The sequence below is a fragment of the Heptranchias perlo genome, chromosome 5, assembly GCF_035084215.1.
Source record: "Heptranchias perlo isolate sHepPer1 chromosome 5, sHepPer1.hap1, whole genome shotgun sequence".
NCBI lineage: Eukaryota > Metazoa > Chordata > Chondrichthyes > Hexanchiformes > Hexanchidae > Heptranchias > Heptranchias perlo.
Window position 1 is genome coordinate 90,938,133 of NC_090329.1, and position 144,179 is coordinate 91,082,311.

Sequence of the window (144,179 nt, forward strand, 5' to 3'; positions counted from 1 at the left end):
AGGAGGTGGGGTAGCGTTGTTAGTAAAGGAGGAAATCAATGCAATAGTGAGGAAGGATATTGGCTCGGAAAATCACGATGTGGAATCTGTATCGGTGGAGCTAAGAAACACCAAGGGGTAGAAAACATTGGTGGGGGTTGTCGATAGGCCCCCAACAGTAGTGGAGATGTATGGGAGGGCATTAAACAGGAAATTAGAGACGCATGCAAGAAGGGTACACCTAGAATCATGGGTGACTTTAATTTACATATAGATTGGTCAAACCAAATTAACAATAATACTGTGGGGGAGGAATTCCTGGAGTGTGTACATGATGGATTTCTAGACCAATATGTTGAGGAACCAACTGGAGAACAGGCGATCCTAGACTGGGTATTGTGCAATGAGAAAGGATTAATTAACAATCTTAGGGAACAGCAACCATAACATGATAGAATTCCTCATTAAGATGGAGAGTGAAGTAGTTGAATCTGAAACTAGGCTACTGAATCTAAATAAAGGAAATTACGAAAGTATGAAGTGTGAGTTGGCTAGGATAGATTGGGGAACTTTACTAAAAGTTTCTTCCAGCGATGGTTTGGCATCGCCTCTGTAGCTTTAGACACTTGAAAAGTGGCTAACCTTAAAGGATGAGCATCCTCCCTTTAAATGCTGCTGCCTGGCCCAATTTTTCAATTGGCAACCAATCAGCTAGCTGGCTTGAATTGCAGCACATATTTTCCATGTGCAGGTAGCTTGGACAATAAAGGGGCAGGCCTAATATTGCAAAATTTAGCACGACCTGCCGCCCGCACTATGAACGCAAGTGCACTGATGCCTCGGGTAAACGCATTTTCAAATCTTTCAATGTCACAAAATCGGGACTCTTGCAGACTGAAGGCCCATGAAGTTTGATAAACATTAAGGAAAACACATGCCTGGCTAGCACCAAACATTGTGCAAGGTTGGTAATTAATTTCATATGGAGCCATGCTCAAGCTCAGCCTTGGAACAAAGTATCACTTTTACACAGTTAATTAATGGCACAAGTTCCTTTGGGTAATTGCAAGCATCTTTGAAATCAGAGTAGGCATACTTTATTATTCATGGAGCCACATTTTTGCTGAAGAATTCTACTTGTTCCTCACCATAATCAGAAGATATATCTGCTGGCCAGTGATCTGGATATAGCGCAGTAATCTGGGCAATGAGAGAATTATACCGTTTGATGTTCGCTGTTCCCTGTGGTTTCCTTGTGATGTGCTGTAACAGTGGCAAATAATCGAGCTCTCGTGTGGCTTATCAAACCTGAAAGAAACGGCTAGTGGTAGAAGCTAGCGTGTTTTCTATTAGAAACTAAAGAGAAACTTTTCAGTTGACTTTCTTGGGCTGCAACTTTCACCTCTGGTGTCCTTGAGCCTAATTTTACCTTCATTTTCTCTGCTATACATACTGTTCTTCTCAGTGGCTTGTCTGCAGTATCTCAGTTCAGCAATAACTTTGAAAGCAGAGACAATTTACAAAGGAAAGCAGAGTGTAGTCTTGTCAACAGTCCATTACCTCCCCAGTGTTTCCTTTGGTCTTCCGAAGCAGCAAGAAAATGAACACTAAAGTAGCTCAAAGTTATTCCATATACACATCTGATGCTATACAAACTTGCAACCCACCTGCAGCACTAATATATGCTCAATTTTATTTAGTTATGAATCCAGGTCTTTTGTACATTCTTGCAATTCCTATTGATTGCATGGAGATGGCTGCACAGGCTGTATGGTTTATCCATAAATGCCTGAAAATGGTTGAAACCATTCACTTCATCAATAATATCACCAACTGCTAATTCGATCCTGAAGTTGAGACACTATCGGATTATTATAGCTGGATATTTACCTTCAAAATGCCAACCGATTCCTGCACTAACATAGTCACTGGCAAATGCAACTAAATTGTTGGTTAAATATGTGTTGATAAATCTATGAGAAGTTCTCTGTGATTGTTTCTGATTTCTGATGTGGGATTTTCAATAAATCCAAGAATATGTAATTAGTATCATTTGTTCAACCACAAGAACAGTTTTGTTGCTCAAGGATGTAGATTCATCAATTAAATTGATATTTTGCCTTAAAGCTATTATCTGGTTGCAGATTTTCATTTGCATCTTCTTGGAGATGCAGTCATTGATTTCTATTGCAGGTCAGTTCAGAGATTTAGCCTATTTCCTGCAGTACAACTACTCCTGGATGGTCCGAATATAGGCGATCATTCCTGAGCAGCTGAAAAGCAGAGTGGAGGAACTTTGTGATAGAATCAAGCTCAGAAACATACATTCTGTTCACAAGATTTTCCATAATTTCTTTTCACTTGCGTCCAGATTCTTCAGTGCTACTTTGTGTCCAATGAGCACTGGCAATCCCAATATCTTCTCTCTCAAAGATCATAATTTAACATCTCTGACTTTACCATGATGTTTTATACAAATTGTCACCAGTCTCTTGACATTGATACTCTTTGGGGTAGAAATTGGTCTTGGACAGCAGTGTTAAACGGGCGCCCGTTATACATCCCACTAGATATTCAGTTCGATTGAAGTCAATGGCACTGAATATGGGCGGGGAGTATAATGGGCGGGGAGTATAATGGATGGGGAGTATAACGGGCAGGGGATATAATGGGGGGAGAGTATACCGGCGGGAGATATAACGGGCCGGGAGTATACAAGCGGGAGATATAACGGGCTGGGAGTATACCGGCGGGAGATATAACGGGCGAGGAGTATAACAGGTGGGGAGTATAACGGGCAGTCGATGCGATACCACCCATTTAGCACAATTACCCGAGACCAATTTCTGCTCCATTGAGTTTTGCACGACACAGTTGACAAAGTAATGCAATCCTCACCTCCCATTTTCTTGCAATGGCAAGTTAATCTGATGGTAGGCATTTCTCTCCAATATCTATATATCAGTAGCCTAAAGGTTTGGCTAGTTGTCAGTGCACTCTACAGCTTCATCACCATCATCGGATACTTTCTCTTATCTGTGAAATTGCACACGGTTTACTGCTTTCTTTTCTTTGCCACCATTTTATGTATCCTGCTTAAATAACATGTGCCATGAGGGTGCACTGCAATGTACATCACTGTTGCCATGGAAGTCCAGCCAAAGAACAGTGAATGTAGTTTATGGCCCCGCACAGCACACGCAGGCATATTGAAGCTGACATTTAATTTTTTTAAATATGCTTAATTAAAGTTAATGGCCTTAATAAGCCAAGGAAAGTACATGGGAAACTTTAAAGGGCAGTTTATGGTGATGAAAAAGTACCTGAATAGAGTTCCCCAGTGTTCCAACTCCCTTCCCTGAACGTCTGAACCTGCATCATACAAGTACAGTCGATGGATGGAAACATTTGTCAGCGGAAAAGTATTTAACATGCAAGGGGAGGATAGAACTTTTAGACAGATGTTTGCTGCTGCAAAATGTACCCTGCTGCATAACAGTCATTCATGGGAAACATTCAAAATACTGTAAGACTATGTTAGAGAGAGGCATGCTTAATCCACAGTATTAATATACGGTCATGGTGTGATCTCCTATCTTGGCAGACTTTTTCATTGAACTACAGCAAGATCCATTAAATGGTTCAATGGGTATTCGCATTTACTGCCACCTCCTGCCAGGCATCCAGAGTTGCTCATCTTCAGACCCACCATTCATCAATCGAAAAGAAGAACTCCTCCCACTGGCACATTTGTTCTAACAGCATCTCTATAACCCCATCAGAAAACTGGGGCACCGCGTGGCTGGAACAACTTGACAAAAGACATCTCTGAAATTTATAATCACTTAATGATATTTTCATACCATCAGAAAGAGCCAGGATACTTTAAACTGAAGGTGGTCTTTAAGACCTATAGCAGCAGTTAATTTCCCACCTATTCATGGGTAAATTCCCAATGAGAGGTGACAATGTTAGTGGGTGCTCTTCACAGAATATAAATTAGGCTTAACCCAGAAATAGAAATGGGGTCAGCAAGTTAATGCACCACCCAACTTCTGCCCAAACAGAGGTCTAGATGAAAACTGGAATTATTCAGTCAGCATAAACCAATAGACCCAATTACAAATGGATGGGATTGTGAAAAATTAGCCCTAAAACACCAGTACACCCTGAAGTCCACTATAAGATCAGAACATGACTTATTAGGGATGGGCAATAAATGCCAGCCTCGCCAGCGACGCCCACATCCCATGAACGAATAAAAGAAAAATTCAGTCACATTAAACAATGGTCCTGTCTATAACCTTCAATTCTCTGATTAACTCAATACCTATCAAGCTCTGTTTTGAGGATGTTAATTGATTTATCATTAAATAATTTTATTGAGATTCTGCGCCACATACCTACTATTTTATAAGGAAAGATAATTATTCTATAGTCTCAATTGAGGCTCATCAGTTTTGAACCTGTGTCCCCCATATCTACACACATAGCCCATGTCAAATAGTCTGCTTATATTTACATCATCTATGCCTCTCAGCATTTTAAAGATCTGGGTCAAGCCCCCATCAATCTTCTTTAATAAAAACAAGTTTAATGGTACAAGTTTCTGATAATTCTTTAGAGCTCTAATCCCAGAATCATCCTTATTGGTCAACTCTATCCTAATTGTCCCATCTCTTGTGGGGGTATTCAGCCTGTGCTAGTGCTTCTCTCTGATGTTGTGGCTGAGATCAGGAACTCGCTGAGTGTGGAGCTGTTGGGTGACAGCACAGAAATAATGATATTCAGTTGTAACTATAATTTACAGTAATGGATGGGACCCATTAAGAGGTATTAGCCTAGATTTCCTGATATTTTAAAAGTACTTTTAACGCTGCCATTAACCCGATTTAAATAAATGGACTAATGCCTGCATTAAAATAACGCTGATCATGAAATCACAGCTGTAATTTGGTATTTAATTTCAGAATGCAGCTAAATTAAGAAATTCCTGATTTAATTATATAAAAAGTCAAATCAGCTACATATTTACAGGATTCAATTTGACTTTATGCTTCTACTTCCAGTTTTATGATTGCATTTCCATTTAATGTACAGTGAATTTAGTCATTGAAATATATGTAAGATGGATATGTTTGTAATTGAGGTACTTCCAATTTAAATATTTTATGAATTTATACTCCCAGAGCTTTACCTGCTGGGAGCATACATCCGGAATTAGAGTACTCACTCCCCACCATTTTACATTCACTAATTTTAATGTAGGGGAAATTGTAGGCCGTGCTCGTCTAAATTCTCAATATGGACTCCCAGTGGGTAAAGTGCTATACAGAGAGCACAAGTTCATAAAATTACCCCTACAGTGTAATAGTGTTGTTGTGTAGGTAAAAGCTTATTGCTCCAACAGCTTTGTACACTGATGTGATAAATCATTTCTATATTTTGATTATGTTATGATTCTCTCTGAAAGCTTAGCAAACATGAATACTGAGTAACTATGATATGGAGAACCACTTTAAAGACCATCATAAGGTTACTACAAGTTGCATTCTGCTAATAAGAATTAGTGAAGATGTGTAGCTAACTCCCTCTCCAGGGTGCAGAGAGACACGTCAGAGTGGGCTGGAGCCCTCAATTTCTGCAACTGTTTCCCTTTTTTCCCCCACAAATCCACTTCACAGCATGGTCCTGGATCTTGCACATGGACTGCAGAAAGCCCTTCTGTCGCATGCCTTGAAGCACCAAACCATAAAGGAGAATTCTTTGGCACACATCTTATATGCCACAAGCTTAACCTGTTTTGAAACTTTGGTGTCATTGAAGAGAGATGAAAAAGATCAGACTACCCTACTCAGCCTAGTCCTGGGGAACTGTGTCCAAGCTTAAATTGAAATTCACCAGAGCCTCCGGTACTGATATGACTCAACAAATGAGACAGGCTCTCCTGGTATCTTCCAATAACTACCTTTGAGATTCCCTCCTGATCCATACAGAGCTGTAATATTGTGCTTGGGGCACCCACCACCATATCCAACTGGTTTTAGCCCAATGTTCAAAGTGGCAAGTGGAGTGCCATGGATCCGAAGGCAAGATTAGTATCATCTAAGAGAAAAATTGTTGAAATTCTTTCAGAAATGCCTGAAACAAAAATGCTGAGATGATGCCAACCAAACCTCATTGATGAAAACTTTAAATAAGTTAAGTGTCAGTAGAAAACCCTGCCTCCCTCTTTTTCAAGGTTCAGTGCGCCTTCCTTCTATACTTACATGAATCTTGGAGCTGAAGTACGCATGTGGATAAAATGTAAGATTTGGCCACATACTTCTGGCACATTTCTTTGCCTTTCATGAAGACTTGAATTAAGCACTGGCAATGCTTACTAAACCCAGTACACTGTGATGGCTTTGTCTCTCTAGAGCATGAAGGTGGCTGGCATGTCATAAGCAATCCTATGTATTCCTTTCACAACACGAAAGACAGATGTTGGAAGAAGAAAAATGCTGTGGTTGGGAAATCCATAAACTACATAAAAATACATTAATTAACTGATGGAATTAATAACTAAAGGTTTCAAAGCCAGCGTCAGTGTATCACAGAAACTCAGCATCAGCTGGGTTCTTCTTGATACAAATTAATATTAAGCTCAATGTCCAAGGTTGACATAAAATCGGCAAGGTTAGTTTATGATTAGACTCGTTTTATAGCTGACTAGTTAACAGCTTTGAATAACAAGTCTACTGGATGTATTAAAAGTCTGGTTAGTTCAGCTTATTGCTGACACGTTCACACCTTTAACAATGATTCTTGGATGTTACACAACCTCATCCCTCTGAGTCGATGTGATAGAGTGGGTTGCTTCGCCTCCCTCTTGGACGCTCATGTTGACCTCCTGGACATCAGAGCAATTAACCTTCTTCTGTAGACATAGACTACAGCTAGTTCAAATTTTGCTTCCTTTAATTGCAGGAAAACTTCTCTTACACACAGTGACACAATTAAACATTTGCCTATATCAGACTGGACTTCTGAACTTTCCTATCCAAGCCTTGTCTGACCAGTAACCTCTCTTTCTCAAAAACTTTCTGTTCAAGTGCGTGAAACTGTCTGATGGACTTTCTTTTCTATTTGCATTTTTCTTTCCTTTTTTCGTATTATGAATACCATCTTTGATACCTTTAATTTTTACAAAGTAAACTCCTTCACTTACGTTCCATATCTTAGCCAATCTGAGTGCTACATCTCATTGCAATGATTCCCTTTTTAGGTGTCAACCATCTTATACAGACACCTGTTCAGAATGTTTAATGAACCAATTTTAATTACAACAAAAAACAGACATGCCAGCTGCTCGTGTCTCCTGATAATTTCTTGGCATTCAATAACAAGAAAAATGAACACTGCCATATAAAAGTGGCATTTTTCTGAGTCACACCCAGCATGTGTTATCTCAATATATGTAGCCTAGACAACCTAGATCTATTAGCCTGGGTTGTGAAAGGTTCTTTGTCTTACAGTGCTGTCTTGAAGTACCCATGATTCTTAGTATGAAATCTTCCTACTTTCCCAGAGTTCAGCAGAATTGTTCAAAACTCCATTTTTAGGACCACGTCCTTAAAATAACTGCAATTGATCTGATGGGAAATTAAAGTTTCAGATGACAGCTGCTAGAAAATATTACCTGAACACACACTCAAATGTCCAGGGGTCAGTTGATGCCTTATTTGGCACTTCCAACTGCTAAACAACTACAACTTTCATTAATAAAGTGCCTTTAATGTAGCAATACATCCCAAGATGCTTCACAGGAGTGTAATCTGAAAAAAATTGACACCAAGCTAAAGAAGGAGACATTAGGACAGGAGAGCAAAAGGTTGATCAAAGAGGTAGGTTTTAAGGAGCATCTTAAAGGAAGAGAAAGAGGTGGAGAGGCAGAGAGGTTTAGGGAGGAAATTGCAGAGCTTAGGGCCTAGATGGCTGAAGCCACAGCGGCCAATGGAGGAGTGAAGGAAATGGGGGGATGCACAAAAGGCCAGAGTTGGAGGAACACAGAGTTCTCAGAGGGTTGCAGGGCTGGAGGAGGGAACAGAGATAGAAAGGGGTAAGGCTATGGAGGGATTCGAAAATGAGGATAAGAAATTTAAAATCGAGGCTTGGTTTCCTTATGCCTCTGAGAAGAACCCTGGGACATTTTTCTACATTAAAGGTGCAAGTTGTTGTTGACTGTCTTGGCACTTTTTAAACTTTAGTTTTAGAATTTCAAAGTTTGATTTCCACTGGTTGCACTTCAATTAGGACAAGTGTAAAACTAATGGCTTGAGAAAACATCATTTTGCATTGGCTGTGAGGTGGTCTCACAGGCAGTGCAAACGCCAAACTGACGCTGGTTTGGTTACAATTATGTTTTGTTTTTGTATCACTGCCAAGCTGAAACCATTTTGAAGCAATATAAAATTTACAACTGTACTAAAAAGAAAGATGATTTGCTTGGATTATTTTGTTAATTATATTAAAACGATATGAATTGAATAATGTCATAGGTAGATTCAGGTCAATTCATTTTAAAATGCAGAAGAAACATAGATGAACGTTTTATCTTGTGTTTCTACATAAACTCCACACGATGGCGCTATTGTGAATAAATATGTGAATTAACCCTTAGTGCTTGTTAAAGTTGGTTAAGTTTGTTTGATGCCGCGTGAAAGGAAAATGTAGTTAACTGCTCGGATCCGAGACAATTTAATTAAAGAAAAGTACAGGTGAAAAATACAAATCTGCATTCCGACTAAACGTGCAAATTATGAACACAATAGGGTTTGGAAAATCCAGACATAATAGATAAGCTGAGTTGGTGTTTGTCCCACATTGTAACTGGGAATAGTAATTGAAGCTCCTTGTACACTTTAGTCCTAATACACAGAGTGGCTATTTTTGAATATATTAATTGACTTAAAACGTGTATGCCTTGAGGGAAAAGACAGTTTAACAAGTAGTTTAAATAATACGAGTCATCAAAATAATACGATTGTGAATATTGTGTTTGCGTTTGCGGTTTCCCTTTCCTAAATTGATATTTTTTGTGGACACCTGTAAAAAAATGATTTAATGCAGCTTATAAAATTGAATTTAATAGCAGACAATAAGGATCTTCTAGTTATATTACAACCAGTCCTTCAGCCCAGCTTTCCTTAGAGGAGTAAATAATACATCAGGTGCGCATGAGCCGTCTTGGTTTACAAAAACTCCCTCATTTAGTCACCTATTTCTGAAAGATTGAATAAAACAATTCCAGACATATCAAATTCTAATAATGACATTTATGTTTATTGTGCCATCTGTGGTGATTGTCCAGTGGAAATAAGAATAGTATGCTGATACATGTCACAGAAATTCAGCAGTTACTCAAATGCACGGTAGATCCCTATCGGTAACTCTGAGTGTTTATATAAATAATATTAATGACTGATCTCCTTCTATGTTCGGAGGCCAATTATGTTAACCTCTTGTTAATATTACCAGCTGAAGCATTTTAATAATCTCTGTTTAAACAACACAAATTAGAAACACATTGAAACACGTCAATATTTCCACAGGGTACGTGGAATACATTAAAGGCGAGAGGGCCATATCGTCCCACTGTTAACAATTAAAATGTCGATTGAAAAAGGAAAAGATCAAAATATGTTCGAATTGGTATTTGTAGCTTAGTTTTATTTATTTTCCCACGGGGGGAGGACAGTGAAATTGTCTTTAATATTTATGTAATGACTACAGAAATGCTTTGCTACCTGTCTGTGGAGTTTACACTCCATATCCGACAGAGGGCAGAACAACTACATATAATCGTATGGTCCGTTGTGTCAGCTCATTGCAAAGTCGGAATCGCCCCTTAAAGCTTTTTCAATCGTGCTTCATCGTTCGACTATGCAAAAGTTGCGTTAACAGAGTTTCCGTTTTATTCCGCCACAAAATCAAAAGCAGTTCACAATTTCTAAAGGTTCCATTCCGGGAGGCAGAAAGAGAAGGACAAGTAGTGCAAAGCAGAAATTTGGGGAAGATTTTTCATGAAACTCCTTGGATTAAATACAAATTAGGGACATTGAAAATGAAAGTGTATTACATACCAGTTTAATTTAACAGTAGGACCGAATTCTACAAACACACATCAAGAATTAAAATAAATCTGTTAATATTCATACATTGCCATATTATATATATATTGCATTATTCACTTTAATACAATTTATAGTATTAATCGTAAACATAAAAACCAGCATAAGAGTTCCATCCGTTTGTATAAAGAACTGTAAGACCATCTCTGGTGCTCAGGTCCTGGTTGAATTATTTTGTGGCGTAACCTGGAGTTGGAATTACCGTATTTCGGTATATTAGATATTCTCTGTTACAAAGAAACATACCTGTTATTGACATTATTGATGTAGGCAATAGCTTGGTTACTTTCATAATAACGTGCAATTCAATTTGAACGCTCTTTTGTGCGAAAAGATCAGCTGATAGAAGCAGCTGTTGGGTTTATTGATGGAGCGGTGGAACTGGGCATAACCCCAGGCCTCGCACACCCTTCCCGGCTCCTGTAAAATCATTTCATCATTAAATGATCGCAACCCAGCCATAGCCAATCAATCAAATTGAGTTTCGGTACAATTTGTTTTAACTTATGAATTAGCTTTGGCAACTATAAATGTTTCCAAATCTTGCAGCTCGTGAAACTTCGTTTCTCATGTTGCTGATTTTGGAAACATTGTGCCGTATGTACGTCCTCCAAAAGATTTGCACTAATAGCGTTTTATTTCGTAATAGTTGTCCTACCGATCTGACTCATTATATCTATTTATCTATCTATCACCCACCCATCTATATTTCCTCTGGCTCAATCTATCTATATGTTATCAGCCTATCTCCGTCTATCTATAATAATCTAAGGGAAAGAGAGTCACAACTTCACACGGTTGGCAATTAAAGTATGCTTATCGTGTATCCGCATATCTTGTAGCTACTTACGGCCATCTGTTTCTTCTATATTTGTCTAGATATATATCTATGTGCGACGTATATTTAGTATGAAGAAGTATTTAGTATGACTACATAGGAAGAACGTATGCAATTAAATATTAAACTATATTGGCCGTGTTTACGTTGTATCTGTTCTGTGTAGAAATAGAGATAGTAAAATAATGCTAGTTAAAAAATATATATATTTACCTCATTTGAACTTTTATTTTATGCTTGTGTAACCACCAATAAATATAAAAAGGCATCAGTGTTTTTCGAACTCAGTGGGGAAATGTAAGCACGCAACTCGCTGTAATATTAACCAGAGGCGAATCTGAGAGTTATTGCCAACCCGTATAAAAACGATGCATTTGTGTTGACAGTATAGATTCCCGTTGTATTGTCATTTCGTCCTTGAAAAGTTACAAACACAAATCGCAAACTTACAACATTGTGCGTGTACGTGTTTATCGGTTGTTTCAGAAACGGTAGTGTATTATTATACCGTTGAGAAACTATAAGGATTATTCATTCTCGATCTCGATGTAACTCGTTAACATGAAATTGATATTTGATAAATCAACCCCAGAAAAACTGCTCTCATTCCAGATCGTTACAACTATGGCCATTTGATATGAAAGCTATAACTGTGGACAAAGTGTGTTAAAAGGGGAACTTCAAATAAGTTATCTACTTTAAAAATCTATTTATTTCTTCATTAAGTAACAAAATGACTGGTAGGTGGAGAATTGTTCTGGAATCAAGAATATAAAAACACAAAATTGATTCAATTCATTTAGAAAAAGGAATGCTTGATTTTACTAAATGTCTTTGCTTAAGGGTCATATTTAATTTTACGTCGCTATATCCTTCTAAAGTAGGGAAGAGTTGGGTCGAACACAACGAACTAAAGCATTCAATACACTACAGTTGTAAGTTTTACTGAGATGTTGTGCATCCAATGGGAGAGATAGATTGATGGAGAGGCAGGCGGAGGTGTGCCCTCTTATTGCACTCTACATGCATATATTCTATCTCTAAATGTTTCAGATAGATAGACATATAAATAGATAGAAAACTAGACAGACAGACAGACTGATTTTACGTTTTACACCCCATACAGACAGTAACAGGATTTTAAATCCACCGCATTGATGGGCTTTTCATTACAAGTAAATCCCTTATCTTTAGTTTGTTGTTTAGGATTAGGGCTAAACTTTGGATGTTACTATTGAGTTAGTAAATGCGCCTGTTTGGGGGCAGAGGCGGTAGTGTCACCGTATAGTGTGCTGTAGGAATTCGACTCGGATTGGGCTCCCCTTTTTTCCAATTAAGTCGATCATTAGAGAGCGAGGAAGGAGAGGGAGAGAGAGAGCGAGAGAGAGAGAAAGCAGACAGCTGCTCTTCACATGAATGCACTCATCTTCTAAAGACCAGACTGCAAACATGCTCTGGAAACTTGTGGAAAATGTCAAATACGAGGACATCTACGAGGTGAGCAACCACGGGGATTGTTTTGTTTTTCGTACTTAGGACAAATTGAATGGCGTTTGAGAGTCCCGTGTTGATTGTTCTAACAAAAGTACTACAATTTGCTGCATTTACCGTATGAGGCATTTAATATCATTAATGGGTTTAGATAGATTTTTGCCTCTCTCGGAAATGTCAGATTCACTTCTGATGCATAGACAATGTCTGTATGTTCGGAACATACAAAATAAGGGAGGAGGAGGAAAACGTGTTATATTTGTTGTGTCCTGTTTGTGAACCGGCGATAGGAGATATTTGAGCGGTTTTCGTTAAGGTGACGATTTTATAGGCAGTCTGTTTAGTTGTACGCGCCTAGATTGCTATTGGAAAGCCAACTTGGAAATGATGGTTATGTTCCGGTCTCGAGCCGTTTGCTTATGATAATGTAATTGCTTCCAAATTATAAAGTGTATTTTTAGAGACAGTTTCGGAGGTCGTGTGTGTTCAATCCTGTTGCCCGCAGCCGATGGAGTGAGACGGTGTCAGGCTAGAAATTGCGAGAGGTCAGGTTCTGTAAGCGAGTAATTCTGGAAGCCGGTTAATATTTAAAAAAAACAGTTGTAGCTCACACTTTACACGTTAGCACACTTTAATTTATGGGAAGAATGAGAGAAAGTGAGTGTCATATCTATATGTGTGTGTACATGAATGCAGCCATAAATGTGAAATGAAGGGAGATTGGAGATAAATTATGTCAGCGGTGTATTTTGCTTGGAACTAGCAGTCAAAAAAATTGTCATTGGTGAGGGAGAAACGGAAAAGGGTAACTGGTTTTATAAAGAGCTTACACTACATAAAAGTTAAGGCAAATAGCACGCGTTTGAAAAGGTTTCATGATGTGTTCCCGGAGTGGTTTGTTGAATTAAGTGACTAGCATAACAATACACAAAGAGCTCAGAAAATGGCTTATGGAAGAGAGTAAACAGGCTGATGAATTGGTGCCAACGTGCTGCTTACGGACCCTTTAGAGCAGCCCCGCGGGTAGCCGCCCTCTATAGAGCCACAAATGTCTCCGCTCTCAAGGCTCTCGTCAGGCTAATTATCAACCGCAAGCTGGCAAAATCCGAAGCATTTGCGACAGAATTTCAATACAAGCCAGTATAAGTCAATTTAACTTTACCGCTGTTTGTTTTTCATTCGTTTATTAGAAAACGCTGTCAATTTCTGATCAAATCTGTGCAGCATCATTGAAGTGCAATTAACCGTAATTTTTAAACAGCGGTGTACATAGAACTGCTTTACGCTACTGTTTTTTTAACCAAATAGACTTGTGTATTTTTCTTAAGACAAAACTTTTTAATTATCAAGGGTATGTATTAGACCATATTTCATGATTTGTTTAATGCCACACTGTTAAAATGTCAAAACTGTTTAATGATTCATATATACTTTGATAGACAAATACATTTAAATAGCTTACCCTTGAGTTTAAATTAACGCATACGCGTGAGCCTGTGTTCCGTATATTTATAAGCACAATATACTTTTATCTTCAGCCAATAACTTAATTTATCCAAATTGTAACTTATCTTTAGATATCATTTGCGCTGGTCATGTTGTTATTAAATTACTGCGCTTGATTCAGTTGTAATGTAGAATCCACCTTGGGCTCTCATTACCCAAAACTTGAATGAAAAACCCCGAGTTTAAAACACGAATAAAAATATTCATTTATCCGAACTGTCTCACACCCGCGGTTAGTGAGTGAATACAATGGATTTGGGTACACACGGTGGGGGGAGCCTGTTCATTGAGAACATTTTCCAACCATTTTGTATTCCTGTCAATGGAACATTTTGAACTTTTTAAGGTGGTCATGAAAATATGGTGGGATTCCAGGAACAAATCGAGGAGGTTGATGTGAGGAGAAGGAATTGAATTTTTAAACAGAAGGGCCGGACAAGCCAGTCGAACGGGTTGGACAATAACCCGGAACAAGTATCACGCATCCTCCAAAACACCCAAAACTAGCCCCCTCTGGCTTGCACCAGCTCTGTAAACTTCAAGGGTCTTTACAGAAACCCTTGTAAATGTTTTACAGCTGGCGGCAGGAAAGGGGGACTTTATAAAAAAAAGAAGTGAGATAACGTTGGGGACCGAGAGGACTGGATTTGCAACGCCTTCGAGCACGGGCTGTGATAACAAAGAAAGCTTTTGGTGGTTGATTCTTCCAAATGCAATTTGTAAAATGTCTGACGACTCCCACTCATACATTTGTGATGATTCTGTCGGGTTCCATGTACTTTACTTTATACTGAAACGCGCGCGAATTTCTAATATTTTGCTCTTATTAAAAGGAGGATGGCGGCAGACACTACTATTTATAATCTATCAAAATACGAAATTGTTTTTGTTTAATCCAATTGCTTTTCTCTTTTTTTTCTGGCAATACCACGTGACAGATACTGTGTAAAATTAAAGATGCAAGAAGTAGTTCATTTTCAACGGATCTCTGATAAGATCAACTTCATGTTGCCAGAGGGACAAGGTGGATTCGATCTTATCAGGGATACAATTCTATGACACTGTGCATTAGTTTTAACACAGTTAGGAGGTTAACTGAGTTGACTTTAAATTGTGACTACTCTTTCATGAGAATAACAATATTAACCAGGCTGTGCGCTTGCGTGTTCCTTGAAATTCACTTTATAATATTTGGAGCTAAAAGTTTTTAGAAGTGAAGAAACACCGTACTATTGCTCCGAAAGCGTTGCCCTATCAAATAAGTGCAGCTTTGTGCGCCTTTTGAAGCTGCTAACGAAATTCGGTTCCAAAAAAAGTTAAGTAAACAAGGGTATTGTAAAATTCCGCTGTTGGTTGTTAGCTCTATATGGAAGCGTAGAAAACATAAGCAAAAACAAAGGCAAGACTAAACTTTGTAGCGTGTATGGCTATAGAAAGCGTCTACGTGTAACCGTTCTGGAAGGTTGGGCTATGTTAAAGAGGACGCTGGGCACCTAGACTTTTAAACGGAACAAAGGCAAGCCAAGGTTGCTGTTCCTTTAAGACAGCCCATTTGCTGATCTGACTGGACTGTTTGACTACGATCTTTTGGTTGTCTGGCTATTTTTCTACAAAACTTTTTTTGTCCAAAAGTCTGGCCACAGTGCTGCCAACCCCCTTGTCTGATTACATCTAGTAATTCTCGTCTGAATGAACGTCATTTACAATAGTAAGGGAGCGCTCGCTGGCTGCTTCACGCTCGATTTGCCACCATTCTTCCTTTAAGTATTCGTGTAATATTAATAGTCATGAATATCAATTATTATGAGGCGGTGTAGAGTGGCAGAGAGGGATGTGAACAGTCAGCACCTTGCCTTGGAGAGGGGAGCACTGGTTGTGAAGCTGGAGATAAAAAATATACAGCATTTGTCCTCTTTTTGACCAATTTTGATGGATATAGTGTTGGAGATACTTCAGGCTATCGAGCGTCTCTCCCTGCAGTCTCTCTCCCCTTCTGGTTGATGGTCTGTGATCAGATTTACTACAGATGTTAGTCCACACTTACACAGCCATGGTGAGTTGGATCAGTGCTCGACACAATCCCATTTCGCCCCAAACGCCGGTGGCTTTGTAATTTAGTCCATAATTGCAGGCTCTTTCTCGCTTGTTTGTATTGTTATCTAATCGGGTTTAGATGGACGCGTCACTGGGCTAAAACTTTCAACTGCGCTCCATAGCTTTTGGCGATTTGAGTTTCAATTTTAGTTAAAGATGTTATTTAGTTTACTTGACATTCCGCTCCCAACTCTGACTGTTTTTGTTATAAACGAGGCGACTTTCCGGATACAGTTGTATTGTCCAACTTCATCAGTTTTTCTTTATTTAGCATTTTCGTTGCCACCTTGTCTTATATTTCTTTTCTTTTTAACAATCGGCGTGTGCAAACGTCTGCTCGTTTCTTTATTTTGCTTCCTGTCTGAACTTATATATGTGTGTGTGTATGGGGGGGAGGGGGGCTCATATTTCACATTATTTCATATTATTTGAAATATAAAAAGTAAAGGTGTATGTTAAAGCTTCTTCTCCTCCTCCTTCCCATTAAACCGTGTATGGGTTAGCCACACATTTGTTTATGCGACGCCTGACATTTTCATATTTATTTTGAAACATTTGTTTGGAATTAATATTTACTATGATTCGAGTTCATAACTTACCAGATCAGACTCACTGTTCTTATGTTAAATGTACAGCCCCTGTTAAACATATTTTAAAGGGTACCTAAGACTGGAGACCTAAAATGAAGCGACATTTTAAGATTCTGCTGACGCTTGTTCCAAGCTTATTTTGTCCCTCAATATTACAGTTTACGTTTATTATTCTGTTACTATTTTTTAACATTTTAATGCGTTTTACTTGCGCCTTACTTATACTACCTTTACTCTCCAACGTTTTCCTGTTTTGATCACATTACTTTGTATCATTCTGCTGCCTTTGTTAAATAATTAGACAATAATTTAACAGCGTTTTTTTGAAACACCGTTTATTGTTCCCTTTCATCTTCGTTTTACACGTTATATGCTCTTTATATTCGTGAATATAGAATGCATCATAAATACATCTAATTAAATAATATTTCAACTAAGTCCTGTTATTTCTTCATTACAGGACCGGCACGATGGAGTTAACAGCCACAGTTCGAGGCTGTCCCAACTCGGGTCGGTCTCCCAGGGACACTACTCAACGGCTCCTCCGCTCTCTCACACCCCGACATCGGACTTCCAGCCACCTTATTTCCCTCCTCCTTACCAACCTCTCCCTTACCACCAGAGCCAGGATCCTTATACACATGTCAACGACCCCTACTCCCTGAATGCCCTGCACCAACCCCAGCAGCATCCCTGGCAGCAAAGGCAGCGGCAAGACGTGGGTGCCGAGCCCAGCCTTCTACACCAGCCCCGGGTTCTGCCCCAGATCACAGGGCTCGACCCTCGCCGGGATTACCCCGGCGTGCGGCGGCCAGACGTGCTCGTTCACTCGGCTCATGGACTCGATTCGGGGATGGGAGACAGCCTGTCTCTGCATAGTATCAGCCATCATGGAATGGAAGATATCCAGGTGAGTCTACAATATTGAAATTGCATTCTAGTTTTTAATGTCGATTCTATTGCAAAGTTGCCCAATGCATTATGAGAGTTGCACGTCAGTTGTGTGGATAGAAAGGTGCGATTTATAGACTAATATTACCATAGCACTTCAAACATTTTACCGTCTTTTACGTGCAACTTCTTTTCCATTGCATATACTGACATAATGAGTCAGAATGCCAAATTATTGACTTATATCTTGAAGAGGTACAACACACTGTTCACTATAACAGTGACTGAAACTATAAACTCTTCTTGATTGAACCTCTACAAGAAAAGATTGATTGGTACTACTTTAGGTCGTCAAATTATTGTAAGGGCCAATATCATTGATATATTCCAGAGTAAGTCTCACTCGATTAGGAGAGCTGCCCCTAGAACCCAGTGTGAGGTGCAAATTATTAACGCTCTCTTTACAGTCTACACTGCAGTTCATACATATAGTTCCCTCTACCATTAGTACAGAACAGGTTTCTGTTAAATAAATACTGTCGGCCACAAAATTGTCTTCGCTTATCAGAACTAGCCCCCAGAGAGGAAATCATATTGGAATATGAATGATGGTGTTCCATAACACCATTTTCTGATGTGCATTTAACTGCAATAAAACGATTTAGTGCATCTAATCCATTTGTATTGTTATCTCGATTTATTTTGTTGAATCAATTTCGTAGTAAATAAATGTAATAATAAAATAGTAATTGTACAGTTAGATGAGATCAGATCAAATGCAGAATTAGAGCCTGTGTGAAATTAGAAGATTGCAAAGTTCCTACAAACGTATAATGGGAAGTGGGTGTGGAAAAGAGGGGGCGTTCACTGATCACACAAGGTATGAACTACTGGACTTCCTCTAGTTTAGTAGCAATTCGGGATAGCATTCAGGAAACAGTACTGTCTAGTTGATCGTTGTAACAATAAATTATCTTATACCACTTTTGACTAAACAGATATTAATTCATTTGCAATACTCTATGTGTGTGCATATGTGGAATTTGGGAATTATGGAGAGTATATAAGATAACAGTCTGAAAATTGTTACTTTAATGACCTTGAAATTATTATCTAACCCGTGAAAAGCTATGTATTGAGTACTGAGTCCTGTTAATGTGTCGTACTTGCTCAATGGTTGTCTTCTTGTATGAAAAGTTACTAAGATTTTGGAGATTGGTACAAGCATTATTGACCTACCTGAGTTGGGAAATAACATTCTAAACAATTGAAACTTGAATTATTCCCCATTCATTAAAAAAACCTCTTAAAATGAATCATAGTTTGTTTGAAAAACATGTAGTTGCCCATAAACAAAGATGGCCGCTGTGGTCTGCAATTCCGCTTTCTTTATAACGAATATATTTGGAGCGCCTTGGAACATTTAGACAAGATTAAAACTAAAAGGATACTGTGCACTTTTAATTCTCAATTCACAATTGGTTATTATGTATGTATATCTTTTTAAAAAAAATCAACCATTGCGTGTTCATATTTGTTGACTAAAACCATAGTTTACTGCAGAACAATACAATATAATGTAATCGCGGCAACACTTTACAAATCTTTGAATTAGCTTGAATGTTTGATTTTGGATCAGTCTGGTGTTCAGGCACAACGTGCGTGCGTTTCGTTTGTAACTTTAGTGCCCCGACCTTTTTATTAAATCCTCCAGACATTAATTTTGGGGGCATTCAGTTTTGTGACAATTTACCGGAAAAACACATTCTTCCCCTTCACGGAAGATAAATTTATTTCACTTAACTAAAACGTAAATAACGACACTATGACAACATTACTTTACAAAGTGCTTAAAGCTGCAAATTGTGACTGTCTTGGCCGCTACCCTATTCTCGGTGACCAGTACAAGTTAGAAATATATCGCGTTTGTTTCTATTGTTACTGAGTCATTTTTAGTAAGATGAAGTGGCAAGAAGAATGGAGTATGCTAAATGCCAGGTTGATTTATGCAAAAAGAATATGATCACTTCCAAATGTTCACAGGGGACAAATTTCAGGTCGTTTTGGACATCTGTCCTTCTATAGCTCATTCACTTGGTAGCTGCTACTGTCTGAACGAATGAGGCGGTGATGTAGATTTATTGATAGCTTCGAACCACGGTCTATGAAGATCACTTATTGTATTGCTGTCTTCTCCGTAACATTATTGTTTACGCGTGTTCGAGTAAGCGTTTCAGCAGGGGACTACATAAGTACGAGGAGGCTTGTAGCTGTATGTTTTAACTACAGAACGATTACCATTTAACCATGCATTTATTCATTAACTGCATTATTATGATAGGCGCACGTAATTTGTCATAACTATATTTTTTGCAAATCTAAAATTATGCATGCAGGATGGGACTATATTAACGTCTCAGTACGCTTTCTATAGTTATAATATTGTTTTGCGATTTCACTTCAGGACTAATAGCGTCAGCCATAAATTTAATCAGGGACAATGCCACAATGATACATGTACACATATCTGTCATCAACATTTTAATGTGATTCTTTTTGAATCTAAGGTGATATTCTGTTGTATAAGCACTGAACTTCACAGCATCAGTAATATAATTTACCGTGGTGCCAAAGTCGATCCATCTCCTAAGCATTCATTTGCAGTAAAATTGCATTCATTATTACAGAAATGGCCCGTGCGGGTGCAGCCGGCGTGAATAGAATGGCAGTTCACCTTCGATATGTTCAGTTGAATTAAACACTTGTTCTATAGGACAGAATGGATCCGAAGTGGATATGTAACAGGCAATTACCATAACAGTTCATCCGCTATAAGGAACTGTAACTCTAATAACTTCCGTGCCACCTTGAAACGTTAACTCCAAGTAGGGGAGTATAAATTGGGCAACCAGTTCTCAAAATCTAACAGATTAAGATTCAGCAACATGTTTAATATAAATGAGAATTGCTAGACACCTTTTTATCTGCGAAACTTTAGACGTTCTGCCTAATTCAGTGCCACTGCCTTTTAAAATAGTCACTAAGAGGGCCGGCCGCTTTCATTGAATTAGAAAAGTCTCAATTATACTGACGGTGAGGTTTCTGAACCAGGGTTCATTTATCGGATACAATATTGCAAAATTAAATAGCACGGATAGACTCTATAGAAAACATGGCGTGTTTGGTGTTGCGTTCGATATTTGCGATCACTAAGATCGCTTCAAATGAAAGGGAGAGTATTTTTGGTAATTATGGAAGCCAATTGTTCGAGTATGTTAGGAATTGCGGAGTTGAAAAATATCAACACACAGTCCCCGCCAATATCAAAATACTGTAGTGCAGCTGATACCGCCAGGAATGCCCGTTGTATTGTTCAAGCGCAGGCTTCGCGGTCTTCTTTGTGCATGCATCTGCTTATAAAAATGAGAAATCTGAAGTCTAGAATGTTAATGAATATTTACGCAATTCACGCCACCTTCATCACACTTTTCCTTTGAACTCTCTGCTACTTTTCTTGCTCTTTTGACAAATTAAAGTCAAGGCATCTGGTGCAAAATGAGATTTCTTGAATTATGTTTATTTTGGCACAAATGCTTAATTGCACCTCTAATCTATCCATTCACTTTTCGATTCAGATCCCAGTTTAATATTATTTGACGACACATCGTAAAACAGAGCTGATGTTATTTAAAAATATTATCAATACACAAGCCATATTGAACGTTTAGGAGCATGGCGAGAGAGTAATTATTAACACATTTCAACCAACATAATCGATGGCATTTAAATGATAATGGTATGGATTTTTCGCCTGACATATTGGAAATGGGGATGCGTAATATTTAAACGGAACAAGAAGTTTTAAATAATTAGTTTGCGTTTCGTTAATCTAAACTCAGTTTTACATTTAAAAAGTATAGTCGGAAATTGCAACTGGGAAATCCCATATGACTGACTATTATAACCAATCTTATCCTTTTGAAAATGAAAACATGCTTTAATGATCGCTTCGGGCCTTTTCCACATGCAGTTAAATCCTTAATACTTTTGTTTTATTTTATGCATTCTAAATCCAGATGAAAACTGTTCACCACTAAACAATTCACCTATACAGGGTAATACATTTTATTCCACGAAAATGCAATGTACTCGACCCTCATCCGTAAATAACGTGAACAACTGGAGTATAAATGACGTTTCTGGTCGTTTTGCTGTGTTGATTACATTGGTTGTTCGCCTGTTTGTTATTGTGGCCTCTTTTAGCAGGCAAAGAGCTCAGAAACGCCAAGAATTTAGGGGAGAGGAAAAAAAAACGTGTACCTCAAACATCTCCAAAGGCCCACAGTAACCATAGGCGGAATGGGCCGAAACGTGTGAGTGGCAGGGTTTATGTGGGTTACTGGAACACTGTCAAAGTTTTCGTTTCTATTATCAAGGCATCATGGAAAAAAGTAAAATGAAATCAAGAAACAAACGCTCAACGACCCTCTGATTTTTGCTTTCTTTAACAAAGTTTTACACGTTCCTTATTTGGTTTCTTACCGGAACCAATGATCCGTTTTCGTGTTTTTATTTGCGGAGGCTCGACGGCATGGAAGACAATAACCTAACGGAATACCACGCTCATCTCTTCCAAACAACACAAATATGTATATTGCTGTAAACACCGATTTTTAAAAGTCCATAGGACAAGGGCGGCGGCATTAGTTCGTAAAGTTAAGATGTGTAGATTAGAGCGATTTACACCAACTACTTTTCACTACCTTTAACTTCAGAGTATTTGGTTAATTGAAAATGAAAACAACACTAAAGTATGTCAGAATTAATCGTAATTCGGTGAATGGATTGTTACCCAGGAGGGAGAAAACCAGGAGTAAAGTGATTGATGTTTACTTGGTCCATTTACGATGATCTCTAAAGACATATTTCGCCTTTAAGATTAAGTCCGTTCTAATTTAACAAACTGTCTTTTCTGATAATCATCCTTTTCCTCTCAATATCAAATTTCTATTGGAACAGATTAGATGCTTTTATCAATGATCAAGAGAATCAAACAGTTTTTTTTAAAACACAGGAAGAGTATAAGTATTATTTCGATTTTAAAATGACAAGAAGGATAACATCCACTTAAGATAAGCACCATGATAGCTCTTAAAGGGTCAACGTCAGTTTTTAATAAGAGCAGAGGGAAATGAACTTTAACAAAATAAGAAGTTTTTGCTGGAGGCTGACAAATGTTGTCGGTATTTTGAATTTGCTTTCGTTAAACTTTGTAAACCAACGACATACAATTATCCCTTTATGATCTCAGGCAGTTCAGTGAATAACCTCCTTACCAGACTCTATTTATTTACCAGGGATATTGACACAACAAAAAGTGAGGATTAAATAATAGTGAGTTTCTGAGCGATTTATCGATATTGTGTTTAATGTATATTTCAAATACCTGCCGGTCCAAAGTAATCAGTAAATATAACATTAATTTTATTCGCGGGCAAAGTGAAACCCAGGCGACACTTATGCAATGTGTGATTGTACCTGCCTGCGTGTAACCTAGGCTGTAAACATTGCCAACTGTTTCATCTGGACAGCTGTTTGTTTCAGTTAAGATGAGTGGATACAATGTGCCACATAATTTTGTTTTAATAAAATGGACACCTACTCTATCGAGTAACCTGCGGATTTGATAAAATACACAAAACGCTTTGCAACACGGCAGACACGTATAAACGACGCCCTAAAATTCCCGAAGTTTTCTGGGGGGGAGGGTGCAGTTTCTAAATCGCTATTGAAATGTGTCAAAATGACAGTATCTGTCGCCCGAAAGCACTGTAGTAAATTCATGAAGATATTTCCTCCCACCCCCCACCATGTGGTTACTGACGACCCTGCATCTAAATCGGACATAAGTGTACCCACATCAGAGTCTGGTTAATTGTAGACATCAGACATTAACACACCGACTGTTAGGAATCGGACGCTTTGGCTTCGAGAATTCAAATCCCGTTCTTTTAATTTGAGAGCGAGTAATTAGAGGCCGCGCCACTGCAGGCACTGCGTGTAAGGGAAAGCAAACAATAAAAATTAAAAATTAGGCGAAATGCAAGGGAGATATGTTCAGTAAACTGTTTGTAAACGTGCACGCGTTTCCTTTCGCAATTTGTTAAAATCCCGCTGTTCGCATCCCTTTAAAGCAAAGAGTCTGGTAATTAAAAGTGTGAGTTGTTTTTCCCTCATTTCCGCATGCATTTCTAATTAAATCTTTATGATTCTCTCTGTGACTATTAACTGCCAACATGCTGCGTGAATATCCTCTACAAAAACCCAGCAGGCGGTGATAATTAGATAGAAAATCAAAGTAGACCTTTCTCATTAGCTACACAAACTTCTTAACATTCTGTTGAAGCGATTTGCTCTGTAGCTCATCTCAAACTATGTTTCCTAAATTATTGGCCAAATAGAAAGAAACACGCACATCTTAAATTATATAAGATTATTTATTGGACACATGTACGGCGTTGCACGTTTCAACAGGCTAAATGTTAATATAAAAAACGGAACTATCTACATCATAAAAAGCTTTACACCGAACACTGGGCCTTCATGCACCAGAGAATGCGAAATTCTGTTGCAAGGACCGAATTCCGGTGAATTGTAGTGACTCAAACTACTTTGTATTCACTATCATGACACCTTTTTCACCTTGTACGCTATCGCCCCATTGCCTAATATCTACGAAAGACAACAGCAGGTGTCTAGGAGGCACGTGGACATTGCCACACTCTCCGAAAAGTTGTTTCCCTCAAGTATTTTTGCAACAATTAATCGCGTGCGCGGCTATTTATGCATATACAGGAGAATAATTAGTTTCTATATGCGCCAATGTAAACATTGGTTATTAATGCAGATTGGTTATTATTGCAGATTGGATACTAGAAATCCTAGACCAACCATAACTAGTAGGCAAACATTAAATTCATAGGGTAAAAAATGATGTTAGTGTAGGGCTTAGGAATAAAGACAAACTTCTGTAAAAATGAAACGCCAGCCAGGAAAGTTGAAGGACTAGTAAAAGGGCAATGTGGCATTTTCTTAAAATATTTCAGATTGTTAAGGAGGAACCAATTCTCTTTTTGGAGTTCTTACATTCTAATGTTGCGTAATTTTCCTTTTGCATTATCCTTTCAGCTTTCGAAGGATTATTACAGACGTTTGAGTTAAAATTATGAATACATTATATATTTCTTGTTTTACGTTTATATAGACAATAGCTGTACACGAAGACGTATTCCCCAACAACAAACCTGTTGTACTTGCCAATATTTCAATAAGCGTATAGTCGTGGATACACCAATTACATGAGACATCTGTGATTATTTGAAGAATATACAAGAGTTAAATACTCGGAGGGTTACAAATCACTACTTTAGTATTACTTATTTTGTTTAACTAATGTAGATGTAAATAACCAAATCAGAAAAAAGCTAATAATTTAAAAAATAATCGTGCCTTTCGCATGGTATGAACCGTTTGACGCTAACGGTCAGATTATCACACGCATCTGAACACAAGAACACATAATAAGCTTTAGCAGTTGCACGATCACTGTTTAATTAATGATGTGACAAGATGCTGCTCTGCTTTGTTCCAAATGGGTCATTATAGTGTAAAGAAATCTCTAAACTCTAGTTTCTAGATGCGTGCATTTCTCCAGAACTAATTCAAGAAAAGGGTGCGCGCTCCTTTCCCGATATACTTAGGGATCATTGTCTGACAAGTGCTGCAATAATCCATTTTTTTACACAACTAGAATGAAAGATCAGTCTTTGTTGACAAAAGTCTGAAATATCACATGAAGTTCTTTACAATACTAAAATAACAGTTTAATTGTTTGGCACTTTATGCATACATTAATTTGTGTCATTCCCATTCAAAAGCTGTTTATTTATGCATACTATACCACGCACAATTCTATCTAAGTGGTCATGGCATACATATTTATCATGCACTATTACAGTGGGAATGCATTATGTACACATACGTACATATGCACTTATGTGTACATGATGCATACCTACTGAATAGTGCATGATACATAGGTATGTCATTGCATACATGTTACATAGTTACATATGAACGGATATAGTGTATTACTAGGGCAAAATATATTTAATTCGCTTACACAGTTGTACATTATAATCAAATATATATTTCTGTTTACGAGTTTGTTATTTGTGTTCAACGTGATAATAAAAAACGTCGCTTGGGTCCCAGATGTTGGGCGGCTTATTTTCTGATAATATGTAATTCTGGCGAATTTGATTTCCTCTGGTAATTTTTCTTAGAATAATAAACCCTCAACCAGGTAATATAAATGGAAATAACAGATAGTCGAGTTCAGTTGAACTTGATTTATATACATGACTGTTTAATATCAAGTCAATTTAAATAGTGATATGATCCTAACTGTTTTCTTTTATATTAACAGGCTTTGGATGACACGGGTACCACTGGCATGAGCTTATTGGACCAATCTGTCATTAAAAAGGGTATGGAATGTGAAAATGAATTGAAATGGTTAAATTGCTCGGTCACATTATGTATTCCACTAACCATGTAGTACGAACCTACTTAAATAGAAACATAGTATGTGTAAATTTTATATCAGAAATGTTTACTAAATCGATTGGTCTCAAAAATCCACACCGCAGTATCAATTCCTGAGGTTGTTTAGGCGCGCACTCAAATCTCTATGTGTTAATTTATATATGATCTCACGCCATGGCCTGTAATCAAAATACTGAAGTTATCTCTTCAATATATATGATTCCTGTACAATGGCACTTTGCTGAATTTGAGAAACGGACGGTAGGGTGACACATACAGGAACGGTAGACTATTGATTTAGGGTAATGCAGCACAAGACATGGATATGTGTGTATGTGTATACTGTGTACAGTATGGAATAGAACACAGCAGACTATGAGGTTATGTTTAAAGGGTTTCAGAATTCACCAGATCTATGCATGCAAATCTCCCGTAAATCATTCATATTATCTAATATTAAAAGTTCTTTCATCCACTATGTTATTTAATATATGTATACAAAAACATTTAGGAGCGTATAGACGTAATAATACAATCCGGTGGTAAGGGTGTATGCAGTTAGCTCATTTAAAAGTGCAATGACTTCAACCTTTGTTGTGAGTATTTCCAAAAAAAACATTTGAAATCACGAAGCAACCTCAGTTTACAAAGGTATATTTATATATGGATGGGGAGATTGATGGATGGATGGACGGGTGGATGGAAGGATGGGATAGTAGATGAGATGAATAGGCAGATAGACAGACAGATGGGCATTTATCAGATGAATAAAATTATAATGTTAGTTTCCGTCAGCATTTATCAATTACAGATTTTTGTCTAAACCAAATAAAATCATGCTGATAATGCAGACGGCTATAGCTTTAACCTTTTCAGACCAATTCAAAAATACATGCAGCTTTCGAATTAAAATCTAACGCAACATAAACCTTACCTAAAGATTGGGCTGTTTAACCAAGTATGCCAATTTTACTTATAAGAGAAATATTAGCTATGCATTTAATTAAACTCGATGTTGCTTCTGTAGGGAATATGATCACCTTCGTCCTGTTGAGAGAACTTCAGTTGGTCGTGTTTTTTTCCTTAACATGACATTCCTTGAGATGACTTTGCTGATATAACTTCACGCGGTGTTGTAACCAATTGAATGGCCTTTGGCTCGAAAGCATCGGCCTGCGTTGGTTCCTTGATGTAACGTTTGGTTGCATTTGTTGATTGTGCTATATTATGATGGCTTTATTTTTGGGGTATTTGGATGATAGCTATCTGCTTTGTTATATTCCGCTGTCAGAGTTCTGTTCAGGAGTTGTTTGTTGTGCCTGGTTGATGGTGTTATGATCTCAGTATTATGTTTTATTGTGCTGTTGCCTGTGTGTGAGGTTACCGGTGCGTGATTTTCTTGGTTGTATTCATGCCGGAGCTTGCGTTGTGTTCCAATTTGTACCTAATGCTTGTGTTTCAGTCCCTTGTGTTATGGCTCGCTGGTCTTCTGCACAAAGTTACCGGCAGAGTGTTGTTTGCATTCGGTCGCGCGGCCTGTTCTGTCGGTGTCTGTGTGTGGTAACCTGTGCTGATGTGTTGTGATTGTTTTGGCATTCCCTGCACCTTGCTACCTCAATGCAAGCTCCGTGAACCGTGCATAGCCCAGATTTCCATTTTCTCCACGTCTGACCGATCAGCCTGCTCTAATCTCCGTCAGCAGGTTTTTTAAAATATAAAAAAAATAGACACGAGGGACAGAAACTGCATGTTCTCAGCTGTCACGTCACTAGGTGAATATAATGAGACAGCATATCCGTTCCGGCTCTATGGACTCTTTTCAAAGCGATGTGATGGTTACAGTGGCCTGCCTGGCTTGAATTTGAAGCGATTGTATGCATTTTCGAAGGCAATGTTCACAGACACGTACTCACTGCAACTGTTCAAAAAAGATGCCGAATTAAAAAATGTCGAATGCCCACATATTCTGCAACCTTTATTAGCTCTTCCTCTCACTTTTTTGGGGGGACGAACCTAGCTTATGAATGTAAACGTTTTACAGCCAATTTAATAACAGTGAATAGTTCTCTTAAAAAAGCTGATAATTCAAGGAAATCACTTCGGTCTCTGACTTTAAAACTGTCATGTAAACAGAAAAAGAATGAAAATAAAGCTGCGACAACGAAATACCCGTCCCAATCTTTTCTGAACACTCTCGATTACTATACGTAAGCTCCAAATTGGGTTTTGGAAACATGAATAGATTTATCTAATGTGTCTCTTCCAGACTAAAGTATGACTCTAATTTCTCATCAAAGAAATGACGATTTGTAACTCAATCAAACTGACACAGAAAAGTAACAACACAACAACAGCTACGAATTATTACTGCTATTAAGTTCTTCCAGAGTTATCTTTCCTTTTACTATCAACTTTCTTTAGAAGTGCAGGTCATTACCAGTAAAATAGCATCCTCCCTGACACGTACCGTAACCGTTTGTTAAAATTTTTGTCCTTAGCAAAATTGAGCTATCTTTCACAAAATTAGAAGATCGACAGGCAATGATAGTTTGGAAATAACAAAGTAATTGCAAAACGCAGTAAAGTTCACCGCAGTTAAAAAAAATCTGTGCAAGCGTTACACTTTGAGGGGCACTTTCTGTTTGAATAGTGTTTCATGCAAAAGATTAGTTAAAAAATGGAACGACGGAACCCTATTTTTGTTACCATTTCGAAAAGCGACTATAAATCAGTTTCCTAGCTGGAGGGCACAATAGGTTTCTGTAGTACACTGTTGGAGTGCTATTTCATATGCAACAATTTTAGGTAATTTCAACTCGAGGCGTGGGAAGAAGTTAGTTGGCATTTCTTACACGAGTAAATATATAGATGGAACATTTTTTTTTTGCCGAGAGGTCTTCAAATCATTCCCCATTCGGATTCAATAGCATTTATTCGATTAACACTGGCGACACAAGACCCTTTAAATCAAAAGATGAGTTCACCGGTTCCCGGAAGTAGAGAGCAAGTCTGAACAATTTGCTACAAAGACATGATATTGATTGCATTAGATACTTTCAGTTTTTACATAGGATCAAACCATTAAAGGGTTTTATACACACAGACGGGGCTGGACTCTCCCCCACAAAACAAGCAGGTTATATGTGTAACCATTAAATAACCAAAATAGCATTAAGACATCGTAGAGAAGTAAATATTATTTCCTTATGGTACCTCCATTTAGTCAGTCACACATTCTGCTTGCCAAGTTTTTAAAATGTCATAACAACGACTCTTACATGTAAGTCTTGTTCTCAATCTCTGAAGAATGGTTTATTTCTGATTTGAAAGATCGAGGCAAATCCTGTGCTTAGGTAGGGCTGGTAGGGCTATGTTTGGCTCGTTATTCGTGTATCAACCAGGTCCGATTTTACGTTAGCAAATAAGCTAAAAAAAAATTAATCACTGTGAACATGCTTTCGGAGGAAACTTTCTCGTGGTAGGGGACTCTGGGTGACTGGAGTCCTAGTGTTAAAAAATATAATCCTATAAAGGCGAAAAGTGGGTGCATCAACGTTTAGAGTTGCGCTGATAAACAGAGAGATAAAAACTAAACTGCAACCTTTTAAAACAAAGGTGACTTCACCGGTACCCAGAAGTAGAGAGCAAGTTTGCACGATTTTTCACAAAGACAACGATATTGATTGTATTTGTTACTTTAAGTTTTACATAGGATCAAATCACTAAAGGGGTTTTATACACACAGACAGGGCTGGACTCTCCCCCACAAACTGCAACATAGACTGCTAAAGTTAGGGCTAAAAGTACTAAAGATAATCATGAAGAATATAGAAAATGTAGTGGGGGAGGTGAAATAGGAGATTAGTAGGACTACAAGGGAATATGAGAAAACACAAGCAAAAGGAAATAGTAAGGGGTTTATAGGCATTTTATAAGCATTTGAAAAGTAAAATAACAGTTAAAGGGTGGAAAGGACTGCCCTGGGCAGAGTCTAATTGTGGAGGATGAAGGCACAGCAATGATATTAAAGAAATATTTTGCTTTGATTTTTACAAATGGTGGTGGAAGTGAAAATATTGGTGAACTAGGGAAGGATATGGAGAAAATGATAGATATAAGAGAAGAAAAGGAAATAGTTCTGAAAAAAAATAGCAGAACTCAAGGTTAATAAATCCCTGGGCCCTGATTGTATGTACCCTAGACTGTTAAAATAAATCAGTGAGGAGATAGCAGATGCTTTGGCCACAATTTTTCAATCCTTCTTAAATATGAAAATTGCACCATGGGACTGGACAGTCGACAACCTACTGCCCTTATTCAGAATGGGAGAGAAGGATAAACGGAGTGACTGTATGACAGTTAAGTCTAGCATCAGCTGTGGGCTAACCCAGGGCAGAACTTTTAACTTCGGCTGGGGCTTAAAACGGGCAGTTATACACCCTACACAATTTTCCTTTCCAATATGCCAGGGTGTATAACGGGCAGCCAAAGCTCTACTGTTCATTTTATGCACCCTCACCTGCTGAAGTTGAAAGTTCTGCCCTTAGAATCCATCATTTGAGATAAAATGATTAAGCTTATCATAGAATCATAGAATCACAGAATGGTTGTAGCACAGAGGGAGGCCATTCAGCCCATCAATCAGTGCTGGCTCTTTGTAAGAGCAATCCAGTTAGGCTTGGGTCAATGAATGTCAACTAGCACCAATTTGTTAAAGATAAGTTGTGTTTGAAAAGGAGCGATTGGATAGATAAAGCAAATGCAGCCAATGTACTCTATATGGATTGTTGGAAGGCAATTCATGTCACAGAGGAGGATTGTTGAAAAATTCAGACCTATGGTATAAGAGATATGTAGCAGGATGGGTAAAAAGTGGATGATGGACAGGAAACAAAGAATTAAGATAAGACTGGAGAAGGGCTCAAAGTGGTGTACCACAGAGATCATGGCTTGTCCACTTTTGTTCTCAGTATACAAAGATGATTTAGACTTAGATATAGGGAATATAGGGGGGTAAATTGGTTCATGCCTGTTTTCAGGCACCTGCTGCACATGCTAGAAGAGGTCGGCCAAGGAGACCACCCAAATTTGGTCCTCGGGCCTCATCTTAATATTTCAGGTTAGCTGCCGGAGTCTGTTGCACCTCCAGAGGCAGCTTGTCCATGTTGAAAGTTCAATTTCAAGCTAACTGCCTCGCTGCCAGTGGCCCTCAAGTATGTGCTGGGGGAGGGGAATGTGAAGGAGCCAATCATGGGCTGGCAGCATCCCTTAGGAGCACTCCTGCTCCTTCTTGCTCCACATCAAACTTTTAAAGAAAATTTATTTATCTTTTTGGTGTCTACCACATGCTAGGCCGCATCCATGCCAGCTAAACTTCGCAGAGCAGGCCCAGCACCTGCCCTGCTCAGGCCAGCCCAACTTCCCAGAATGGTCCTAAAATAGGTGTGAGGCTCCTCATTATCATATGCAAGGGACCTGATACCTGCTTTAGGCGGCTACCCTGAACGTCTGAAAAATGGCCTTACCCCATAACTTGGACATTTTTCAGTTGACCCTGTAATTGGCCCTCAATACACCCACTTTATACCCATAAAATGGATGCAATGAGGTCCAATTTCAACCCCACAATCTCAAAACTTGCTGATGATACAAAAGTAGGAGGTTTAGCAAAGGAGAGTAAGGAAAGATAAAGAAAAACTTGCATTTATATAGCACCTTTCACAACCTCAGGACATCGCAAAGCGCCTTACAGCCAATGAAGTACTTTTGAAGTGTAGTCACCATTGTAATGTAGGAAACGTGGCAGCTAATTTGCACACAACAAGGTTCCACAAACAGCAATGAGATAATGACCAGATAATCTGTTTTTAATGATGTTGATTGAAGGGTAAATATTGGCCAGGACATCAGGGAGAACTCCCCTGCTTTTCTTCAAAATAGCACGGTGGCATCTTTTATGTCCTCCTGAGAGGGCAGACAGGACCTCGGTTTAATGTCTCATCCAAAAGACGGCACCTCCAACAGTGCAGTGCTCCCTCTACTATACTGAAATATCACCCTGGATTATGTGCTCAAGTCAAGTCAACCCACAATCTTTTGCCTCAAAGGTGAGAGTGTCACCCACTGAGCTACAGCTGACACCTGTAAAGAGCCCAGGAAGACATAGATAGTTGAGCAGAATGGCAGACAGATGTCAGATGCAATTTAAAGTGAATAAATGTGAGGTAATGCAATCTGGGAGGAAAAACAAGGAATGGGAGTATGTACTCAATGGAAAGAGACAGATGAAGAGACCTAGGCATTCTAATACATAATTCCCTGAAAGTTCCAGTGCAGATAGATAAGCCATAAAATCACCAATATAATGTTGAGTTTTTTATAAATAGAGGCTTAGAATTCAGGGTGAAGAAGTAAGGATGAGTTCATGCAAAACATTGGTTAGGTCATTGTGAGAGTACTCTGTGCAGTTTTGGTTGCTCCATTGTAGAATGGTCATTAATGCTGTAGAAAGTGTACAGCCTAGATTCACCAGGATGATGCCTGGGATGGGAAACTATAGTTATCAGGAGAGACTTGAGATATTTGGGGGGGGGGAAATGAATATTTCTGCGGGGGTTCTCCTGATCGCCTGCCATAACTTTGGCAGAGCAGCGGAAACCCTGTAGGAAGAGTGCAAATGGCTGTTTACACCATTTCTCCATTGTTTAGGCAATATTCCACCAAAATTGCAGTAGACAATCAGGATAACCCCCATGGAAATGACTCACATAGACTATTTTCAATGGATCAGAGAAAGCTAAGAGAAAATTTACTAGGTTTTTTTTACAATTATGAAAAGTTTTGATTGAGGGAATAGCGAAAGAATATTTCCTCTGGTTGTTGAGTCAATGATAATGGGTCACTTAAAATTGTCAGTAAGAGAGTGAGGAGAGATGTTAGGATAAATTCCTTTATACAGATGATTATTGGAGCAGGGATTGTTTTGCCATGGGAAGTGGTCGTGGCAGAGACCATTGCATCTTTTAAGGGAAAATTGGATAAGTATTCAAAGCAGAGGAAGACACAGGGCTATGGGAGAGAGGGTCCAGTGGGATTAGTTTTGGATTACTCTAGCAAAAACCTGCTCAGATTTGATGGGCTAAACGGCTTCCTTCTGTGCTGTAAACTTCTATGGTTCTATATAATAGTGTGAAAACCAGCTAAATGTTTCATTAAAAGTGTCAAACTATAATAATTTGCAGGATTGTTATAGTGAGCTAGTAAAGTCAGATATTTGTCCATGTTTAGCTAGCCACACGTAAAACCTTATTTGAGATCTTAATGTGTACCTATAAAGAAAATGGACAGATGTAAACCTTATCTATAATGTTTTCATTACACGTGTAGACATTTTCCAATCCACTACTAACAAGACAATGAACAGTCGTATGTTTAGTAAACGTACTGATTAAACCGCTTGTAAAAGCTAAGATATCAAGCAAATACAATAAGTGTACACGTGTAAAATACGACTCTCCGCAATCTCAATAGGAAAGCATGAAAAATCCTAGCTGCGAAATAGAACTGTTGTTGGAAACACTTTAAAACTGCAACAATTTTGTAAAACTCAAGTTTGCTTAGCAACGCGAGGATATCAGATCTTTTTGTGTTGGCACCACCCATACCTCCCGTAGGCTAGCGTTCCGTATACACTGCGCATGCGTAGGAAATTCTTTTCACTGCAAGATTTGGCAGGACCTCTTTAACATAGTTGTTTAGAATTTGTTGAACTTTTGCATATTTTCATTCGTTATTTATACATTTTAAATGTTTGTTACACTAAAGCATGTCGTTCAAAATCCCGGTTCTACATGTTTCACTTTTAAGTTGATAAAGGTCAAAATTCCATTATAAAATACTGAGAATACAGACGCGTTGTTTTTCTTTTGTATGTACCATAAGTTATTCGAAAGCACGACTTGTAGATTTGCTAATGTTTATGTACATTATTTTGTGGGGAAAAAAAGATAACTCTTATATATTGGGTATGGTCACCTGAATCCCATTCTGTAGGTGGGACCACATTAACAATTATCTTCTTTCGTGATGATGTGGAGATGCCGGTGATGGACTGGGGTTGACAAATGTAAGGAATCTTACAACACCAGGTTATAGTCCAACTGTTTTATTTGAAAATCACAAGCTTTCGGACCCTGACGAAGGAGAAAGCCACCGAAAGCTTGTGATTTTCAAATAGAACAGTTGGACTATAACCTGGTGTTGTAAGATTCCTTACTTCTTTAGTGATACATAGGATATGTAGGGACTCCGTGAGAGCTTCTGCTCAGACACAACACGCGTCTGACACGGCTTAAAGTGCATAGTCATTCCTAAAACTATGGTTATAATATTTAAAAAGGTCCCACTGTGTTTGAGTTAATAAGTTGAATGCAAACTACAAACTAGAAACTGTTGCAAATAGGTATTTAAATGCTGAAGTATTTCATATTAATAGTTTTGAGTTAACTCGATTTCCGAAATCTGCTCTGCACCCTCAAATATAATAATATGAATAATAGTTCACAATCGTTGCGGATAGCATAGATGGCTAACGATTATCTAAGCAAAATAATACCTTTTGAGATAAAATAAAACAGACAAAAACTGCACCTGCAACAAATTGAAAAGAGAGTTTTTTTTTATATTATACAATATTAGATTATATAGCTATAAAATATAGTCGTTAGAGGAATTTAACATCATGGATAGAATGAGTAAAGATCCCCTCGCTAATTCTCAAACATATCGCACCGAGATACTGCAATTTCAAATAAATCGACATTAGAAATGACCCGCACATATTATTTAATTTGCTTAATACATAGATATTTGTTATGCAAATATTATTGTTATCACTGTATATCCCTGCAACAATATTTATATTCTTCAAACAAATTCAAAACATTTCCTTGCTGGGATATGTGTGATTTCATTTTTTTAAAGGATTAAATACAGCACAAGCCAACTGAGAAAAGGGGCAGCTAATAGTTAATTGTAAAATATAGAATGGCTGCGTTTCCAAAGTGGGGTTAACGAGATGGTCAAGAGTCATTGTGCCGTATTTTGTGTGGGAATAGCTGCCTGGCACTTTTTTAAGGTAATTTACTTAACAGGAAATGAGTTGGTCCCAGAAGAGAGAGCAAACGAGGAAAGTTAAAGTAGCCAGCGTGATAAATGACGCTTTCATTTAGGGATCTCTAGAGCTCGTTTAAGTCTAATTTTCCGTATTAGCCCCTGTTGAGCTATTAATACAGTACTCAGGGACCGTGGCTCCTGTCTGGGCAGAGACATTACAGCTAACATTAAAGCACACTTTTGATTTCAATGTGGAGATAATGGAAGGTGTTTTAAATGTTCCTGCTAATATAGATTGACAGAGGGAGGCAAATATGATTTGCAGGGCCTGGTCAATGAACAATCAATAAAGTGATAATAAGAACGTTGTGCTACATTAGCCGGTTAAAATCCAGAAAAGCTTTGTGAGATAGCGCTCACAAAAAGAATCGTTAAATATTTTTATATTAGTTTATCTTGGTGGGCATTTCATGCAACATCTGCGACGGCTGAAATACTTGCTTATTTTTACACTTGGTCTAATGGGCATATAGATAAGTCGGCAGCTGAATAGATATAGGTACTGCATTTTATAGTCATAGTATCTCTACACAAAATAGCAAAGACAAAGCTTAAAACTTTTGTTAATCCATATTTTTAAAAAGTTTTATTTTAGTTTAAATTTTAGCTGTATCAATAGCCGCATACACTTCCCCATTGCCGAATATCCATATATTCTATTGTTATCGCATTCAACAAATTAGACTTATATAGTTATGTGTAAATATGTACACATGTTTTATCTCAAGCTATGTACCCATAGGATCGAAGATTGTATATTAACACTAACTTATACAGACAGATAATGCGCATTTCTGATTAATAGCTATGGAAATATTGGGTATAGTATTTGTCTAGAATGTACAAGGGAGGATCTAGCAATTCGCGTGTTTAGATAATTCCCGATAATTACTGAAGAGATATATCTGATTCAGGATTGCTATTAAATAAAAACGAATCCCTTAACATTTTGTGTTGTTTGTAGTTAGAATTAAGCACGGGTTAGGTTAGCGTCTTTGCTACATTAAATGTGCAACCATTCGTGATTATTATTACATTAACTTCCATAACGATTGCATATACACTCGCAACATATTTACACATTGCATTACGAAATCACACTGAAGAAGTGCGAGCTGAACATTCTGAACACGTAAAGAATTGAAGGCTTCAAGCTGCGCTTTTGTCATGGTCCATTGGTTTGCGATTTCCTCTCGTCGTTTGAACGCTATCGAGTTCGTTGCAGAATTACGTTTCAAAGCACAATCTGTTCATAATTATTAACAAATGAAGCAAGTATTATTTTCCATATTGATGATCTGTAAGAGAAATTAACGTGCAAATATGCCTTAGAGATATCCTAGAACTAAATTAACAAAGTGATATTACAAGACTTTAATAAATATGAGTGAAAACACTTAACTGAGTCAGTGCTACAGTGGTTTATGATTCATCTCAGTTTGTTAAATATTAGGCGACGGTTTATAGTATGGCAATATCTATACCTATGTGTTTATTGGTCTACTATCTGTCATTCCTTCCGTGGAAAAATAAAAATGACAAGATATGGACAGTCAGATGGACGGACAGATTACTGGGATTGTAAATCCATATGCATATCTGATGTGAACATATTTACTGTCCAATTAATGAATATTTATTTTCGCAAACAGTTGTATGACGCAGTCAGAGGTGACTGCCTCAGTAAGCATTCAGCCTTGTGTTTGTCAGAATCTGCATCAAACTGAATGTTCCGACTGTGGGCAATACTTTGCACTTCTAATACTGGAATAACTTATTAGCAGCACTAACACAAACCGCAGTACTAATACTAACATGCGAATATACAAATGCCAATGTTAAAATGTTAACTGAAATAAGATATACTTTTTAAGAGGCTAAGAGCTGTTAAAATGACTGCAGTGAGTTTAATTACAGTAGCTATGCTCTGCAATTAAATTTTAGCATGCTTGGAAATCATCTGATAGATCCGGGACTGTCTGCAGACCTTTAGAGGTCGTCGCCACTAGAATATTCAGATACACACGTATTTATATTTTTGTGTGGTGTAGCGAATTTTAACATCTATTTAACGTTAGGTGTAAGCATTCTTGAAGAATCCTATAGAAAATTGTGACAATTATATTTTGGGATATACAGAATGCTGCACGTCTTCCACTAGCGGCCAAATGTTATGTAGTTTGCATTTAATGTTAAAACTTTCATGGACCCATCTCTTGTTAATAGTTTTCATACTTTTTTTCTCAAAGAAAAAATAAAAGACAGGCAAATTATATTTAACTAGGCCGATTTCCTGTGCGGAGGTTCACTGACAATATGCATATGCCGCCCTTCATGTAGTGAGGGGAGGAGCACGAATGAAAGTAAACTCATAATGGGCGACCTAACACGTTGACAAATGGGTGGATGTGTAACCATACATCATTGCAATACGTCGAATTGAAATGAGTGAGCTTTAGCAATAAAGATCTGCAAAATGGACAAGTTGTTGATCGTATTTTTAATTTGGACCAACAAAAACGCGAACTCACGCCGAAATGGCAGGCGCAGATATTTCATCATTTTGTCAAAAAATTCAAACTTGTGAGTTACGTTGTCCCTAAAACAAAATAGCAGTTGTCGCAGTAGCCAAATAGGAATTAATGTGTTTTTTCCAATTCTAATATTAAAGTTAGCGGGATTCGATAATGCACATTCAAAAACAGATATCTGATTGAATTCAAACAGATGAAACAAAAGTCGATGGTTTTATTCTGAAGTGGTGGACAATTAACTGCGTTACAAATGTGTTAGTGACACCATTTCTAGTTCACAAGCCAGATTTCAACATTATTTGGAAACAGACACGGTTTTCGAGCCCATCTGGGTTTCATCAAAACGCTTACAGCCCTGTCTGGAAGAGATGGAATAGCACTCGCCAGCTTGTAACAAAAAAACTTTACCTGAATTAGAGATTGATGCGTGGCCCGAGCGTGGGAACTGTGGATTCGTTGGAGAATTATAAACACAGTTTGCCTTATATGAATTAAGAAATAAAATATAATTGTGGCCAAATATAGAAACACTGCACATTTACTGTTATATTATCACTTCTCAACCTGAAGCATAGTGCAGGGTAAATTTAAATAGGGGCGTTTAAAAAGAAAGAATTCAGCTATTGAAATCACCATTTTAAAATCTCCTTTTATTCTTTACGATCTAATTCTGTTGAATTTTCTCGACACATGTTTTCTGTTAAACATTAAACGTTGATGGCAACATTGGGGAAATGCTCCACAAGGAATTATTGAACTCTACAATGTGACAGAGCTGAATTACTAACACTACTGCTGACACCATGATGTTTCGCTTTCAGTTGGGTGTTTGAATTCAGCTCCCCTATGCTGTTGGGCTACAATAACTCTTGCAACCCAGTTTTACCAGCCATGTCATTAAAACTATATAATCAAGGGAGAGAGAGTAAAGAAATAACTGACACCGGAATCAATTAGAATTAGTTATCTCCTTTAGAAGATAGCTGATGGTGAGGATTTCTCTAAGCCAATCAACAAGTGAGCAATTTGACACAAGTTGAAAGTCCATGTCCATAGTTGGCACTGTCTTCTAATTTTTTCTCCGTCTGTTCGTTAAATAATTTAAGCCGCAAATTCCTAAAGTAAACATATTTTGGACCAAATGGCACACTTCCCTAAATTGGAAAATCGAGGTTTTATGCATCACTTAGGCCTGCTGGGCGGTAGACGCAAAGGGAATTTTATACGTCCGCAAAATGAAATAGGGGGCAATGAAAGTAATTCTGAAACACCAATTCTTTGTATTGCGAATAAAGTCATACCGAAATATACCATACTTCTATTAATGTTCAGTTGTGAATTCCTGGCCCGTAGATATTTTTCATCGATAACAAAATATCCTAAGATGGGATTAGTTATATAAGGCAGGAGACATTAAAGAACTTTTTAAAAGTGTTTATCCCTTAGCTTCTGCTACTGGGCCGGTGTAGCATTTTATTGTACATTGGTAACGATCACATGTCTATAATCTAGTTGATACAATTAATGTTAATAAAATAACTATTATTTTCTCCTTTTTTCTTTAAATTGGATGATTCTTACGTTATTGAAATAATACGTATGGGTGGGGGGGAGTTCACCGTCTGTCATAGTCTGAGTCAAGTCAGCTATAATTAATAATGCATTTCAAATGAATCTTGGGTAAATAATATTTTTGTGTAACCAGTCCCATTCCAATCATTGCAGTCGCTGAAGACTCTGACTAACTAACTCTTTTGAAAACATTTGAACATTACAGATATTCGGGGAGAAAAACAGTGCAGACCTTCAGTACACATCTCAAGAACACACTTATTGTTTAACAGATTTTTTTCACCAATTTGGAGAAGTGTAATTCCCTACGAGAGATTTTCTTTTACTATATACACTATTTTTCAAAAAGTATTTTTCTCGTCGAAACTTAAAAGAGAGCACAGTTTGTATAGAATTTAATGTTGATAAACCACGGTCAAGGCACCAAATCTAGAAACTAGTGGACATTACCCTAAAACACGTGCTCTTGATTTTTAAGAGGGGGGGGGGGGGCAAGGGATCCTTCCATAAAACGCTGATGTACTTTTCAAAATTCCAGTTTATTAATGAAGCACAGTTCGCCTCCCCCATCAAACTGACCAGCTCTACTTTGCTGTACAGTGCATCTTATGGCACAAACGGTACAAAATATTTGTCCGCTGAAAAATGTTCCAACGGAGCCGACACAGACACGATGGACCGAATAGCCTTTTGTCGTGTAAAGTTCAATGGTTCTATATTCAGTATCAGATAATATCTGTACTTATACTGATACAGTACTGACTTCAGGTGTCGTGTCCTTTCTTTTCAGTCCCACTTCCTCAGAAGAATATCACGTCTCTGATGATGAATAAAGACAATCTGCTCGGTGGAATTGCTAACCATAATGAGGTATTCTGTTCGGTGCCAGGACGCCTGTCCCTGCTTAGCTCCACATCCAAGTACAAGGTGACGGTGGGAGAAGTCCAGAGGCGCCTGTCCCCACCAGAGTGTCTGAACGCATCACTGTTGGGGGGAGTGCTGAGAAGGTAGGTCACAGACACAGGAAATTAATCTTTCAAAATAAATCAATATGGAGACGTACAGAACAATAAAGTGTGACTATAGCTAGAATGGAACGTGCGGTGTACTTGTGTGTCTCTCACGGTATACCCCCTCCATCTATTTACATTACACAGACATATGTGAATTGCACATATTTTTCTAAATAGCCCAATATCTGAATCAATATTTTTCTATCTGCCCAGATATTCTGTCTCTCAGATATTCAGAACATAGCAATAACCATCAAAACGCAAAATTAGAAGCTAATGGTTATGTAAAAGTGAAGTTATACACAACTACCGGTCTGAAACTAGTATGTGTAGAGTGTATGCTCTGTCGTGGGTATGAGTAATTCTGCCAAATGCATCTTGCACTGGGGCTAGTCACATTAAAGTCTCTACGTGAATGGATGTTTGAGCACAGGCGTTCTCCCCATGCTTCGGCTTTTAATGTGAGGGTGCTGGCCAGAATATCAGCTTCGTCATCATATTAACAAAATTGAAAATAAGGTCCCCCAAGATTTTTAATTTTAGGAGATTGCAGATATGAGTATCAGTAACATTAAAAAGGTTCCATTTGAAGATTTAAAAGTTCCCAGGAGCTTCAATGAACAGTCTGGGTATTTTTAAAACTATAGTTTCACATTGACTGGAGTGATAGTGACCCAGTAGAAACTCAAAAGTGATGTGAGACCATCGACTTGAAGTGGTCAAGTGGTCTTACAACACCTGGCTTTAGTGCACTCGAGCACCTAACTCCAGGACACCGCCGCTTTCACATCAATGGACACTCGAAAGCAAAAGTAGCAGTATTACTGTATCCATAACTATACCCTTAGGCTGCAGTTATTTTGCAGCTACCAATCTTAGAGTGGTATCCATGGAGTAGGCAGTTGATGCACTGGGGTTATACTCCCAACTGCACCTCTCTACCTAATGGACTAGGGTCAACCACAAAAGAGCTTTGCTTTCTGGGTGGCTAATATTAGGAGAACAAGGGAAACCCCTCTTCTAAAATTAAAAACATTGGATCGTAACGTTATAAATTGTCAGATTGTTTAATGTACATCTTCAGTATTTTTAAATGCGGCACACCATTGACCTGACGTTATGCTGCGCCTCGTGTGAAATCAAACTGGTGTGAGACAGTCTCCTGAAGGAGGATATCACGCTTCCTGGCTTTAGGGTACTGGGTTTACCTTGGGATTTGACTCCACAATTACACTGCCTTTTTCGGGTTCATGCGCATCCAAAACAGCTCCCCGTTAATATGAAAGTAGCAGAGCAACTGTATCTTTAAGAAATAATTACTTGGTCCATGGGCATTATTATAAACTTCCGCTGGAACCTCAAGTCGCCTTTTAAAAGATTTTTTTTCAGACTAAGGAACATATGAAATATTATGGTCGTATAATATTAAAGAACAGAATTCTTGATTGAACAGTCCTACCATGTATATATGTATATATAAAAACAACACTACTCGATGTGTGGCGGAGTTTCAAAATGTAACGTGTATTGTTTTCAGAGCCAAATCGAAAAACGGTGGAAGGTCGTTGAGAGAAAAACTAGAGAAGATCGGATTAAATTTACCTGCAGGCAGACGTAAAGCTGCGAACGTCACTTTACTAACCTCCCTAGTAGAAGGTAAAGACTTAGAAAGACTTTTCATAAGGAACCCTTCCAACTGTATTGATGGCATAATTGTCCCAGAATTAACGCTACCGACCCTCTTTAACTACCGTATGAACAAGGAAAAGACGATAGGACTATTGTTAATTATTGTATAATATTGTTCAGTATACATCATGTTGACAGGGACATAATTTCATTGCATGCTTTTCTATATATTGCTTTATGTGTAACAATATTCATTGTACTAAAGACAGCTAAGAGAATTGGTGACCAAAATATCAAAATTGTACTACTTCCACGATTTTTGGCATTTTCAAGCAGATCATTTATTTGAACTTGCAAGAGAAATTATAATATTAATTATGCAATTAAAGTAACATCATACTTTGCGCATAAATAATAATACTAAATAATATAAGTGCGTTTATCCCATGGCCGTAAGGGGTTTTAGCTAACCTTCATGAATAATTTATAATCATATTCAAATTTTCATATGTAACAGCGTTTTCAATAAGTTAGTTACCACATAAGCGCGCATACACCCCCCCCCCACACACACACACACACACACGCGCACACACACGCGCACACACGCATGCATATATATGTACACAGTTTATGTACACAGCTATGAAGGTTTTTTTAAGTACCTGTTACTTCTCACTCGTGATCTCCCCCTCTCTCTGCATGTACATCAGGGACAGACAGGTATATGTCCGATGTGCATATTATATCAGGTGACTTGCATGTTATGTACATTAATGTCAAGATAAGCACATTTAGTAGAATAACTAATATTCATACATGTACAATTATGTAGGGAGATCATATCCTTTCTCAACAAGTTTTGCATGCCGTCGGATTTTACTTAAAGCTGAGCAGGCTATATCAATTGAATTGGATTTAATATTGTTTCTTAAACAATCACAGAGCCGTTGATCTTGTGCATTCTTAAGTAATAGTATTGAAAATTTTTATAATATTGTTGAATTGTATAATAACAAAATTGACATGATAGATATGTAGGATGTCTATTAATTGGCCTTTTTCTGTTTACCACTGTTTCTGGTGCACACACCTATTTGCTATTTGCCTATACACCTATAAACAATTATTGTTCCTACATGGGCCAACTCAATGAATATTTAACTTTAATGAGCTAAATAAACCCAGTTCCTGATTTTTTTTCAAGAAAACGTAACAGAAATGGAAAAGCTTCACTTTATGAATATATATTTTAGGGCAACACCCTCATTAAGAAGAAATCGTTAAAAAATCAGACAATAATTAGTTTGATCATTAGCAGTACAGTATCTGGTTGAATTCTTTAGTGCTAATGTTAATTTCATGTGCACAGCCTAAGCTATCGCCTGCAAAGTACTTTGTTTGAAAAGATCTGTGCTGGAGGGGTGAGGCATTATCTACTTGAATCCCCCCAGAGCTTGGCTTTGTAGTGTTACCCAGCCTTCGCTGTTCTCTCAAACATCAGCATCAGGCAGGGAAGGTTGATGACATGGAACTCCCTGCAGGGTGTTCTCAATAAACACACACATGCACACTCACACACACGCACAATAGCTATGTAGGGAATAGGTATTTTCTAGCTGGCGTATGCTGTTTAAACTGTGTTTTTTAATATCTACTCTCACTTTCTCTCAGAGCGGGAGAGAAAGGGAAAGAGAGAGAGAGGGAAGTACTTACCAGTTTTCAGCAATTTAAATTGTTTTTAGGATTTAGCCTTTTAGCTGTCCCTGTTTGATCCACAATGTTTGCACAAGGCAGAATTCTTAAAGTACCTTGTTCTATAGTAAAGTACCTTGCTTATTGTGTTGCAGTTTATTGTCTCCAGTGGAAAAGAATTACACTGAATAACATTTAGTTAAGACTGGCAAAGCTATCGTATACACTGTAATGTTACTTTAAGTTAGTAAATGTTTGTGAAAGACAGTACGTAATTCCTCAGCATTTTATGTGGAGAATATAGTACCGAATGTTAGATAACAGCTCCTTGTATGACACATTCACACAAACAGATGGACGATCATACCATATAGTGTATATATATATAGAGTTCCATGATAGATAGACAGATAGATAGATGGATTCTAATTATTCTTCTTGCTTCTGCATGAGTACCATCAAACATTATTGATCTCATTCTGAAAGCTCACACTTCACTGTTGCAGTTTGTTATTTTGGCAAGTAACACTCAGTTGCTGTTTGTTAGAAACTCTTGGGGGGTCGCTCGTTTAATTATAATATTTACCTTTTCAAAGATAAATGCTCCGTAGTCAACCCTTTCATATTAGTCAACTGCTTTGCAATAAATGTATTCCAACGGGTATTTTATTTAGATTGCCGACAGCAAAGATGTAAAACTCTACCCGAGGTAAATAACGAACACCTTAATCGTTATGATATGAATAAACCAATCCATCATATCACGCTGTGACGTAGGTAACACTTATATTCTATCTAATAACTGAACACATAATACGCAGGTGAAAAGGTAACAACACAACCACCATTTTGCGAAATAGCTAATTAATCCAAACGTTTCGTTTCGATTCGCACAAGGTTTATTTTGATAACATACACTCACAGCAGTTATACGCCACTTCGTATCAATAAGCAGCTGTGTGTTCAAGTTATGAGCTTTATATTTATATACTACGTGTAAGCTAAAGTTCTATTTAAATCTGGGAGTAGGCGGCTTCACATTTGTCCCATCGCGTATGTGTGCCGATGCAAGCTCCACATCGGAACTATCTACTCGCATTATTCCATTTTCCTGGTCTTTTCCTGCACTCTGTAGAATCATAGAAGCTTCAGTTTCTACATATGCGTCCCTCTTTCAAAGTAAATTATGTAACACTGCAACATTATAAATTGGAAGAATATCCACAGTGTAAACTGTTATGCCTAAATAACAAATGTTGTCCTCCCATAGCCTTCGACAGCAGACAGGGATTACTTAGATAGCATATTAGTATTTGTTATTTATAAAATCATCACAATGTTACATTTACTGGATAGACCGCATGGAGGATGTGTTAAAATTCGGAGTCCAGTTTAGTTCTCAGGTTGGAGTCTCTCCTGGATTCTCAAAGGAGGTCCTGCAAAGAGTGTTGGGAGCTGGTGCAGGGACAATACACTGAGAGGCATAGCCTACCCTAGAGGGACGCTTAATGCTATTAAACGAGCAACGCGCAGAACAAACACATTCGTAATGAAAATGATAAAAGAGCGAGTAAATGCAGCATAAATATTGTTTTGGTTCCGCTCGATTTCTTCATTTGCTTCATTCACTTTCCCTCCCATTCAGAAACATACATGCAGATATTGTTATGCACAGCTGAAAAGTTGACCAACCAAGCACACATGCTTTTATCCGAAAGCATCACATTCGAGTGATTTTGGCTTTGTCTTGCAGGTGAAGCCGTGCATTTAGCCCGGGATTTTGGGTATATCTGTGAGACAGAGTTCCCTGCCAAAGCCGCAGCCGACTACCTGAACAGACAGCACACAGACCCCAGCGAGCTGCACTCCAGAAAGAACATGATGCTGGCCACAAAGTGAGTCATTCACTAACTCCTACCTGCTTTTGAAGCCTGCAGGAACAATCACTAGCAGTAAATCTTGTAAATGTTCTGCAATGATACGATGAATAGAATGCAGTATTTTAAATTAGGTGACACGTCTTGCCTCGCATCAGCATAAAGCAGCCTTTGCCTGATTGAAGGCTTCAAACTCTGTGATTTTAGGTCCTTTCAAACAATGCATCAACATGTAGTTACAGTAGATAGAGACAAATTGGTATATTACATGAACTGGTTGATTATTTTATATCGTTTAAATAATGTCACTAAATATAAGTCCACAAAACCTTTATAAAAATTGTTTCCTTCATTCAAAAAAGCGAATGAAAACAGATAGTTATATTTAAATAATCAAGCCACGTTTTAATTTAAGCGTGATTCTGGAGATAAGAATTTAGTTTTCAGAAACAGGAATGCCTCCAAACTTATAATGAGCTCAAGCAGTTTCAATCAGAACTGTCAAGGACAAAATAACATCTTAAAATATACGACTGTGTCTGCTGTTAAAATTATTGAGAGGAAAATCCCCCCAATTCCCACCAAAGATTAAAAAAAAGGTTGAAAAATCATTTGCTCAGAATTGTCCAGATGTTCGCTAGACGTGATTTGAATTTAATTGTTTCTTTCCGCCGGGTCAGAAGATATTACAATCTCAGAAGTTTAATTGCTTGCAGGCGATTCTTTTTCTTTGAAGACTAGAAGCGCTTGGCTTCCCTGCCATTAATCCTTCACGGTGGACGTTTCCTATTTTACATAGTAAAAAAAATTACAAGGGCGATGAATGCAGCCGTTTAGAATGTTCCCATAGCAATTTCCTATGCGTCTGTCTTATATGTATGTTACCACACACGCGGAAATGGAGATAGGGAGGGGGAAAAAAACAATGTCAATAGAAATGGTGAACGTAAAATAAAAGCAAAGGTTGCATTTTTAAAATATTCTTCATTGAATATTTGTTGACATCATATTTCCTGAATGCAAAAGTGGCCATGATTGTCCCGAATCTGATTGTCTCTGTAATTCTGTTCACGTGTGCTTCGGCCAGCCTAAGCTGCTATCCGTTTTCAAGAGCTGATCAAGAGTATACGAGAACAACTTTGTTCTTGTTGTTGGGGATGGCAGTAAGTTCAAAGTAAGGAGATGCACAAAGCTACACTTTAGAACCTTCATTATTTGAGGTTCAGATGTAAAGGACGCCATGATTCGTTTGGCTCCATTTACAAACGATTAGGGCCAGCTACACAACAATTGTAATTATTAATGATATTGGTAATAACGATGACAGATATCTTTGGCTCCCAGTTCTTTCATCTTTTTCCCTTCCGCCCATTAAAATGATCAGATTTTCTATCAAATGCATCCTTTAGATATACATTGTTTCATGGTCACTGAATAGTATCCACAAATATTTTAATGATTTTTTTAAAGTTCGAATAAGTCATTACTATGTATATATACTGATTAATTTATTTTCTAGAAATCACCTGTTGATTATCTCTCAATAAATCAGTTATAATCCTTCAGCATGGATATATCTAAGAGTGCTTTGAAAATCCATGGTATCTGGTGTAGGGAAATTAAGTGGATCCGAAATATCCATACGAACCTCACAGTGTACATATTGTTATATAAACTTTATACTATAAATATTTTCTTTAAAAAGTGTTTTGGTGAGATCGTGTGTTCGTCAAGGTAATGGAGGCTAATGCTGGGAAATGGGATACTTTTCCATTTCAACACTCAATATGAATATTAATTGTTTCCAGGTCAGGTGCAGCACCATTTTATACTGCAATTATACAGTAGCTACCAGTGTGATACGGGTAGCTGTGGCATAGGTTCCAGCTATGCAGCAACTAGTTTGCACTCTTTTGACTGCAATTGTCTTACCCAGGAGAGAGAGCACCGCGCATGCGTGGTATTTAAATATTTAGAGAGTATGAGCAAGGCGTTTATATCCACTCCAGGTAGGTTGGGAAAATGTCAAAGAGGTCCATGGGACCCTTGAGCACTTGTAAAATCAGGTTTAACACGGGCTGGAGTTGCACTGCGTGCAGTGTTTAGGTTTGTGATACTACCTCTTCCAGGGAGTCTCTTACCGTTTTTCTCCCAGTTAGGTCAGACTTATACTTTAACTTTAGCATCACCGTGAAGCAGAAATCACTTCAGAGCCAAGCTAAAGTTAAAGTGCAAATGCCTCCTTAGAGGCAGAGTAAATCTTCCTTCGCCCCAATACTATGGGGGTGAATTTCCGCGGGTGGGGAGGAGATGGTGAGGGGTTGGGGGTCACTTCTCGTCCGCCTTAACTTTGGGGAAAGGTCCTGCCAACTCCAGAAAACGGCGTAAATACAGTTTCCCGGGGTTTCCCGGCTCTTCCGTCAAAATTACTGCAGATGAGCGGGAGAACCACTGCAGAAATTCATCCCCTGTGTCTCATCCTAACCCCAGCCTCAATCTGAGAAAATTCTGACAGTTAACAGAGGAAACTTGCATCCCTCGGTCTGGCTGGATTCAAACCGAGGCACTGGAATTAAAATACCAGTGTGCTGATCCAATGTGACATTCAGCTCCCCATTACGTATGTCTTCTTTTAAAAAAGAAATCCTTTTGAAAAAAACTATCAGAAACCAAACAAGAACAAAGGTTATAACATACAGGGCTTGTCTCTCCTTGCAGGGCCTGGTCTGGAAATGAAAATCTCCAAGACTGTTCGGCTTTTAGATGTGGTCCACAAATGCAATGGCAGGGCTCTGCGATTTAACCCTTTATATATTAACTCCCCTGGGGATTTCATCCCCTCTGTGGTTCGCTTGCAAAATGTTCTGTTTGAATTTCTTTTCCATGTCTTCGTAGTGGTATCAATTTTTAATGATTTCTGATTTAGCACATCTTTAAGGTGGAAGATTTTTTTTCACGGACCAAAATATGCTGGTAACACCAACATGTGTTATTGGTTGAAAAATGACCCCAGTAAACGTGTAACCTAACCTTAACTCTTCCACCAGTCTGAACGTGTCCTGCTTTTAACTGAATGCTTTCACAATTAGATTAATCTATATTTAGGTTTGCACAGCTACGTTCATTCTTTATGCAGTAAATAAAAAAAAGACTCACATCCGTGGGTCATTAAGGGAATTGAGACCATATGAGATTCCATTAAAAACATCCTGAATTATTTGACTATTGTAGTTCTATTATAAGCAAAAGGAAATGTTAAATATAAATTCGTATAGATTGGAACCCAATGACATGCAGGCAGCTTTTCGGTAATCACGATGTGCGGGTTGAGGGGGTTAAACCAATTTCCATAGCAACCGGATAATGTGCCATTGCATACATCTGATTTGTGTTATCTGACGGCAGCATTCTTTGTCTTATTTTCTTAACCCCCAGGCAACTTTGCAAAGAATTCACAGATCTGCTGGCACAGGATAGGACTCCTTTGGGGAACACCAGGCCCAACCCCATCCTAGACCCAGGCATCCAGAGCTGTTTGACTCACTTTAGCTTCATTACGCATGGTTTTGGCTCTCCTGCCATTTGTGCTGCTCTCACAGCTGTCCAGAACTACCTGACGGAAGCATTAAAGGGACTGGACAAGATGTTCTTAAACAACAACCCAAATAGACACACATCTGGAGGGGAGGCAGGCACCAAAACTGGAGACAAGGAGGAAAAGAACAGGAAATGAGAAACATTCCTCCAAACTTTTTATTTTCTGTAGCTTTATATAAAAAAAATCTTCTATTGACTTGGAAAGGACAACAACGCACACATAACGGAACAACACTGGGTCAACTGTTTGCAACCAATATGGACCTGGATGCAAGGCATCAAGAGCTTTTTTCTTGGTATTTTTCCAATTTTGCAAACATTTTGACTTCCATTTTATGTCAGAATGGCAGGTGATTCCAAGATCCACTTGTGTGGCTGCAAATTGGTTGTTTTTTTATATTATCAAAACCCTTTGGTCCCACGTTCATTCCAGATCTGATTTCTGTGCACATTTCTGCATGTTATGAGGATGGAAACATTCCAGCAAAAAGAAAATGACTATCAGGTAACATAAAAACTTAATAGTTTTTTCCCCATTTGGATACATTAGCTTTAATATGGAGCCTATAAAGAGATACTACCCAAGGTCTAATGGTTTGTACAACGATTTTAACATATGGTGACAATAATGACATGTTCCTCATTCTAACTCCAAACATAACCCTACAGTCAGCGGTATGACTGACCATAACCTTCCACTCGATATGAATCTAAACCGAGCTCTAACTAGACAATTATTCACCCTCGGTTGCAGTTGTCAGATCAAGTTCAAGGTGAATACCAGCACTGCAAAAATAACTGAGAAATGCAGAATGAGTACAGACAGAGAGCGAGTTCACTTCAAAGAGACAGACTGAAATCCAACAGAGATTAATGAGCAGAGAGCATCGCATAATAGACATGGGCAGTCCCCGCCCCCTCCACCACCATGTATGGCGTACTCTCTTTAATTCTTGGTACATTTCGCACATCTTCCTCTCAATAATTGTTTTGCATTTCGCAACATCTACTTAAATGCTTAGTAAGACAGGTTGCTCCCCTTAAGAAGTTATTAGCATTTTGTTCGAAATAAAAGCAGAAAATTGCTGGAAATACTCAGCAAGTCAGGCAGCATCTATGGAGAAAGAAACAGAGTTAACGTTTCAGGTCGATGACCTTTCATCAGAACTGGAAGAAGTTAAAGATAAGCATTTTGTTCGATCTTGTTTTTAGTGATGCAACCTCCCACATCTCCGCCCAAAACCTTTTAGAACTCAGCTGACGGGAAGTTTGCTTACACAGACGAAGTTCGCCAGTAAACACATTGAGACTGTACTTACGCAAGGCGTCCACCTAGTGACCCGATTGAGAACTGATGGCGTTTAACTGTAGATGTGCAGCACCCAAGGCCACAGACTAGAAATCAGGCCCTAGGTGACGAAGAAAGCAGATGGACTATTAGATTACTAGAGCAGCCTGATATGATTCGTTAGGAAGAAAAACCACAGTTACTAAAATACTAGCTAGTTCGAAAAGAATCTCCTTTCAGAATTGTGCCTTCTCTTAGAATATATTGCACAGGCATATGACACTGTTATCTTTTTGTTTATATATGTATAAATCTTCAAGAATACACATCACCATTAGTCAGTCATTTGCAGTCATACATGTGTAAAATAACACCCTGCCACACTATTTCGCTAAAATTGACGCTGAAGAAAGACGAGGGCCACGCTCAAAAGAAAAGCTGTGTTCTGTTTGCAGGTCAGTAGACGCTGGTCTGCAAACTACACATTTAGAAATAACATGCAGATTCTTGGAGCTGGGTTGTCTGGATGTCCTGGGGCCCTCTCAAACTAAAGGAGTGGCGTTCTTCTAAAAATAACAGAAAATCCTTGTTTCTTATACTGTGTTTGTTTTCTGTATTTCCTGGCAGGGACAGCAAACTCTGTCCTCATAGCTGGAAGATATTTACCAATGATGAATGTATAAACATTTCGAATACCCAGAGCTCTTTTGAAACTTTGCTTCCCATCTATTTTGTTTCAGTCAATGAAGCCGCGCTGTACTCATATCTCGTCTACATAAGATTTTGAAACAAATGAGAGCATTCCAAGAAAGGGGGAGGGGGCACCAAATTCCACACATGAATATTTAGTAAAGTAGCCAAGTGATAAACATTATAGGGAGCCTGATTGTTCCTCTTTAATCCCAGTTTGCTATTCTGAGAATGATAATATTCCAGCTGCCTGCATCTGGACACGTTTTTGCAGTGACCAATTACTGTCATTATTCATTTAGAAACTGAATGCATTTTTGTAACATTCAACAGGTTTAGACCATATCAATCTGTCAGACAGCCATATGGTCGTTATAACTATCACAAACACCTCTGATCTTCATATTGTCAGCATATAGTCATCGTTCCTTATTGCTCATACATACAGACATGCGTTTCTTCTTAATACAATGTACAGCCATTTTCTTCAGGCTTGTATCTAAGTTGTTGCCCATACAGCAATATCTTCTTATTACTTCTGCATATAATTATATTACCCTACCAAAGGAATCATTTTATTTAAAGAAAGTTAAACCACCGAGACTTTAGACAGAATTCAAGGGTCCTTTGAGAAGGAGCTTCCTTTTCAGATAGTTTCCTTGATTTCCACTTCTTTGCCCCAGGCCATGCATTTCAATGGAAGAGTTACCACAAGCCGAACCTGTGCTGCTCTGTGAGTCCACAGGTGGTATGTAGCGGATGGAATGCTTTCCCCTGTGGGGACACAAAGCAAACCCAACACCAGAACTGACTAAACTCATTAGACACATTAGCAGGAAAGTTGGAATGCTGGGAGAACGCAGGTGTGAAAGGAATGTTTGACTGCTTAGTTACTCAGACACTTACAAAAAGCGCAACCATCGGTAATACTGTCTTGACGAATACACACGGATCTTGTTTATTTTGAACTTTTTTAAAAACAAAAGAAATTGATATTCCCAGTTAAAGCTATCGCTGATAATAAGATCAAGGTCCCTGGAATTCTGTAGGTTGTGGGGGGAGGGGGGAATCTATGGGCAAGGTGAACTGCATTCTGTGGATTTTTTTTTCGAATTCTGTGGTGATTAAAATGAAACATTTGATCAGGATTAATTTATGAAACAAATGTCTGCTGCCTGTTTTATTTTCACCGACTCCAGGCAACAATGCAACCTCTGTCACCGACAGAAGTGGATGGCAATGGTAAATGGCGATCAGTATTAAGTCGTGAGGATAAACGGTTTTATTAAGGCTTACCCCAGGTTAAAACAATAAAAAAAACATTACTTGTGTATTACGGATTTTCATGTAACCTGATCGGAGGTTCATTCCTTTTTGATGATAATCTCTTACTGTTTTGCTCTGAACTAGAAAGATGCAAATTCGGTATTTTGAATATTCAAACTCAGTACTTAACCAGGCACAATTATTACAAAATACGGAAATTCTAACACAAGTTTACATTTAAATATGAACCGCATCCTGTCTTAAACCTCCACTGGAAGTGACCTAACTAAATGCAATCTGCAACACTGCTGAATAAGCAGAGGAAATCTAGGTTTTCATTGCCTCCTTTCCCTCCACCCCCTCCTCCACCCCTCCCCCTCCCCCAGAGGATCTGGACAACTTCTGCACAAGGAGCAGTTTCAGCATTGGATTTGGTGACTGCGGATTCCTAGAATTCCTGGGTCATTGCAGTTCTTTAAGGCACACGTAGACTTGATTAACCGTATAGTTAATGTAACTGAGATACACGCAAGATTACCAACAGAGGCGTTTAAAATGCCCAACAAATGAAATATTCAGTTCACCCATAGCTATCTGATGGCAATTTTGTCCTCGCTTCTGAATATAGAACCATGGAAGTTTACGGCACGGAAGGGGGCATTCGGCCCATCGAGTCTGTGCCGGCTTTTTGGTAAAGCAATTAAAACCTAATCCCACCATCCCGCTTTCTTCTCCTAACCATAAAAGTTTACAAATAATAGGGTTCAATGTGCAATCGAAAGTAGTTGTGAACTGATGATGAAGAAAGATTACAATTGTTCAAGAACTGCATTAAAACTCGAGTCACATTGATAGTGTAACTCGGTCTGGAATCCCTTTATTTGGGAAAAAACACAAGAAATTTAACACGACAGGAATAATGCATTTATTGTGGCGTTTGACACATCCTTCTCTGGCTTTGTTAAACCTAACGATTAATAAAATCTTTTACAATTATCATTGCCTAGCGTGCACGTATGAATATTTAAGTATCGATTCAGAAAATTAGCACGTTTTGCATATAATAAATGAACTACTGAAGCAGGCAGGGATGTGTCACCTGAGCCAATCTCGTAACTACCTCATCATCAGTCATAAAATCCTACAAACGAACTAATAATCCTTCGTGTCAGCTGAGTTGAATTGAGCAAACATTTGATAAGCAATATTATTGTCAATCAAGTAGAAATGTTACAAAACGAAAACACTCAATATCTAAAGTCAGTCTAACAATGCTGGTTTGCCATACCTGAAAGTCCCTGTTAAACCTTTTCCGCAGGTTGCATCACTTAACATACTGAAACACAGCGTCCAGTGTTTTTTCTGTGTCCACTGCATATGGCAAATTCGAAATCGCACTGGCAGGACGAAACAGTTCGTATTCTAATTTCAATGAGAATTAAAAACCCATCAACAATTCTGCCAGGGAACCCCTACTCTCACACCACGTAATAATGTGATACTGAATTCCCACAACTAATGCACATTTCTTCACAAACTGCTTATTCGTTTAAGAGGGATCCCACGTTTTCAAAGATGTGGCCTGAACTCATTATCGCCATGTGCCAAAAATACGTAGGAGCAGGTTATATTGTTTGGACCGTTCCCATCCTTGTCACATGCTACAAAAAATGTGTTTTGACTCCGGTACCTAGGTAACCTGAATTTTTTATAAACATTTTCCTAACAATTATATAACTTGGAACATCAGTTCTGCTGGATCTCCGCTGGGAGTCAGCTTGGAGGGGGAGGGCGGGTTGTCATTGTCCATGTTTGTATATATTTATTTAATGTTAATTTAATGGGATTGTAAATATGGTGAGCCAGTAGCGGGGTATTTATCTATGATTCCATACCTCTGTGAGTGGGTTGAAAATGCTTGACGCTAGATAGTCCACTATCTGATTTCTGTTCACTAGACACATTGTAAAGGTGATGGGTAGAACTTGTTTATTGTCCAGTTGTGGTCTCATTTTAAGAAAAAAAAGTTGAGTACCTTGTGATTTTGTTGTATTTTATTCAGTTTAAATGTGATGCTGCTTCACTTTTCAGACAGATTATGTTGCCAGGTCTGTCCACCTACTGGTTGTTTGAATGAAAACCAATTTGTCTTCAAGAAACAAACGAACACATAATAAACCTTGCTTCCGAAATGAACTGTTTTTTTCCTCTCTTTTAGTAAAGCATAAAATAACGTGCAACTACATTATGAGCGCGCAGTTGCCTCTGAGAGATTTTCGATGACAGTAATAAGTAAAGGGTTGAAAAATGTACGACAACAAACCTGCATTATTTCAGGATGTTTTAACGTTGAGAACATTTATTTAAGTTATAAACTATATCATTTAAACGTTAGATTTTTGTACTGTGGGAAAAGCTTTAGGATCTATAGCTAAACATTGAAGGGTAGATTTTCTGTGTCCTTGCCCACAACAAACCCGAATGGGAAAATTGTGGGCTGCGTGGGTGAAGACTGGGAAATCTACCCTTCCGTGTACCTCAATGGTCTCGAAATTACACCGTGCGAATAACGTTTGGATACTAAATGCTTTGTATGATATTCCTTTGTCGACTATTTCAAAACAACAACAGGAATTTATAGAGGTATTAACCTGTTTATTTTAAATGTGTTGATGCCGTTGTTCGTAGCAAACGAAAGCATTTCGTACAAATAGGTGAAGCACTTATTTAATTTCCACACAAGGTAATTTCAAGGCCCATATTTTTACTCTCAACTCACTGTGTATGAGGCTATGATGAAGTTGTCTTCCAGCAGGGAGCTTTGCCCGTTGGGAGCGCATATCCAGAAAGCATAGGTGCGCAATTTCAATATGCAGTCTTGGCAGGCAAGGCTTCCCACTGGGGGAAAATATTCATAAAATATAAGCCCTATAGGCCCCAAAGTCTTGCCTGGCTCTAGCCCAACTTATTTTTATTTACTCAAATTTGGTTTCTTTAGAAACAAGAAATGCACACATGACTTCTCTATTTAACTCAATTGCTGGGGTCAGGTGAGGTCTGGCCTTTCGTTTTATCATCTGTACCTGCCTGACAAACTAATCATTCCGAGAGTGATATTTTTTACTCTATCTGTATTTCATGTTTGTTGACGATTGAGCTAGAGACTATAATTGAAATTACAGTAGTGACGGATATCATGCATGATTACTGAACTCTTGCTCTTACACAATTTTAAGTATGATTTATGTACTATCTCCAGAATACTTCTGAGGGAGCATGCCTTGGACTTCCCTCAACTGTGAAAATGAAAGCAAGCTAAAATGACCATTATGCTCCTAAAGGAAAATATTGTGATACACAGGTTCTAATGTATATTGTATGAATTCTCAAAATTAGCTATGTTAATGGGTTATAAATTTCTTAGATCCAACTTGTAAATGCAGTTGGATTCCTACTATATATTATCCATATATTAAGAATATTATATTCTTAAGAATATATAACTATATATTAAGAATAAAGAAGTGACCATATTGATGTTAAACCTTTGTTGTAAAAAAAAGATGCAAATCGGTTTTATTCATCCATGGAGGCTTTCTTTTTTCAAGATTACATTTTCCTTTTGGTAATTTTTTAAGTTATGAAGATGAGGGATATCCGTTCTGGAAGTTTAACTTTTGTCACTCACTATCAGCATAAGACACAGCAAAGGACAAATATCTTGTAAAGCTCACTTTACTCTGCCCCAGTGTTGTTTCACTCAACTTCAAAAGAGCCAAGCTCTACTTCCTCCTCCAAACTGCATTATTGTTCATTTTTCATTCCCTTGTTTTATGGCCTTTCTGAATGAGACTAGCAATCAGTTACCAATTTCTAGATAATGTTTAGCAGTTTTATGCTGTTGATCTTTATTCAATAGGAACTGTGTTGAGACTGGCCAAACTCATTCACGAGTAATCCTTAGAGAAGATAAAGCAAGAAGATTTTTATCCTCTTAGTGTACGGTGGGTATGAATCCAGGTTGCAGAAATAAAAAATTAGCATGTTAACGTACTACCAATCCTGAACATGTTAATAGTTCTGCATCAGAATTGACATAAGAATCAAAACTACATTTAATTTTGTTTGACAAATTAAAAATACAAATATTAATAATCTAATGGTATCAATGAACCGAAAATCGATGAGGGTGAAATTGAACTTTGTCAGTGGCGTAAATCAGAAAGTAGCAGATCAGCTACTGAAAATTGGGCAGGATGTACAACAGGTGGCTGATCTGCTACCGTCCATTTTGCATCACTGCCAAAGTTAAATTGCACCCCATAGATGAACAAGTCCTGTAATGTCTATTCAGATTTTGAGAAAATAAAAGGTTCTTTATCAATTAGCTTTACCTAGCCCTAAGCCTCTCCGCGTGAAATTCGTGTATTTAATTTATTTGAGAAACCAAGGTGAAAGCCTTGGAATATAGCTCAGGCAGCTGAAAAGAGTAAAGTAAATTAGGTGAATTAGGAAGTAATGATTAGGCGCCACCAGTCTTGAAAAGCCTGAAGATTATAGGAGGTTGTAATAATTAATGGAAGTAAGAAGTTCCAATGTTGAAGTCCGAGAAAGAAGTTACAGTCGGAGACTTCAAATTTTCTTTATTTCAGCAAATCGCTCCAGTCCGTATCAGCTGGGCCGACGGGAACCCGCTAGGTAAGTTAGACCTAATTTCTGTGGGGCCGGGAGCAGCAAGACTACTCCTTAAGAGTACTCAAATTCTGATCAATGCTACCGTGGATGAGGTGCCCCACTGAGAGCGTGAAGTTGGAAAATTACCTCTAGAATATCAGTCCAGGCTCAGTGGTAGCACTCCTGCTTCTGAGTCAGAGGTTGTGGGTTCAAGCCCCACTCTGGTGGGGTGAGCATATAAACCAGACTCACACTCCAGTGCTGTACTGAGGGAGTGCTGCATTGTCAGAGATGCTGTCTTTCGGATGAGATGTTAACTAAGGCTCCGTGTGCCCTCTCAAGGGACATAAAATATCCCACAAAACTATGTGAGGAAGTGTAGGGGAGTTCTCCTGATGTCTTGGCCAATATTTATCCCTCAATCAACACCACTAAAACGGATTATCTGGTCATTCATCTCATTGCAGTTTGTTGGACCTTGCTGTGCACTAATTAGCTGCCGTGATTCCCATCATTGTAACAGTGACCACACTTGGCTGTAAAGTGCTTTGGGATGTCCTGAGGTTGTGAAAGACATTATAAAAATGCAAGTCATTTCCTTTCTTTTAGAATGTGCACAAAATAACTTCTTATTTTTTAGTAACTGTCAGTGAAATCAAAATCCATACCATTGCAAAAGAGTACAAATTACATGGTTCTATATCACTACAATCTGAGCTGAAGATTACAGTGCAGGTATTTGCATTGGGAAAATTACTACATTTCTAAATATACATTATATTAAATAAAATACATAGGAATGTTTTCCAACAATAACATAGCTCAAGGTTTAGGTGATGTTGATTAAACATCTGAATCTTTGTTCTTGCAGTTTTGTTTTCTATTTTGCTCCCCTTGTTGCCATGGTTTAAACTGAGGACAGCACCATAGTGTCAGCACCCCTTTGGCATCACACTGAAGTGGTCGTTTATTTATGTGTGAACTTATGCAGTGAGGGCTGGTAGGCTTTTCAACAATGGAGTGGGATCACAGCTGAGCCCAATTCAGTCCTCACTAGACACACACATTCCTAGCAGAGGTCATTGGACAGTTATCAGGAGCAGGAACCTTGGCTTATTTTTATCCTCCATATCCCAGGGTTACTGAAGCCAATTATAATGTCCCTACCACCTCCTCTGCTAAGATCAATTAACTCAGTGTAGATCAGGCCGTCATGATTCAGTACTAACCTATGTGATGCATTTGCTTGCTGAAGCATTGAGAAAATCTGCTTTTGTGATTTATGATGCTCTCTAACTATTTCTTTACCTGGAAACACACTCCCAGCTAGGTTTAATTCTGTATCTAATTCAGGGGAAAGGTCACGATACTATTCTGTACCTCATCACTTTAGTTCTGCATGTTGACATTCATTCATTCCTATCATATCTGCTACTATTATTAAATTTATCTCAGAATTTATTGCTAAAGATCAATTTATTAAAGATCAACGGTCTCTGACCGAGGTTCTGCCCAATCAATGGACGTTAGTCCCACATGCACATTGATTAAATACCTCTGCTTGAAAGTTCCATTGTGCATGCTGTACCATCCTAATACTGGGGAAAAAAGGAGCAACACTTGCTGGTAGATGAGATGGCTGAAATTACAAAACATGATCAACTTTTATTAGTGAATACTCTGGCATTAAATTTAAAACATTAAAAAGTGGGATTTAAGATTTGACTGCACTGATATTGAAAGTTAATTGTGACAATTATGCAAAACCATTTGAAATTACTGAAACAAAAGCAGAAAGTGCTGGAAAAACTCAGTATGTCAGGCAACATCTCTCAAGAGAACAGTGTTCTGAAAAAAGGGTTCAATATCAGAAACGTTTTTTGTTCTCTTGACTGATGCAACCTGAGTTTCTGAGAGTTCCTAGCACTTTCTGCTTTTATTTCAGATTTTCAGCAACTGCAGTATTTTGCTTTTTGATCAATTAGAAATTACTTATTTTTAGAACTTCAAGTGGTGTGATGCTTTCCTCATTTGAAAGGCCAGGATAAGGGCCTTCAATGGCTTGTTCAAAAGCATTTGTCCAAAATAATAGTGCCCAGTAATTTATTTTTAAAAAGACACAGGCACACTACCTTTGAGCCATATTTGAAGTTTGTTGCCTTTGGGGATCGGGCTGGAAAATGGAGTTGAGGTCGAAGATCAGCTGTAATCTTATTAAATGGCGGTGCAGGCTCGAGGGGCCGTATGGCCTATTCCTGCTCCTATTTCTTATGTTCTTATGTTGCATTTGGCTTGGCTCCCCAGCATTGAATACTGCTCAAATAAAAGGAGTGAATGTGAGGAAAGGATGAGGTGGGTGGGTGCAAAGTCCAAGCAACAAAGGATAATTTTTCAATATCCAGCTTTGGAAATATTTTACAAATATTGGACTCATTCAGGAGGCCAGCATTACCAGGTGATTTTCTTTTAAATTTAGGTATCTCTGTGGTGGTGGTGACAAAGGGGATTGTGTCCTTGTTAACATGCAGGTACAGCAAGCAATTAGGAAGGCAATTGCATCTTGGCCTTTATTGCAAGGGGGTTGGAGTACAAGAGTAAGGAAGTCTTACTACAATTGTGCAGGGCTTTGGTGAGACCACACCTGGAGTACTGTGTACAGTTTTGGTCCACCTAAGGAAGGATATACTTGCTTTAGAGGTGGTGCAACAAAGGTTTGCTAGTTTGATTCCTGGGATGAGAGGGTTCACCTATGAAGAGAGATTGAGAAGAATGGGCCTATACTCTCTGGAGATTAGAAGAATGAGAGGTGATCTCATTGAAACATACAAGATTCTCAGAGGGCTTTTTTTTTATTCGTTCATGGGATGTGGGCATCACTGGCAAGGCCAACATTTATTGCCCATCCCTAATTGCCCTTGAGTAGGTGGTGGTGAGCCGCCTTCTTGAACTGCTGCAGTCTGTGTGGTGAAGGTTCTCCCACAATGCTGTTAGATAGGGAGTTCCAGGATTTTGACCCAGGGGCGACGAAGGAACGGCGATATATTTCCAAGTCGGGATGGTGTGTGACTTGGAGGGGAACGTGCAGGTGGTGTTGTTCCCATGTGCCTGCTGCCGTTGTCCTTCTAGGTGGTAGAGGTCGCGGGTTTGGGAGGTGTTGTCGAAGAAGCCTTGGCGAGTTGCTGTAGTACATACTGCAGCCACGGTGGTGAAGGGAGTGAATGTTTAGGGTGGCGGAAGGGGTGCCAATCAAGCGGGCTGCTTTGTCCTGGATGGTGTTGAGCTTCTTGAATGTTGTTGGAGCTCCACTCATAAAGGCAAGTGGAAAGAATTCCATCACACTCCTGACTTGGGCCTTGTAATTGGTGGAAAGGCTTTGGGGAGTCAGGAGGTGAATCACTCACCGCAGAATACCCAGCCTCTGACCTGCTCTTGTAGCCACAGTATTTATATGGCTGGTCCAGTTAAGTTTCTGGTCAATGGTGACCCCCACAATGTTGTTGGTGGGGGATTCAGTGATGGTAATGCCATTGAATGTCAAGGGGTTAGACTCTCTCTTGTTGGAGACAGTCATTGCCTGGCACTTTTCTAGTGCGAATGTTATTTGCCACTTATCGGCCCAAGCCTGGATGTTGTCCAGGTTTTACTGCATGCGGGCACGGACTGCTTCATTATCTGAGGGGTTGCGAATGGAACTGAACACCGTGCAATCATCAGCGAACATCCCCATTTCTGACCTTATGATGGAGGGAAGTTCATTGATGAGGTAGCTGAAGATGGTTGACAGGGTAGATGCTGAGAGGCTTTTTCCCCTGGCTGGAAAATCTAGCACTGGGGGGCATAGCCTCAGAATAAGGGGTGGGCCATTTGGGACTGAGATGAGGAGCAATTTCTTCACTCAGAGGGTTGTGAATCTTTGGAATTCTCTACCCTAGAGGGCTGTGGATGCTTAGTCTTTGAGTATATTCAGTGCTGAGATTGATAGATTTTTGGACTCTAAGGGAATCAAGGGATTTGGGGATCGGGTGGGAAAGTGGAGTTGAGGTCGAAGAGCAGCCATGATCTTATTGAATGGCAGAGCAGTCTCAAGGGGCCGCATGGACTAATCCTGCTCCTGTTTCTTATATTCTTATCCTCTGCATTCCTTTAACTTTAATTGAAGATAATATTTTAAAACTTTAAGCCATCATTTAAGGACATAAAATAATGGCCAGCATTAATCATCAAAAAAGTAACAGTCCTGCTTATATGTAAAAATCATATTTGTTTACTATTTTACTCTGGTATAAATTTTCACTAAAATAATCACAATTTTTGAAAATGGTAAAAAGTAATCAAACAGAATTAGTGCTTGAGACACACTGAGACTCAGAAATGCCTGGGTTATAATAGCCTGATAGTAGATATTTGATATCAGGTTCCTGCTGCCAAATCTCAAGTTATTTTCAATGGGACAAACAATCTCTGATTACAATGCATTGAGTGGAGGTTAAACAATTCAATATTATCATAATAATGCATTTAAAATAGAACAATTAATGTTATCTTTAAATTTTGCATTCTTAGTTATGAGGGCAAGTTTCACATTAAGACATTAGTTTATTTACTTGAACTACGGGAGGAGCTACTTTGATGCATAGCATGGCCAGGGTTGTGTATTGAAACAACAATATTTTATACAGCTTGAGACCTTTGGGAAACAAGGTGCTGGCAAACTATCTTGGAGCAAAATTGACCGACGCAATGGAGTCACATTTTATCTGAAGCACAATAACTCTGTCAGTGCAGAGTCTCCAGCCAGCTACTATGGAGTGTTAATATTAGATGATCCAGGTCCTTTGGTAAGGTTTGAAACCACATCCTTTTGTCTTTAGGACATCTGAATTAACTGACATCACCACATTTCAAGCCATTGTTCAACTAGATAGTAACTGAGTCAGAAACCAAGATATAACATCGCCCTACAGCATTGTACATCTAATGCTCAGTTCTATTCCTCTCAGTTTGGTCTCATACTCTGCATATCATATCAAGAACTTTGTCCATAACTTCACTACAATCACTGCATATCAAATATTTCAAAAAAGATTAAAATAATGCAGCTGAGCAGCTTAGTGATAGCAGTGTCAGCTTTATGTCCGGTCACAGGAATGTGCCCTGACATTCAAACTGGTGCCTCTCACAGTTGTAATGTATTTATTTAGTCCTTGACCATGTTTGGCGACAGTGGAGGAGAAATCTGGCATTATCTCATGTTGAAATTGTTTATTATAGTGCTAGAATTGTATTGGAATAGTCAGAGCAGCTGTCAGATTTAGAATCTTTCACACTCTTGATCTTGACTCCTCAGTCCTTGCAAACTAGTGCCCCATCTCCAACCTCCCTTTCCTTTCCAAAGTCCTTGAACGTTTTCTCGCCTCCCAAATCCTTGCCCATCTTTCCTGCAACTTCATGTTTGCACTCTCCTCCAGCCCTCTGGCTTCTGCATCTGTGCACGAAATACAAACACTCACTGTAACTTGTGTTTGCTGCACTCCCATTATTTTTACTGCAGTGCAGAGTAAGAACAAACAACAGTTGGAGTACTTAAGTAGAAATCAGTGAGGACAGCACCAGTGGAATCAGTAACGAAATAAAAAGGCCTTAATTGGCCTCCAGCAAGCTTGAACCCAGTGAAAAGAATCTCATGATTTTAGCCCCAAAGGTCATGGTAGGTCGCTACAGCAGGAAGTACAGTTAGATGGCACCTCTGCCTGCCAGCAATCCTTGACACTGACTCCATCTGAGATCCCAGGTTCAGCAAATGTACATATTCTGGGCAGGCATTTGCACTCTTTTGGCACAACTGAGGCATCCATCCCAATGAGAAGGAGTAAGGAATGTCTCTGCAACACCTTGCCACAGCATACCAGAAATGACTGAGCAGATGAATCACAAAGAAGAAGAGCTGAAAGGCCCCAAATTTTAATTTGTCACTTAAAAAGTGGTAATCAATCGCTGCATGGAAACCACATTTAATAACCTATTGGGCCCCACTTCCACCATAGGAACATAGGAACAGGAGTAGGCCATTCAGCCCCTCGTGCCTGCTCCGCCAGTTGATAAGATCATGGCTGATCTGTGATCTAACTCCATATACCTGCCTTTGGCCCATATCCCTTAATACCTTTGGTTGCCAAAAAGCTATCTATCTCGGATTTAAATTTAGCAATTGAGCTAGTATCAATTGCTGTTTGTGGAAGAGAGTTCCAAACTTCTACAACCCTTTGTGTGTAGAAATGTTTTCTAATCTCGCTCCTGAAAGGTCTGGCTCTAATTTTTAGACTGTGCCCCCTACTCCTAAAATCCCCAACCAGTGGAAATAGTTTCTCTCTATCCACCCTATCTGTTCCCCTTAATATCTTATAAACTTCGATCAGATCGCCCCTTAACCTTCTAAACTCCAGAGACTACAACCCCAATTTGTGTAATCTCTCCTCGTAACTTAACCCTTGAAGTCCGGGTATCATTCTAGTAAACCTACACTGCACTCCCTCCAAGGCCAACATGTCCTTCCGAAGGTGCGGTGCCCAGAACTGCTCACAGTACTCCAGGTGCGGTCTAACCAGGGTTTTGTATAGCTGCAGCATAACTTCTGCCCCCTTGTACTCTAGTCCTCTAGATATAAAGGCCAGTGTTCCATTAGCCTTCTTGATTATTTTCTGCACCTGTTCATGACACTTCAATGACCAGGATTAGGTCCTGACATGCACTGTGCACCTGTTAAGTGGGAGGAGATCTGGCAGAACCAGACTCTTTTCTCCCCCCCCCCCACCACCTCACCCCAATTGTGCAATTTTCGTATTATGAAAGCATAGGAATTTTTAGTCCCTTTAGCTCCAGTTTGGAGCCTATGGAGAAATCAATCTTTAAAGCTCTTCCCCCTATTCCACCTCCTGCATAGATTCACCTCTTCATGTTTAGTATTGCCTAAGTGCCTACCTTTTACATAAGTCTAGAAATTGCCTTCATTGTAATGCACTATACCAGCGGCAATTCAATAATAGATGGCAACAATGTTGGGAGCACAGTATAGCATTTGCTGACTGCACATTGTCCAATGTTCTTGTTGAGTAAAAAAAAAGTGTGATTATGAATTCATTGAAATCAAGGGGTATAGTAATGAAGGGGCCAGATATTAAAGGGTCTCACCATACAGTGCTGTGGGAATAATTCAGTGATACAACAAAGCAAGTGTATTCATTTTGTTGTTATGACCTTGAATGCACTGCATGAAAGGGTGGTGGAAGTCGATTCAATAGAAATTTTCAAAAGGGAATTGAATACATACTTTAAAAGGAAAAATGAGCAGGGTTATGGGGAAAGAGCTGGGGAGTGGGACTAATTGGATAGCTCTTTAAAAGAGCTGGTACTGGCATGATGGACTGAATGGCCTCTTTCTGTGTTGTACGATTAAATGATTTTAAGGTACATGGATTTGAAAATTTCTTTCCACCTTCTGGGTTTTAGCCACTGTGGGGACTACATTCAGTGCTCCAGTAGCACTGGACTTGGCAGAAGAGGATTGGAAGAAGCAGAAAAGTGCTGCCTGTGATATCAGGTGGCATGAGTAGCATACATTCGAGTGACACTGCTGTAGCATGGAGCATATCTCCTGTACCAGGAGCAGCTACCTGATAATGGCAGTGGATGTGTATCTAAGAAAGTTGAGATTTTGCAAGGAGACATTGATATAGCTGAACCATCGTCTTCAACTTCATCAAGACTTCCACATTCCATATAATTTTTGTCATCACTACCAATGGTCCTTGAAGTCAATGTGGCCCTCTGCCAAGGAACCATGCCAGAGCCACCTTCACCTATACGTTCATGCTCAGTTCTTCATATACCATCTATTTCTTTCTTAGACTGGGCTCCTGCTATATTAGAACTGATGACAAATAAATACTTAGAACAATGTTCAGATTAAGTAAAGAGCATTTATTTCTTCTATTATGTAGTATATGAATGCTGGTAGCTTGAATTGATACAGTATTGCTTGTCGGCATTTGTGATTTTATTTCAGTTGTGTGACATCTAATGGACTACTCCTTCTAAGTACTTACCTTGTGGAAGCAGTAAGTGTATTGCCTGGTTGTAGGGTTTCATTGATAGCCTGCTGGAATTCTGCTGATCCTAGATGGCGATGAGAGCAATGATGATAACAACAAGTTGCTTTTGTATAGTGCCTTTAAGGTAAAAAGATGTCTCAAAATTCTTCAGAGACTTAATCAATAAATGGATATTGAGCCAAAAAAGGAGATATTAGGAGGGATGAATAGTAATCCAGAAACATGAGTTCAAATTCCACCATGGTAGCTGGGGAATTTAAATTCAGTTAATAAAATAAAATTGAGAATAAAAAGCTAATATCACTAATGGTGACTATGAAACTACTGGATTGTCATAAAAACCAATCTGGTTCACTAATGTCCTTTTAGGGAAGGAAACCTGCCATTCTTACCTGGTCTGGCCTATATGTGACTCCAGACCCACAGAAATGTGGTTGATTCTTAACTGCTCTCTGAAATGGCCTAGCAAGCCACTTAGTTCACGAAGGCAGCTCACCACCACCTTCTCGAGGGCAATTGGGGATGGGCAATAAATGCTGACCTTGCCAGCAATGCCCACATCCCATGAAGGAACAAAAAAAAACTACACCCTTTTCAAATACGTATCTAGTTTCATTTTAAATGATGTTATGGTCTCTGCTTCAATACCCACTTATGATAAAGCATTCCATGTTCTAATAACTTCTGTGTGAAAAGATTTCTTCTAACTTCCCCCTTTGTTTTTCTAGTAAATAATCCCTTAGCCTCTGCCCCTTTTACCAATTCACCAACCATTGGAAATAATCCTTCTTTTTACTCTCAAGACTGATATTACATTGTAGATTCTATATCTTCCAAGCAATAGACAAACAACTATGTGCACGTGGTTGTTTGAAAGTCACGATTTACCACTCTGCTCTGGGCACTGCGTCTAAACCTGGGCCTGGGGAAGGGAGAGGCCTGTATATGCCAGCATCATAGATACACTGAGCCTTCAGTCTGCTCACAGCTGGAAAAAAAAGGTAGCTACCCTGTCCCTAGGGGCAATGTTGAGGTGTTAGTGCCTCTGAGGTGCTGGTGGAACCAACAACTCTGCTGGACCTCGATGCCTCTAGAAGCACCAGCTGCACTTCAACTGCTTCATTGCTCTACTGCAAAAGTTGGCACTGCTGGTATGACAGCACTGTAGGGTAAATGGGATCTAAACATTTCTCAAGTGCTTCCATCACTCTGGCTACTATGAGATCAGGCAATGAGGTAACTGCGTATCTTTCTTCTCCAGTTTGGATCTTTGAAGCTGAGGTTGTGCAGCAGAGCAGAGTGCAGGGAAGAAACTGGCTTTTGACTGTTTACAGCAATCAAATATAATGCAAAACTTGCTTGTGACAGTCACACTAATGGTGTCACGGGTAAGTTTTTGCATCATGTTTGATTGCTGATGAATTTGGTAGCTTTGAGTGTCTATGATGCATCACCAAACAGACCTGGCAGTAGTTTGTTTAAAACATGAACCACTAACTGGGAGCCATTGGGCACAGGCCACATGACGTGCATTGAATAAATAGGCACCTCTCTACTGGCTGATCTTGAAGTGTCACTTGGGGTACTAGATTGTACATAAGTTGACAGTTTGGATCCCTCTGTCCTCTCACTTGGGAGTATAAAAATACTTTCTTAAAAAAAAGGCTATACAGGCCCATTGGTTCAGCACATGTTGGTGTACACATTGCACCATGAAATGACAGGATGTTGGTTTGTGCCCACGATTCCCCACATGGTATGTTTCTGACCTCAGCTGGGCTGTTAGGGCAAGGTGCCAAGTGCAGGATAACCGGTTTCCCACAGGGAGGGAAAAAAAAAATCGGCAGCCAATTTACCCCACACCACTTTCGCACAGCAGTCAATTAAAGAGCAGCTTTATAGCAGGTAGCCTGTTTGTTCTTTCAGGCAGGGAATCATGCGCGGCGTTGGGGAAAGAAAACAACAGAAAGAGACGATAAAACCAAATTATTTAAGACAAACAGAAATCACTATGGGCCAAAACTAAAAGGGATACGTGTAAAAAGACACTGAACACAGGCAAAAAAAAAGTTGCAAGGACAGCAGCACCAAAGGCCTGCCAGAACTGGTTAACAAGCTGCCATTTGTGGATTAAGACAAATGCATGTTTTATATGTGGAGCTATTATAGGGAATTAGGAAACTACTGTGTGGATCGCAAATAACTTCAGTGCAGTCTGGCCCTGCTCCAGAGGAAAATAATAGCCAGCTCCAGCTGCATTTACATCACAGCTTTAAATTCTGATTCATTCCAAATCTGCAACTGTTCCAAATCAAAACACAAATGTCTAAACTCTGCAAATTACTTTACTTTAATGTCAGCTTGGATTTAAACCCTGCTACTTGACAGATTAAAATCAGCTCCAATGTAAATAGATTTAACTCAGATGGCTGTAAACAGTCTGATCTGAGTTGCTGCTCACCTATTCCCAGCCACATGTCCTGGCACACATTTCAGATTTGACATCTGATATCCTCTATTGTGCATCCTTGTTTAAGGCAAAGGTAAGTTCAACAGTTTGGCATTATTAGATTCAATTAAGATGACTAAATTCAAAACTGGATCCAATTGAAATTGTAATGGTATAAAGACACGAATTACAGCAGAGAAAGAGGCAAAATCCAGATCTGAATCGAAGATGCAGTACAAAATGAGAACGCTGGGTAGTTTAGGGGTGCTATGGCATAACGATCATCAGTCTTCTGTGTGATGGTGGTCTGCAGGAGACAATCAGAATCTGACTACAGAATGCTCATTTCTGTATAAAAGCAGTAAAGGAAAGATCAGAAGAGGTGAAATCAAAACTGTGATCTCGAGCATTCCTCTTAGGTGGTTAATGATTTTTACTACGGTAAGTGAAAAAAGTTGGGGAGCCATAGAAGACTACTAACAAAATTCTTGAGTGATGGAGTAGTACAGTTGGCTGAAAGAATGGCCTTTGAGTTCTGGGACGTGGATTCAAATCGTGCCTAGGTTGATTGAATGAAAGTCTCTCTGTCGGCCAGGGTTGTAAGGCTTCTGTGGAAAATAATCAAATGGAGTTTAGACTATTTCAATACAGTTCCCAGTAGGAAAGTGTTTACAGAATAAAAATGCCCATAATTTGTCACTCAGTTGAAAACTTATTCAGGCAGGTGTTGGAAATCAAAAATTCACATCGGTGTAGTTGGGAATGCTGTTGTGATTTTGCGGTTAAGGAATTTTGTTGGAGTAGGATCAACGAAGCTTAACTCAGCATTGGCCTCCTTTTATATCTGATTCAGTAATGTTCAATGCTTAAACCGGGTGCACAAAATGAAAGTGTTCTATCATCCAACATGGACATCCCTCAACTCAACAAACACAAAATAAACACTTGCTTTGTTCAACTTGCTGGGCTACCAGTCTGAGGCAAATAGCAGCAGCATTATTCAATCTTTACTTATTGCAAAGGAAAAACCTGGTGTTATAAGACTCCTTACATTTAACAACTCTAAAAGACCTGGATGAACGTATTTTAAATCCTTTACTGCAAATGTATTAGAGGTGAGAAACATCACTGCTAATGAGACTGGCACATCTAAAAGCAATGGTATATTCTCCACTGCTTTCCAGACAGATTTAAAGGAGCCTTGTCTTTGTCACAGGGAGAAGACCCAAAAAACTCAGGCCATTTCCATCACCGTATTGTAATGATTGACTGACTTGATGGTGGTTTTATGACACAATAATACAGTTTGATGTGAAATAAATATGACAGAAATGAAGAAAATCGCTCACCTTTAGAACTGCACCAGTTATTTAGTGGAATATTTTTGCCACCCTAGAAAGAAGTAAATTAACTGAAATATATTTAAATCCATTTATGAGAACCTATTGGTAGATATAGCTGGTGGAGAAACAAGCAGCTGCAATCCCTAGAATGGTAGGGATTATCCCATAACATTTATGGTGTTTGTGTATTCAGGTACAGAGAGTTGCAAAGGCCAGAAAGGTTGCAAAAATTCACAGAACTGAACTGGCACACTAGATAAGGTTCTCTCTTCACCTGAGCTTGCCCTTCTCTGTGCTGGGTACAGGCACCCTAATGTGCTAATGCCTGTTTTGAAACAATAAGTGTCTATTGTAGGCTAATCATAGCGGCACTCCAGTGAAAAATAACAGAAAAAGACCTTATTGTTGTGGAGAACCAGGGCCATGTGGATTTAGATTAGCATTCTCAATAAATTTGTGGTGGAAAAAGATCCAGATCCTGTTTTACACAGACTAAGGTTCACGCACTTAATGCTTTAATAGAGAAAAAAAATCCAAAACCTATATTTGACAGAGATAACACAAGAAAAATATCCAAAGCCTGTACATTAAATATAGTCAAAATCCGACACACCCGTACTATATCACCTCCCAGCAATTTTAAATCATTACTATATCTCCATTGGCTAAAAAACACAAAACTTGAAATATTTTCATTGTAACATTTCTGCTAAAAGCAGGAAGTACCAAATATTATTTATTTTCTTTTACAGTAAATTAAAGTTAAATATTTGAGTGACTAACATGATTTGTTACTAATTAATAACTTTTGGTGAGTCCCCCATGCACAGGAAGCTTGTCAGAGGATTGGAGCACATGGGAGTATTATTGTACATTTGGGCTAAAGTGAATAGCTGTCAGCTTTGAATGATTTTTGAGGAGAGATGTTATGATTTGGTTTAAGAAGACTTAAACAACAAGTAACATTGTGCTTGAGGTAACTTCTAGCATACAAAAACTCATTTGAAATAAGCTCCTATAAAAGTTCTCTGTAAAAAGTCTTGACAAAACATGGAATGTAAGAGGCTTTGCATATATTATACACATACTTGCATAGAAGAAATTGGAGAAGGAATAGGCCATATGGCCCCTCGAGCCTGCTCCGCCATTCAATAAGATCATGGCTGATCTTTTACCTCAACTCCACTTTCCTGCCCTATCCCCATATTCCTTGATTCTCTTAGTGTCCAAAAATCTATCAATCTCAGACTTTAATATACACAACGACTGAACATCCATAGCCATAAGACCATAAGACCTGGAAGCAGGAGTAGGCCATTCGGCCCTTCGAGCCTGCTCCGCCATTCAATGAGATCATGGCTGATCTGATTTTTACCTCAACTCCACTTTCCCGCCTTTTCCCCATATCCTTTGACTCCCTTGCTGATCAAAAATTTGTCTAACTCAGCCTTGAATGTATTCAATGACTCAGCCTCCACAGCTTTTTGGGGTAAAGAATTCCAAAGATTCACTACCCTCTGGGAGAAGAAATTCCTCCTCATTTCCGTCTTAAACGGGTGACCCCTTATTCTGAGACTATGCCCCCTTGTTTTAGATTCCTCCATGAGGGGTAACATCCTCTCAGCATCTACCCTATCGAGTCCCCTCAGAGAATCTTGTATGTTTCAATAAGATTTCCTCTCATTCTTCTAAACTCCAATGAGTATAGACCCAACCTGTTCAACCTTTCCTCATAAGACAACCCTTCCATACCTGGCATCAACCTAGTGAACCCTCTCTGAACTGCCTCCAATGCAAGTATGTCCTTCCTTAAATAAGGGCACCAGAACTGTACACAGTACACCAGGTGTGGTCTCACCTGCACCCTGTACAGTTGTAGCATGACTTCCCTGTTTTTATACTCCACCCCCCTAGAAATAAAGGCCAATATTCCGTTTGCCTTCCGGATTACCTGCTGCACCTCTATGTTGACTTTTTGTGTTTCATGTAAAACACGAAACACAAAAAGATCCCTCTGTACTGCAGCATTTTGTAGTATTTCTCCATTCAAATAATATTTTGCTTTTTTATTTTTCCTCCCAAAGTGGATGACTTCACATTTTCCCACATTATAATCCATTATAGTCCTCTGGGGTAGAAAATTCCAAAGATTCACAACCCTCTGCGTGAAGAAATTTTTCCTCATCTCGGTCCTAAATGGCCGACCCCTTATCTTGAGACTATGCTTGAATATATTATACCTCTGGCCTGACATATAAAACACAAGTACCTGAAGAGCTGTCATTCTTTAGTAGCTTTCATTGTCTGCTGGCACTACAAAGCATGGGACTGTTTTTTAAAAAAAAAAAGTTTCTAATTTTTAGAGCAAATTTAGTCCTGGAATATAACAAACAAGCTGAACAAGGAAACTAATAAAACTATTTTATGTGTGAGAGAGATCACTCTGCATATCTAAATGTAGGTTACAGTAACTCTTGTGCTATCTCCCTCTTTCTATGTTTGTTTGTGCATGTGTGAGTCTTATGTATCTGTTGTTGTGTGTATCATACTCTCCTTTTTTTGCCCAAATGAGATCATACAAATGAACCTTCTCTACAGGAGCCTCCCTGAAAAAAAAGCAAGTCTTGATTGGAGTTTCCAAGCTCTAGTAAATAAGCATAATGTTTAGGGTGCAGAAAAGAGCTAAAGTTTACAGTGATGTTACTTTTGCAACTCCTGGTTCAATAGAGTGCCACAATAGACTGAGCACTGGATGAAATATTTGTACACAACGACAACTTGGATTAATATAGCTCCTTTAACATAGAAAAAATTCCTAAGGCAATTCACAGAAGAGGAAAGGAAAAGGCACCAAGCTTTTGTGGGATGTTTAGAAGAGGTGGCAGAACATTTGTTTGAAAAGATAGGCTTGGAGAAGGTGGATAGGGAGGTACAGAGGCAAAGGGATTTGGGGAGGGAGTTCAAAGAATAGGCTACTGAAGGCTCTGCCACCAAAGATGGAGCAGAGGGATGGGGAGATGCACAGAAGGCCAAAGTCAGAGGACCAGAAGATGTGGGACATTTGAGCTAAAATGAAAAGCTGTTATTTTACTTTTTACAATACCATTCTCATACTGCTTGTAAATTGGCATCTAAGGGGAGTAGTCTTCTGTAAATGTACTCGACAATTAAAGAGAAATTATTGGCCTCTGATATAGCAAAACGCAATCTGTGAGTGACCACAAAATAAACTGCAATTTTCAAATTATAATTGCTAAATAATTATATATTTGATTACAGATCTTATGTGTGCAAGAATGTTCTTAACCTTTTGTCTTTGCGCATTATAACATACCTGTAGACACTTCAGTAACCATTTTGGACAATAGTTTGATGCTGCAGCTCCAACTCTGTAGTTTACAGTTATATAACGTAACACGTCCAACTAGTCAGGGTTGAATAATAGATTGTAGGCTGTATAGACAATTATACTGTCACTTTTTTATGACAATCAAAAACAGTGTCAGGTGGATATTGATACAAAAATGACAATATAACTCAGGAGTTAGGTTCCAATCTGACTCGCAAACTCACTAAAGCCAAATGGAGTCACAAAACTCCTTCAGGAGGCCATGTCACACTATTTGAGCTTGGTATTAGATGGAGAATGATTGAAGTCTGGTTTGAAGCTAGGTTTAAAAAGTGCTCAGGCAACCTGTTGGGTATCTTACAAATTTAATATTATGTTTTTGTAATGTTATGAGAACGCTGACACTGTCACCTCCACTCTCCTGACATTAGAAAATAACTGTCAGGGAGCAGAACTCTGTGCACACATGTAAGCTTTCTCCTGGCAGGCAGAATGTGAAGCACAGATCATAGTATAACTTTGATCTTGCCAGCTGCATGTCACCCTCCACAGGTACCATGCTCAGGCTGGGAGCATTGTATAAATGCAGCCTTCCATATCCTGAAGGTTTCGCTTGATTAACTTAACTTTAAGGGTCAGAGAAAAGTTTTATAGAGCTTTCTCTTGAAATTTTACTTGTGGCTATTCATTTCTTTCAAGAGATTATATAAACTAGGGAGAGTCCATGACACTGTAAACCGTACACTGTCTATTGCAAAGAATTGGATCAATTGCCAATGTGACCCTAGAACTCGTGATTGGCAATATTTGCAGATGAAAACACAATGGCATTCCTCTCTTTATTACTTGACATCGGTGTTAATCCATATATTTTAGGTTAATATCTCTGCCAAAATAGGAAACAAATTAATATCATATAACCAGGTTAAGTGTTTGTCCACTAACATTGGTAACAGGCTATGCTCGTTTCTTATTCCACATTTTCTTATTGTCATTAGAAGTTGGAAAGAAATTATGGAAAATTCTCTCAGGATATTAATAAGTAGATTTGAATGATAGGACAGATTGTTTATGGTGTTTGGAAGGCTCAGACTTGATGGGCTAAAGTGACTTGCCATGTTCCTTGCTTTTCTGCTTTTATTAATTATGTTAAGATGCAAGATAGATAGATAGATCAGTAGATACATGCATAAAAAGATGCAGCATGAACATATTGCAGTTATGAATTTAGCATTGCATTGTCGCCCTTTAAAAGACCTTTAACTCAAAAAATGTAAACATTGTTATGACCAGATTACATCTGCATTACTTATTAAACAGTGATATACATATTGGAGTAGGTTTTAACTGACGACAGACAGCTTAACTGAAAGATGAGATCATAAATCAAGTCTTTCAATTGATGCACTGTCACTTGAACACCTTAACAAAATTACTTCCTTGTGATTACATATTGAAATGTGTAGCATTTAAAAATTAAAGTTTTCCTTGACATCTTCCCTAATTGGAGTCTATTTTTCACCTCTCAATCTGAAAAGATTGCCATATAAACAGAGCAGAAAGGTAAGCATAGAGTACACAGTAACGGTGTATTAAAAATGATGAATGGATATACTGTTGACCTAGTAGTTACATTGCTGGAGCATTGTGCTCCTAATGACATTGCAGTTTTGACTGATGCCTGTGCTAGATGTTCCCCTGGGTGGGTGAACATTTAGTCAGGGTTCTGCCAAATCATCTGAGGAACAGAGAAAACTGACCAGAAATGATCCTCTTTCTTCCAGTTCAGGTGCACTGCCTGGTGGATGACCAATGGGTGATATTAATATTTTCCACCCAGATGAGTGCATGCTATTTTGTCTTATCTTCATTACCGACAATAACATGACCACAAAACTAAATGGACACCTTGAACTGGCATTTGATATTCTGTATATTACATCGTCTATCATATTTGTTAAAATAATGGTTTTTTTTGTCATTTTACCATTACATCACAGGTGCACTGGGTGCTTTGGGTATGATATGATGCACATGAAAGTATATTAAATATGTGTAACCGTGTTGCAGGGGCTGCATATATGCCATCATGTGATCCCCAAGCTCATAGGTCACTACATATTATTAGTTTATTTTTAACAGCAATTACCAGAAAAGAAAGATAGACAGACAGACAGACAGCTAGCTAAATAGACAAGTAAAAGTCCTACAGAAGGGATATTGTCTTCTAATTTATGAAGTAATTTGCCCTTCATGGACCCTAGTTTAAGACACTACTCTGCATTCTGGCATGAAATGGGCTGTAAAATGGTTCTCCAGTGCAGCAGACAGCCAACTGCTCTTTCAGTGTAATTCCTGCCTTGGGCGCTTTGCCGGAGGGGAGGCAAGCGTGTGCTAGAACTGATCAACCTGGATCTTTCATTCTTCATTAATTTACCGTTTAACAAATCCCAGTCATTATCAGGGTAAACGGTTGACAGAGCTCAGCAAACGGGAGCAGTTGGTGTCAGGCGTGGAGAATTGAGCTATTTGATACTGGGGCTTGTTTTATTCAACATCACTCACAGACATACACAGATCTATGAATAAATAAAAAAAAATGCACACGTGTTTGAACTCAGAAACACAACAAAGCTGCTTTAACCATTTAAGCCATTAAAGAGAAATGGCACAGTGATTGCTTTGCAACATGCCATTTCCCTATCACCACGTTTCCTTTTGGAGTATCAGAAAAGGCAACATCAAAGTGATTTTGTTTGTCGTTTTAATTAATCAAGAATGTTTTGTTGAGCAAAATCACAATGCTTGGTTGCTTTCATCTGTTAACTGTGTCTAATATTTTTCTTAATCGAATTTGAAATTTTGCACTGCCCAACGTAGGTGCAATGGTTTGAAAGAGATATTGTATTTATTGAAATGGCAATTTTAGCGAGACAACAACGGTAGAAAAGATAATTTATATTTAAAGAGACCATTGATAATAATAGAACAAGAATATGGTGACGTTTTGATTTTAAACACGTTAATTGTTGCAAAGTTGATTCATTATTGTTCTTCTCGATAGGTTTTAGGGTAAATTTCAAGATGTAAATGAAAATGGTGAAATCGACTGAAGCATTAAAACAAATTGAATGAAAGTTCTGTTTTTTTAACCTCACCCCTATTGAATTGGATTCCCTTTGACAAAACCGCGCCCTACTTCGTGCTGGGCTTCAATTTCAAGTCTTGTAAATGTTAATTTTATCTAAAATGAAACTTGTCTTTACATTAAAGCTGATTCATTGCACCACCAGTCAGTAGAAGCAATGCAATGTAATACATCTTTCATACTCATTATTATGTTTTATTTAAACAGTTTGGGCGTTAATTGCAAAGAAACCACTTAGAAACACATCAGAATTAAAATACTGCAATTTTTCGCTACTAATATTATTTGCAAATAATATTGATTTTAAAAACAGGCATGATTAACTGAAGTTTTAACACTAATAACTTTTAATATGAATTCATCAACATTGAAAAAGCAGCTTTAATCGAAGCAATGTATTCGTCGCTGATATAACACTGAATTATACGTTTTTGTTAAAAAAAGGTTGATTTTTACTCTTGCGATTTGAGATTAATGCTGGACTATCTAACCCCACGAAGATCTGAGTAAAAGGTTAATGAAAAGACTGAATTTCAGCATTCCCAGCTGACCATAGTAGCAGGAGACCTGGGAGAACGGTTCACTAAAAGCAGCTCTCCAGATCTCAGGCAGGCAGGAATTTGAAGGGATAATTTGACTCAGGAATCCCGGGACAGATTCTAACCCAGCGCAAATCCCAATCCTAAGGGGCGTCTGTGCTTTAAAATAAACCTTACAGTGCGCTCTGAATATTAATTTTGAAGTTTTAAACTGCACCAATCGCCCAGGGTCAGCATTTAATGTGATAAAAGGAGGTCAATTATTATTCACTTTCCGAACTGAGATAATCTGACGGCGTTTGCAGCAAATGTGGTTTCTACCTGTCAAATTGAGCAGGCACGTGACTGTATATTTTATCCTTGAAGTGTTTTTTGAAGAATATTACCTGAGAAAAATGTGTAAAATAATTTTGGAAGACGGGGTAGCGAGCCTTAGGTTTTTAAAAATAAATTTGCATTTCTATTCTAATTTATTTCCAAGTGTTCATATTACTAGTATATACTGGGCGTTTATTATTCTCACTTTCCTCTCCTGGATTCTGCATGCCATGCAACATCTCCCATTAAGAGGATGGGACGGCAGCCTGCAGTTAAGAGGCATTGGTCAATGCTGCCCCATTACCAGCTACTGAGGTACTTGTGAATGGCTTTGCATAACTCTCCCTCTGGTTTACTTTCCTCCGTCTGCCTCTTTCTCTGCTCAGTGTATCCTGACAAAGTGATGATGTGGAGATGCCGGTGATGGACTGGGGTGTACAAATGTAAGGAATCTTACAACACCAGGTTATAGTCCAACATTTTAATTTGAAAATCACAAGCTTTCGGAGGCTTTCTCCTTCGTCAGGTGAGTGCTGACTCACCTGACGAAGGAGAAAGCCTCCGAAAGCTTGTGATTTTCAAATAAAACTGTTGGACTATAACCTGGTGTTGTAAGATTCCTTACATTTATCCTGACAAAGGCACAATGGAAGATTGTCTCACCAGTAGGGGCAAACTTACATTCTACAACTCCACGTCCCCTGCAATCCCTTGTATCTTGTGAAATTATATCTCCTTAATTTTTCTATGATCCTATAGCTTGAAAATAAAGTAAAAATAAAGGGAATGGGGAAAGAGAAGGGATTCGGGTAGATAGCTCCAGCCGAAGAGACAGCACCAGCAATAGGTTGAATTGTCTCCTGTACTGAAACTTTTGATTTTAACCTGCGTTTTCAGATCAGAATGTAAAGATTGTCATTTTTTGACCTCTGCTCTCAGATGCCAAGAATATTTCTGTACCTGTCACATTGCGCTGTTATTCATTACTGATTGTACACATGAGAAGACAATCAACTTGATGTGTCGCACCATCAACCTATTTCACCAGTGAAAACAGAACAATTACACTTTCACTACATAAAATAATGTATGATTAAGAAATCAATCATGGAAATGTATGGGAATGAATTCTTTGCTAGTTTTTAGTTTGTATGCGCATGAGTAGCACTAACTTAGAAATTCACTCCTGGCTATCTATTATTAACAAAGGAACATTGGAGTGTACAAGACTATGCAGTTCCAATCAATTCAATTAGCTGTCTTTACATATTGGATCAATAGGTTAAATTGATCAAAAGGTGTTAAAGAGCAAATATATATTTAACCTCAAGGTGGCTGGAATACAAAGGGTGGAAGTTATGCAACAGTTGTATAGAGCTCTGGTTAAACTGCATCTGGAGTACTGCGTTCAGTTTTGGGTACTGTGCCCCAAGAAGGGGGTGCAGCACAGATTCACCAGAATGATATTGGGGCTAAAAGGGTTAAATTATGAGGACAGGTTGTATAGACTAGGCTTGTATTCCCTTGAGTATAGAAGATTAAGGGGTGATCTAATTGAGGTTTTTAAGATGATTAAAGGATTTGATAGGGTAGTTAGAGAGAAACTATTTCCTCTGGTGGGGGAGTCCAGAACAAAGGGGCATAACCTTAAAATTAGAGCTAAGCCATTCAGGGGTGATGTCAGGAAGCACTTCTTCACACAAAGGGTAGTGGAAATCTGGAACTGTCTCCCTCAAAAAGCTGTTGAGGCTAGGTCAATTGGAAATTTCAAAAATGAATTTGATAGATTTTTGTTAGGTAAGGGTATTAAGGGTTATGGAACCAAGGCGGTAAACAGAGTTAAGATACAGATCAGCCATGATCTAATTGAATGGTTGTGGAAGAGGCTTGAGGGGCTGAATGGCATACTCCTGTTCCTATGTTTCTATACAGTAACTGAACACAGCTCTCAGAAACATCTCAAAACACTTCACACAATGAATTGCAATAATTATTGGGCCATAATTTGTTGTGGCAGGGCATTTAATAGCATCTGCCATTAGTTCGACTTGCCCTTGCATGTTCAGGTTTTAAAAATTTTTGTGTAGCAAGTTGGTGCAAGTATGAGTTGATAACAGCGCAGCGAGGAGAACAGGGCAAGCAATTGTGTGTCTCCTTAACCAAATTAGATTGAAGGATTGTGAAATTAACAGCTGAAAAAGTAGTGTAAATTAGAATGGGTGAATTCAATGTCAAATCAGGTACAGAAAGAGAAATATACAGGGGGAAAGAAAGATTGGATTAAGAGAGACAAAAAAGAGACAGAGGAAAATAAAAAAGAAATTATAACATTAAAATTTTACATTTTTAAAATCTCTAACAACTACTAAAACCTGAAGGAATGAGCCTCCACACTTGTAATAGTTAATTTTCAGTGCCAGAGATGTTGATTGGCAGTAATTAATACTATTCACATCATTAAAAGGGTACTTAGACTGAAATGGACAAGACTTCACTTTCTGTGGCGAGTTTAGTTCATATCTACCATCTTACCGTTCAATGCATTTTAATGGTGAGGCAGAAAGCGAGATGCCGTTTTCGCGAAGCTAATGGCGCAACGGCGCATCTCAGACAGCAACTTCTGGATTTCAGCATGTAACTGTGCATCTGCCCTCGCCTGAAGTTGTTATAGCATTTGCGCATAAATAACAGTGAGCGCCATTAGCCTCACCGTTATTTGACACCAAATTCTGGCCCAATATGTAGCAATCATTTTGTGCCCAGCAATGTCCCACAAACAGTATTGAGATAAGAGCAAAGACATCGTTAAATGGGTGCAGAACATTTTGCGGGGGAAGTGGAACAACCAGAAGTCATGGACCATGTTGGAACTGATGATATAGGTAGGAAAAGGGTTGAGATCCTACAGAGAGTATCAGGAGCTAGGGAGGAAGTTAAAGAGCAGGACCTCAAAGCTGGATTACTCCCACTGCCATGTGCTGGTGAGTGTAGGAGCAGTAAGATAAGACAGGTTAACACATGGCTAGAGAAATGGTGCAGGTGGGCTTCAGCTTCCTAGGGCATTGGGACCACTTCTGAGGCATGAGGGACCTGTACAAGATGGACGGGTTGCACCTCAACAGGGCTGGGATCAATGTCCTTGCAGGGAGGTTAACTAGTCCTGGGGGGGGGGGGGGAAGGTTTAAACTAATTTGGCAGGGGCACCAGGATGAAGCATTGGTGATGAGATACAAGGTACACTGGGGACTGGGAGAGATAAACAGCATTAGATTTAAAAAGTAATTCAGAAAGAGGAGGGATCAGTTAAGAGGGAAATGTGAGGCAGACTAAATGGGTTTAGAGTGCACGTGCGTAAATGCACTGATATGGTAAATAAGGTTGGTGAGCTGCAGGCACAAGTAGCCACATGGGGTTATGATATAGCGGCAATAACGGAGACCTGGCTCAAACAAGGGGAGGAATGGGCACTTAATATTCCTGGCTACAATGTATTTAGGAAAGTTAGGGAAGGAAAAAAAAGAGGAGGGGTGGTAGTATCAATCAAATATACTGTTACAGCACTAGAAAGGAATGATGTACTTGAGGGTTCAAAGACAAATCTAACTGGTTAGAATGAAGGAACAGTACAGGAGCTATTATGTTGCTGGGTGTATATCATAGGCCACCAAATGGTGGGAAGGAGATAAAGGAGCAAATTTGCAGAGAAATTGCAGAAAGGTGCAAGAACTTTCGAGTAATGATAATGGGGGACATCAATTATCCTACTATAGACTGGGAAAATAACAGTGGAAAAGGCAAAGAGGGGGAGGAATTCCTGAAATGTGTACAAGAGAACTTTTTTGATCAGTATGTTTCCAGCCCAAAGAGAAAGGAAGCAGTGCTAGATCTAGTTCTGGGGAATGAAGTGGGGCATGTTTCAGTGGGAGAGCATTTGGGAAACTGTGATTGCAATATCATTAGGTTAAGAGTTATTATGGAAAAGGACAAGGATGAATCAAATGTGAAAATACTCAACTGGAGGAGGGCTAATTTCAGTGAGTTGAAAAGGGATCTGGCCCAAGTGGATTGTAATCAAAGATTGGCAGGTCAAACAGTAAATGAGCAATGGGAGGCCTTCATAGAGGAGATAGTTTGGATACAGGCTAGACTCATTCCAACAGGAGGGATAGAAATGACATCAAAAACTAGAGCTCCCTGGATGACTAAAGATATAGAGATTAAAATGAAACAGAAAAAGGAGGCTTATGATAAATGTCAAGTTCATTATTCAGTAGAGAACAAAGCTGAATACAAAAAGTACAGGGGAGAACTGAGAAAGGAAATAAGAGGGGCAAAGAGAGCATATCAGAATAAATTAACAGGCAACATAAAAAGGAACTCAAAAGGCTTTTATAAACATATGAATAGTAAAAGGGTAGTCAAAGAAAGGGTGGGACTAATTAGGGACCAACAAGGAAATCTTCTTATGGAGGCAAGGGCATAGCTGAGGTACTAAATCAATACTTTGCATCAGTCTTCACTAAAGAGGATGCTGCCAATGTCACAGTAAAGGAGGAGGTGGTGGAGAAATTGGATAGGATAAAAATAAAGGAGGTATTTAAAGGTTTGGCAGCACTCAAAGTAGAAAAGTCACCCGGTCTGGATGGGATGCATTCTAGTTTGCTGAGGGAAGTAAGGGTGGAAATTGTGGAGGCCATGGCCACAATCTTCCAATCCTCCTTGAATATGGGAGTAGTGCCAGAGAAGTGGAGGATTGCAAATGTTACACCCCTGTTCAAAAAAGGGGAGAGGGACAAACCTGGCAACTACAGGCCAGTCAGCCTAATGTCTGTGTGGGGAAACTTTTAGAGACATTAATCTGGAACAAAATTATTTGACACTTTGAAAAATATGGGTTAATAAATGAAAGCCAGCACAGATTTGTTAAAGGCAAATCATATTGACTAACTTGAATTAGTTCTTTGATGAAGTAATGGAGAGGGTTGATGAGTAGTGTGGTTGATGTGTATGTGGACTTTCAAAAGGTATTTGATGAAGTACCACATAATAGACTTCTTAGCAAAATTAAAGCCCATGGGATTAAAGGGACAGTGACTGCGTGGATATGAAAAGGAACAGAAAGTAGAGAGTGGTGATGAAGGGTTGTTTTTCAGACTGGAGGGAAGTGTGCAGTGACGTTCCCCAGGGCTCGGTATTAGGAACACTGCTCTTTTTGATATATATTAATGACCTGGAATTGGGTATACAGGTCATAGTTTCAAAGTTTGCAGATGGCACAAAACTCTGAAATGTAGTAAACAGTGAGGAGGATAGTAACAGACTTCAGAAGGCCATAGATAGACTGGTGAAAGGGGTGACACATGACAGGTGAAATTTAACGCAGGGAAGTGTGAAGTGATTCATTTTGGTAGGAAGATTGAGAGGCAAATAAACTAAATAGTACAATTTTAAAGTGGTTGTAGGAACAGAGAGACCTGGGGGTGTATGTACGTCTTTGAAGGTGGCAGGACAAGTTGAGAAGGCTATTAAATAGACATACGGGATCCTTGGCTTTACAAATAGAGGCATAGAGTACAAAAGTAAGGAAGTTATACTAAACCTTTATAAATTATTGGTTAGGATCCACCTTCTCAAGGGCAATTAGGGATGGGCAATAAATGCCGGCCTTGCCAGAGATGCCCACGTCCCATGAACGAATTTTAAAAAAAGCTGGAGTATTGTGTCTAATTCTGGGCACCACACTTTAGGAAGATATCACAGCCTTCGAGAGGGTGTAGGAGATTTACTAGAATTGTACCAGGGATGAAAGATTTTTGTTACGTGGAAAGACTAGAGAAATTGGGGTTGCTCTCCTTAGAGCAGAGAAGGTTAAGGGGCGATTTAAGAGGTGTTCAAAATCATGAAGGGTTTAGATAGAGTAAATAAGGAGAAACTGTTTCCAGTGGCAGATGGGTTGGCAACCAGAGGACACAAATTCAAGGTAATTGGCAAAAGAACGAGAGGTGACCTGAGGAAAAAATGTTTACGCAGCGAGTTGTTATGATCTGGAATGCGCTGCCTGAAAGGGTGGTGGAAGCAGATTCAATTATAACTCTCAAAAGGGAATTTGATAAATACTTGAATTGGAAACATTTGCAGGGCTATGGGGAAAGAACAGGGGATGTGGGAATAATTGGATCTCTTGAGCTCTTTCAAAGAGCCGGCACAGGCACAATGGGCCGAATGGCCTCCTTCTGCGATTTATCATTCTATGATTCTAATCAATTAATTTATTTTTGGTGGTATCAGTTGGAGGAAAATTTTGGCCAGGACACCAGTTGAACTCCCTACTGTTTAAGATTCATCGGAACCACAGGAGCAGGCAGATAAAGCCTTGGTTTAATTGCTCTTCTGAAGGACAGCACCTCTGACAATGAATAAATCCCTCAGCACTATACTAGAATGTCAGCCTAGATTTTTGCTCAAGTCCTAAAGTGGGGCTTGAATCTCTTGGAAGCATTTAGGCTGCTACTTTTGCATTGCTGCAATCAGTTTCTGCTTCACAGCAATGCCAAAGTGACAGTAAGTCCCACTCTGATGCTGGAGTGCAGCAGTGTGAGACCAACTCAGGGAGACCATTTTTTGCTGCAGTGTATTGTCAGACCTAGTTTAAATTGTACTCCGGGATTCCTTATAAAGAATTGTTTGAGGGCCCTTGAACCAGTAGTGTGTCTGGATGAGTAAACTCATTTGTTGCAAGCTAAGAATTAAATACGTACCAACGGGCAAGCTATCTTCATAGGTCATAGTCAATAAGTACAAACACCATATCTCACTTTAATTCAAAAGAACACAAGAAACTTTCCTTTCTCTCCTTCTCCAGCCAACACACACGAATGGTACAATTAATGTGATAAAAATATGATTGCTATACATGCATATTTTTAAAAAATTGCTCACTGTTCGTTGAATATAATTTTAAAAATTGATTTTTTAAAATCAATTTTGACTGCCTTAAGGTGTTGGATATGCTGGGGAATGAAACATTCTTCACCTTTTCCAAACAGCATTAGCATCCAGCTCTCTCAGATTAGGTACAGCAGAGAGTAAATACAAAGTAAAACTCCCTCTACACTGCCTCAAGAATGCATCTTAACTCCACGCTCACAAAAGCATACTCTAGTCAATTGGTGTAAAAGCTTACCATATTGTTATCCTTAGGACTTTCTGAGATTTAGGGGTATATTTTCCTCCCTGGGGTGTTAAGTAATTCGCCTGGACAGAGTGCATAGGACGTGGTGAATTGCAAAGGGCCTTTTTTGAATTTTAACTTTTCACTCCACTGAGCTGTGCTTGAATCTTAACCAGAGGAAGCTGATCAACGGAGTAAGGGAGGAAGCCACGACTGATCAGACACATCAAGAAAGCAGAGAGACAAATAATGAAAGATTGGAGACAGAGGGATAAGGAATGAATATTACTTGCAAACTGATGAATTGCTATGTTTTGGTTCGCCATGCTACTTAAATGAAAGTTTTCAGCCCTGCCTATATCCTTAATTGAAAGTTGACTTTTCCCAATAGGGCATTTGAACCCACTAATGGTCTTTATCTGTCTTGCCAAGACAAACGATTTGAAAAAATAAATAATACTTTTTTCCCACATAATAACATTAACAAACACATTTTCATTAACAGAGTTAAGTTGCATTTCTGTGTATCCCACAAAGCTTTCCAGAAAATTGTTGGACATACCTGAGGCAATTTGCATATCATCCCAATATAATGAAACTGTTTTTGTAAGTAATACCTCCTCATTGCAGTTTGAGTCCATGAAAAGCAGTTGGCCCCATGCAGGGCTACTTGTTGGTTTCATGAACAACCATCAGACCCATAGAAGTGGAATACAGAGACCACACAGGTAAATCTAGTTACCAGGATCCTGTCTATTAACAGCCTTTAGCCACCTCCTGGTATGTCTTCAAGGCTGTAGCATTTTGTAATTATAAATCACTTCAGGATGAATAAAGTCTTGATCCCCCTCCATTAAAAGATTTATGCACTGCTATTGCTTATTCCAAACATGACTTCAGATTGCAGAGAAATTACCTTTTCCTCTGCTAAATGTTTGGCATCTGTTACTTTTGTGGTCTGCCACTGTCCACTTCCTTGGTACAGTGGGTTCTCTTGAACGTTAGTTTGACTGAAACATAAATTATACTTCCTTGGTTTATCCAATACTGCTGATTATTCCGTAATTTATTTCCTCTTTTTATCTGCCAATTTTCTCCCCATCTCTCCTGAAGGCTTTGACTCCTTGCTGGGGTATGATTCCATGGGCAGCAGCCTTCCTCAACTATCTTGCCCAAGTGGGCACTCTTCCTGTGTAAGCTCAGGCAGTGGAGTGTTGCCAAATTATTCATCCACAGGAAGCATCTCAGCTGAGTACAATCGACCACACACATGCTCTTGTATTTTTTTAAATTGAGAAACCAAAGTGAAAGGGCCATAGTGCAGGATACCAGCAAAATTGATAAATGTAAAATAAATATCAGGGAATAGTGATTAGGTGCTATCAAGTTTGGGTTTTAAAAGTTTGTAGATTGTATAAGGAAGAACTGAGGGAGGCATGGATTTCCACTGCTTTGACGTGCAGGAAAAGAACGAGTTTGAGTAGGAGTCAGTGCGATGAGTCTTAATTTCAACACAGTGAGGATGCAATAAATCCTGAGGAATGTCTGAATTGTTAAGCTGTTTTTTAAATATACCAAATCTATGTCCTGAGTACAGACTGAATCCATAGGTTCAGCATGGTTCCAAAGTCTTTTCATATGACTTGCAGGGGTCCTGTCAGCAACCTATAAGCAAAATTAAGAATCCTCTCGAGTGAAGGGCACGTCAAATATATGATATCCCAAGAGATAAATATTGATTTGAGCCAGTGGATGGTGGTTGGGAAACTGTCCCTTATCCTCTTGGAGCTAGGTTTGTATCCACCCAGACTGATGGGATGAAAGTTTGCTCTCAATTGGCTGTGAAGGTCCAAAGTGGAATGATTTTTGACAGCACCAATCCATGTCCTATGGATCTGCAGCAAAAAAAGTTACCCTAATTCAACAAAAAATTGACACTAAATTAATATTAAGTTTGTAATCGCTCTGACGCCGTGGTAGAAGTCACACTTCTGAAGTTCAGGTTAAAATACATTAGAAATTGGTATGTGTTGCGCCTGATTTTTGGCCTTGCTTTGGGACAGGGGACAAGGAATACAGGGGCAGGTACTGGACAAGGGGGCCGAGGAGGCTTGAGGCACGAGGCAGTGGTGGGTGGGTTTTATTTTTTTAAGTTATGGGGCCTCCCCATCAGTACACATTCCAAGTGGGTGCAATACAGCTGAAGCCTAATTTATATTAAGGTTGGTGCCTAAAGAGTCTAGTACACAGGGCGCCTCAGGTGCGTTGTAGGCCCCAGACCTAATATGGATATCACGTGCCCACCATTCTATTACCCACCCCATAAAATAACAGGCCAGTTAAGTTCAACCAAAAAATAACCTATGTGTGGAAATTTTCAGTTTGTATAAGAATATTATGAAGATGACTAAACCATTCACAAGTTTATTTGATCACTGCTACACTCCAGATAAAGCCATCATTTAAAGAAAAGTCCAGCTGCTTTAATTCAGACAGAGGCAAGATATTAAGATCAAGTATCCATATCAATTTGACATAATGCTAACTTTATAGTTATCTTGTGAGATCGAGTTTAAAGCTATAATAAATTTTATCTGATTTACAGTTGGAGTGAAGAAGTGGGTAGTATCAAGCGGGTTGTGAGAAATGGTTGTGGGAACAAGTCTTTGGAGACCTAGGTTTGTGGAATGAGGTTTTTTGGAGCAGGATCATTACATTTTGAGCTGTAGGAGTTGGGTTATTAAAACTAGGCAGTAGAAGATAGTCAATGAGCTGTACTCATTGAGCTGTGGTAATTGGGCTGTAGGGACTGATATATAAAAGGTGAGTTGAATTGTAAGAGCTGGCTCTATAAATGTTACAACTGTGCAGTAAAAGTAAGTTTTTTGAAATTGGACTATTGAAGAATGGATTATCATAGTCTGGTTCCAGATGCTCAGTTTTAGTAGTTTGGCTACAAGAGATTGTTTTTTGTGAAGATTGAACTGGAAGAATTTAGTTCAGAGACTGAGTGGTGTCATGCAGTAGATTATGGCTAATCAAGTACTGGGATTTACCTCAGTGAGGCCAGCGATTACCATAATATTTGGCAAATAATGTGTACCTCATCCATTTTACAGTGTTATACAGCGCATGGTTTTTACAAGAATCTCTTTTGAGGTTTGCTTTCATAAAAAATGTTTTAAAATCCTGGCATGTGAGGCTCTGCACTGATAACATACATTCATAAAACCTATCCTATTAAAGTACACCATATAAAGCTGCACCTATCTTTCAGCACAATCTTCTGGTTAGATCCTTGAGTGGATGAAAAATGCCCCTCTGAGCTAACTGCCAGACAAAGAGAGGCCGGATCTTACAATGAGGGTCCCACCACCCAAATGGATGGCAAGACTCTATTGTTGGCAGAAAACGGGTAAGTGTTTTATTTAATAAAAGTTAGAAACAAGTAATTTAATTGTTAGAGTAGGATAAATTAGAAATAACGTAAAAGTAGAATAATAAAAAATAGAAGAGAAGAAAAAAAGGGGAAAAGTGAATGAAGATAATGTGAAGGCAGAAGAAGCATTTTAAATTTTTATTTGAAATTGGTGTTACATGTTTTGGTTGTCAAGGATTGATATTAGAGCAATAAATATATCCCTGATACTGAATAGCGTTGTTACTGTAATATTAGTGTTTGTTTCAGTGGCCTGGAATTCCCTCAACAACAGCATAAGAATGGCGCAATGATGATTTTAAGCACAAAAAGTTGAGGAAATTAGCGCATAGGTGACTTATGCCAGTTTTTACACTCTGTCCGAGTTTTATCAATCTTTTGTATCGATTCAACAAAATCGCTGCCGAAATCTGCTGCCGCTCATTAACATAGCCGTGCCCCCATGCAAAAGACCAGATAATGCGAGTTTCCTGCATTTAGGTTAGTTCTGAATAGCCTGTAGGTTTACACCCAAAATTTTAGGCACAGCAGGATGCAAAGTCATATTTCTGGTGTTTTATAGGGATGTTTTAAGCAATTTTTTTTTTCGTTTCTTCTCACTGAAACTTGCACTGTATTTCATAGAATCATAGAAGTTACAACATGGAAACAGGCCCTTCGGCCCAACATGTCCATGTCGCCCAGTTTATACCACTAAGCTAGTCCCAATTGCCTGCACTTGGCCCATATCCCTCTATACCCATCTTACCCATGTAACTGTCCAAATGCATTTAAAAGACAAAATTGTACCCGCCTCTACTACTGCCTCTGGCAGCTCGTTCCAGACACTCACCACCCTTCGAGTGAAAAAATTGCCCCTCTGGGCCCTTTTGTATCTCTCCCCTCTCACCTTAAATCTATGTCCCCTCGTTATAGACTCCCCGACCTTTGGGAAAAGATTTTGACTATCTACCTTATCTATGCCCCTCATTATTTTATAGACTTCTATAAGATCACCCCTAAACCTCCTACTCTCCAGGGGAAAAAAAGTCCCAGTCTATCTAACCTCTCCCTATAAGTCAAACCATCAAGTCCCGGTAGCATCCTAGTAAATCTTTTCTGCACTCATTCTAGTTTAATAATATCCTTTCTATAATATATAATATTATAATAATCTATAATATAGATATAATATATCTATAATATTTTCTGGATCTTTGAATGCAATTTTATGAAAAGCTTCCATAATTTCATTTTCTTAAACATGCTGTGGCCTAATGTGCTTAAATGATAGTTTGATGGCTTTGAACTTTAATTTCAAACAAAAAGAGGGACTTAAAGAAAGAATATGGCATAAGTTCCATGCTTTCCTTGGGCCTTAACGGTTTATGTTGATTTCAGCTTGTTCACACCAGTTTTTAGATTCTAGTGTATGCGAATAAGATTGACAGAAAATGTTGCCATAAGTACCAGGCGGCAAGATTGGCATAGAAACTGGTATAAATTTTGGCATAAATGCTAGATACACCGTTCCAGGAAATTCCTTTCACAGCATGAGTTAAAGATATAGGTGGGCCTTGGGATGTACTCGCTGGAAATCAAAATGTTATGGGGGCAATATGCATAAAGTTTCTTGGCAGTGTTAGCAGGCAATTCAATTCCATGGCTGATAGAAATGAAGTGGGTCTGGTTTATCTGGTATTGTACTGTCTGATTCTGGGGAGGGAGAAGGCGAAGGATGTGTGTATCCGTGCTACCTTGTGGAATTACACGATTGACATTTCATTTAGCAGGTCAGTTTTGCACCTACCAGACTTTTAGGGATGAAACCAAAATAAATATAAAGGGGGTGATTTTAAAACAGAGCTGGGAAGGGAACAGGGGGTCAATTTGAGGTCGGGAAACCCTTTAGTACAGGATTCCCGGGCGTCCTTACGATTTTGACGTAAGGACATTTTTTTTTTGTCAGTTTCCTATCCGACTGACTGGCTGATTGACAGGATGGTCTCAGTCAGACTGGAGACCGGCCAGGAAGAGGACGTGTTCAGGTAAGTCTGCAATTAAGTCTTTGTTTGGACGGGTGGGCAAGGGGGTCACGGGTGGGCAAGGGGGTCACGGGTGGGGTCCGCGATCGTTGAGGGGGAGGAGGATCGGGGGAGAGGGACACCTACCTGTTAGTCTCGGGCCTTCTCACCTCCTTTCACGAGGTGTAAAACAGAAGGCCCGGGAATCCTGACCCCCCAGGGTCGAAATCGGGAATTAATGAAAAATGGAGGCCTGAAGTCTCCGAGAGGATTTAAGGCCTGACCTGCCTCCTGGGAGCGGGTTGGTTGCCCGCCCCTCGTCCCGGCCCCGTGAAAACCAGAAATGGGTGGGTTGGAGGCAGGTTGGGGGCGGGTCTGAAATGGTGGCAATTTTCAATGCCCCCCCCCGGCCCCCAATCGACCCCGTTTTTTACTTTTAAAATTGAGCCCAATGAGGCCGAGCTCTCTTCCCTAAGAGACTTAAAGTTTATTCAGAAGGTATGGATGACCCAGATTCATAAAGCTAAGCTGTGCACTTGGTTAGAGAGACCAACGAAGGGTTTTCAGTTTGAGTCAGAGACAGGAACATGGAAGTTAGTTTACTGAAGCTGTGTTGCAGATGCTGAGCTATGTACTGGTCAGAGTCTGTCTACCCTGCTGGGTTGGTTTAGAATAAGACCCAGGCTGTCCTTTATTCAAATGGAGACTCACACAGCAGGAGAGCTGGAACTCTGTCTCAGCCTCAGGCACAACATATGCTGCTTCCCATCACTTTAATAGAAATTTGTTCCAGAGAAAGAACTGGTCTAATGTATGTTATGCAAAATCACTTTAATAAAAATGCAACGGACTGAAAAGGGAACATATTACAACAAGGACAGAAATAAATATGTTTATGAAGTGAAACAAACATTTATCTAATATTCAGTGAATAGCATGCAATTATTAAGATTTAGTTCACATTTTTAAATGGTATAGGGATTCAGAGTAATTTTTCAAGATCTGTGAAACAAGAACGGAATAAATATTTAATATTAGAAAGTGTCTATTTATTGTGATTCATTAATCAGTGTCTACCTTTAAAAACAAAACATACAGAAATTCTTTGGTGTATACTAAATATATGCTTAAGCGACACCTGGGGATTGACAAAATACACATGTACAATAAGCCAACCTGTTCCTTTCCAGTGACTTACAGTTTTTTTCTTCTTTTGCTGAAATAAATGCAGAAGGCTGGGACAGGCATGTGAGTTTTTCCTCTTCTCCGCTCAGTTTCTGATAGACTTTCCACTTAGTAGCTTAGCTCAAAACTGGTTGCATGGATAGCAGACAAACTAAATTGTCAGGCCACCCTGGGACTCAGGCCTGTGTCTGTCTTGTGAAACAAATACTGTTACACTTCAGCCTGGCAATCTGCTGGTATCAGGAATTTAATCTGTACAGTGTGTACATTTTTATTTTCCCAGCAAAAGTAACAAATATAATATCCATGATGTGGAGATGCCGGTGATGGACTGGGGTTGACAATTGTAAACAATTTTACAACACTATAACTTGGTGTTGTAAAATTGTTTACAAATATAATATCCACAGCATATTTGAGCCGGAAGACATCGAGTCCTGGTTAGACACCATATACAATAATGATACATAAATAGGCCAGTTATGCTACACAGTTTGCATTCATGCAAATCAGTTTTAGCTTCATAGAGCATAAATTGTGTAGTGTAATTTGAATGTGAAGTTGCTCAAAGTACACTTAGGCAAGTGGGATGACCCCACCTGCAAGAGACAGTATCACCTTGCTTCAGTCCGTACTTATTGCAGAATATATAATATCACTGGACTGATGAGTTTTTAAAGTTAATTTTCAATTTATGTTGTTAGGAGAGAGCTGATAGTCACTGACTCTCCTAATGTTAAATTGTAACCAGCAATGAATGGCAGTGAGTGGAGCTTTGCACATGCATCAGTTTTCTCTGGGTAGAGGGCAATATAGGAGGTGACAGTAAAAAAGAACTTGCATTTATATAGAACCTTTCATGACCTCAGGACATCCCAAGTTGATTTACAGCAAATGAAGTATTTTTGAACTTTAGTCACTGTTGTAATGTAGGAAACACTGCAGCCAATTTGCGCATAGCAAGATCTCACAAACAGCAGTGAAATAAATGACCAGGCCATCTGTGTTGGGTGTTTGTTGAGGGATAAATGTTGTTCAGGACACCGAGAGAACTCCTCTGCTCTTCTTTGAATAGTGCCATGGGATCTTTTACATCCACCTGAAAAGGCAGATGGGGTCTCAGTTTAACATCTCATCCAAAAGACAGGACCTCCAACAGTGCAGTATTCCCTCAGTACTGCATTGAAGTTCCAGCTCAAGTCTTTGGAGTGAGGCTTGAACCCACTGCCTTCTGATTCAAAAGGCATGAGTGCACCACTGAACCAAGGCTGACACCTATACCTCAGTTAGTCAGCCCTCCATCACTCTTAAGCCCAAAACCAATACCTGTGGTGTACTGTTCCTTTAACACACTTCTGGGTCCATTTATAACACATCTTTCCCTCATCTGTTGCCCTCAGCAGATGTGTTGCATGTATCTTTGAATCTCCATCCATAGCCTACCAGCTTTGAGATATTGCAGACCCAAAATTTGTAATATTGTTTTCTTATCTCTCTTACAGCTGAAGTACTCCCTGATGATGTGTGATGTTTTGCAATGTCCCCTACAAGCACTCTTTTTTTCCCCCCCTCCCCCACCTCTAGCTGCCAGCTGACTTCAGTAGTAGATACGGAGGTGGTGCAAGAGGACTGGAGAATTGCAAATGTTACACCCTTGTTCAAAAAAGGGTGTAAGGATAAACCCAGCAACTATAGGCCAGTCAGTTTAACTTCAGTGGTGGGGACACTTTTAGAAACGATAATCCAGGACAGAATTAATAGTCACTTGGAGGAGTGTGGATTGATTAGGGAAAGCCAGCACGGATTTGCTAAAGGCAAATCGTATTTAACTAACCTGATAGAGTTTTTTGATGAGGTAACAGAGAGGGTAGATGAGGGCAATGCAGTTGATGTGGTGTATATCGACTTTCAAAAGGCATTTGATAAAGTGTCGCATGGTAGGCTTCTCATCAAGATTGCGGCCCATGGAATAAAGGGGTAGTAGCAACATGGATACAGAATTGGCTAAGGGACACTAAACAGAGAGTAGTGGTGAACAGTTGTTTTTCGGATTGGAGGGAGATGTACAGGGGTTGGAACTAGGACCACTGCTTTTCTTGATATATATTAATGACTTGGACTTGGGTGTACAGGGCACAATTTCAAAATTTGCAGATGACACAAAATTTGGAAGGGAAGTAAACAGTGAGTAGGATAGTGATAGACTTCAGGAGGATATAGACAGGCTGGTGGCATGAGCGTACATGTGGCAGATGAAATTTAACGCAGAAAAATGTGAAGTGATACATTTCGGTAGGAAGAACGAGGAGAGGCAATATAAACTAGAGGGCACAACTCTAAAAGGGATACAGGAAGAGAGATCTGGGGGTATATGTGCACAAATTGTTGAAGGTGGCAGCGCAGGTTGAGAAAGCGGTTAAAAAAGCATGCGGGATCCTGGGCTTTATAAATAGAGGCATAGAGTACAAAAGTATGGAAGTCATGATAAACCTTTATAAAACACTGGTTCGGCCACAACTGGAGTATTGTGTCTAGTTCTGGGCACCGCACTTTTGGAAAGATGTGAAGGCCTTAGAGAGGGTGCAGAAAAGATTTACTACAATGATTCCAGGGATGATGGACTTTAGTTATATGGATAGACTGGAGAAGCTGGGGTTGTTCGCCTTGGAACAGAGACATTTGATTGAGGTATGAAGGGTCTAGACAGAGTAGATAGAGAGAAACTGTTCCCACTGGTGGATGGGTCAAGGACCTGAGGACATAGATTTAAGGTGATTGGCAAAAGAACCAAAGGTGTCATGAGGAAAAACTTTTTTACACAGCAAGTGGTTAGGATCTGGAATGCACTGCCTGAGGGGGTGATGGGAGGCAGATTCAACCATGGCCTGAAAAGGGAACTGGATAAGTACTTGAAAGGAAAAAAATTGTAGGGCCACGGGAGTGGGAGTGGCACTAGCTGGATTGCTCTTGCGTGGCGCAGACTCGATGGGAAATATGGCCGCCTTCCGTGCTGTAACCTTTCTATGATTCTATGATTGTTCCCCCTAGAGCCAGAAAATTGACCAAAAATGTTAAATTATCAGCTAGTCATGTGAAGCACCTTAGAACGTTTGACACATATATGCACAAAATACTAAACCTACATCATATTAGTATTACTTTAATCAATGTTTTACTATTAAATTTTTGTGTAAGATTATGTTATTGGCCTCTGCTTTATTAATGTGTAATTTGTTTATTTCACTGTGGTTAGCAGTGACTGTTCATACAATCATAGTATTATACAGCACAGAAGGAGGCTATTTGGCCCATCGTGCCTGTGCCAGCTCTTTGAAAGAGCTACCCAATGATTCCCACTCCCCTGTTTTTTCCCCATAGCCCTCCTTTTCTAAAGAGCAAGTCTGAACAACATTGTATCAATATTAAGGCTTGTTGTAATGCAATCCATGCAAACATAAACCAGTATGAGTCAGACTCTTGTGTGCTCATCAGTCTCTTAGCATTTTTGCATTAATAAGCACCCAAACCAGTTCACATTGACGCAACAGTGGCATTATAGCTGTACCCTTAGACAACACAGCAATGAAGATTCCAGTGTTTGAGTAATTTTATAATCTGGTATCATCCAGAATTATGTAGTTTTCACTTTAAAGGGACTGTGTTCATCTTAGAAGCCTATGGCAAACTTTCTCTTTGGGGAGAGAGGAAAGCCATGTATAATAATTTCACAAGCAAATGATCCAAAGATCTATTTCAACACAATTCACAGACACAATGTGAAGACACAAAATATTAATCTTTTATGCCAATAAATAGGCTTGTTTACAGTGTAAAGGTCTTAATTAATAACTGATAGTGTTAGAGTCATACAGCACGGATAGAGGCCCTTCGGCCCATCGTGTACTTAATCTGTGAGCAAATTTATCTCTTCTGGTAGATTTGACTTAAATAGTCCAAGTAATTACATTGTTCTAGTAGAATCAAGATTCTTGGTGCTTATTGTAAGATCTGTTGTTAATTCCACATACAGAACCCAAGCACCTATTGCATGGCAGTAAGATGAGTGGGTCTGTTTAGCAGTTCCTTGATCTACAATGCCTGATGCAGGTAAACTCCGAGAGCTACTCTATCTTTGGGGTTTCTAATCAGGAGAAAATAATTTCGGGGGCTCCGCTCCGACTGCCCTAATCCCAGGCCAGAAACGCCATTCCAAATTCCCAAATTGGGATAATTTATATGGCCAGAATGGGCTGCTGGCATTTGCAAGGTGCCCACCCTGATCTGCCCTTGTAAGGCAGTGTGGTCTGTGTGCGAAATAAGAACAAATTTGCAATGAAGTTAATTAACTAGTTAACAATGAATACCAAACCACTCTGGAGGCATAGAATACAAGAGTAAGAAAATAATGATAAATTTGTACAAAACATTAGTTCATCTACAGTTAGCGTAATATGTGTAATTTACATTGTGATGTGCACCATTTTAGAATGGCCATTAAAACCATGGAGAGCATACAGTGTAGATTCACCGGGATGATACTAGAGTTGGGAAACTGTCACTATGGGCGTCATTTTAGCACCCGCTATCGGGTGCGTTTCTGGCGGGGGGGGGGGGGCTCCGAAAATCGGAGAATCCCGGCGCGGTACCGGAGCCCGCCCCAAACCCGTGCATTTCCGGGTTCCCCGCTGACGCGCCGGCGTGTGTGCACAGCCCCCGCTGGTGGGAATCCTGCAGGCAATTAAAGCCAGCGGGGTTCCACTTGAAGGTATTTATTTAGGTATTTCAGGTCATTAACTGACCTGATTAAGGGATTATGTGAGGAGGGGTGGGATTTTAGAGCAAACTGGGACTGTTTCCCACTCTGGGGGAAACACTCCCAGGTCAAATGGACATGTTGCAGCTGTCAGCCTGTGGCAGCTGCAAAGGTCCATTTGACAGGTGGGGGGTGGGGGAGACCCTCACTCATTGCAGGAGGCCACTCTCACTTGGGACAAAGTTTGGCCTCCACCACCCTCCTCCTGACAGTCAAAGTCACCAACCTGCACACTTACCCCGGGGTCCAAAGACATGTACCTACCTTGCGGACCCCCTCAGATGTACATCTTGCGGATGGGGGCCGCCGTAGCTGCAGTCATGACCTCCTCGGAGGGCGAACAGCATCACCAGCCTCGCCATCCACGCCGTCCACCTCTGACACGTGGAGTTTTTTTTATTTTTTTTATTCGTTCACGGGATGTGGGCGTCGCTGGCGAGGCCGGCATTTATTGCCCATCCCTAATTGCCCTTGAGAAGGTGGTGGTGAGCTGCCTTCTTGAACCGCTGCAGTCCGTGTGGTGACGGTTCTCCCACAGTGCTGTTAGGAAGGGAGTTCCAGGATTTTGACCCAGCGACAATGAAGGAACGGCGATATATTTCCAAGTCGGGATGGTGTGTGACTTGGAGGGGAACGTGCAGGTGGTGTTGTTCCCATGTGCCTGCTGCTCTTGTCCTTCTAGGTGGTAGAGGTCGCGGGTTTGGGAGGTGCTGTCTAAGAAGCCTTGGCGAGTTGCTGCAGTGCATCCTGTGGATAGTGCACACTGCAGCCACGGTGCGCCGGTGGTGAAGGGAGTGAATGTTAAGGGTGGTGGATGGGGTGCCAATCAAGCGGGCTGCTTTATCTTGGATGGTGTCAAGCTTCTTGAGTGTTGTTGGAGCTGCACTCATCCAGGCAAGTGGAGAGTATTCCATCACACTCCTGACTTGTGCCTTGTAGATGGTGGAAAGGCTTTGGGGAGTCAGGAGGTGAGTCACTCGCTGTAGAATACCCAGCCTCTGACCTGCTCTAGTAGCCACAGTATTTATATGGCTGGTCCAGTTAAGTTTCTGGTCAATGGTGACCCCCAGGATGTTGATGGTGGGGGATTCGGCGATGGTAATGCCGTTGAATGTCAAGGGGAGGTGGTTAGACTCTTGTTGGAGATGGTCATTGCCTGGCACTTATCTGGCGCGAATGTTACTTGCCACTTGTGAGCCCAAGCCTGGATGTTGTCCAAGTCTTGCTGCATGTGGGCTCGGACTGCTTCATTATTTGAGGGGTTGCGAATGGAACTGAACACTGTGCAGTCATCAGCGAACATCCCCATTTCTGACCTCATGATGGAGGGAAGGTCATTGATGAAGCAGCTGAAGATGGTTGGGCCTAGGACACTGCCCTGAGGAACTCCTGCAGCAATGTCCTGGGGCTGAGATGATTGCCTCCAACAATCACTACCATCTTCCTTTGTGCTAGGTATGACTCCAGCCACTGGAGAGTTTTTCCCCTGATTCCCATTGACTTCAATTTTACTAGGGCTCCTTGGTGCCACACTCGGTCAAATGCTGCCTTGATGTCAAGGGCAGTCACTCTCACCTCACCTCTGGAATTCAGCTCTTTTGTCCATGTTTGGACCAAGGCTGTAATGAGGTCTGGAGCCGACTGGTCCTGGTGGAACCCAAACTGAGCTCCACAACACAGTGCTGTGACACATCCACCTGTACAGCAGGAGGGAGGGCTACCACAGAGAGATGTGTTGCAGAGGGCACTACCCTCGCCACAGGGTCCACAGACTGAGGCTCAGCTTCCTGGACCTCTCTGAGCAGCAGTGCACACGGAGGCTCAGAGTCACTCGACATGTAATAGTGGACATCTGCAGCCTCTTTCATGCCGAGCTGCTCCTGGCTGGCCCGAGCACCATCTTTTTACCTGTCGCTGTCAAAGTCACCACTGCCCTCAACAACTTCTCCTCCGCATCCTTCCAGGGTGCAACCGGGGACATCGCCGATGTCTCTCAGTCGTCTGCACAAAAGAGCCCTGCAAATACACCTACACCCACTCTGCAGTGACACAATGGGTGGCATCAGTTGTGGGTTCTTATAGTGATCCTCAGGAGAGGGCATTATTGCACAAACCAGACAGGATTCGTGAAGTGATGGCAGTAGTGGTGCCAATATAATATGTAATGTGAGTTGGTCAGAAATTTCAATATAAGTAACACCCATGCTCACGACACGTTTGCCTTACGCTGCCTACTGCACATATGTGATGCATGCCCTGTGGCTGCAGCACAGGTAGTGAGGCTGGCCGTGAAAGAGATGCACGAGAGGGTGAGTATGGGAGAGCCATGAGATTGTATGAGGATTGGGTTGAGTGGTAGTGGCGGGGTGAGGATGAGGTTTGAGTGGGTATGAGGGGTGATGTGACAGAGTTGTGTTGGCAGTGCTGTGGCAGATGGAGTGTAGGGGAAAGACTACGTGTACTCACTTTGGCTGACCTACTGAGGTCATTGGAGCGCCTCCTGCACAATATGCAGGTGGGCGATATGTTGGTTGCACTGGTGACCTCCTCTGCCACCTCAAGCCAGGCCTTCCTGGTGGCAGAGGCAGGCCGCTTCCTCCCACACGCCAGGAGGAAGATCTCTGTCCTCCCCCTCCCCCTCCTCCTCACCCCATGTATTGATACCTGGAGTGAGGCATCATTAAACTGGGAGCAGCCTTCCCCCTGGGCTGCTCCATGCTGTAATTTTTGCTATTTGTTGCAGCATCAGTCAGTGGAGGACTGCCCCTTTAAATAGAGCGCCTCCAGCTGACAGATCTTACTGCGCATGCGCAGCCCGCCCGACGCGCAGATCAGCAGTGGGGAACCCGGAGGAGCAGGTAAGTGGATCCAATTAGTGGATTGGATCCTACAATCGCGCAGGAAACTGACTAATTTCACCGGGCGCGTTACCCACGCGCCCGATAGCCCCCCCCCCCCCCCCCCCACCAAGAACCCGCAGCCCTGCTAACATTGGGCCCTATGAGTAGAGACTTGAGATATATTGGAGTAGAGAAAGCTAAGAGATTTATTAGAGGTTTTTAAAATTTTGAATGGTTTTGACACTGAATAGGGATCGTGCCTGAGGAGTTAGTAATGAGAAGTCATCAATTTAAAATTGTCACAGTGAGGTTAGGAGAAATTTCTTTTCACAGGATTGTTAGTGCATGAAATGCTTTGCCATAAGCGTGGTTGAGGGAGAGACCATTGCATTTTTTAAGGGAAAACTGGATACATATTTGAAGTAGAGGAATATACATGACTATAGGGAAAGAGTGGGGCAGTGATATTAGTTTTGGATTGCTCTTACATAGAACTGGTACAGATACAATGGGCCTAATGGCCCCCACTTGTGCTGTAAACTTCTATGGTTCTAATCCACAACAGCATTTCTGCAATTCTCCAGAGCAAAATCTTAAATAGAAGTAAACATTTACAGAGAAGTGACTGGATCGAAACAACAGATTCTCAAAGCTGACGAGTTTGTCAGGGCCCTTAACAAGCACACACACACTTTTTTGCAGTTTTACTGGGCAAAACTGTGGCAGATGGAGTTCAATGTGGGAAAGTGTGAGGTCATCCACTTCAGACCTAAGAAAGACAGATCAGGGTATTTTCTAAATGGTGAGAAGCTAGGAACTATGGAGGAGCAGAGAGATTTAGGGGTCCAAGTACAGAAATCACTAAAAGCTAGTGGACAGGTACAAAATATAATTAAAAAGACTAATAGAATGTTGGCCTTTATCTCAAGAGGGCTGGAATATAAAGGGTTGGAAGTTATGTTACAGCTGTACAGAGCTCTACTTAGACCCCATCTAGAGTACTGCATTCAGTTCTGGGTACTGCACCTCATGAAGGATATATTGGCCTTGGAGGAGGTAGGGGCAGATTCATCAGAATGATACCAGGTCTGAAAGGGTTAAATTGAGGACAGGTTGCATAGACTAGACTTGTATTCCCTTGACTACAGACGATTAAGGGGTGACCTGATTGAGGTGTTTAAGATGATTAAAGGATCTGATAAGGTAGATAGAGAGAAACTATTTATTCTGGTGGAAGAGTCCAGAACAAGGGGGCATAACCTTAAAATTAGAGCTAGGCCGTTCAGGGGTGATGTCAGAAGGTACTTCTTTATACAAAGGGTAGTGGAAACCTGGACCTCTCTTCCCCCAAAAAGCTGTTGAGGCTAGGTCAATGGAAAATTTCAAAACTGAGATTGATAGATTTTTGTTAGGCAAGGGTATTAAGGTTTATGGAACCAAGCCGGGTAGATGGAGTTAGCCATGATCTAATTGAATGGCCTAACATGCTCAAGGGGCTGAATGGCCTACTCCTGTTCCTATGCTCCTAAATCAAATCTTAATGGAGTAGATTTTCATCTTCATTGCCTGGGCAGTAATCAGATGGGGCAGATCGCTATTTAGAATCTGCCTGATTTTCAGATTCTGTAAAGGATGTGCAACCTGTCCTGTCTGTTTACTGTCCAGATGAAAATCTACTCTGATATATTTTTTCCCCAAAATTGTTCTTCACTTTTCTTCCATCCTCTTCTGAAGGCATTTACTCTTGCTAGGGTACTGTACCATGGCTGCTGGCAGCTCTCTGTTACCTTGCCCAATTGGTCACTCTTCACATATGAGCATAGTAGAAATTGTTGGCCAACTATTCAACCATGGAGACCATCACAACTCACGTTGATCATACTATCACCCCAAACCTGTAAATGTACACTTTCCAGTGAAAGTCACTACATAGAAATCAGTAGCAGCAGCCATGGCAGATCTTTCCTTCCTTGGCCTAGGGAAACTGAGACAGCACCTCCCTCCTCCACAACCTCTACCACTTAGTAGAACAAAACAGCAAGGCTGTGGGAACACCATCACCTCCAAGTTTCCTTCCAACTCAAACATCAAACTGAGGTGGGCATGTATCACCATTCCTTCGGCATTGCTGGGTCAGAATTCTGGAACTCCCTACCTAGCACCATTGAGGGAGCACCATCACCACAAGGACTGCAACGGTTCAAGAAGAAGGCCCACTACCACCTTCTCAGGGCAACTAGGGATGGACAATAAATGTGACTGTGCCAACATTGCTTATATCACAAGAACAAATAATAATAAAAATAAGACCCTTATCACTGGATCAGTTGAGATCAGAAAACTCAGAACAGCCTGGGGATTGAAGCTTGAATCTTCCTCCTCTCTATGGCTTTGAATCACACTAGATGGCACATTTACCCACTAACGTACCAGACAGCTGCTCTGATGGGCTTTTTCTAATTAAAAATTATTTTATGAATTTATCATATCTTACAAATGTGAAAAGCCAAATACACTTAAATGTTTCACAGTAAAAGTTAAAAAAATATTTTTTTTACAATAAAACAGCATTTACCACTATAAAAGTTCACCCTATAAAGGATATGAAAATGGATGAGGGTCAATAATACAGCAGATTACATTAAAGGATCATAACATGCTGTCTAACAGTGAATTTGATGACAGACTAACATTACCTTTATGCACAATACTGCTGAAAAAACAAACTTCCACTTGAACCTAGTATTTTAAAAAGAAGTCCCATGCTGAGCAGATCTCGCTCAGAGGAAGTACTAGTAATTTTCCCCTGGATCCCTGCCCACCATAATCAGGCTAATTAAAACCAGAAACCACATCAGCATGGAACACAGTGTTTGGCTTTTTAAAAATAACAGACTTGCAAAGTGGAGGTATTTCTAATGAGCATGGTTGAAGTACTCATTCTTGGCCTCTTCCTTTGTGTCAATTATAGGAAGCCCAGGTCTCTGCCAGCACTCATGCTGAGGAACTGAAATAATGTTTTAACAGTACAAATTGAACTGCTGTTATACCAGGACAGGACAGATTTGCATATTAAATATTTCAGCAGCAGCACAAGCCCCTTATGCATTCTTCCACTCAGGGGTCATATCGCCAGTCTGCCATCAGAGTGGATATTTCAGTAGAAAGGGGAGTTTGGACAGGTTACTGACTGGGGACAGTCAGCTGCTCTTTGCATATCTTTCTAATGTATTAACCAGAGCTTCACCACCTATATATGAAATATATTGAAAGATGATATTTGGAGCTTACTGTTAATAACAACAACTTGAATTTATATAGCGCCTTTAATGTAATAACACGTCCCAAGGCGCTTCACAGGAACATTATCATAGTAATGGGCACATTTTATAATACATTTTTGGTAAGTACTTTATCCCCCTATATTGTAAAAATTTATATAGTAAGTTATGGATATCCACAATTGATGGCAAGTCAGTAATCTCACAGAGTTCCAATGACATCATAAGCCTTGAGAGCATTTTACAACCATCTTATCCTCCAAATGACTCTTCTGACTTGAAATCACTCCAGTATATTTGTTTTTTAAATAATAAATAATGTAGGTGGTTTCTTTGTGTTATAGGCCCTTCTTTTGCCAGCAGAAAGTGTCACCCAGGCACTAACGCATGTGTGTCCTATGTTGGTGTGTAATGACAAGTGCCTTGGAAGTCATAATGGTGAAATAACCACTTTAAGGTTATTAAGAAAGAAAGACTTGCATTAATATAGCACCTTTCACCACCCCAAGACGTCCCAAAGCGCTTCTCAGCCAATGAAGTACTTGTGAAGCGTAGTCACTGTTGTAATGTAGGAGATAATCCATAATTAACCAATGAGAAACAACAGTCTATACATAATCTGTACATTTTACAACAGAACAGGTAGGTTTTTACTGTAGATCTGAAGCACCCATATCATCCATTCATTGTGATACATTGAATCATATCAGTAGGCCCTCCTTTTCATCAGCAATAGTCTGCATTGGCATGATATTGGTGGTTCTTCACAACTAGAAAGGAGGTGGATGGAAATCTGTGGTATTTATTATCCTAAATAATACATAGGCCCCTGTCTGAATCATGGCATTTAGCCCTGTACTAACCAAAGGAAACAACTCCGGAACCATTTGTGTCAGTAATCAGCCTCTCTTCCAATCACCTGTTATTCAATGCGTAACATGTACAATATAGTTTTTTAAAAATCTGAAAAGACTATGCTGCATAAGATTGGCAAACTTGCATTGACTTACAAGGAGCGTACAATCTGGATGCACTGAAATCATCCTTTCCACAGAGACCCTTTGTAATTAGTCACGCGTAATATTCAAACTGAGTGACTAAAAACAGAAGCATGTAGAACATACTTGCTCACTATTACACAGCAGCTAATAAAGCTGACTCCAGATAGGACATACCCAACCCAAGTATAATTCCAATTCAAGGTCCTAATATCCCATACTGTTTCCGTTCAATGCCATTGTACAAGATTCCTAATCCAAGTAGGAAATGGTCCACAATTGTGTGTTTTTAATGCTCAGCACACTATAATCAACTGCTGACCAAATCTCATCTGCAGACAGCAGGAGATTTTAGAAGTCTAATAACTTCTCTACAAGATATAGTTCTTCTCAGTGATTTCTGATGTTTCGTTTAGGTTGAACTGCTAAATTATTGGATTCATCTGAGAATTTGCATCAATATTAGCATGAATTGAGGGTGAAAATCTGAATACACAGCAACCAAATCGAATTCCTGCCAAAAGTGACACAACAGTAGAGCTTGCACCATGTCATAGAAACCAATGCATTTAATGACATCACTGCATTATGCTAAAAACTGAGTCCGACCCATTTACTTACCAGAACAAGTCCAATCTCCAGCAAGCCTTTTGGTTCATGTCAGTGAGTTGATTTTAATATATGGAAGTGAGCGAAGCAGGCAAAACTTTGGATGCCATTGAATGCACAGGATGTGCACAAAACATCACAGTGACAAAGGAAATTTCAAAGGAAAGTAAAATGCTGTCATCTAAAGTAAGCACATTCCTGCTGTTGTGAATTAGATACATTGTTTAATAAAAGAAAGACCTAAGAACTTAAAAATTCATGTCTGCTGTAGATATCTTCACAGGTATAGTGGTGTCAGTCCCCCATAAGCAGCGTCTGTCTTTTGTGGGAGTTGACTCACATTGCCCTATAACTGATTGTCCATCATTGGCAATAGAAAGGAATACCACTCCCTGAATATGCAGCTTGGTTACGACCACAGACAGCACATCATGCAGGGCTGACAGGGACAAGGGTTAGCTCTTAGTGTGAAGGGAGAGCAAAGAGAGATGAATGGCCAGCCTCCGGGCCCCACAAAAATAGTTCAAAATTTACCTTGGCTGAGCCTCTTCGGCTCCATTGCCCATGGAACTGGTCGAAGTGTGCACGACACATGCTCGGACCTAAGATAGCAATCGTGGTCCTAGGATTTGCATATTAAAGGGGCTTACCGCCTGACAAGGGAAGGCGGTTTGGGCACCCAGCGGTAGGCCCCTTTCAATATGTTGCTGGCCTCTTTGTCGGTGTTAATGAGGTGGTAAGGCTATCAACCGCACTTTGAGGCCCTTAATGCCAGGTGATAGAAGTGAAAATTGACCCGGGTGTGTGTTGTCTTGTTGCATTTGTATGAGGCTGCTAGGGTAAGGAGCCTGGGTTAGGAGCTGGAACCTAGGGCTGGGGAATTGGGGGAGCAAGGTCTGGGGATGCAGCTATAGTTGTATTATTCATTAATATTAATAATTAATATATTAATGATTCTTTTGCTTTCTGCTGTCTATTGTTATTGAACTGCAGCTCTTTATTACACATTATGAATGCTATGTACAGTTTTATAATTATTATATATACTTATTATTACTGCTGTGGATTGATGTTATTATAATCCCATTAATTATTATTTCTGTCCAGAGAGGGCAAAGTCTGAGGCCTGTGTGGGTCAAAGGCTGGGAAACCAGGAGGAGTTCATGTAAGGAGATGGTGAGGTCAACACTGAGTGAAATAAATAAATAAAGTTGGGAGTTGGTCATGCTACAGTTTCCTTGTGGTGATTTTTAGCTTTGGAACAAATTCAGAGCAGTAGACAAAACACATTGGAGTTTATTTCATGTAGTCACGGATCCAATTCCAAACAATTTGCATTTCAGTTACTACACAGAATATCTCGAAAAGACTCACAAGTCTGGTCCATGTTAGTAAGCTAAAAACTATGTGCTAGTAACTGAGCACTTCCTGAAAGAAGGCTGAAGACTGCAAGTTTACTACACTTTCCTGCAGTGGAGTCTGGCCGCGCAACTTTCTCACAATAATGGAGAGTTCAGAAATAAATAATTACAGTTGGGCAGCCTGGTTTTATTGCAGCAGTGGAGACTGAGATTTTGTTGGTGTAATCTTCTAAAACTCTGGAGCAAAATTATATTTTAATTTTATATTTTATGCTTGCCTTCATGAGTGATTCAATCATAAAATGTCACCCTTGACAAAGATCCTTACTATGAAAATAAAACTTACAATTATCAGTTACCTTATCAAGTTGTTGAAATAATGCTTCACACAGTGGGGTGTAATCTTGACTTTGGCCGATAGTGTAAAACAGGCGATATCAGTTTACCCAGCCATTATACATCTCAATCTTTATTTTCATGACTTCAATGGAAATGAAAATTGAGTGAGGTGTATAACAGGCAGTTGAATTGTTATCACCCGTTTGACACTATCACCCAAAGTCAAAATTACCCCCAGTGATTTGCTTTTGAAGTGCAATGATTGTTTTTTTAATAGAGAGGCAAACATAGCAACCATTCTACTCCAAGAACAACCCACGAACAGCCAAGAAATGAACGAATAGAAAATATATTTTTTTATGGTGTTGGTTGACATAGGAAGGTTGGTCAGGACACCAAGCGAACTCCCTACTCTTCTTCAAACAGTATCCTGAGATTTTTAACATCCCCTGAACAGGCAAACAGGAACTTAGTTTACCACCTCACCCAAAGGATGCCACCTCTGACGACGACAACAACAACAACAACAACAACAACAACAACAACAACAACATGCATTTATATAGCGCCTTTAACGTAGTAAAACGTCCCAAGGCACTTCACATGAGTGATTATCAAACAAAATTTGACACCGAGCCACGTAATGAGATATTAGGGCTGGTGACCAAAAGCTTTGTCAAATAGATAGGTTTTAAAGAGCATTTTAAAGGAGGAGAGAGAAGTAGCGAGGTGGAGGTAGTTCCAGAGCTTAGGACTTTGGCAGCTGAAGACACGGCCGCCAATGGTGGAGCAATTAAAATCGGGGACACACAAGAGGCAAGAATTGGCGGAACGCAGAGATCTCGGAGGGTTGTAGGGCTGGATGAGATTGCAGAGATAGGGAGGGGCAAGGCCATGGAGGGATTTGAAAACAAGGATGAGAATTTTAAAATCAAGGTGTTGCCGGACTGGGAGCCAATGTAGGTCAGCGAGAACAGGAGTGATAGGAGAACGGGATTTGGTGCAATTTAGGATACGGACAACAGAGTTTTGGATGAGCTCAAGTTTATGGAGAGTGGAAGATGGGAGGCAAGCCAGGAGATCATTGAAATAGTCAAGTCTAGAGGTAACGAAGGCATGGATGAGGGTTTCAGCAGCAGTTGAGCTGAGGCAGAGGTGGAGATGGGCAATGTTACGGAGATGGAAGTAGAAACGTAGAAACATAGAAAATAGGAGCAGGAATAGGCCATTCAGCCCTTCGAGCCTGCTCCATCATTCAGTATGATCATGGCTGATTCTCTATCTCAATACCATATTCCCGCTCTCTCCCCATACCCCTTGATGCCTTTTGTGTCTAGAAATCTATCTAGCTCCTTCTTAAATATATTCAGTGACTTGGCCTCCACAGCCTTCTGTGGTAGAGAATTCCACAGGTTCACCACTCTCAGTGAAGAAATTTCTCCTCATCTCAGTCCTAAATGTCCTACCCCGTACCTTGAGACTGTGACCCCTCGTTCTGGATCCCCCAGCCAGGGGAAACATCCTCCCTGCATCCAGTCTGTCTAGCCCTGTAAGAATTTTATACATTTCAATGAGATCCCCTCTCATTCTTCTAAACTCGAGTGAATACAGGCCAAGTCGACCCAATCTCTCCTCATACGACAGTCCTGCCATCCCAGGAATCAGTCTGGTGAACCTTCGCTGCACTCCCTCTATGGCAAGTATATCCTTTCTTAGGTAAGGAGAACAAAACTGCACACAATACTCCAGGTGTGGCCTCACCAAGGCCCTGTATAACTGCAGTAAGACATCCATGCTCCTTTAATCAAATCCTCTTGCAATGAAGGCCAACATACCACTTGCCTTCCTAACTGCTTGCTGCACCTGCATGTTTGCTTTCAGTGACTGGTGTACAAGGACACGAAGGTCCCTTTGTACATCAACATTTCCCAATCTATCACCATTTAAGTAATACTCTGCCTTTCTGTTTTTCCGTCCGAAGTGGATAATTTCACATTTATCCACATTATACTGCATCTGTCATGTATTTGTCCACTCATTCAACTTGTCCAAATTGCCTTGAAGTCTCTTTGCATCCTACTCGTCTAAATCGCCTTGAAGCCTCTTTGCATCCTCGTAGGCGGTCTTGGTGATGGAACGGATATGTGGTCAGAAACTCATCTTAGGGTCAAATAGGATGCCAAGGTTGCGAACGGTCTGGTTCAGGCTCAGACAGTGGCCAGGGAGAGGGATGGATTTAGTGGCGGGGACCGAAGACAATGGCTTCGGTCTTCCCAATATTTAGTTGGAGGAAATTTTGCTCATTGGACAAGCGGTGTGACAAATCATAGATAGTGGAGGGGTCAAGGGAGGTGGTGGTGAGGTAGAGCAGGGTGTCGTTAGTGTACATGTGGAACCTGACGTGTTTTTGGATTATGTCACCGAGGGGCAGCATGTAAGTGAGAAATAGGAGGGGGCCAAGGATTGATCCTTGGGGTCTCCAGAGGTAACGGTGCCGGAACAGGAAGAGAAGCCATTGCAGGTGATTCTCTGGCTATGACTGGATAGATAGGAATGGAACCAGGCAAGTGCACCCCCACCCAGCTGGACAACGGAGGAGAGGCGTTGGAGGGGGAATGGTGTGGTCAACCGTTTCAAAGGCTGCAGACAGGTCAAGAAGGATGAGGAGGGATAGCTTACCATGGTAACAGTCACATAGGATGTCATTTGTGACTTTGATAAGGGCCGTTTCAGTACTGTGGCAGGGGCGAAAACCTGATTAGAGGAATTCAAGCATAGAGCCGTGGGAAAGATGGGCACAGATTTGGGAGGCGACAACACGTTCAAGGACTTTGTAGAGGAAAGGGAGGTTGGAGATGCGGCTGTAGTTTGCAAGGACAGAGGGGTCAAGGGTGGGTTTTTTGAGGAGGGGGGTGATAACAGAAGATTTGAAGGGGAGGGGGATAGTACCTGAGGAAAGGTAACCTTGCAAAGTTGCATTCTGGTGCCAAGTAGATTATCAGCTCAAAGTCTGTGTGGGGCATGAACCCACAACAGCTGACCCAACGGTAAGAATACCCATCAGATGAGCCAAGCTGACATTCAATTTCATGATTAAAGTCTGATATCTGCACTTAACGTTTAATGACTAGAAAAAGCATTACCTGATAGGTACGCGGATCTGCCCTATAAAGGAAGCTGATGATGTTGAAAGGAGATTTCTCTCGAGTACCAGTTGGAATTGTTGAAGATGGCTCATGGATCAGCTATCACGTTAAAATACTAGCAGTGGCAGTCCCGACACCAGATGTGATGTCAAACTTGTAAATATTATAGTACTGCAGCTTCCTGTGTAATTAGTATACATGGGTTTTAAAATCCCAGCAGCATGTGGTAGAGCTTTCACACTGGCTGGCATTGATGTTGCTGTTTCACAGAACAGGAACTAACTCTTGTGTCATTCAAACTAGGATATTCAATATGATATCTCAGGAGACCCATGTTACCAAATTATCAGTAAATTTACTGACTTTCAGTACAAAAATATTTTTAATATTTCAGTTAAAAATGTGTGGGTGCATGAATATTACTAGTGGGTTCACACAAATCAAAAAGTTGCACTTCATTTCTGAAACCTTTATTTCTGTTGTACTTTATTTCATTCTTGTTTTATTTATTGTTAATAAAAAAAACAGTAGCCTCCACAAGGGATTGGTAATTTTAATGTTAAATTTTGATGATTTTGTTTCTTTAATTTTATAACTTTATAATTTTAAATAGTACGTATCACACAGGAAAAAGAGAAAGATGGTAATTGCATGGGCAGGTTAGATGGGCTGATGGTCCTTTCCTAGCTAAAATAGGTCATTATGTTACTTTGTCTATCCAATGATAAATCATAATAGTATAAATCATAAATTGGTGCTTGACTCACACTTTTTATAGTTTACAAATTGACAATTTTTCCCTTTTTGTCTTCAGATCAAAATCCAAACAATAATGTATGAGTGGTCATTATTCAAGCAATTGCACAAGAATGAGGACAATCTGCTCTCGATCTGCTCCCGATTTGTCCTCTGATGCATTTCAAAGCTGCTCCCTGATGTACTCCTAATCTGCTCCCTGATGTACTCCTAATCTGCTCCCTGATGTGTTCCCAATCTGCTCCTGACATGCTCTCAATCTGCTCCCTGATGTGCAGTGGAGACTTGACAGAAAATTATGAGTTTATAGATCACACAGCAGGAGTCTTAAAAAAAAAACTCTTTCCTTTCCCTCTTGCCCCTTGCCAGCGATCTGAGCCGTGTTGAAAAAATCTTTATGGCCTTGTTGCCTAGCTACATAACTAGCCATTCACTACTGCTGCTGTGGACATCCTCCAGAACTTCATTTCCTGCATTTTAAAAATAGTGCTGTGCTGTGAAAAGTTTTGTGTTCCTACTGCTGCTCCCATTCCTGGCATCATTTTAAAAATCCATCAAGTGGCTATTTAAAACATAATCATTACATTCTTAAAATGCCCCAGTTTCACTTTTTTTTTGTGTGTGTCAATTGCAAAAAATTGTGAATTTGCAATAGGATGCACACCTCTAAGTTTTTGCCAGGTATGAAAATGGCAGTCGCCTAGTTGTTATAGGCTGCAAAATAGTGATGTATGCATTAGAGCCTGGGTCATGTCAGCAGGAAGACTTGTTTTTGAATGGTAGCTTTTGCTGTGTGGCTCATGAATGAAACTGCTTTTGACAAACATCCAACTATCCAACTAAATGTGAATCAATCAGCACAATTAAGTCAATGGACAATGGTTATTTGAGCCAATCATCATTGTTTTGTCCTACGGACATGTGGCGCTTTGAGGATTGATGCCTTTGAGAGTAGTGATGCTTTGGTCGCATGTTAGATTCAAGATTTTAATTAGATAGCTAGATAAAAAGAACAATCCAGGCCATCCTATTTGAATTTATACATGGTTAGTTTTATTTCCTGCTATGTTGTCTGGAAGTGAGGGTGTGCAGCCCTAAATAGGTGTATATTTAATATCAGTGAGAGAAAGAGATATTGGACATTTTTACCTTACAGGAGGATAGAGGAATAGTCCTAGAATATCTCTACTGAGGTAAAATGTTCTTGTTCAGGAAGAAAAGGGAGGATGTACTCAATGGGGAGCCTTGTGGTGTTATCCATCGGTTTAGTCCATGCAGAAGATTCACTTGGAGGCCAAAATTCCAATTGGTCTGCTCTGCCAGGGCAAGTGCAGTGGAGCAGAACCTATGACCACCCAATGTGAAGGTTGCTGACCCCATTGTGGGGGTGGAATCATTAATATGATCAAGGCAAGCATATCACGGCTAGAAGGGCGCATCAGCAGCACTGGTCCTCAACTGAGGACCAGAATATTGAGCCACCATCATGCCTCTCTGACGCAGCAGATGCGGCTCAGGAAGGGCCTTAAAGAAACAGGGTGGTCCCAATTCTGCAGTTCCCAAAAGAGCTTTCGGGCCATCTCTGCAAGATAATTGACCCCCTCCAGGATTGATAACTTGCTTCCTCTGGCATTCTAGGGTTTTCAGTAGGCTCTTCTCTCTGAGTCCTTGCAATAGGATTTGCAAATTTAGTTTATAAAATTGACTTTCCCTAATCCACTGCCAAATCGTACAGCAATTTTGCTGAGTAAACATCTGCCTTTGGCTTCCCCATGCTAATTCAGGATCTAACTGCCTCCTAATTGCAGTTTTCAGCCGATTAAGAGGATCAGTTTCTTCCCTTTCATCAGCTGGTACACTGTGCAGGAGAGAACTCCCATAGTTTTACTCACACACTGAAAACAGCAATATCGTGAGCCAACTATCGTGGGTAGATTCGCCCCAAAACTTGTTATCCCAAGGTAGCCCCCAAATAGCACACAAACAGCAATTTCTAGATTCTAATGTCAATGTGGGTAAATACATTTTCCAATTTAAAGGCGTAAGTTCCTTTTTAAAAATTCTGTTATTCTAATTATATTTTGAGTTGTTAAAACTATTATTTCAAAAGGCAAGTGAACATCCACATGATGATGTTTATGCTAAGTTGGAAGATATTATACTTTAAGGATATGAGTGTCATAATGTTATTAGGGCAAATTATTTATCAAAGGCACGTACTGGGAATGACATTTTTAAACATAACAATTAGGGCCAGTTATTAAATGAAGGCAGCAGTGAGAATGTGTGGATTTGGTATTTATTTATATTTAATTTGAGATTGGTAGCACCAGGGATTTATTCATGAAGTTGAAGACCAGGTTGATCTATTAATAGAAATGCAATAGTAGGAATGTGGTTTAAAGGTATTTAAAATTTTAATGTCAGTGTCATTTATGTATAAAAGGGGAGCAGTGGGTAGGCAATATAATAGACCTAAAGGGGGAGGGAGTGGTGGAATTCCTTATAAAATGCCAGCACTGGGAATAAAGTTTGAAGGGACAGTTCTGTATTTTAAAGTGAGAGGCCAGGGTCTAGTTATTCATATATTTAAAGATTGGGGGATATAATTTTAGAACAGCACCATTAGCAATTCATTTTATTGGGAAACAAGATTTCTTTTTGCGAAAGATGAATTTTAAATGTGGAGAGGAAGTAGAAAGTGCAATGTTGGCTTAGAGACAGAGAGGGCTAGAAATTGGGCCGTCTAGCGCCTGTCGTTTCGGCGTGACGTGCGTCGGACGCCATCTTGGTATAGGTATTAGCGCATGCGCAAATAACGAATGCCGGCAGCATGTAAAGTAAGGAGAAAATGGGTGCAATCAGTGTGCAACGCTGATTTAAAGTGATAAGTCCCAAAATGGTGTCTAACGCTTCACTCAATGCACAGTCTTAACCGCGACCATCTGAATATGTCTTAGAGGGCCTGGAGGACCGCCCCCCCGCCACCAGCGCTATTTAAAGGAACAATGCAGGATTTACAGGTTAGTTGCTGGATTATTGTTTCTGGCTGCTGATGCATTTGTAACTGTTTTTGGAGGTCTCCTAGACTTGAATACAAGGAAGAGGGGACATAGTCTAACATTTAGAGCCAGGACGTGCAGGAGTGAAGTTAGGAAACGCTTCTACATGCAAAGGGTGGGAGAAGTTTGGAACGCTCTTCTGCAAACAGCAGTTGATGCTAGCTCACTTGTGAATTTTAAATCTGAGATTGATAGATTTCTGTGAACCAAGGGTATTAAGGGATATGGGACTAAGGCAGGTATATGGAGTTAGGTCACAGGTCAACCATGATCTCATTGAATGACGAATTAGGCTCGAGGGGCTAAATGCCACTGCCACTTTCTGCATCCTGTTATGCGCCACCTTCTCCTGCAAGAAAGCAGGACGTTTGTCTGGGTGATGTGCCTGCCATGGCTGAATAGCTGCCAGTGTGTGTGAGTTGTGGGTGGGCAGCTTGCAACAGTGGTAATGTGCACGGTTGAGAGGAAGCATCTGATTGGCAGAATTGAGTACTGATGGAAAGAGTTTGTTGGTAAGTGGGTGATGGGGGTGTAGTGCATGGAGCAGTGGATGCGGCTAGTGGTGCAGTTGGTAGGAGATGCCACTTGACAGTTGACCTCACTCACCTTGACCACTTGTGTCAAACCATTGAACTTCTTCCTACACTGCTTCCATGTTTGTGGTGCTATGCGCCTAGCATTGACTTTGTCTCCCGTTGCCTCCCACTGCTTTTTGAGCATATGTCTGGAGGCCCCTTGTCCTCTTGTGGATATAAGATGCCCCTCCTTCTGTCCACCTCTTGCACCAAGGCCTCTAATGCATCATCAGAGAACCTTGGTGCACGCACTCTTGCAGGCCCGGTACAAATTCAGTTCGGCGGATTACTGAGGTCTGGCATGCAGATTGGAGGATGTGGGATTTAGTAGTGCGCAACCTTTATTCAATGTTTTAACATAACTCATCAGTTTGTAAACACGGGATGGGACCTGCATCTGTGTTTTACGTGTACGGTATCTGATCTCCGTTCGGACTCCGTGCAGATGGCAGACTGTTATTTTCATCAAATAACAGGTACTGGCTACCTTTAAGAGATTTTAAGAGACATCCTCCCTTTAAGAAATTCGGGCTCTCCCTGCTGGTGGAAGGTGCGCATTTCATTGAATCCTCGTGTCAGGCCTGGTTTTTAATGCTGCTTGAAGGTAAGTACTCAGGCTGGATGAACGTCTCGTCCTACCTACGCAGGAAGCACTGGGCGTGGGTTAGTCGTAGATCGCTCTACCAGTGACCGATTATTGACCTTGTCCAATTTAACCTCCAGAGAGTTCATCATAGTATCATAGTAGGTACAGCACAGGAGGCCATTCAGCCCATTGTGCCTGTGCCGACTCATTGAAGGAGCTATCCAATTAATCCCATTCCCCTGCTCTTTCCCCGTTGCCCTGTAATTTTTTTCCTTTCAAGTACTTATCCTTTTGAAAGTTACTATTGAATCTGATTCCACCACCCTCTCAGGCAGTGCATTCCAGATCATTACAACTTGCTGCGTAAAAAAATGTTTCCTCATGTCACCTCCAGCCCTTTTGCCGATCACCTTAAATCTGTGTCCTCTGGTTACTGACCTTCTGCCACTGGAAGTTATTTATTAATTTATAAAATGGCAGCAAAAGGAATTAATTCAAAGATATCATTGCTGGGAAAATAATTTTTTTTGTGGAGAAAAAGAATTTTAAGTGTGGGAAGGAGCTAGGAAGTACAATTTGTGGAGGCACATCGAGTTGTTTAATTATTTCCCATTGGCTGGCCTTGGACAGGCCAGGAATTAATAATTTATTTTCTAGCGCAATCGTGGGGTGAGGTGGTAGGGGGTTGGAGGACGGGGAGGGTTGCGGTTGCGATAAATTGTTCTAGTTCCTAAAATCAAAATCCAAGAAGGCAGTGTAATAAAATGTAAAATACTTCAAGGTTTGGAGCTCTGAAGAGCAAAGTTTCGACACAGCCATTAGCTGTGAAGTAAACACAGCAGAAGCATGAAAGCACCTCAGACGGAGGAAGTGGGTATTGGAGGCATAGTTGGAGGCATAACTTATCACAGTGTGGCCTTACTCCATTGGAATTTATGTTGTGGGGTGTCACACGGGGTAACTGAATGTTGCCGATTGTTACAATCGTGACAAACTCAAAAAACTCAAGGATTGGATGAGCAACTCAACAGCAACAAAACTATTGTGGTGAATGGAGTTGGTCTGAGGAACAGCTGTAGAGCCTTGAGGAGCCTGCTATATCAGGAACAGCAGCAAGAGCTTGAGGAGCCGATCCAACCCAGTCCAGTAAAGAGAAACGGAGGAGTTCTGAAGGACAAGTTGAGCAGAACGGAATCAATGCCATTGGAAGCAATCAGAACCACCAGGATTGGACCAGCGCCAGAGTACCCAGAGTCTGCCCTGTTTTTTTGTAGCCACAGGTATTTATATGGTTGGTCCAGTTAAGTTTTTAGTCGTTGGTGATCTCCAGGATGTTGTTGGTGCAGGACTCAGTGACGGTGATGCTGTTGAAGATCAGGGGAGATGTTGGGCTTTTTCTTGTTGAAGATGGTCATTGTCTGGCACTTTTGTGGCATAAATGTTACCTGCCAATTGTCAGCGCAGGTCTGGATGTTGTCCATGCCCTGCTGTAGGCTGGTATGGGCTGCTTTATTATCGTAGGCGTTAGGAATGGAAATGAAAACTGTGGAATCCTCAGCGAATAGACCCACTCCTGACCTTGTGCTGGAGGAAAAATCATTGATGAAGCAGCTGAAGATAGCTGGGTCGAGAACACTGCCCTGAGGAGCTCCTGCAGTGATTTCTTGCAACTGCGATGATTAGACTCCTAGCCTGACAGTGATTGAAGAGTGAGAAGCATGTTGTGCCATGGGGCTACTGGTTATGGTATACAATTGTGTTGCTGCTGATGGCCCACATCGCCTCATCGATGCACAATTTTGGGCTGCTAGATCTGTTCTTAGTCTGTCCCACTTAGCATGGTGATAATGTCACACCACACAATGGAGGGATTGCTAACAGCGGAGATGAGACTTAATTTTTTCACAAGGACTGTATGGTGGTTACTCTTATCATTGCTATCGTGGATAGCCATGGATGTCTGTGGCATGTAGATTGGTAAGGACAAGATCAAGCAAGGTATTCCTTCATGTTCATTCCCTCACCACCTGCGCTGGCGTAATCTGACAGCTATGTTGCTCAGGGCTTGGCCAGCTCAGTCAGAGATAGGATATTGTTGGTGTGCTGTTCCTATTTAGTGCCCGAGCAGGGGGATCCCATGAAAATCGGTCCAATTAAATATTACAATGGCCCGGAATTTGCTCCAAAAATAATGGAGAGCCGAACAGTAATCATTGTTATTTAAGGGCAGATGGAAGAGCAACTTCCAGCGAGAGTGCATGTGCAGTCACACACGCAAATCCAGAAGTTGCTCTACCAGATTCCCTGCTCATGAGAACATAAGAAATAGGAGCAGGAGTAGGCCATACGGCCCCTCGAGCCTGCTCCGCCATTCACTCAGATCATGGCTGATCTTTGAACTCAACTCCACTTTCCGGCCCAATCCCCATATCCCTTGATTCCCCTAGAGTCCAAAAATCTATCCATCGCAGCCTTAAATATATTCAATGACTCAGCATCCACAGCCCTCTGGGGTAGAGAATTCCAAAGATTCACAAACCTCTGCATGAAGAAATTCCTCCTCATCTCAATCTTGAATGGTCAATCCCTTATCGTGCGACTATGCCCCCTAGTTCTAGACTCTCTAGCCAGGGGAAACAATCTCTCAGCATCTATCGTGTCAAGCCCCCTAATAATCTTATTTGTTTCCATGAGATCATCTCTCATTCTTCTAAACTCCAGAGAGAATATGCCCATTCTACTCATTTTACTCATTGTAAAATTGGACAGGAAGGACAGCTCGCCGGTGAAATGAATGGACCAGCACAAAGTTGCTGCACTGCTGCCCACCTGGAAATGAACTAATCTGCACTGAAAAAGGTACGCTGGGTTTTTTAGGTCTAAACTAACTTCTAACGATGTGGTAAGTCTTAATGACTGCCAAACAACCTCTCTGGCACTGAAAATTAATTTTTAAAAATGTGGATTCTCATTCCTTCTGATTTTAATTGTTGTTAGACATGTTTAAAAAAATGTTAATTTTAATTTTTTTTCTTTTTCTTTCTGTCTCTTTTATTTCTGTCTTTTAATTCAATATTTCCTACCCTCTATTTCGCTTTCTCCAACTGATTTTACATTTAATTTGCTGTTGTAGCTTTCACTTCCTGGTTCTGACTGCGCCAGAGTCAGAACCAGGAAATGAAAGCTACAACAGAGCAAATTCCGGGCCAATATGGCACAAATCCCTTGTGTATGACTTTTTAATCTACTTTTATATATTTTACAATTCTTTGGGAAGAATGTCGATGATATGACAATCATGTATTTTAGTTATCACAATGTATCAGCAATAATGCCTCAACACCCATTGAAAATAAGCTATAATGTACCATTAATCTTTTTAGTATTGAATTTAATTTTCTCCCCATATACATTAGTCCACCACAACTAACATTTTTTGTAAATCTTTGTGTCCATAATTTACTATAAAAGCATAATATTACGAAGGTGTGTATATATATATATAAATATGTATGTATTGTCAAAGAAAAGATTAGTACATCCAGGAATTTGTATACAGAAAGGTCAAGTGAAATAAAGATTTTGCAAAAGGAATTCATTCATCCCTGCTAAACACACCTCAGAATAATGGTTGAGGAGTCCAAATATTTGCCTGTAAAAATTATGGCCTCCAATTGCCTAATAATCATTGCTTCCCACAATAATTTTAACTACAGAACAGAAGGTACACAATTAAAGATTCTTGGGCTCATTGCCCATATCAGAGAGAACAGCTGGTCAGCTACCCCTGTCATTGTGAGTCTTTGCCGGAGAACACAGGATGATCAGGCTGCATTAATTATGGTATAAATGCTCTTGGCAAATGATCATGTAAATGCAATGCTAACCACTGCCACCACTATAGTTTTAGTATTCTAGCAAGGTGAAGCATTGGTGGGAATATGTTTCCTGTGTCCTGTGTTCTATGAAGTAAGTACTTTTTGATATATATGAAAAGTGCTAATTAGTGCCAAATGTGAGGGAAGTTTGTTGCTGTTAAATATTAGGCTTAGAAATTATTGTTTGCGATGTTACTGCATGGACATTTAACTGGAACACTTGACTGGTTCATATAAAATTCTTTTATCTGCTATTTTAATTGGTGCATTATTCCATTTATTTTAATTGTGTTCAATTACTCAAATACTTCTTGCATTCGACAATAACCCATAGTTCCTTCAGTATATCAGTTTCTAAAATATGTATGTTCTTATGAAACAAAAAGAACATAAAAATACAAAAGTTTATCGAATGGAAGAAGACTACAGGTCTTTCTATTAGCATTGTTTCGGGATTGGTGCTATAGACAGACCCCATCTATTGCATAGAATTTACAGCACAAAAACAGGCCATTCGACCCAATAAGTCTATGCCGGCGATTATTTTTATTCTCTAAAACCTTGTTACTCAAAGTGTTTGGTCTCAGCTTGAACTATGTGTAAGTTACATGTATAATGCCTTTATAAATAATCTTGTACAGAATGTGCAATAGTGGTTATTAACAAAACTTGTGGGACAGCATGACATTTTTAAAAAATTCGCAAGAATGTTCAAATAACATTTTTTAAATTCAACGCTGTTATTCCTGATTTGTTGCCAAAACGTTGCTCTTGAAACCTCAAAAAGACGACTGAAAGCAGGGATTTTCATGCTTCTTGTCCAAACTGAGTTGAAGTTCTTCACTACAGGTGAAAGGACAGTGTTGGTTCTTCCAGTACTCCAGTGTCAATATTTTATGAACCCTTGTTGTCAGGACCAGAGAAATGATTATGTCCCGGGGATGATGGCTTGGTAAGTTTTGAGCTCATTAACAATGATGCTAAAACAAACATTGGCCCAGAATTAGCTGGAGCAGGGCATCTTGCAGTTTGCCCTGTCTCTCAGATTTTTTCCTCACCCTGCACCTTTTGCCCTGTAAATTGCAGGAAGTGCGAGCTGATAATGGTGTAGCGAGGGCAATGGGGTATCTGGGACCATGGTGAATGATGGAACCAACTTGTGTATCTCTTTAACCAATGAGATTTAAGGATTGAGAAAAAAATAGAGGAACGACGGAGAAGGAAATAGGGTGAATTTGAGTCAAATTAGACACAGAAAGAGAAATAAAGAGAGGGAAAGAAAGATTGGATTAAGAGAGAGAAAAAAGAGACAGCAAGGAAAAGAAAGAAAAAATTAAAAAAATTAAAATTTTAAATGTTAAAAACCTATAGGAACAATTTACTACCTGCTGGAATGAGACTTCACAGTTTCAGTTGTTCTCCTTCTGGGTTGGAAAGGTTGAGTGGCATTGTAGGAACATAAATCTCCTCATTAAAAGGGTCATAGAATCATAGAAAGTTATGGCACAGAAGGAGGCCATTCGACCGATCATGTCCATGCCGGCCGAAAAGAGCTATCCAGCTTAATCCCACTTTCCAGCACTTGGTCCGCAGCCCTGTAGGTTACAGCACTTCAAGTGCACACCCAAGTACTTTTTAAATGAGTTGAGGGTTTCTGCCTCTACCACCCTTTCAGGCAGTGAGTTCCAAACCCCCACCACCCTCTGGGAGAAAAAAATTGTCCTCAGCTCCTCTCTAATCTTTCTACCAATTACTTTAAATCTATGCCACCTGATCACTGACCCCTCTGCTAAGGGAAATAGGTCCTTTCTATCCACTCTATCTAGGCCCTTCATAATCTTATACACCTCAGTTAAATCACTCCTCAGCCTCCTCAGTTCCAAAGAAAACAACCCAAGCCTATCCAACCTATCCTCATAGTTAAAATTCTCCAGTTCTGGCAACATTCTCGTAAATCTCCTCTGTACCCTCTCTAGTGCAATTACATCTTTCCTGTAATGTGGTGACCAGAACTGTACGCAGTACTCTAGCTGTGGCCTAGCTAGTGTTTTATACAGTTCTAGCATAACCGCCCTACTCTTATATTCTATGCCTCGGTTAATAAAGGAAAGTATCCCGTATGCCTTTTTAACCACCTTATCTATCTGTCCTGCTACCTTCAGGGATCTGTGGACATGCACTCCAAGGTCCTTCTGTTCCTCGACACCTCTCAATATCCTCCCATTTATTGTGTATTCCCTTGCCTTGTTTGACCTCCTCAATGCGTTACCTCACACTTCTCTGGATTGAATTCCATTTGCCACTTTTCTGCCCACCTGACGAGTCCATTGATATCTTCCTGTAGTCTGCAACTTTCCTCCTCACACTCAACCACATGGCCAATTTTTGTATCATCTGCAAACTTTTTAATCATGCCCCTTACATTTAGGTCTAAATCATTAATGTATACCACAAAAAGCAAGGGACCTAGTACTGAACTCTATGGAACCCCACTGGAAACAGCCTTCTGGTCACAAAAACACCTATCGACCATTACCCTTTGCTTCCTGCCACTGAGCCAATTTTGGATCCAACTAGCCACTTTCCCTTGGATCCCATGAGCTTTTACTATTCTGACCAGTCTGCCATTTGGGACCTTGTCAAAAGCCTTGCTAAAATCCATGTAGCCTACATCAAACGCGCTACCCTCATCGACCCTCCTTGTTACCTCCTCAAAAAATTCAATCAAGCTAGTCAGACATGACCTTCCCTTAACAAATCCCGCTGACTGCCCTTGATTAATCTGTGCCTTTCTAAATGATGATTTATACCATCCCTCAGAATTGTTTCCAATAATTTGCCAGTCCTTAGGTCGTTAAGTACCAGCCCTAACTTTCAGTGACGAGTTTAATTAATTTTAACAGCGCAAATGCAGCAATTTCTTGAAACTCATTGGGAGGTTGATGGCGAGCTCCCATTTTTGCGAGACTAACGGCGGAGCAACGCCAATCGGCCAGCAATTTGTGGCGATTCGCAATTCACGGCGTATCTCTTCCTCATCACAAATTGTTGGGTTATTTACACACTTATAATGGCGTGCACTTTAAACTCAGCGTTATTTTCCCAGCAAATTCTGGGCCATTAATGTTGCAATGATCTCAAATGTCAGGAGTAACTGAAATATTAATGCTAAACTACAAAAGTGAACTTGAATTCTGATCACTCTTTCATTTCCAGTTTCCCTCTATTTTCTCTTGTTTTTCATTCTTTCACAGTCCTTTTGTCAACTTTAGTTTTACTTTTTTCGACCTAATCTATATTTTGTGGCCTGGAGTTTCCTCCACATTTGCGACCAGAGACATGCATAATCTAGGTACAAAACAATTATGTGGCTTAAAAGATTGCGATATTTTAGGCTTAAGTGAGGTACGCACGTAACTACAATACTCCCAGGTCTCCTCGATCTTTTACAGCTGTCCATCAAATTCTCCGCCCGAGTGACTCTCCTCCCACAAAACTGGCCATTCCCCCAAGTCTGTTAGCTAAGATAGAAGTCCATGGAATCGAGGGAAAAGTACGGACTTGGTTAGGAAGTTGGCTGAGTGAAAGGCGACAGAGAGTAGGGATAATGGGTAGGTATTCACATTGGCAGGATGTGACTAGTGGAGTCCCGCAGGGATCTGTCTTGGGGCCTCAATTATTCACAATATTTATTAACGACTTAGATGAAGGCATAGAAAGTCTCATATCTAAGTTTGCTGATGACACAAAGATTGGTGGCATTGTAAGCAGTGTAGATAAAAACATAAAATTACAAAGCGATATTGATAGATTAGGTGAATGGGCAAAACTGTGGCAAATGGAATTCAATGTAGACAAATGTGAGGTCATCTACTTTGGATCAAAACAGGGTACTTTCTAAATGGTAAAAAGTTAAAAACAGTGGATGTCCAAAGGGACTTAGGGGTTCAGGTACATAGATCATTGACGTGTCATGAACAGGTGCAGAAAATAATCAAGAAGGCAAATGGAATGCTGGCCTTTATATCTAGAGGACTGGAGTACAAGGGGCCAGAAGTTATGCTGTAGCTATACAAAACCCTGGTTAGACCGCACCTGGAGTACTGTGAGCAGTTCTGGGCACCACACCTTCGGAAGGACATATTGGCCTTGGAGGGAGTGCAGCGTAGGTTTACTAGAATGATACCCGGACTTCAAGGGTTAAGTCACGAGGAGAGATTACACAAATTGGGGTTGTATTCTCTGGAGTTTCGAAGGTTAAGGGGTGATCTGATCGAAGTTTATAAGATATTAAGGGGAACAGATAGGGTGGATAGAGAGAAACTATTTCTGCTGGTTGGGGATTTTAGGAGTAGGGGGCACAGTCTAAAAATTAGAGCCAGACCTTTCAGGAGCGAGATTAGAAAACATTTCTACATACAAAGGGTGGTAGAAGTTTGGAACTCTCTTCCGCAAACGGCAATTGATACTAGCTCAATTGCTAAATTTAAATGTGCGGTAGATAACTCTTTGGCAACCAAGGGTATTAAGGGATATGGGCCAAAGGCAGGTATATGGAGTTAGATCACAGATCAGCCATGATCTTATCAAATGGCGGAGCAGGCATGAGGGGCTGAATGGCCTACTCCTGCTCCTATGTTCCTATGTAAGTCTCAAATGTGAGTATCCTCCAATTGCGCTTGGTCGGAGGGTCGCTTCACATGGCGACCAGATTTTCAGGTGCAACAGGAAAGAAAATCATTCTTTTGTTGTTTTATTGCAAATTTTTGAGCGTTTTTTAAAAATGTATCCTCACTGAGACCTGTATTTTCTGTTTCTTTTAATGCATTTTATGGCATAAGTATAAGTCACATTAAAAATTGAAAAGCTTTCTCGATTGCAGGTTTTTAAACATACTGTGCCTGATGTGCATGAATGATGGTTAAATGAGTTGAAACTTAAACTTCATTGCTTAAAGATGAGATATATCGTGTGGGTTTAGCTCGTTCCTTGGGACCTGATTATTTATGCTGATTTACACCCATTTACGCCCATTTTAAGGTTGGGCGTATTCTAATGGGATTGGGAGGGTACTTGAGCATAACTTGACATTGGTATAATGGGCACATTTTTGGATCTAACTTCTGGGTTGCACCCATGGAGAAAACTCCAGGCCTATGTATCTAATTTTACTTTAAAACACTGTACTTATAGTCTTTCCTTTTCTTCCAGGCATCCACTTTCCATTTTGGAGGTAGGAGCAATTTTCAAAAAAATAAGATTTAGATGGTTAAATTCAGCTCTGTATTGGTTTTGTTTTTAGCCAATTAACAGCCAGAACAGTGACGACTGTCATGATTACCTCATAGATGTCACCCAGGTCAATCTCTGACACACTTGTTATGTGTCTAAAGAGGAAAGGAATGCTGACAAATGCATAAACTTGTTGGCAGTGCACAGAGTGACACTATACCCAGATGAATAAACTCATCCATGCTATATTAAGGGTTCAGTTGCATTCATGTGGATGTCCATTGGATATTAATGTGATCTGCATTTCAAAAAAGAAATAAGGAACAACTTTGATCGGTGATTTTTTTTTTACTATTATCAATAGTGTCCATTTCAGTTTGGGAACCCAATAATAACTGGTGTAAAAACTAATTAGTTGGATACTCAGGCAGCACACTCAGTGGGGCCAGATACTTCACCACAGGCCTTCCAACACCATTGTCAACCAATCCTCAATCATGTAAAGCAGAGGCTAGATGATTAGTAAAGCCTCCTGTCTCAACAATCTGCCTCAACCATAAACCAAAACATCAAAAGAACAATTCATTACTGTTCCAGGGTGAAATTTTCCACGTTGCACACCAGCCTTCTCTAAGTCAGACTAGAAATTTGTGACAAATAATGCCAGTATTTCACTTAGGACCCTGAGGATTGGGGGAGAAGGGACTCTCTGCCCATTACAATGGGTTGCATTTGAATCAAGGTGTGGAATTGAGTCATACTGATCAGGAAGGTCCTTGGCCTGTGCTGATCTCAGCCAGGGAAGCAGCAGGGATTCTCTTAACTGCTGAGGAGATAAAACATCAGCCAGTGTTACTGTTCCTAATCACTCGCCATCAGTCTCTTCTGGAAAGTGATTGCGTGCAAACTTTGGGTGATAGTATAAAAAGGTTGATACAATCTCTCCCAATTTTCATTTACTTCATTGGAGATGAAAACCAGGAGAAATGGTTAACGGGCGGCTGATTCGATATCGGCCATTTTACACTTTCGCCTAAAGTCAAAATTATGTTTAGACTTTGGGTGAGAACAGAATAAAGCATGGCCTTGATATCCAGTCAAATAGCTTGCCAACATTCATTGTGGGCTCACATATCACTAATAACCACTTGATGAGGTACCAGAGGGTGGGCAGCACTCAAAACTTTGCTCCAACTTGAGCCTGCACCTTCGGAAAAGGATGGAGGGAAGAAAATTGAAACAAAAAATTGGGGACTATATGTGCAATAGTAAGACTAACCACCTCCAAATAAGGATGGTAACAAACGGGTAGTAAACAAAGTTCACTTTGCACTCTGAGCATCAAGGAAATACTGTAATACCGGCAAATCACTTGGTGGAGGACAGTTACCAGGCATTAATTATCGAGAATCTTGAGATCAAACATTTGTACATGCTCAGGGAAAAGCCAGTCAAAGGCTTTTGACCTTACCATGATGCTTTTAATGATATATGGCAGCTTTAAATTTAAAAAAAAATCCTCTATCAGTGATATTTGATCCATTTTGATGTTTGACTAAATCACCTATACACATAAATCCTCAGGGCTTGAACAACAAAATTTCCTGTAAATGTCAGCTGTAAATCAGAATTTAGCAGCATCATTTCATGGCTCCTATTTGTGGTCGCTAAGTATTATGTGCAACTCCCCCTGTGTCAGCATATGAGATTAATGAGCAGAATGTGTGTGATGGTGGCCTCTTGGGAAAAGCTAATGGTTTGGAATTGACAGGCCCCTTTAAGAAGTATTGTCAGCAGGTTCTTCTGATGATTATGGTTGATTTCCGAGTAGCTGAAATAACACTGGTTCATTCTATACATTTTCATTAAAAGTTTTATCTTTGCACACGGAAGAAAGTCAATAATGTGTAAAGAAATTAAACTTACAAAAGTACTGTGAGGTAGGCATTTGCTTTCAAAAGTTTTACTATTGGGCTGGGTTGCAGAAAATGGTTGCAACAAATTCTTTAAAACATGATCCAACTGAAAGTGGCTTGTTTGTGCTAATCTCAGTCAGGGTACCATCTAGAGCATTACAATTGCATTATACTTTCCACAACGACTCTGGGTTAATTGAAAGAGGTGCTGAAAATCCTCAGGTTACTTCCTGGTGTAAGTGCTGAAATGCATCCGCCCTGGATCTTTCTCATGTAGCAGGATGTGTCATCACTTTGTATTGAACCTCAGATATGAAGAATGGCCACTGGAGTCACTGGAGATGACTGGTGGACATGAAACCTAAGGGCACGGTAGTATAGTGGTTATGCTATTGGACTGGTAATCTGGAGTCATGAGTTCAAAATCCCACCATAGCACCTAAGGAATTTAAATTCAATTAATTAAATAAAATCTGGAAATTAAAAAAAAACTAGCATCAGTAATGGTAGCCATGAAACTACTGGATTGTCATAAAAACCAATCTGGTTCACTAATGTCCTTTAGGGAAGGGAAACCTGCTGTCCTTACCCAGTCTAGCCTATATGTGACTCCAGACCTACAGCAATGTGGATGATTCTCAATTGCCCTCTGAAAGGGCCAAGCAAGCCACTCAAGAACGTGGCTCACCACCACCTTCTCAAGGACAATTAGGGATGGGCAACAAATGCTGGCCTTGCCAGTGATGCCCACATCCCATGAACAAATTTAAAAAAAAGCTGTATTCCAGCCTGAGACATTGTTTTCAGGAGCGGGGGGGGGGGCGGGGGAGAGGGAAATTTTATTTATATATAAAAACACTTTGTATTGCTCACCCCAACTTTGAAATAGAGGGCCCTTACAATCATAGAATCATAGAAAATTTACGGCACAGAAGGAGGCCATTCGGCCCATCGTGTCTGCGCCAGTTGAGAAACGAGCCATCCAGCCTAATCCCACTTCCCCACATTTCGTTCGTAGCCCTGCAGGTCATGGCTCTTCGGGTGCACATCCAGGTACTTTTTAAATGAGTTGAGGGTTTCTGCCTCTACCACCCTCTCAGGCAGTAAGTTCCAGACCCCCACCACCCTCCGGGTGAAAATCTTTTTCCTAATTTCCACTCTAATGCTTCTACCAATCACTTTAAATATATGCCCCTGGTTATTGACCCCTCCGCTAAGGGAAATAGGTCCTTCCTATCCACTCTATCTAGGTCCCTTATCATTTTATACACCTCAATCAAATCACCCCTCAGCCTCCTCTGTTGCAAGGAAAACAACCCCAGCCTATTCAATCTGTCATCATAGCTAAAATTCTCCAGTCCTGGCAACATCCTCGTAAATCTCCCCTTTATCCTCTCTAGTGCAATCACATCCTTCCTGTAATGTGGTGACCAGAACTGTGCGCAGTACTCAAGCTGTGGCCTAATTAGTGTTTAATACGGTTCCAGCATAACATCCCTGCTTTTATATTCTATGCCTCGGCTAATAAAGGAAAGCATTCCATATGCCTTTTTAACCACCTTATCTACCTGTCCTGCTACCTTCAGGGATATGTGGACATGCACTCCAAGGTCCCTCACTTCCTCTAAACCTTTCAGTATCCTCCCATTTATTGTGTATTCCCTTGCCTTGTTTGACCTCCCCAAATTCATTACCTCACACTTCTCCGGATTGAACCCATTTGCCACTTTTCTGCCCATCTGACCAGTCCATTGATATCTTCCTGCAGTCTACAGCTTTCCTCCTCACTATCAACCACACAGCCTATCTTTGTGTCATCCACAAATTTCTTAATCATGCCCCCTACGTTTAAGTCCAAATCGTTAATGTAGACCACAAAAAGCAAAGGACCTATACTGAGCCCTGCGGCACCCCACTGGAAACAACCTACAAGTCGCAAAATCACCTGTCGACCATTACCCTTTGCTTCCTGACACTGAGCCAATTTTGGATCCAATTTGCCACATTCCCTTGGATCCCATGGACCTTTACTTTTTTGACCAATCTTCCATGTGGGACCTTATCAAAAGCCTTGCTAAAATCCATGTAGATTACATCAATTGCACTACCGTCATCGATCCTCCTTGTCACCTCCTCGAAAAATTCAATCAAGTTAGTCAGAAACGACCTCCCCTTAAGAAATTCGTGCTGACTGTCCTTGATTATTCCGTGCCTTTCTAAGTGACAGTTGATCCTGTCCCTCAGAATTGATTCCAATAATTTGCCCACCACCAAGGTTAGGCTGACTGGCCTGTAATTACTCAGTCTATCCTTCACTCCCCTTTTAAACAACGGTACAACGTTAGCAGTCCTCCAATCCTCCAGTACTACGCCTGCATCCAGTGAAGTTTGGAAAATGATTGTTAAAATCTTTGCTATTTCTTCCCTGGCTTCTTTTAACAGCCTGGGATACATTTCATCCGGACCTGGTGATTTATCCACTTTCAAAGATGTTAATCCCCTTAATACTTCCTCTCTCACTATGTTTATCCCATCCAATATTTCACACTCCTCCTCCTTAACTTCAATCCCTGTATCATCCCTCTCCTTTGTGAAGACAGATACAAAGTATTCATTAAGAACCATACCCACATCTTCCACCTCCATACATAGTTTACCTTTTTGGTCTCTGATAGGCCCTACTCTTTCCTTAGTTATCCTCTTGCTCTTTATGTATTTATAAAACATCTTTGGGTTTTCTTTAATTTTACCTACTAATATTTTTTCATGCCCTCTCTTTGCTTTCCTAATTTCCTTTTTAACTTCACCCCTGCACTTTGTATACTCCTCTAAGCTTTCTGTAGTATTGAGTTCCCAGTGTCTATCATAGGCTTTCTTTTTCTGCCTTATCTTACCCTGAATGCTTCTTGACATCCAAGGGGCTCTAGATTTGGCAGCCCCTCCCTTTTTCTTTGTGGAAACATGTTTACCCTGAACCCCTTGAATCACCCCTTTGAATGTTTCCCACTGCTCTGACACTGATTTACTTTCAAGTAGCTGTTTCCAGTTTACTTCTACTAAATCACTTCTCAGTTTACTAAAATTAGCCCTTCCCAGTTGAAAACTTTAACTCCTGCTCTGTCATTGTCCTTTTCCATTACTATGCTAAAACTAACTGTATTATGATCACTTCCACCAAAATGCTCTCCCACTGCTACTTCTTCCACCTGCTGCTCTTCATTTCCTAGAACTAAATCCAGAACTGCCCCCCCCACCCCACAGAACAAATGTATTAATAAGAAGGAATTCAGAGTGCAAAAATGGCCAGGCTTTCAGTTTTGCCTTCTACATACTTTAAAATATAAATTACCTGTAAGTTCCCACAGGCATTTTATACAAACGTAACTATTTTAATATTATTTTGTAATAGGTTGCCTATAAAATACATCAGAAATCTGTTGTATGAGGGAATAGTTCTTCAACCTTGTGTGTATAAGTGTGAGCAAGAGAGAAAGAATGAGAGGTGATCTCATTGAAACATATAAGATTCTGAGAGGGCTTGACAGGGCAGATGCTGAAAGGCTGTTTCCCCTGGCTGGAGGTGTCTAGAACTAGGGGGCAAATTCTCAGAAAGAGGAGTTGGCCATTTAGGACTGAGATAAGGAGAAATGTCTTCACCTAGAGGGTTGTGAATCTTTGGAATTCTCTACCCCAGAGGGCTGTGGATGCTCAGTCTTTGAGTATATTCAAGGCAGAGATCGATAGATTTATGGACCCCAAAGGAATCATGGGATATGGGGGTCTGGCGGGAAAATGGAGTTGAGGTCGAAGATCAGCCATGATTTTGTTGAATGGCGGAGCAGCCTTGAGGGGCCATATGGTCTACTCTGGCTCCTATTTCTTACATTCTAAAAATAGCACTATCTCAATTCCTTTATCTCTTTCAAATTCTAATGCTTTTCTTTCAAGATCTTCCAGACGGGATGATTTGTGAGTAGACAGTGACTAATCATACCTTCTCTGATTGCAAATCCAAGATGTTCCAGTTCCACATGAAACAAGTTAAGAGGCAGGAGATGAGCCACAGCAGTATTTTAGTTTTCATGTTCATTTGCGAATGAGTATCAGACTTGTATAATTTAGCACAGACAGAAGATATTTATTCAAAAATATGGACTAATAATAGGATTCAAAGATGGGTGCAGTAGTAATTAGGGTAATACTTTATGAATAGACACCATGGAGTAGGAGGGTCACAGATCTGATTTCTCACACTCTGCTCTTACTCACACGGAGTAGGGTGACACTGGATGGATGGTAAGAAAACGTTGATATTCCCATCTGAAAATGTAGTCAATTGATAACTCCCGGATGTCAATCCAGCTTTACAATATGCATTATTTTACCCCTTTAACCAATTGACTTCATAGGCGACATTGCAATGGTCCAAACAGAACTGGAATTATAGAGGGTGAATTTCCGCGGGGGTTCTCCCACTCGTCCGCTGTAACTTTGACGGAGTTGTTGCGGAAACTCTGGGAAAATAGCGGAAACAGTGCTAATGCTGTTTTTTGGGGGGTTTCCAGGGCTCCTCTACCAAAGTTACAGTGTAAAATTGGGAGAACCTGTGCAGAAATTCACTCCCATAATGTTTGATCATCTAAGCCTATACTTATCCTTAAAACTCTCACTCATTTTTAATTGGATATCCATCTAGTCCCTTTATACAGAAATTAATTGATCCAGCATTAACTACTATTGATGGAAGTCTATTCCACCCACTTTTACTCTGTGGAAAAGAGATGAGCCATAAGAATCAATATTGTTAGTTCATCCTTCCTTCCTTTCTTCCCTTGAGAATATTGCCAAGAATATTGTTAAACTGTTTACAATGAGCCTCCCCAATGCACAATGCAGATCATCTTTAAGTTGTGGTCCACCTCTCCATAATTTGACCTCTTTATATAGATAAAGAACCAGCTGGTTATCCTGAGAAGGAACAGCTGCTCAATTTAACCCTCCTGCTGCGCCGAAAGCTCACCTCAGACTCAAATGTAGGCATATCTCCTTTTAAATCTTTCGGAACATTTCTAAAAAAACATCTCCTTTGCCTTAGCTAACCTAGCAGGCTGAAATCTGCAAACAACAAGGGGGTGTTCAGTGTCTTGGAGAGGGGGAATCAGGAGTGCAACAGTTAGTAGAGGATTGCTGCACTCTTGAAGGGAGACAGCAGTGTTTTGGAGGCTGGCTAATGAGACAGAATGGCTGGAGAAGCTCCCAGAATTGGAGTCACTTCGATTAAGTGAGTGGGCAAAACAGTGGCAGATGGAGTTCAATGTGGGAAAATGTGAGGTCATTAGCTTTGGACCTAAGAAAGACAGATCCAGGTATTTTCTAAATGGCAAGAAGCTAGGAACTGTGGATGAGCAGAGATTTAGGGGTCCAAGTATAGAAATCACTAAAAGCTAGTGGACAGGTACAAAAACAAATTAAAAAGGCTATTGGAATGTTGGCCTTTATCTCAAGAGGGCTGGAATACAAAGGGTTGGAAGTTATGTTACAGCTGTACAGGGCTCTGGTTGGACCCTATCTGGAGTACTGCGTCCAGTTCTGGGCACTGCACCTCAGGAAGGATATATTGGCCTTGAAGGGGTTGCAACCAGAATGATACCAGGGCTAAAAGGGTTAAATTATGAGGACAGGTTGCATAAACTAGGCTTGTATTCCCTTGAATGTAGAAGAGTAAGGGGTGATCTAATTGAGGTGTTTAAATTGATTAAAGGATTTGATAGGGTAAATAGAGAAACTATTTCCTCTGGTGGGGAAGTCCAGCAAAAGAGGGTATAACCTTAAAATTAGAGCTCTGCCATTCAGGGGTGATGTCAGAAAGCACTTCTTCACACAAAGGGTAGTGGAAATCTAGAACTCTCTCCCCCAAAAAGCTGCTGAGGCTAGGTCAATTGGAAATTTCAAAATTGAGATTGGTCGATTTTTGTTAGGCAAGGGCATTAAGGGTTACAGAACCAAGGCGTGTAGATGGAGTTATGGTACAGTTCAGCACTATGAGATGCAGACTTGAAATGGAAAGTGTTGGATGGGCCTGGATTAATTTGAAGACTGAGTCATTTACCAATGCTGACATGTTCATCTCTATGGGTACAAAAACAATGTAAATGCAGCTAATGTATCAGCTGTCATATTGGGCTTGATGCTGGAGAAAAAAGACAACTAGCATCCCAAGGCAGTTGTATTTGGTATCACTATTTTGATGCTCAAAATCTTGGCTGGGGACACCTTTTAAATATTTACTTGTGCAGGTACACATAGTATCTTGTGCCAGGACAAACTACATAAGCAGTAGTTCAATGAGATTAATATTGGTCCCCAGGTGTCTTTTTTTATTAAGAAATAAAAATTAATCCAGCAGTGTATGGGGATTTTTCAAAATTATCAAACCTGTCAGGGACTAAAATATGAGAGAAGGTAATCTATGCATCATCATGAAATCTATAGGAGTCATGAGACTTAAATCCACATACTTAAATGATTTTAAAAAAATTTACATTTTCTTTAATTTTCTTCTAATTTCACACTTAGCCCTTTGGGGACAGAAGAGCATTTGAAAACCAAAATGATTTTTTTTAACATGAGATTAATTTTTACTTAATTTCAAAAATACTATGACATAAAAATTGTTTTATGGTTATTTAAGTAGCTTAATTTTATTTTAAAATATTAAAATTATAAATGTAGAGAAAAAAAAATTGGAGATGTTGGGATGGAATTTCCTCGATCCGACTCATGCTAAAAGTACGCTGAAATTTAAGTTAGTTTCTACACCGGTCTTGCCAACGGCATTTATGCAGAAATTTCCTGAGAATATCATTAGCATATGCTGGAACTTAAAAACTGGCATAAAACAACTGAAAATCAGCATAAACAATCGGGGCCTGAGGAAAGCACAGAACATACACCCTCTTCTTTTGTTAAGATCCTGTTTATCTTATGCTGTTATGAAAATTAAAGTTTGAAGCCATCAAACCATCACTTATGCACGTTAAGCACAGTATGTTTAAGAAAATGCAATTGTGGAAACTTTTTTTTTCCTAACGTAACAGACTCTGATGCTATAAAAAAAAATTCAAAGGTGTAAAAGAGTCTCAATAGCAAGTCTCAGTAAGGAGAATTTTTTTAAAATCGCTAAGAAAACACCAGACATAGTGACTTTGGGTACTGCTGCACCTAAAATTTTGGGTGTAAATTTACACCCATTCAGAACGGGCGTCAATGCAGAAAATATGCCTTCTCTGTTTTTTTTGCATGGGGGCGGAGCTATGTTTAATTAAGGCAAGCGGGATTTCAGCAGAGGTAACTCGGGAACGGCGCAAACGATTGGGGGAAATTTGTGCATAGTGAGGTTCTGGTGTAAAACCAGCATAAGTCACATAAGTGCGAATTTCCTCAGAAAACCCCTGTTTTGCAATGTGGCTCTAATGCCATTGCTGCACTGGAAATTAGGAGGAAATTCTGGGCCATTACGTTGGAAAAAATACAAATTGAAAGATGAGCATCACATCCATTATTCTGAATGAAAGAAACTTCATAGCCAGGAAGCAGGAAGTCCCATTTACTAAATTCCGAACTAATATCGCACTGTTTCTCTCATTAGCTCAGTCAGTTTAGTAACATCAAAAGTGGCAAGAGATGGATTGGGTTTGTCACAGCTTCTAGGGTAAATATGAGACTAGCCAGTTTCAAAAATCCTATCCTGGTACCATCCAAAAAGGGTAGCCCAAATGGAGACCTGGACCTCTTCATGACATCTGTGACCTGTGACTCTGAGTTCAGCTCTAAGTTTCATGCATGAGACGAACAATGGCAGTTTTACCTCCTCCTTCCTTGCTCATTGCTCTATGGGAAATTTAGTGGTCAGAAGGTTAAATATATATTTCACTCTTGCAGGTTCAATGTGGACTTCTTTTCTGTGCTCCTGTTTATTGACGGGGTCAAATGTTAAATGCATTTAAAAGGTCAGGCACATAAACAGATGAAATTATACAAAATTAACTTTAATTGAAATTGGTGTATTTTAGCACCTATTATGGATGTAATTCTATCCATAAAGATGGCCTGAGGTAACACAAACAATACATCTGCTACAAGAGATGTCATCATGTTAATCCTAAAATACTGTATAATGACTGAGGTTGATCTTCAGATGGAACTTTGCAATGATAGATTGTTGCTTTGGCACATTAAGAATGGGGTTCAAATGAAATACTTGACCTAGAGGCTTAGTTTCAAGTTTTCTTAATAATAAGTGTTTTGATATATTAGATTTTTGTACAGATAGATAAACAAAGTTTCACATACTTGGATAATAAACCAGTTATCTCAATTATCTGACATATGTTGAATATGGAATTTATTCTGCATAAAAACATAGGGCTACTTGACTCCAAAAGAGTGTCAATTATTAGAAACAGCTTTAAGCAGCCACATAGTCTCCTAATCCTAGTAAACATGTTGATTGTAAGCCTGCTCGCCTGATGGGAATGGGGTGGGCAAGTGATTAAAATGGTGGTCGGGCACTTCCTGTTGTGTTTCTGAAGTGTTCGCGCCTGCTGCCATTTTTACTGTTGGGTTTTCGGCAGCGCGGGGCCGCTCTCTACAGGCAGGCAGAGGCCTCATTAATATTTAAATGGCAGGGTACGATGAGATTATTCGGACCCCAATGTGATTTTAACTGCCAATCGCGGCAGTGATGCCCAGTGCTGGATCTGCCAGCAAAAGCTGATGGTAAGCAAAATCGTGGCCAGAGGACGTCCAGGTAAGTTTAATTTTTTAATTTTTTGAAGGTTTCCTTGTGGCCTAGGAAGACTGGGAGTGCTCCATACCCCCCACCCCACCTCGGGTCTCTGCCAGCGGCCTGCAACCACAGAAAATCCCATTGCCGTCTGTGGGCCAGGTAGCAATTCCTGCCTGGTCTGGGCGGGAGCCCGAGCTGGATCATTTAAATGAGGCCCGGTAGTTAAAATCAGACAGTGCAGCGAGCCATGTTTTTAATCGGCATAAAATGGCTGCCTTGGTCCTTTCAGCTGCAGTACTGAGTTTTCTTCCACAACTCTCCCTCCCCCCCACCCCAACTTCCACAGGTAGACTGCTTACGATGGGTGATAATAGTGCAGGGAATCTACTACAAATATGTAATGAAAATGCATTGAAGAAAATTGGGTTGTTTCTGGGAGGAGTTACACTGACCAGCAGAGGTGCAGTTTTCTTGCTATTTCGATGCTTAATTCACCACGGAGGAAATTCTGGGCCCTAGTGTATGTTTGGAATGGGTACTTAATGGGAGAGGGTGTGATTTTTGTTGTAGGGTGGCACTCTCCCTAATATAGGACCACCCTTCATTACTGGCTCCATTTTTTCAGTCTTCTATGGCCTGAGCTAGCAAGGAGACTTAAGTCCCCAGTCATTGCAAGAAGAAAACAGAATGGTGGCAATGGTTGGTCAGAGGAATCCTTCACAGGCAGTCAGAATCTGACATTCCTGTCCCACCCTCAGTGACGCTCCCATCATGTCATGCGCTATGAGCTGTCTTTGCATTGTCCTTTGTGTTACCAGCCTCCAAGTGTCAGTGGGCTATTTAACTATCAAAGGCATCAGAGTTGAGCCCATTCCTGTCCTCACCCGTCATCGACAACATTATGCGTCACTAGTTTGTGATCAGAAATGGGAACTCTGCTGGATTTTTTCCTCCTTAGCACAAAGGTACTGAGGTCAATTGAAACACCGTAACTCCATCCTAGTTCAGCTAACTCAGCATACGATGAAGATGAAACCTGGGATCTTTCTGGTCCACATGACTCAGCGGCACACCAAATGGTGAAGCTGCCCACTACGCTATCAGCAGAACAGTTGACAGTAATTAGTTTACAGTGGTCCTGAAATTCCACTGGGGCTCTCCGGTAACTTTGGTGGGAGATTGACGGAACCCCAAGGTGTAAACGGCCATTTTCTAATTGGGAGAACTCCCTGCGGAATTTCAGGTCCGTTGTAAACTAATTACTGGCAAAAGACTATACGCAGATAGGTACATTTTCAATTAATGGTTTTTAAAAGTACTTAATTTATTCTATAGAGATAGGGACGGACTTGATCACTGGAACAATCAGAGATTTCATTGCAAAAATGTTTAGCTTCATTCCCTGTCAACCACATTGGGGATCATATAACACATCTTTTTCGATGTTTACAACTCAGATTACAAAACCACAGCACATCCTGTCTCTTATGACTGCTTAAGTTTTTTGCTGACTTCAATCAAAAAAATGGTTGCTTTAAAATGCAATTGTATCACAAAACAGTTCAATACACAGTGGAAGGTGTACCCAAAAGGTATTTCATAATAAATTGCTACTGAATAATGTTCCCAATGAATAAATGCAACCTGGAATAATAGGAGTTAACTCATTTTGCTCTGCTATTTAAAACTTATCTGCTCCATGTGATCTGCTGTGCCTTGGGAATGTCTGGCTTCCCTGAGATTTGTGAAATCCCTTCTAAATTACATAGAATTGCAAAGAATTTACAGTCTTCTATTTTCTAGGGAAAAGAGCCTCAGCCTGTTCAGTCTTTCCTGATAGTTGTACCCTCTCAGTTCTGGTATCATCCTTGTAAATCTTTTTTGCACCCTCTCCAATGCTTCTATATCCTTTTTGTAATATGGAGACCAGAACTGTGCACAGTACTCCAAGTGTGGTCTATATCAGTTCAACATAACTTCTCTGCTTTTGAATTCTATTCCTCTAGAAATGAACCCCAGCGCTTGGTTTACATAAATGTTCCTAGAGTCCTGCCTGAACCTGGCCAGATCCACTACCTGGCCGGTGAGCGGGAGTAGGAATTTGGCGGCAGGAGGCCGCATCCGGGGACTCGTGGGAATGGCCCCTGGCAGTCAGTGGAGGGAGAGGTCTGGAGGCGGCCGGGTGGTTACAGCTGCGATCGGGGGGAAGGTGGGGAGGCCTAGGCTGGGAAGGCCCAAGGATTCCTTGCGTGGCCTGGGGGGAGCACTCCCGCTCCTCCTGGCCTACAAGGTATTCAGACAAGTCATTTTTTAAAACTTACCTTGGCCTTTTCCGGCCAGTCAGCGCCTCCAGCTATGGTTCGGGTGTCGGCTTCCCCACAATGTGGGATTTCCCCTGGCTGGACTGTAAGATCACGTCGTGGCCCTGATGATGTCATCGGGCTGTGGCTTTCTATAAGTTGTTTGTGGTCTTTTTCAATAATTGTTTGACATGTGTATGAACAAACGAAAGAAAGAAAGAAAGAAAGACTTGCATTTATATAGCACCTTTCATGACCTCAGGACGTCCCAAAGTGCTTCACAGCCAATTAAGTCATTTTTTGAAGTGTAGTTACTGTCATAATGTAGGAAAGTTACAATTATTACCAGAAATCACGTGAAGAAGATTGAAAGGCAAAGTTATCACCACTGGTTGCCCTCATTTTCAATCAGGGCAAATCTCTTTGACTAAACACATTATCCAAAGAAACTTTATACGCTGCTTCTGTTTTCACTTACTGGTTCAAATGCAAAGTTTGCTTCAGTTTAGAGCTGTTAACTATTGTAGAGTATGCCTTATTTCCTGTGATTCTTGGAACTGGCTGAATAGTCAAGCAAAGAATGTCACCTCACTCACAATAGTTTTGTTAATCAAAAATAATTATTTAATGATGTTATAATTCATACGAGTATTCATGAAGCAAAATCAAACCATACATATGACTTTCCTCTATAAAATCCCGTTTAACACTTAATAATTCGCAACACTATTATGCAATAACTTAAAAATTCATACACACATCAGGCAAATCATGTAATGTATACAACCTTTAAAGCAAGGATTTTACTCATCAAGGCAGCTCAGAAGTGATCAGCTTCTTGTGTCTCGTGGTCCTCTTCTCTTGCGTGATGTTCGACTGCAGGGTGCGTTCCTTCTGACTGTCGTGTGGGGAAGAGACTGTTCTTCTCTCAAAGTCTTTTTTTATTGTTTTTACCATTAGGAAGTAGGATTGGAGAGTGCCATTCCTTTTGTCCAATCGCTCCCTGTTGCTATGCCACAATCATTAACATACTTCAATGATTGACAGTTTAGGCTTTGAGCATGTGACTGGAGACCCTTCGATGGAGAAAAGACCATGGGCTAGAAATTGGACCATGTAGCGCCTGTTGTTTCTGCACTACGCGGCCTCTTGAAATGCCAAGATGGCGTCTTGACTGTGCATGTAGGTTTCTAGCGTGAAGTGTGTCGGACGTCATCTTAGTGTAGGTAATAGTGCATGCCCAGAAAGTGAAAGCCGGCAGTATGTAAAGTAAGGAGAAAATTGATACAATCAGTGTGCAACGTTGATTTAAAGTGATAGACACCATTTGGGGATTAAAGCTCCATTCAACGCACAGTCTTAACCGCGACCATCTGAACATGGCTTAGAGTGCCTGGAGGACCTCCCACCAACATTATTTAAAGGGACCATGCAGGATTTATAGGTTAGTTGCTGGGTTATTTCTTTTGGCTGCTGATGCATTTGTAACTGTTTTTGGAGGTCTCCTAGACTTGACTACTGGGACGAGGGGACATATGCTTAACATTTAGAGCCAGGACGTGCAGGAGTGAAGTTAGGAAATGCTTCTACATGCAAAGGGAGGGAGAAGTTTGGAAAGCTCTTCTGCAGACGGCAGTTGATGCTAGCTCACTTGTGAATGTTAAATCTGAGATTGATGGATTTCTATGAACCAAGGGTATTAAGGGACATGGGGCTAAGGCGGGTATATGGAGTTAGGTCACAGGTCAACCATGATCTCATTGAATGGCAGAACAGGCTCGAGGGGCTAAATGCCACTGCCACTTGCTACCTACTGTTATGCGCCACCTTCTCCTGCAAGGAAGCTGGGTGATGAGCCCTGCCATGGTTGAATAGCTGCCAGTGTGTGTGGCCTGTGAGTTGTGGGTGTGCGGCTTGTAACAGTGGTAATGTGTGAGGGTGAGAGGTAGCATCTGATTGGAAGAGTTGTGTACTGATTGAAAAGGTTTGTTGGTGTGTGGGTGATGGGGGGGTGTAGTGCGTGGAGCAGTGGATGAGGCTATTGGTGCAGTTGGTAGGAGATGCCACTTGACAGTTGGCCTCACTCATCTTGACCACTCGTGTCAAAACATTGAACTTCTTCCTGCACTGCATCCATGTTTGTGGTGCTATGCGCCTGGCATTGACTTTGTCTCCTACTGCCTCCCACTGCCTCAAGAGCACATGTCTGGAGGGCCTCTTGTGCCTCCCTCCCGTTGATATAGATGCCTTTCCTTCTATCCACCTCTGGCACCCAAGACCTCTAGTGTATCAGCAGAGAACCTTGGTGCACGCTCTCTCGTAGGCCTGGTACAAACTCAGATCAGCAGATTGGTGAGGTCTGGTGTGCAGATTGGAGGATGTAGGATTTAACAGTGCGCAATCTTTATTCAATGTTTTAACATAACTCAACAGTTTGTAAAGATAGGGACGGGAACTCCATCTGTGTTTTACGTGTGCGATGTCTGATCTCCGTTCATGCGGACTCGTTTCTCATATTTTGCAAATAAGAGGTGCAGGCTGCCTTTATGAGGTGCAGGCTGCCTTTATGAGGTGCAGGCTGCCTTTACGTGATGCTAGCCACTCACGCGATATTGGGGCTCCCCTGCTGGTGAGCAGCCACTCAATAGCGCAGCTAGGCCTGGCTGCTTGCAGATATCAGGCGGATGATCAGGCAGCACAAACCTTACATGCTGCCTGCATTTCAATGACCAGGACCGGGTTAATCGTGCACCGTGAGCCCTGCGCCCGGTTTCGGGGGTTATCCAATTTAACCCCCTATGTGTTTTAAAAGCCTGACAACCCTCCAAGCTCAATATTATCCATCTAACTTATTTATTTAATAATCTAGCTATCTACCTACAGTACAATGTCTTCAATTCCGAAACTCATTCTTCTCCAATGCCATCAGCACCATTGACGGAAAACGGGATTTGCGAGAACACAGTTTACTACATTACTGTGTTTGCAGGTTTTCAAATGTCTTTGTTTAAAAGGGGCACAGATACCCCTTTCCTTCAAATGTCTTTTGTTACAAAGATGTTTTGAACCTCACACTATTCCTACCCAAAAGGACTTCCCAGCAGTTTATCAATTTGTTTTAAAAATTATTTCCTTATGGTCAAGCAGGCCCAATAGAATTAATATTAGTTGATCAAACCAAGTATGATATTCACAATATTCAGTGTCCTTTTAATTGCTATAATATAGTCTTAAGAAACAATTCAATGTGGTGAATACCAAGGGGTAAATTTTAACCTCCAAGAAGGGGTTGGTTGGGAGCGGATGGGGATTGAAAATACTCCATTTTCAGAGCAGGACTGCAAACCGGCTCCAACACGCCTGCTTCTGGTTTTAACCCAGGCAGGTTTATCTGCGTGTGGAGAGCCGACATCAAGAAGTCCCGCCCCCACTTAAAGCCGGCAGGCTGATACTTAAAAGGGCAATGTACCTCATTGAGATACTTGAGGTACTTAATATTTTGTTTATTGGAATAATAAAATGAATTGAACCTTACCTGTTCAGGTTTCCCATCGCTTCCGATTCATGTCAGGTGAAAGCAGGCAGGAATGGCCCGATCCATGAGGTGAGTGTCTTTATTGCACTGCCTGTGAGCCCAGAAGAGCAGGAATGCATCATCCAGGCCCAACAAGCTCATCTGGCCGACAGGACCCCCACGATCGCTCCCAACCCCACTGATGTTGGACCCCCCCCTATTGTGGACGCCCACCCCACATGGTGGAGCCCACCTACCTCCGACTCTTCACCTGACCTCCAGCAGCCTCTGATCTTCTTCTCAACCCCCCCCAATCTTCTTCTCAGCCCTGCCGATCTTTTCCTCAGCCACACGATCTTCTTCTCAGCCCCTCCGATCTGTTCCTCAGCCCCCCCCCCGATCATCTTCTTAGCCCCTCCCCAATCTTCTCCCCACCGCCCCGATCTTCTCCCCCACCCCCCCCCAATCTTCTCCCTGGCCTATGATCCCTCCCTTCCTCTCTCTAATCACCTGCTGCGGCCTATTGCAGCAGGCCTTCCTGCCAGACAGCCAGCCAGCCTGTCAATCAGGCTGGCTGCCGGGTGCAAAACCCAGAAGTGGAGTTGATGGGCCTCATTAAGGTTGCAATCGCAGATCGCGGCCCATCCACTTAACTTCCAGATAACGCACCCAGAAATCTTCCCACCCACTCCCTTCTGGGCTGGAAGTTAAAATTTGCCCCCAAATGTCCGAATTGAGCAACTGCTCTGCAGTTCAAATTTAAAGAAAAGAAAAGAAAATAATGGGAAGGGAGAAAATCATCAGTAAATATCTTGTATAAAGGTTCCTCCTCGGATATAAATGATGTATTTATGGTTTTGTGGTGGTACTCAGCAAATGATGTTCAGTGTGTATAAATGCAAGCTGCAGCATATCAAAAGTGGATATGTAAAGTACATATATTCCATGGGTAACATAGAATTTGTCAAGGGAGAAGCTGAAAATGACTGAAGCCTGGATTTTCCTTTCGGAATTCATCTGTTTTCAGAGTGGTGCACCACAAAAAATGGGACAGGGAGGCCTACTGCCAAATCCAGCCCCTAAATCTAGCCTCTGAGGTTTTCCTCTCCTCCGCCATTGGCACTGTTGTTGGCTGCCTGCCTTTTGTCGGACCTGCCACATTGAAAGGATGGTGAAGGGGTGGTGATTGAAGGGGTGACAGGATTCCTCTGCAGAGTGGAGATACCACTGGGAACCTGGCCTTCATAATGAATTGACCTGACCCAGGAAAATGGGCTGTGGTCACAGCAAAGTTGGGGAAGCGGTCCCAAGTCCTGCCCGATCTGCTTCTGGCAGGAGGAGGAAATTTCAGGCCGTAGTTAGTTAGCTTATTGCTTACTGTGTTCAAAGAGTGTGAGTTGGCAATAAACAAAGCGAACAGATTGATAGACTATATTGTGAAATCAAATAAGTTCAAATCCCCATAGGTCATGCTGAAGCTGTACAATGACCTGGTCAGGTCACACCTGGAGTATTCCGTATAGGTCTGGTTATCACAACATAAGGGAGCCATCCATGCCTCTGAGGCTATGTAGCTGAAAGCAAGAGAATTGATCCCAGGTGTCAGAGAGAAGTTATGAGAATCAACTAACTAAGCTAGGCTTCTTCAACCTTGAAAAGAGGCATCTCAAAGGGGATTTTTGAGATATATAATGGGATAGAAAAAGTAAAACTGTTGTAAATGTCAGAACAGCAGGACAAGAGAACACAGGCTCAGAATTATGAAGAGGAAGTTTAGGAAGCACTTCTTTGCAAAAGGGTGCTGGGAAGAATCACTGAGACCAGGACATTGGACTCATTTAAAAACAGTTAGATGCTGCAAAGGGTTGGTATTTTGGAAGGATGAGGTCAAATAGGAAAAAGAGCTTTCTTCATATCGTGATCTTGTGACTTTCAGGTCTCACAAATGATAATGCGTTCAACATAACCCAACATGGAAGAACATTTCTGTTTTCCAAATTTGCCAGGTTTATAATACAGTTTTTGCTTATTTTCACAGCTTCAGTAGATAGAATTTGCATTTAAATGGCACCTTATCCTCAAGCCATCCCAAAGTGCTTCTCAACCAGTGAATTATCTTTGAAGTGTTGTCACCGTTGTTATGTAGGCAAATGTGGCAGCCAATTTGCATATGACAAGATCCCAAAAACAGTAAATGAGATGAATTTCAATCAGATTAATCTGTTTTTTGTGATGTTGATTGAGGCAGAAAGATGGCCAGGACAATGGGAGAACACCGTGCTCCTTGAATAGTACCATGGGATTTTTACGTTCACCTAAACGGATAGATAACATCTCATCTGGAAGGCGACATCTCTAATAACGAAGCATTCCCTCAGTATTGCACTGAATTGTCAGTTTGGATTCTGAGCTCAAGTCCTGAAGTGGGGTTTGACCCCAAGCCTTCTGACTGTTGGTTCTTCCACACTTGATAGCCTCTGTCCTGCATCTTGTTCCAGATACCAATTACCAGTGTAACTAGCCGTAACTCTGGCTGTCATGCCCTCTCCGGTAGTTGCTCAGAATAGCGTACACAGATAGAAGCATCCAATACAACTCTATTCAAAGACAAAAACACTAAGTGCCTGACCCTATTCTCGGTTCAATGGTAAAAGGAAATAATATCCGGCCTGCTCAGTGCCACAATAAACACCCTAATAGATACATTGTAATCCAAGATAGTTGTTGGATGCCTGACAGTAATCTCCTGTCCTGTGCGCAGGGGATTGTTGACTGAATTGTTGTGGATGGCTCACTGGTCACGACACAAGGCCCTACAGATTCTATTCATCCACATGAAGCAACTTAGTTCATTATTTTGTGCTGCCACAAAATTACCTTTCCGTGGATGATTAGTGCAAACAGTAACTAAAGACTTTTCTTTGTTTCTTTAGGCTAAGCATTTCTGGACAGAACTTTAACATCAGCACATGCTGTCACAGTGTATACACACCAGCAAAATACAGTTGGTCATAATACTTCAGTTTCAGTGTTGATGTGGCGTAGTTTTCACACTGCATCATTGTACAAAGTATGTGTAATTATAGTTTGAAGTCAATTATTTACGGGCGATTTAAATTCTGGCAAGTGGTGTGAGATCATTTCATGAAAGTCATCAAACACCATTTGAGCTTTTTGGTAACTGCAGTTCAACTGGAACCAGGGCATCTTTTTAACTTCTATTTTTAAAGCTTAAAAAGGTCCAAAGCAGTCCACTGGACCGTATTTACATTTTTAATGTTAGTAAAAAGCTGACGTTACAGGTTTTACTGGTATTCTGATGCGGGTGAGCAGAACTCTGCGTGTATGTTTAAGTGCTCATGTGTGCTCTGCCCAATCACAGAACAATGCAGACCTGGCAATGTAACTCATTGCTGTGGGCATATATATCTCTAAAGCAGGTACTGCCTGCAGTAATAAATACTAAATAGTCAGAACTGGTTAATATGTATTATTAATAAAAACTGTTTTGTTGTGGTGGTAATGCAGTTACAAGCAACTGCTTCACATAGTTAACCAGGTGCAGGACTATGGTCTACATGTGGTGCAAACACTCAGAACACAAATTAAATCTGCTGATGAATGCATTTAATACCAACCTCCCTCCCCCTCCAACACCGTCATCACAGACACACACATTGAAATACTCTTATGGCTTTGTGGGTGTATACTGTGAATACCTTTGAAATGGCTAATAGATTCATTAATGGCTTCAATTTAAATATGGTGAATTATAAAGAGAGGTAAGACACCACAAGTAGAATTTTTCATGATCTGTCAGAAATATTTTAATTACTCTTTGAAAGTGAAGCATTCTCATCATCCACAAAGTGTATGAATCATCAAGTCACTTCAAAATACTATCCAGTCAATTATTTTCTGAATGACAAGATGTGAAAGATAACCTTTCTTTTGTCAGTAGAACTTTTGATGTGGTGAAATTGCAACGCCCTTCGCAAATAGCTACCTTAACAACAAGGTTTTAATTTCAGAAGCATCAAAGATAGATTTCCACAGTGCCAAATGTTATATGCTTTGTACGTTGTGTGGTTACTCGGTGTGCAAATTATCCATTCCTTTATCAGGTTCCAGATATCATATGAGGGGAACATGTCAAAAACTGTAATGGCCCTACCTCTGAAGGATGACTAAAGCTGTGCCATCAGATATTTGTGCAAAGACATTTTACATTCTCTCTACGCCCACTCAACCTGAAACATGTCACTACCCGGCACTTTCAATATTCACAGAATTATGCGGTAGGTATCAGCATTCAGATTTTTTCAGATTTTGGCTTTGGCTTCAAAGGCACTAATGTTTCGGTATCTGAAAAGGTACAGAAGATGGATGTTCATATCATCGGTGAATTTGTAAGATCACCAAGAAGCACCAATGCATTCCCCTCCCACAATTAATCAGATGCATACATATTATTAGCACTCAAAATATGTCGACCAGTAGAAGTTATGGAGGTACAACTCCGATAATGGAGCACCAGGGCCCAAATACATGTTTTGCCAGCTATTATGTACCTACTCCATTACTAGATTGCCAACAATTGGACACTCTCTATAGACTAACATGGAAAAGAATGGGAAAAAACAGGAATTGTATGCATGCTCCACTATTAGACTAGCATGAAGCAAATCCTGATTCTGTTACTTGCTTGCATTTTTAAAAGTGCAAAACACAACGGGGGTAATTTTGACTTTGGACGACAATGTAAAACGGGCGATAACCAATCGGCAGTCTGTTTTACATCTCTCCCGATTTTCATTTCCATTGACGCATCCAAAACACAAAATAGTTCAAAATGGACCAAATGAAATATGAACCAGTTCAATTTTCAGTTTAGCCCTTACAATTGATTGCTTGCTTTCTATACAAAACTTTAATAAGACTTCAGTTAGATAGTGGGCTTCACACTGTTGGAAGGACATTGAGGCTTTAGAGACAGTACAACCCAAATTCACTAGCATGCTGCCTGGTATGAGGAAATATAAATACAAAAAAACTTGAAAAATTGGGTCTTTTTTTGTTATGACAATGCAGATTATGGGGCGATAAGATAGAAGTGTTTAAAATTACGAAAGGATAAATTAGGGTAGATAGAAGCAGATGTTTGCAGTAATTGAGGGGTCTAGATTGAGGGGCCATAGCTGCAAGATTAAATGTAAGAAATTTTGAACAGAGAGCAAGAGAAACTTCTTTACACAGAGAATTGTGAGGTTGTGGAATTCACTTTCAGGGTAATGGTTGAGGCAGAAACTATATAAACATTCAAGATTCGATTGGATAGGTGGATGAAGGCACACGGTAGGTAAATGTGATTAGAACGATTTGTTTGGGTGGAGGATAAACATCGACACTGACTGGTTGGGCCAAAAGCCCTATTTCCTTGTTATAAGTAAGTATTTCTTCCATTTATTGTTTGCATTTATCTGACCTGCTTCATTCACCCATGTCGTATAACATTCAAGGAGTGGGCGGGTAATCTATTCCCCATCTACTGCGTGTGACCCTGTTGTTGGTGAACATGTTACTGGTAGTGAAAGGAACACAGGCCCATGGTGAGAAACTTTCTACAGTCCTCTCCCATTCCTTTGCAACATCAAAAAAAGTGAAATCTGTAAGATAAATTAGATCCTTTTGAGGCAAAGTCATCCAACTATTCATCATTTTTACATCATTACAAATTGCTCAGCCAAAATGTCAGTGTCTCATTTTATCTTCTGTCCAATGCAGAGTCAGACATAGGTAAAAGGTATTTCCTCTATGGGCTTGCTGATAAACCTTAAATGAGTGTGTCACAACATGTGATGTTAAGCACAGTATGACTGTGTCTCTAAATAATTCAAACATTTCACACATGGCACATGGATATATTTCAAGTCCATCATTAATCTGCATTTGTTTG

At 40.1% G+C, this 144,179-nt stretch overlaps 1 protein-coding gene across 1 annotated transcript; it reads left to right on the forward strand.

Moving 5' to 3' along the window:
- Positions 1-15,839: 15,839 nt before the first annotated feature.
- tfap2b (transcription factor AP-2 beta) lies at positions 15,840-54,699 on the forward strand. Its single transcript, XM_067984788.1, has 7 exons — positions 15,840-16,039; positions 17,131-17,580; positions 26,050-26,110; positions 40,239-40,455; positions 41,999-42,117; positions 45,539-45,680; positions 49,098-54,699. The coding sequence occupies exons 1-7, from the start codon at positions 16,013-16,015 to the stop codon at positions 49,393-49,395; spliced, it is 1,314 nt and encodes a 437-aa protein (XP_067840889.1). The 5' UTR covers positions 15,840-16,012; the 3' UTR covers positions 49,396-54,699.
- The last annotated feature ends 89,480 nt before the right edge of the window (positions 54,700-144,179 follow it).

Excerpts from the sequence above, each read along its gene's own strand:
- tfap2b (XM_067984788.1), top strand. The coding sequence starts at position 16,013 with ATGTTAGTCCACACTTACACAGCCATG. Across the intron at positions 26,111-40,238 it reads CCAATCTGTCATTAAAAAGG|TCCCACTTCCTCAGAAGAAT; the intron begins GTATGGAATGTG and ends CTTTCTTTTCAG. Across the intron at positions 40,456-41,998 it reads TTGGGGGGAGTGCTGAGAAG|AGCCAAATCGAAAAACGGTG; the intron begins GTAGGTCACAGA and ends TATTGTTTTCAG.